This window comes from Anopheles coluzzii, chromosome 2 (genome assembly GCF_943734685.1).
Source record: "Anopheles coluzzii chromosome 2, AcolN3, whole genome shotgun sequence".
NCBI classification, from domain to species: Eukaryota; Metazoa; Arthropoda; class Insecta; order Diptera; family Culicidae; genus Anopheles; species Anopheles coluzzii.
This window is the reverse complement of record NC_064670.1, coordinates 100,179,499-100,301,756: the sequence shown is the minus strand read 5'-3', so window position 1 is coordinate 100,301,756 and position 122,258 is coordinate 100,179,499. Positions and strand designations below refer to the sequence as shown.

Genomic DNA, 122,258 nt, shown 5'->3' with positions numbered 1-122,258 from the left:
TCTACACGAAGGGCGCACGTGTGCGAATGTGGCGCGTTGTAGTGCGCGAGAAAGTACTGGCCCGCGCGCGTGCAACAAAAGAACAAGGCAGAATATAGAGTGCATCGCGGGGGTACAAGATGCACTAGAAAAGCGCATAAAAAATCTATTTAAAAAAACGGGACAAAATGTCCACAATTGGCGATCGGCGATCGCATTTGTTCGTGTTTTCAACACTTTGTTGAACGGCATTTATCAAACGCGCGGGACTAAATTAATATTAAATTTGTCATGACGGGCCGCCCAATACCCGGCCGATGATATATGGCCGATGAGCGTGTGGCCAGCGCGTGTTAGAAGCAGGTTGATTGAATTTCCTTTGACCAGAGGATGCCGCTGCACCAATTGAGAGGATCGTTTGCAGTTGTGCATCGTTTAGTTGGGAAGGAATGCATATAAGAAGATGCAGCGGTACTGGTGGTACTTTGTAGGGGATATGGAGGGTTAGAATTGCATTTTAGTAGACAAATTACGTTATGCAAAATAACTATTTTGAATTTTGAATTTTCTATTTGAAATGAAAACCAAGTCTCCTGGGAGATCGAAGCGGGCATATGATATCGTAAAAGGCGTCAATTCGATAAGTCAATTTTAGATTTTATCCTTTTTTTGTTGAAATTAGTACGAAATGCATGAAGTAACATATTTTTTTTGCAGAAATTGTCATCATTTGACTTCAATACTGCCGAAAAGGATGAGCTTGGACCGTTTTTTTTTTTATTAAACCGATCACGCAAACGAGTTCAACCACTTAATACATTTTTATGGAAGCCTCTTAAGCTGTCTTTAAAGTCTTCAGAGAGTAAACATTACAAAAAAACCCGATTTGTTTGCTTACAGGGTTTTTCAGAGATCTAATGGGGTTTCTGTGGGCTCATTAGAAATTCTTACTGGATTTGTTCTTTATTTTGCCTTATTGGAAAAAGGATACTAATGCCCAACTCATAAGGGTCATTTCCAATTAGAAAGAGTCAAGAAAGTGTCTCACAACTATGAGAACCCCTAAAAACTCCTGAAGCGTTTAAAATGGTTCTAAAACATTCTAACTAACCCCCTCCCCCCCCCCCCCACTTGCTGCCTTCAATTCGTGACAATAAAAACCTAATTTTTCACACTGGAAGCACAGTATGAGGCCATGCTATTATTTAAACGACCGTAAACCACATAAAAGCACGCACAACAAACGCACATAGAAAAGTGTCACATTGAACTGGAGCAATTTGTTTAAATTACACACCCCCTGGCAAAGGTTACCAGTCATACACATAGGGAGTGGGAGGAAAACATGTGTGTTTGGAAAGTATCGAAAGACTCGCCACATCCCCTTTGGATGTAGAAGAGGGGTTGGTTTATGATCCTCTACAACCTAACAGTAGTGACCATTCCAGAGGAAAGAAAAAAAACGGGGGAAGGAAAGGGATGAAAACTATGCATTCCTCATCCATCGCTAGCAGGGCCATAAATATGCATTAGACAGGCGGTTGTGCTAAATTAGTGCCGCCACATGGAAACCACCATGGGGGACACGAGAACTATGACGAATTGATAATTATTATGCTGAGTGTTCCCCGGTGCCGATGCTCTCACTACACACTACATTTCTGCGTGTATTTTTTTTTTTGTGTGTTATTTCTGCATCACGCACTGGAAGCCCCCTCCCCCTACGATGTAACGCATTTACATTTTAATTGCAGTGGCGATCGCGATCGCGAAACATCGATCGGGCTTGCAGAGTATTTTGTTGCTCGAAGTGTAATCAAGTGTAAGGGATCTTTCACACGATGGTGATTACGATATTACGCGAAGGTGACAGAAATGAAATTGATCGATTGTCAATCGCGCACCGATCGAACGGGGTTGCTCTGGTGGGGTTTTTTTAAGAGTGCACACGACATAATAGCATGGCCACCCTGCCGCTGATGACTTATTGGTTTGACAGATTGATTGCGAGCCCGCGTAGAAGGTCGGGGTAGGTTTGTGCGTTACCTTGGCGACGAAGGGACACAGGTCTTTTGTTGGTTTAAATTATAGCGATGAGAATTGGAGTTGTTAAATTAAAAGAATATTGTAGAAAGGATTTTTAAATTCATTTCTTCGTCTACCCAATATCACTATCACCAACACTTACTTAAGTGCATTGAAGCTCGTTTTTGCCAACCACATTGTCACCTAATTTGTGTGCCGAAAAAATGAGGCTACTGCACAGGCCCGCCCGTACCTGCCACCAGTGGCTGGAAACGAGGTCAAAGTTAAATTTAACTCCAATATTGCCTTTGCGGGGAATGCGCGGCCAATGCAACCAGCCAGCCAATTGGTAAAATTTCCTGTGCAGACCGGTTTTTCTTCTGTTGAGTGATTTTCTGTTTGTTTGTTTTCTTAAAGCATACAATTGTTGGCAACAGCCAGCAAAAAGGAAAACACGAACCCGATCATCATGCCTCGGCTTTACTATAATGTTTACGATATGGCGCGGCGGGGCTTTGCTTCCGGGGAACGTAGCGACAGGTTTTTTTTTTGGGACGTTTCACAAGCAAGCAGACCGAGCCTAATGGGTTTGGTTTTTAGGTCATTATCAAAATCATTCAATTATTTGTTTGTTTTCATTTTTTGCTTGCAAATTCATTTTCATTGACGGTTTTGTGCATTATTGTGGGTTTTTAATTTGGAGTGTTTGGAGGGAACGAAACGAACGGAAAAACACTCAACCGGCAAACCATTCGATCAAAGCACTCACGAACAGAAGAGGCACTCACGATTGTTATGTTTATATGCTGCTTTGGGGCCCACTTTCCTCATCTCCCATATGGTCTAGTGGCTAGGATATCTGGCTTTCACCCAGAAGGCCCGGGTTCGATTCCCGGTATGGGAACATGATTCCTTCTTTTTTTATCATTAAAACCGCCTTCTGATAGGTTTTTTACACGATTACTTCTTTTGGAGTTTAACTCTAACACCTCTTTTACGTAAAAGTTTAATAAAATAAAGCACTGTTTCTTGTCATCATGCGCATGGGACAGGGAAGCTGCTCACTCGCTAGGTTTACATTTTGTACAATCACTGTTCAATTTATGTATATATTTTCCATTGTGTGTATATATGTGTTCTGATACATACGAGTGTTGCATTTGCTGCGTTTCATGCCCACCACGGACTGCATGCATTTTGTGTATGCTTGTTTTTGTTATGTTTGTTTTTATGTTTATTGTGTGATTGTGTGCATCTTTTTGCATCATCATTTTTCCAATGTTTCGTGTTTTTGTTGTTGCTTGAAATTTCCCTTCTTTTTCCTTTAATTCATTTCTCTCTTACACACACACACACACACACACACACACACTTTCTCACTATCACTATTTCTCACTATACAAGTATATATACACACACACTGATCCTGGTGTTCCGAGATGCGAGAAGACAAATATGTGTGTTTGTATCTGTTGTGGTCTGGTCTGTCCGTGTGGGTGTGTTATGCATCCAATTCATCCTTTTCCTCCTTTCAATGGGTCCTTTTGCGCCCCAAATGGCGCAAATGCACAATGGGGATTATTTCCACATTTTCTTTTGCAGCTTTTGTTTGTGACTGCTTCTCGTTCCTCTTTTCCATTCAATTTTACAAATCTGAGCGTATAAAATTGCCTTTTCCTAACAGCCTTCTTCTTCTTCTTTTAGCCATTCGCTTTTGAATCGTTTTTTTCTCATTCGTTTTATTCATGTGCCGTTTCAAATTAGCTTTTTGTGTTGTGAACTTTTCCATTTTTTTACTTTTTCACTTTTTACAGAGGTCTCGGGTGCAGTGTGGACAAATATGCGTTGTTTCATTCTTTTCGGTTTGCTTCTTCTTCTAATCGCTTTGTTGCTACAGTTGTTTTTATATTCCAATACATAATGACCAACAATCACAATTTGTTATTTACACAGGTCAGAGCGAGAGTGTTGCCTTTTTTTACCACTTTTTTTTTATCAAATACTATATTCAAAGCCAATCTACCACACACCATGCTTCCATTACAGTTTCCCTAAAAAAACCAAAAGGACACACAAACAAATGGAGTGGAAGATTTCTGAAACTCATCCATTGGGGAGGTTTGGTTGCTTGTTTAGGTAAATGATGCTGCGGGGGGGCAACGAATCACCACCACCACCGCTTGGCCCTTCGCGATCACGCGATCAAGATCGGTTTACTGTCGGTTAATTGGGTTTTTTTTTTACATTTGCTTATAATTATTGCCTCACACTCACACACATACTAATACAATGGTTCGATTATAATGCACTACACCTTTAACACCTGTGTAAACCTTGTTTGTGGCTGGCTGCGCGCTGTTGGCTTTGGTTGTTTTCTGAAACCGAAAGTGTTCCTTGTTTTGCTTCCATTTTCTCCTTTCTTGCAGTTGTGTGTGTATTGTGTTTCCTGCGTTTGTATTTTTGTTTGAAACGGGTTTCACGGTTTTTTTTTAAATGAACGAGTTACTCATAAGTTGTACGTTTAAATCTTTAAGGAATGTATACTATATACTCCTGTTATGCTGTCCGTTCTATAGAGTTTATCGAGTCGAAGAGGTGGCAGTCGGGTTATACATAGTTCTGTTGGATAGATTGTTCATCTGCTGGCTTGCGGTAGAGAAAAAGAAACGTAACACTTTCGAGCCAGTTTTGTTTACGCTTTCAGTATGCCGTATGATGGCATTAACACGTTGCGAGCTGCGACAAGCTCAAGCGAAATCTCTAGCAGGAAGATTAAAGGGAGAGTGTGTGTGTGTGTACAAGAGTTCGTCTGAACTGAGATTAATGCCAATACAGCAACACACTAGTAGGAGTAGTAGTAGTAGTAGTAGGTGGCTCCGATTACAAAAAAGGGGGAGTCGTTTATGCGGCAGGGACTGTATTGTAATCGGATCGAAACATTCCCGGCATGCTATATAGTAAGCCTTTCTTCGTTTGTGTTTGATCCATGTTTTTCTCACTACAATAATATTATTAGTACACTAACCCACACACACAGACACACGCAAAGGATTCTGTTACATTGGCTGCGTGTGTGTGTGCGTGCAGTGTGCAAGAACAATTGTATATGATTTTACTGTTACTGCCGCGCTACCTCGCTGTTTTCGTGTACATCTATCGCGCAATCAAACAAACGCTAAATATCATATCACACAAGCAGACAATGTTTTCCTTATAATGTTTTCTTGTTCAATGTTTCTTGTTTCACAAACACACAAACACACACACTCTCGAAAATGGTTACTAACTGTGTTACGATATTCCCTTTAAATGTACGTCTCGTTGTGTGTTTCTCCCTGGCTAGCTAGCCCTAGTGTGTGTCTTTCCTTCTTCTTTTTTTCCTCACTTAAACTTTAATTATTGTATGTTTCTATAGCCTGGCTTGTGCTACAATTATAGGGACAATGCGTAACACACGGAGAGTTTTGTGGATCATTCTACAGCTTTTCCACCTGCCAAAATGCATTTTCTTCCAGTACAACGAAGATGTGTGTGTGGGTAGGGTAGGTATTCCATTATGCTTGCTTGACGGTCTGTGTAAATGTGATACCCTCTTCTGATACTATATCAAAACGTCTCACCGTCCTGTGGGAAGAAGTGTTCGATCCAATTGTTTTGTCAACATTATTCATTATCGTTCTTTTCCCCCAAAAAGGTGTTTCGCTCCTCATCCAAATGCTGCTCCTTTTACTGAGGTGTGGCGCGTCGACACGAAGACTTCTTAAAATGGCCTGCATTTAGAAGCTGTGCGCTTGTGTCTTTCCATATACAGTTGATTAATGACACGGAAAACTACACTTAAGCCCTACCACACACACACACACATTCACAACAACATGCACATGCATTGCTCTTGGGTGAGGGATTATACTGGCAGGGATTGTTTTGTGCTGTTTTTGCAATAATAATCGTATAGACACGCATTATTCCAGTACACAGTGCACAAACGAAACCATTGCTACAGTGCACACCTTGAGAGAAATGTTATTATGTTTCTTGTAGCTTTTTTCTTGCAGCAGGTGCACCCTATCGCCTAACTGCATAAGTGTGTGTGTTTTACGAGCGTTTTATTTTACACACAGACACAACATATTCTTAGCAGTACGAGCATTGATACCATTCGCCCTTCTTCAATACACAGTATCCTCAAACACTGCCAATTTGCTGCTCTCTACAATCTTTACAAATGTAATTGTTGCTACTACTTGCACTTTAAAGCGTAATGCACGAGGCGTGCTTGTTTCCGTATGTGAGTATAGTGTTGTGTTGCGACCGTTTTTCCTTCGCACGATGCATTAAACCAGCCTTTTCCTCCTTTCTGCCTGCAAATCTGCACTCATCATCACTTTGTCCGTGTTTGGCCTGGCGAAGAACGTCTGCAACGTTTGATTTGTTGGGAGGGAACACACAGTGTGTGTTCAACATAAAATTGAAAGGAAAGGAAAGAAAATAGTGAGCAAATATAAATTTAAAGTAAACATGAAAACTGAAGGAAGCATTGAAAAGGCGTACCAGGAATGTTAACTCCACCAGGAAGAGCAACACAAAACACCGAAAAGCATTAAAACGTAAAATATGAAAGAAACCGTTTCAGGAAAGAGCCACCGTCGTCATCATGAATCGTAAGAGTGGGAAACAATAATAAACTAAAAATAAAGTTGAAAAGAACAACTAAAAGAAAGGAACCAAATGAATTGTTTTTGCTTTCGTCTATTTGTTTTCCTATGTATGTGTCTCGCTTTCTCTCTCTCTCTCTCAGTGTTTCTCTTCCTCTCTTTCTTTGCTTTCTCTCTGTTTCTTCTTTGCTTACACGCATTTATCTATCTCTTTTTCTGTTATATTGGGGACTTGTATGTTTGCAATCAAAAAAATTGTCTCAACCACAACTCGATCCCTTATCAAATATACACATGCTTAAAACCTACTGGTGGCGCGCATCCGACCTCATTCTCATGTAAGTGTGTGTGACTTTCTATTTGAGTTTTTGTTGCTTGGCGCTAATTTATACTGCTAAACTAGATGCTTATACCACTCCTTCACACCTACGGCCATACGGGTCCTGTCGCTCAGTGGCGTGTTTCGTTGGAGGAAGAGAGCAAACAATCGATGTTGTTTCTCAGTGTGTGTGTGTGTGCTTCTCCGTCAGTTCGCTTCAGTCGCATAAAATGAATTAGGAATCTCCGCCACGCGTTCTTCCTGGTCAAAAACGGTACACGCGAAGGTGTTGCGTGAAATGTACTAAAATTTTAGTGAATTTTCATTGAATTAGGTACGCCGAACGCTTACGAGAAAACCACCGCGACAAGAGAACGCATTTAAATTGTCTTTAAAGTGAAGAGTTGCACGTGCACGTGAATGAAAAAAAACAAAAAAAACTAAAATTTGATCTAATTGTACACTACACCACGACGTGAGCACTTCTTCCTCACCATCCTTTCCTAAACCGAATTGGCAGGCAAAAACTACAGGAACCCACGGAACTGAAACCGGATATATACCGTGTTCTGAAACGTTTTGCATCATTCGCCCCCCCCCCCCAAAATCTGTGCTTTTCTAGTGCCCTTTTCCATACCTTTTCCGCGCCACGTGAAAATCTTATTGCTTCTACTTAACCTTAAACACGCATAATCGTTGAACACGTTTGCTAGAGTTGTTTTTGTTTGTTTTGTTTTGTTTTAGTTTTAGTTTTGCGGTTATTCTTCTTACACTTGCTACTACTACTACCACTTTCTTGAACGCATGCACGCGCGCAGTCTCTCTCTCGTGCAGGATATTATCCTTTCTCTGCTTAGTTTCCCCCGCCTTACTTAACCCTCTGCTGGTTAAAAAGCGCACTGCTACCTGCAATCATTCAACCTTATTGTTTATCATTTTATATTGTATGCTCCTTTGTTTCTCTCCCGCTCTACCTCGCTAAGGTAGAGGGCTCTTCCACGCTCTTACTGTACAGAGATGCGCGCGTGGAGCTGAGGGTGCAGTGGTACTATAGAAACGCAACCATCATCATTATCATTCCATCCTTTCTTAACCTGCTAACGCAAAAAAAAAAACCTGTACATGCCTGATGGTAGCTGTCCTATTGTAACGTTTTCCATTACTGTGAAAACATCGGCTTTTGAGCGCTTACATTGAGTGATTGCAATGCAAACGAACTCCTGTCCTGTAGAATGTGGTACATGCGTGTCTGTGGTACCCCTTCGAGAGGCTGCAGAGTGTATGCTGCAGCTGCCGTTTTTTTTCCATAATCTACTATTTAAAACCGTTTTTCTTATCACTTCTTACCCAATGTACCTGCCCACCGCTCCCCCACAACTGATTCACTCTCTTAAGCAGGGTTTGCCGACGCTTGCACTTGCGTATGCGGCTGCTTTTACTACTACACCTCTCTCTTGCGCGTGTGTATTGGTAGAGTTAGGGGTTTGTTTTGGGGGGAAAATAATCTAAAAATGTAATTGAATTAAAAAAAACACTAATAATGAGATCTTATTGAAAGATTTGTTTCACCACGTGGGCGAGAGATGACCTTCGCTCTCTTTTTCCTCTCTTTTTGGGGGGTGGGAAGCGGCAGCAATGAAAGCTACGTTCTTTTCCTCCCCCTGACTCACAATCTATAAAGTCTTTCCCGTTTTCGCACGCCACACATACCATGGCGTTCTGTTTGGCGCGTCTTGTTTTGCTCTTCTTTTGCTAACACACACAGACACATACATCCGAAGCTTAAAATGTTTGTCCTATATGCCTTAAAAGCTAACGAAGACGCGACAGTAAAGAAACAAAAGGAGAATGGAGAATTTTCCTAAATGAAATCAATCGTATAAATCGTACCGTCTTATGCTTCCTCTTCCTCTCTTCCGCTATTTACAGGTGTTTACGGTATGTTTCGTTCGCCCACTCGCCCACTCACACACACAGGATGATGTAAACAAAGTACACGCGTAAGCTAAATTAAACTAGGCAGTCAAAAGGTTCATCTCGATCCCGGAACAGTTCGCTTTGTGGTTCTGTGATTGTTGTGTTTGCAAGCATGGCCTGTAATCCCTCCCTGTCGGCGTTTGGAACTGGTTTTGTTTGTTTGTTTTCTTCACCTGCCCTTTAGAATGTTTGTACGGAATTGTCTTTTTTTTTGTTCAAGTCAAGTAACACGCGAAATGACTGATTGAAGTAATCGAAAGGATGCGTCGGCGCTATGAGCGATTAATTCTGCATACATCATCGATCGGACGTACACTGGTGTGCTTGTTACAGCGACACATTCTTCCTTCCAATTAGTCGTTCTTGTTCCCAGATGACGCTGCTTGCTACACACACACCTGTCTGTTCTTCTGCACTCCAACTGAGCAGTAGTCCTTTAGCATAGCAGCTCCCAGCGTTTCATGAGATATGATAACCTAATCCCATGCACTAAAACACATACTAAACCGAACAAAAAATACTGTCCCCCCTTTACTTGGTTGCGCTCTGATGCTGACAGCCGTACAATAGATAGTCTGTGTGTGTGTGTGTGTGTGTATGTGTGCTTGTGTGTCTGCATGGATATTCACACGTAACATATTACCAGAGAGAGCTCTTGTTCGTGGTGCGCTCTGGTAAGTGCTTGGACCCCCCCTGGACACCGATTGTCCCATAGGAATGGCAACCTTGAGGTTTTAGGGGTTATTTTCTTCTTCTAGAACCTAGAAACTGACGCCACCAAAACACAGATATGCCCCTAATGGTCGCTGCTCCTGATACAATCTTGCAAAGAGTCGATTTGTGTTGGTTTGTTCGGGGGGGTGGGGTGGTCGATTCTCGGTTGCATTTACATCGCTCCATTTTAGGCGGCCATTGCTTCATTATGTCATTCCCACTGGTGCGGCGATGGTGGCAGTTCTGATGGATGGGCTACGGTTGAGCTACGGTTTTTTGCACACACACACACACACAGGTTAGATGATGAGCGGATGCGCGGGAGGTACATGAAAGTAGGGAGAGAGAGAAAAGAAAAAAACAAACGCAAATCAGTTTCAGTGCAGATATGCAAAAGTGGTTGGGAAATGATAATAATGCTATATTTCAGTTTGATGCTTAAATGGCTTAACAGGAAGAGAAATAATACAATTAGTAAGGCGCACGCATGCCAATATAAAACAATCAAACAAGGAACATACTAACGATGGGTGAGACCAGTACGGAAGTTAGATGCAATGTTCGTTTAGTTTCCTTTAGTTTTAGGAGATAAGTATGTTTGGTAATTTTTTGGCTGAATTTGAGCTCGTTTAGTAACGATTTTAGGCTAAACGATCAAGATGCAGTTAACGTTCACGCTAGCGATACACGATTATGATACTGCAGTGTGCAAACGGGAAACTTAAATACCATCACAAACAAACGCATGCTTTTCCTTGTTTCCTCATTTGTTTTGTTTTATTCGGTGGCATTGCTGCAGAGTAGTAAACGCGGAAAGTAAGTACAGTCAATTGAAATGCAAATTCACAAGACGCAAGCACAGTAGGGAGGGGAACAGATGGCTCAAAAGGAAACTGTTACGAGAGGGAAGAAAAAGCCACGCTGAAGCTCGTAACGAGCTTTAGTTTTGATTTTTGTTTTTTTTTGGTAGTAGGTGTTGAGGCCATGTAACAATAGAAAAGAGGGAAGAAGGTGTTGTTACTTAAAATGAAATAAAAATAGAAAATAGTAAATACACAATTTTGACGTAGTAGCAGTAGGTATGTGACGAATGTGGAATATTAGCGGTACAAAGAAGAAAGAGTGTGTGTGTGGAAAGGGGAGTTTTTACGCGGTTTTGTCTTTCCTGTTGGCCCAGGTTAGCTTTTGGCCGGGCAGTAGCAGCAGCAGCAGCAACAGCAGCAGCAGCAGCAGCAGCAGCAGCAACGGCAGCACTAGCAGCAAGAAGGAATTTCGTTGTAAAGAGGGTTCATGGGCAGCAAGTGTTTAGGAGGAGAGCGTATGGTTTTTATGTTGTTGTATGCGTGTTGATTTTTTGCTTTTCAGCGCAAGCTTACAGCCACAAATAGGAAGAGAGGCGGCGAGGCGGAAGGAGCAAACAAGCAAATGTTATCGGCCAATTGGCGTGAAGCATAGAGAGCACTTGTGGATATGGGTGGTTTGTGGAGCAGTATGCAACAGTTGGGACTGTTTGGTTTTAGTTAAGCAGATATTAGAGAAGTTTGTGTCAAACTCTTCAGCTGTAAAGGATCAAACGATAGGGAAGATTTGGTGTTTTATTTTTAAGTTGTTCGTTTAACAATCTCTTTTTGGTTGTATTAATTGACTTTTTTAATTAGATTTTTTACTCATTGTAGTATTGATATTAAATAAACAATAAAATGTATATTTATTTAAAAAGAAGAAAAAAACTTTACAAAAAGTTTATCTAAAGTTGGTGCATTTTAAAATAAAATAACATAGGAACAAATGAAAAAGCAATGCAATCATGAAACCAAGAACTAGCAAGTGTGTTTAAAATGACGAAAAACTCGTCATGCAGCCAAAATGCAAGAATGTGTCTTTGGGACAGTATTGAAAAGATGAACAGAAACAAATATAAACGTAACACAAACCACAGAGCACATAATGCAAGAAGAACAAGTGAGAGATAACACTTAGGGAGGAAGTTTCGCTTGGCAAGTTAGCAGTTGTTAATTGCAGTAACGACACAGTAGTAGTAAAATGGATCTCGAGAGGAAGGAAAGAAGAAAGAAAACAACCAACAATGAAATGAAAGCGATAGAACGATGCAAAAACACAGTGAAACGAAATGCGAGTGTGGATTGATGAGAGCGAGTGCTTTGTCTCCCCACGGGGAGCAAAGACGTATGGAGATGTTGTTATTTGAGATGCGCCGATATGGTGAGTGAAAAGAAGTTAACAAAGAAATAAAGATAGTTTACAGTGAGGAGAGCAGCAACAAAAACAGTTTTTTTAAAGAAACAAACAAACACACACACACAAACACACCTATTTTGCGAAAAATCGAAGGCTTGTGGACAGATTTGTAGCAGCATGGTGATACGTCCGCTTTCTGTTTTCCCCCGATCCAACATTCCAGTTGCGTGTGTGTATCCTGCCGGATGATCCATGGCCCCGCGGCACGAAAGTGCGGGCACGCACACAAACACACACACATACGTGCACACAGTGACAAAGAGGATAAGTGATTGACACCGTGACGCTAATGGTAAACGTTTAGGTATCACCGCTATCGCTATCGTGACAATCTCTTGAATGTCGTCCCCCCACGGAAAGATGCACCGATGGGAGGCGCATGGGAGAAAGTCTGAGAGACGGGGAGCATCAAACAGTGCATCTGGTGCATTATTCTTGTGTGGTTTGATGTGACATGGAAGGCTGTTCTTCCACACATTTCCGGCAAATAAATCGCGTGTGCTGTTTTCGTTTTGCAATGTGATGATTATCCTCTAAAGCTGAGTAGCAGGTCGTACGAGTAGTGACACGGTCGTTGGTTGATGATTTCCATAAGCAAACACAACTCATAAGGGGCAAAAGGCATGTGCGCACAGAACCGACACAAGTCGTTCCAAAAGTCGCCACACTAATTTACAGTTTCTTCTCTTCAAGCGCATCGTTCAGTTTGTTTGCTTTCTTAAATCTCTTCCTTGGCCAGCTTTCTGTCGATTCTTATCGAACACTTTGGGGAATAGTGTTGGTCGCGGGGTCTTTTCTCGGTCACCAACTACTGGATCGACAAACTTCGCACGCACTGTGCTAGCAGTAGTAGTAGTAATAGACGTGCGCTTCTCTATCTTGATTTGACACACCTGCCCGAGTGCGATTGTGAGGCAGACCACCACCTCGCGTCTTGCCTTTTTTTTTCTTCCCCGAGTATTCAAACATCAGCAACGGATCACACGGCTTCTTCCTAGCTCTTTGCGCGCTACCCGCGACGGGCATCAGTTTTGCCACCTGCTTGCTACTGATGATGATTGGATGATGGTGATATGTGATGATTATTGCTGTTGTCAAACGAAACACAATGACAAAAGTGAGCTTCGATAAACGGACGGATAGTAGTAGTAGTAGTAGTAGGTAAACATAGTGAAAGTGATAAGAGAGAGAGAGAGAGATAGAAACAGATAGGGTGAGAAAAGGGGAACCACCAGGGGGGGGGGGGGGGGCGATACACATATAAAACAGGGAGATGGATCGTTACACCAGCAGGAAGGGGGTGGGGGAGGGGGAGAAGTAGGAGAGCGTGTGGAACAAAAATCTGGATCAAAAACATCCTTGTGTGTTTCTCCCGTGGTGGAGACGCGCTGGGCGGGAACAGGTTTGGCCGTGGGGGTTTTTTTGTAAGAAGGAAGTGGCATCAACATATAAATGCATTAAAAAAAACCACAAACCCATGTACGGACACAGTGGGGGATTTGTTTTTGGGGTCATTTCAATGACGCGTACTCAGGGTTTGCAGCTTTCCTTTGCTTTGCGCCTTCCTTCCTTTATTTCCTTCTGGGAGCCGATTACTAACATTCCACATTCGTCACTACTTAAATGGTAAATGGTTTTTAAAAATAGATTTTGACAAAAATATCTTCCCTAAAGGGTAGTAGTAGATAGTAGGAGCCTTATCAGTTGGAATTAGGGCGAGACAAAACAGGGAGAGCAAAAATAGCCGCGCCTTATATGCTTCATGTATCCGAAAGCAAACGTCATCCGTGTGGTGCAACGGCGGATGAGGTTTCCTTGTAAGGAGGGCACCGGCTGTGACGGAAAGGGGTAAACACAGAACGGGGGAAAGACAAAACCAAAAGTTCTTTAAGTACAAAATACGCAGCAAAGAGAGCACTCGGTTTGGTAGAACTAATTTTCAGTTTTGACGAAAAACAGGAAAAGAGAAAAGGATGGTTGCGGACAGAGTTACACATTTGTGAATGAAAAACCAGGAGCGCGGGACGATTTGTCGGCACCCTCGGTACGTCACACATCGGCTGTGCACAACCGCATGCAGGGTTGGGGGTGGGGAGGTGGCGGCGTAGGGCATGGGAGATGATTCAGCCCTTTTAGCCTGGTTTACCTACCTAGCGAAGGATTTGAATGCAGCGCTTTGGGGATTTATACACAGTGGCACGCGGCCCGTCTGTAGCTGCTCGGCAATGAATTTGTGCATTTCCTCTGTTGTTTTGGGGGGCGGACCGAGAGCAGAAAAATGGAGAAAAGAAAAGGGACATTTTAGTAAAGAGTGTGTGACACACAAAAACCAAAAGAAGTTGATGCTTTTTTTACCTTTCACCTGCTGCACGGAGGTCAGTTTGCGTTCCCACAGGTCGTCGAATGCTTGGGTGGCGGATGGCTCGAACTCGCCGGTGTACTGGCGCATGCCGGCGGACGTGGTGTAACAGCACTTACACATGCAGGAATGGTAACGAAGTCGACCCTCGTCGACGTACGGATGGGCCAACGCATCGATCACGGATATTCTTTTGTCCTGTGGAGTTAGTTATTGGGAGTATTAGAACAAAATAATGTTTGCAGCTGGATTTTAGTGATGGGAAAAATGAAGTTTTCATCGGAATCGATTCCTGCTAGCTCCGAAGCTCTCTGGAATCGATTCCGAATAGTAGGTCCGGAACCAGCTTCCGGGAATTGGTTCACGGATCGGCCCCAGAATTGGTTCCAGAATCGGTATCAGCTCCGGAATTGGCTCCAAAATCAGAATCGGTTCTCCATATCTCCATAAGAAGAGACGTTTGGATCTAATGATGCTACATATTGTTAGCTAAAAAGAAAATTTACTTTACTATAAATTTACTTTTATAAAATTTACTATAAATTTACAAACGAGCTATTCTGATGGAGATTCCCGGACTGATTTCGCTACTGAAATTTCTTATTTCAATTCAAGAACTGATTCTCACTCTGGAGCTAATTCCAATTGTGGAGTCAATTCTGATTATGTTACCGGAACAAATTGCGATTCCCAGGTCAATTCCGTTTCCGGAGCCGATTCTAATTTCGGAACCTATTACAATTCCGGAATCGATTCTGGATTCATCTCTGGAATCGGCTCCGGTGTCAAATCCGTAATCAGCTCTGGAATCGGCTCTGGAATCGGCTCCGGAGTCAACACTGGAATCGGCTCCAGAGTCAACACCGGAATGGGCTAAGGATTCATCTGCGGAATCGGCTCTGGAATCGGAATCGATTCCAACATCGGAATCGGCTCCGGCATTGCTTCCGAACACGGAATCGGGTAGGTCCAATTCCGAGCTTCCACCGTTACTGGATTGAGTTATTAATTTTTAGGAGACAACGCACACTCCAAAGCCAAAGCAAAAAACCATTTCATCCACAACACCACTGCGTCTCGCAACTGTCTTTCCGTGCGACACGTGCGTCTGATTGCGTAAATGAAAAGTACGCTGAACACCATATCTGTGACGTAGGCGGCGTTAATACGCAAGCAGTTCGATCGGTATTCGTCGTTATGAACCGAACAACCAAAACAAAGAACAGCCCGTTCACGCTGTTTGCTGTCCGTTGCACTATCCACGCACACCACCCTCTGTATTAAAAGCCGCCTCCAAAGCACGTGCCTTCACACCGTGCCACCGTCGTGACGATGCAACACACAGCAACCCATACAAACAAACAAAGAAACACCCGATTCCTGCCGCCAATTGGCACGTTACTTTTTCTGGTGAAACCCCCTGCGGAATACACCCAAAACCACCTACAAACAATCTGCAACGGATGTGTAATCTAACTTGCGACACAGAAAGCCACACATCCGTCTGAACAGATAGTTTGTTTCTTTGTTTGTTTTGCTGGGTGCGATTTAATTTTAGCATGGCGTTCCCATTCAAGCCCTATCCAGTACCGCCGTGTATTAACTCCTGTCTGTGGTCGTCTAGTGACACACTCCCTCTCTCTCTCTCTTTCTCTCTCTCTCCCACTCTCTCCCCGTACGTACCGGATCGAAGACGAGCATTTGGCAGAGCAGATGTACGGCTTCGTGTGTGGCATGGGTGCTCAGCGTGTAGAGTGCGGTCAGTGACCGGGGCTTCGGTGCCCTCCGCAGCATGTGGCTTCTGGCGCCCTCGCAGGCATGCCGCATATCCTCCAGCGATGGCGTACCGAGCAGTTCGGTGATCAGTTCAAGCTGCGGAAAAGAGAAAACCCATTATTGTAACGCCAAGGGACCGGAGTTAACGAGGTCAACCGGCTTTTTACCTGCTGTACGGGGCTTTGCGCCTGGAAGAGAATGCGCCGGCCGAGCAGCTCGCCGAAAATGCACCCGACCGACCAGACGTCGACGGCAGCCGAGTAGTGGCGGGCGCCCATCAGTATCTCCGGCGCGCGGTAGTACTGCGTGACGACTTCCTGCGTCATGTGCTTCGATTGGTCCGGTTCCTCGACGCGCGCCAGCCCAAAATCACAAATCTGCGGCGAGTGGAGATAAAGGTTAACAACGAAGCACATGCAAAGGCGCAATTTAAACAACGTACCTTCAGCACACAGTTACTGTTCACCAGCAGGTTGCCGGGCTTGATGTCCCGGTGCAGGATGCGCGCCGAGTGGAGATACTTCAGCCCGCGCAGGATTTGGTACAGGAACACTTTGATGTGGTCAGCGGACAGGTGCTGCGGCGAGACGATGATTTTGTGCAGATCCGACTGGAGCAGCTCCGTAATCACGTAGCTGTGGAAGCGGTAGTTAAGGAAGCATGGTTTTCGATCGACAAAAAGGATTTCTGTGGATGGGTTTTTGTTGGAGTTTTTTGGGAATGTTGATTGGCTCGAAAAAAACCACTGTGCCCACGCGCGTCTGTCCAAACTGATTGATTCTTTGTTAGCTGCTGCCTCATCCTAGCTGTGATTCCGAATAAAGGATACTGCCCCCCCCCCCCCCCTTTGTTTTAGGATTCAGAAACATTGTGGTGAGTGGGTAGAAAGTTCGACGAAGTAACGACATCCGTCGTAAACATCGTTCGAACCAACTTTTCGCACATTCTGCACAGCTTTTAATCGCTTCCGGTGGTTACAAAAAAAAGCATGTCCACTTCCAATGTCTAACGAGCAGACGACAACACACTGTTACAATGTGTTTGCGAACGCACCCCGCAAGCCACAAGGCGTGTGAGTGTGTGTGCGTAGTGTGTAGTCCTTTCCGGTAACCGGGCGATCGTTCGACGACGCCACGACACGGTGGACAGCAGCAAAAGGGCACTAAGCAAAGACGAAGGTTTATGTGGACGATTATTTTACTTTCTCTCCCGCTTCTCACTTCCCAACCCGAATGGGTTCACAGTTCCGGATTTTGCTAGTGTCACCGCCCCACCACAGACACATCGCCACAGTCCTGTCAAGGACGTTGCCCGGAACTGACACACGCGAGCGTGTTGGCAGAAAGTGTCTCGTCGATACGTCACGTTGTGTTACAAGCAAGCAAACCTGCAAATCCTCCCGCTTTATGTCCCGCTAACCCTATCTCTGTCTCTCCCTTGCCTTTGTCATTGTCTTTGTGGTGACGGCAGGAACAGAGGGGGGAGGATTGGCCATCTCGCACCGAAATGAATGCAGCCATACATCCGGCTAGTGAGGATGTGATGCTCGTTGGGGAAGGACTTACGGGTCGGTCTGAGTGGTTTTTAGGGTTGACGATGGGACACATTGGCTGCAGCAGAACAAAAAAATGATGCCACTGTCCGGACAGACTCACCAGACAGGCGGCGGCAGCAGCAACAGCAGCAGGAACAAAGAAATTTTCCAGACATTGTGATCCATCGCTTCTTCCTCCTTCTACGCGGGCAAGGACGGTCCGGCTTGCAGCGGAACGGGACGAACGGGAGGAGATAAAACGAATCACGGCGCGTACGAGGTGTGGGCGAGTGTATTACTACTACTTGCTTAATTCAACTTGCGCCCGGTCATGGCGACACAGCTCGATGAAGGCGGCGGTGGCAGAATAAACGCGGAATAAAAGCGCGCTCTCGGGTGATTCGAGCAGCTAAATTGCAACCATTAATCAAATGGAAATGCACACAAGGGGTATTGGGCAGAAGGAGATGAAATATTATACGAGATTAGTCTTCTCTTTTCCTAGTCTGATCCGGACATCTTCCAGCGAATGAAAGAGATTATAAGTTACTTCTTATTAATTATTGTCAAACAAACTGTCTCCAGCAGTCGTTACCATTTGGCAAGAAGCTGCGCTGTCGATGGGGTTTTCAAAATTGAATTATTCAAACATTGCAGTTTTTTTTAACGTGAATGTTGAATATAGTTATCATCAACATCTTCTTTTTCAGCACAAGCAGTCAAAGATGTCACAAGTTCCAACAAACTGCGAAACATTTGCAGTTTCTTCTGCCAAGCTGTCTCACGTGCCCAAACACATTCGACCTTGGTGTAAATAAGCATATTACTGGTGGAAAGGCAGAACCACACGACAGCTCTCACACGCATCCTTCCCCATTTTTTGGGTGTATTTTTCCCAGTTCACTCTCTCTCTCTCTTGCTTTCTCTTCGAGGCTACGCCCTCCGCTGCAAGCCGCAAGTCAAACAGATGTCCTTGAACGCCAAAGTCCCCGGGAGCTGCCCCACAACGACTCCATGGATAAAATAAAATCACTACGTGAAAAACGGGGCAAATTTCGACGCTCCACCGGATGTTTGGTGTGTGTGTGTGTGTGTGTGTGTGTGTGTGTGTGTGTGTGTGTGTGTGTGTGTGTGTGTTTGGTGAATGCGTGTAGAAAGAGGAAAGGACCGTTCCTATCTACTGTTTCCCTTCCCTCGCTTCCCGTGCGGCTGAAAAGTTTGTCAATAAAGTACAAGTGGGATATTATGCAAAAATCTTTCGCCTATCGACACAGGAAGCTGAATATTTGCCCTTTAGCGTGTTTTTTTTTGTCCTTCTTTTTGTGGGGCAGGGGGCTATGAACATTTGCCGTTCGTCCATTTTGGGTTTGAGGTGTTTTTTTTTTGCTCAGTATCCTATCCTAGGGAAGCTTCACCCGCATTGTCCCCTTTCGTTTTGCGGCAGTAACTGTGGTTCGAATGAATGCTGAAGTCAATGGCGGGGATCTGGTTTGTCTGTTTCGACTAGTGCCTCATCCGTGACCAGTGACGCTTGGTGGCCCACATTTTCGGTTCACTTCAATGGAGATGACCAATTTTGTTTTTTACTCTCCATACCTAAAACAAACGGAAACTACAATTTGGGTAAAACTAGCAACTGACATTACATTTTTTTCTCTCGTGTGTGTTTGGTTTGTTTGTTGAATTCTTTCCTGCTCTGCACATAGTTTTCTCGTTTTACTCTACACACGGTGGAGCTGTTTGGGCGTATGAAATTTACATGAGCAGAGAGGTGGTTTTGGAGGCATCGCCGAGCGGTTCTGGCGATGAGAGATGATGAATTATTCACCTATGGAGGGAAAATAATTCCTTCTCTTTTTCCTTCATGGTTTGAGGAAACGAAGCTAGAAAGATTGCACTAAAAATGTTATTTTGCACTTCATGTCTACACACTCTGCTGAGAGCAGCTGCAAAAACCATTCCTTTGTGCAGCGAAGGCAATATTTCAAGTAAAAAAATCAAGATCTACATCCTAGGATTGGTGCAGGATTATTAGAAATCAGAAGTCAAATTTCCACTGTAAAACATCATTTCGAGTTGGGTTCAGGAAAAGCTCTAATTTCCGCTACGACCAAGTACCAAATGCCAACAAACTGTCTAACCCAAACTCGGGCCAACAACTTCGCCAATTGCGGTGCGGCTCTGCTTTGCAAATCCCGTCCAAATCCACCTCGTGTGTCACGTGTGGTGCAAAAGCAGGCAATTCCTGGGACAGCTTGTACATTTCCGGACGGGGAACAGGAGTTTTCGCAACACCAAAAAGCCCCAGAAAGCTTTCATCCCCCTTGTGTTGCAGTAGATCCTCGAACCAGCCCGTTCCCTGGAAATAAAACTACAATTATTCGCTAAAATCATCCACAACTGATAGGCCCCGAGCAGGAGCTTTAAAGGCGATGATTAAATAATTCCATTGCAGTATAGCTATACTTTCTTATTAGTGGCATTGGTTGAGAGCCATTCCCACGATATGTCTAAGCGTGTATGACACGGTATAATTTCAGATTTTTGAAAAAGGATACATTTCCTGGAAGAAATCCAAATGTGGCGGCTGTAGGATGTCCAGTGCAGAGAGTACCTGTGAAAGAGAAGGATCAAAGATAAAGTAGGATTAGAAAAATATGCATTAAAGTGCCGCAATGGAATATAAAGCACACGTAGAGCAGTATAGGAGAGTATTGCACATGACGTATTCCACATTTTGTTCGCAAACTTCCAACCTAACCGGAACGTGTCAGTCAAAACTGATTCCGCTGAATGTCCTTTAGTATTCCCCCCCAGTGTATTTGCTGTCTGCATTACCAACCCAGTGTGTTGGAGAGAGTTTGTACGGAAGCTGGATTATCGATCAGGACGGGAACCGTCTGTCGCCGTGTCTTGTCGTGGCATTAAAAGTGTCAAATAGCTCCATCTGGCAGTACACACGTGACTTCCTGAGAGCCTTGCATCTTAAGAAAGAGAGCCTCACCAGTAGCCTTCTATCAGGCTCTGTGTCAGCGCCCCCTTTCGGCTGTCGAGTTATCTGATAGCTGCTGACGCAGCAAATACTGCAGAGAGCAGCAGAAGACACACACACACACACGGGACAAAAGATGCGCACCTCGAAGTGCATCGGAATTGTTGTTGCCACAGAGTGGTGGTGCAAAGAAGCCATCGTTCGTTTGCAGTTCGATGATGTCCCGCCGTCCAACGCCGTGGGAACTTGTGACATTAATATGAAAACCACGGCAGCAAAAGTCAAACTTCAGCTGACTGGTGAAGGTGGTGCAAAGGAATGCAAAAAACAGGATGGGGTGAAGGAAGTAATATGACACCGGCAGAAGGGCTTACGATCGCAAAGTGCAACGGACTGCAGAATGGCAACAAAAAAGCAAGCTGGAAGCTAAAGCTGCATCATCCCGACCGATCTTGTTTACCCTATCGGATGCATTGGTATGCAATGGATTGCTCGTACACGCGATTGACTGGCAGCAGTGGAATGTCAACTTTATGTGGGATGTTTCCAGTAACAACCATAACCCGACCGTCCATTTCCAATTGGATAAGCAGGGGAGGCGTGTAGAGTGTATTGCATAATTTTAGGCGTTTTAGCGCGTGTTCGAATTTCAGTTTTGAACGGGCTATCTCCAATAAGCCAACCAAGATAATTCCCCACCAAATTAACAGTGGACAGCTTCACGTCCAATTTATCGGTAATACCACATGCCTGTGGACTGTAAAATTTACTGCACACACACACACATACACCCCAAAACGATGACCGCCGCCGAGCACGTGTCGCTCGCGTAATGCTGTCACATGCGAACAGCTGCAGAACGGCTGCAGCTGCCTCTGGCGCATTAAACACAAAACTGTAACCATGGTGACTGTGTCACACACTCCCTCCCCTTCTCTCTCTCTCTCTCTCTCTCTCTCTCTCTCTCTCTCTCTCTCCGTGTGTTCAAAGTAAGCGGATAATTTATCAAATAACCGATGCATAATAAAAACCGTCTAATCTCATCTACCCCACACTTTGCGCTTGCGGAATAAATTCAGCGCCAAATCAAATACCGTACCGGAGTTGTGTACACTATTATGCTTTTCCGAGTTCCTCGCCAACTGGGACGTAGTGAGGTCGGTGGTGGTGGTGCTAGGGCAATTCAAAATGCAACCGCCGCGCGTTTGCGAGCGCGCGTACACTAATTGCATTAGCGCGTCCGCCTGCCAGCTGCAATCGGTGGTGGTGGTGATGGTGGAATGGGATTTATGATACCCGCGTATTTTTGCATACCACAACCAGAAGGCAGAACAAAAGCTACAAATAAAAAATAAAAAAAAAGAGCTACCGGAAAAACAAAATACCTCCAAATCTCGATTTTCGGTCGCGTGCTCATTCCCCTATGAATAATGGACTTTGGCAGCTTCTACCGGGCACCGAGCGGGTCCTCTCCTACCCCCCCTTTGGGCGTGATGCATTTGCATAGAATTATTCCCCGTCTTTCCCTTCCCACTACCCCCCCTTTTTTTAGCACAATGCTCAAATTTCCATATTTTTCCCATGGTTAACACCGACCATTTGTTGGTGGAAAAATAGTCGCACACACACACGAACAGGGGTACGCGAGCGCGACAATAATACAAAGCACAGAGGAGCAGTAGATTCACGTGCTCCACATTTTGCCCTGTCCGTTTAGTGTTGTGTTTTTTTTTACTGTATTTCTTTTGTTGATTCTACACGCCACGGTGAAACATAGAAAAAAAGATTGTGCATATGCAGAAAACAAAAAGTGTTGCACACACACACACAAACACCGACCCAAAACTGCACTTCGCCAAACTGCACTACAATCTGTGCGCACTCCCAAAGCATGGGGAAGAAAATGGGGAAAACCAATAGTAGCGAATAGTAGCGCGGCGGCAAACAATGGAAGTAGCGAGTTCGCTTCTATTCAACACATCTGTCCACATGGCGGCTTTCCGAAGGGGGAGGGCCACTGAAACAGCACCCGCTTGCGCGCATGCATACATGCATTTATGCAATCGTTTAACCCATGGAGCCAGGGGAGGTCTGGAAGGGGATGAGAAACTAGCTAAAACATTATTCGCCCTCTGCCCTCCGGAAATGGCGTTATGATTTATATCGCGAGCTCGGAAGGTTTATTAGGCAATAGTTTGTTTTTTTCCTCTCTCTCTCTCTCTCTCTCTCTCTCTCTCTCTCTCTCTCTCTCTCCCTCCCCCCTCACTCTCTAGAGAGCACACAAGGTGTGTGTGTGTGGTGGTGGAGATGAATGATAAAGCACAGGCGAAAAATCATAAAATTGCCAGCGCGTATTTGACTCTTGAGCCGCACGAACAACAAGCGCCGTGTGTGTTTGTCGTTTCATTTTGCACGGTTCACACACACACCGGCACCCTGGCCCACTCCTTATGATAGAGCAGCATAGAACGGGGTGCAAACACTATGCAAACCGTGCAAGACACCATGGAAGCGGTCACACAGCGTGTTTTGCAATTAATATAGTGGGTGGATGTGTTTGCAAAAAAGGCTTTTCCATTTCCTTAATTCCTTGTGTTGAGTTGCAGCGGCAAGAACATGATGACCGAAAAGCTTCCCTTTTGTGTCGCATATGCATAGTCGACAACCCTGGAAGAAGCACACGACAGCGCTTCGTGACGTGTTCGTTAAAGTGATTAACTCACAATCGTATCGGGGAGATACTTTTAATTCTAAAAACATGACTTCTGTGCTTTGCTCCAGTTAAAAGAAAAGGAATATAAGCCCTTATCAAGTTACGCTTCTCGCTTCCTACACGGCAAGATATCCAAAAAAGCATGTCCCCTTTCCGGCTAAGAGACATGATAGGTGGTCTTAAGTGGCCGTACGTGCGTCATTCTTCAGGGAGCCAACATCCCCCGCCCGCCGTTTAAATGCCTTGCTCACGCGCACCCAATGTCCCGGCTTCATTGGCTGGAGGAGATTGAAAAAAATGCATTCATTTGTCCTTTCTGTATCACACATACCACCCACAGGTGACGTTAATCTTCACTTCGAAACTTTGGATCGATCCCTCCCGAAACGACACATTCAAATGGCTTCCATTTACCAAAATTGCACTGCCCCGAGTGGTGAGATGGGTGACGAGGGCAGAGAAAAATGCATTATAAAAACCTAGGCACAGCTGATCTTGTCCCCCCCAATTCCCGGGACTGTCACACATTGGCGGCGCTGGAACAAAAATAGCACAGCCGAAAGGACCGCGCAGAGGACACACATAGTAAAGTTTTGCCTCATAAAAAATGGAGAAGCGAGCGCGGCTTTTGTGAGGAGAAGCGATGTCTCTTTGCATTTGACACACGTTACACATGGCCCCGGACGACGCCACGATGGGGGAAGGTTTTAAATGAGACACAGCGAGACGTATGAAAACTGTCGCCTAATGTCATCCAGAAAGAAGTGGAGAGCGGGTCGTTTCACTTCAATCAATAATCAAAAGCTGTGTATGTGTGGAGCAAGTGAGGATCGAAATCGATAGTTAATAACTTAACGACGCCCTACATTCTGCGTGGTTCGGGGACACTTTTCTTCATTGCTTCATTGGTGTAGGCGTTAATGTTGCGCGCGGCCGCGGTAATTACTCAAGCCATTAGGCGTCGCTGCTGCTCTGAATGCGGCAACGAAGTGTAGTGGGATGGTCCGCTGTCCCAAGAACTACGCAATGTGGTGGAAAATGCTTCCAGCAACACACGTACACGTGGATTGACTCATTTCCTGCCAGAGTATTACTCCACACTTTTATCATAATGTTTGTGTGCGCAAGTGGGTGCGAACGGTCTGGAGGGGGGTTAATTTACATCCGCCGAACATAGTTTTGTGTCCCAAGGAAAGGCTTAAGCTGAAAGCGACACAAAAGTGGGGGAGATACTTGTAGTGGGCTGATAGCAAATTCTTACACGCGGTAGGCAAAGGATATTACAAAATCCAATTGCTCTCGTAACCCTTTCCTTGCACACGGAACACGATTACATTTTCTCCACGGGATCAATCTAGGGAGCAGCTTGGAGCGCTCCCTCTCATGCTCTAATACAACCGAGGAAGGCATATAAGAACCTAATCGATTGCAGTCTATTTTCAGACGCCAAGCGCATCTTGCGAGCTGTGTTGAGGGGGTTGTGACGGGCCGGGAGGCTTCCGTATTCGCCCTCATGTTTTTCCGACACATCCATTAACCTAGTTCGTGATTCGTATTTGATTCGTTTTGTCCTCTTTGCCGCTCTCCTTGACCACCGAACATCCCCGTGCCGGTCGGTGCTACCAGCAAAACCGAGGGAAATGCTGCGAGTGCACAGAAGAGGTTTGGGGCGAGCAAAACGGGGACTCCCTCGAGGGGTCTGGTGCAGCGAACCATCCGGGGCACGATAAAGTGTTGCCATCGGCAGCCGCACAGCCAGATGCACTTTTCCAAACTTCATCAATCAATCGTTGCGGCGGCCGGATTGGATTGGATTTTCGATTTCAGACAGCACCAACAACGCTGAGGAAATTCCATTGCTGTTGAGGAAAGTGCACGCAATATTGTTGCGCTAATAGCGGGAGAAATGTTCTTCTGTCCAATTTGTCTGTGGCTCTTCTGATGCCCAACAGCCTTTACTTCGATCGTACCACCAACAGAACCAAACTCCCCCCAAAACAACGGCCAATAAATTTTCATCAACGTTTGCCCGGGCCGGCGCGCAACGCCAATCACTGCCATCGTGTGCAGAAGAAGCTTTGCTACTGCATCTTTTTCCCCGGGTGTTGCTTTGTTTTTCCTCCAAACCCCGGTCAGGGTTTATGTTTTCCCAAGCCTCGGCTTGTAATATTGGCGCACGCTGGCGCCTCCATTACTCTTTTTTCCTTGCTTTCCAGGCACGCTAAAACACATGTTATCCGAGCGAGGAAAAACAACACGTGCCGTGGCGAAAAGACTATCTTCTAACTACCCAAAGAAGCTCCTCGAAGCGCGCACACAGCCACAGCCACGACGGGCGAAGGTTAACAGGAGTAGTAGTATCACTTGCGAAACGTTAGCAGGCCGAAGCGACAACACTTTCTAATTAAAAACTTCTTCCACCGAGACAACGCTGTGCGGCCGCTCTATCGCTGTTTCTTCGGGGGTTTTCTCGACAAAGGAAAATACACAAGGAAGAAGAAGTCCTTCTCCTTGGCACATTGGAAGCAGTGGACCTTCCACCGTTCCCACCGTGCGGGTTTTGCCAGCAAGGCGTAGTACTTACATTTTCGTGCTTGAAGAAGCACAGCATCTTCAGCTCGCGGAACACACGCTTCGAGGACACGAGCGACTGGAAAACGTTGGGCAGCTTCTTGAGTGCGACCCGGCGTCCATCACGCGGATCGGTGACAGCCCTGCGAATGAGAAAAGGAAGAAGAAGAAAAATGGATAAATGTGTGGACTGTTGGGTTTGGGTGTTGGATGGAGCAGCGCGCCCACGCAATGAGGGCGGATGATTAATTAGAACAAAGCGAGTACACGCGCGCTGGAGCAAACGGTTTCTTTTTTCTCTTTACCCGTGTGCCGACTTGCACCACCGGAGGAGGAAGAAATGTTGCAAAACAAAACTGTTGACACTGGCCGCTGGATACAACAAGTTTTGTTTATTTTTTGCCTAAATTTAAGAGCAGAGCAGAGAGCTTATAAGATGCATAACGTAATGAAAGGAAGAATTATTCCCTCAGCTCCTAGCACCATCGTTTGCCCCAACTCTGCCGGCGTCAAAATGCATTTCTCAAAGCATTCCCAACTGCATTCGTGTTTCCTAATTGCTATTAACGTGCCTACCCTACAATGCCTCACTGGTTCGTGCGAGCACCAGTTCAACCACATTACCATTCCACGACGAACCTCTGGGTCAATCGACACCTTCAGTCATGAGCGCCTCTCAACATTCCTGCACGACACACTAAACCTGACCGGCAGAGGAATGGGGTGAGCAGCGGTATTGAATTCCGAGCGAAACCTTGCCCGACAAGTGCAATCGATACGAGAAATCATCAGCTTCACTCGCCGAAGGTGCATTCAAAAGTGATTGTGTCCACGTACAGGTCCGTCCGCGCGCAAACGCCGTACGGGCTGGAATTAATTCAAATGTCATCCCCGTTCGGACCTGCCGACGTCACTGCGCTTCTTAATTGGGAATCTTGTCAATTGTCCCGGGGAGCACACCCGAAGAGGGAGTCAAGCAAGATTTAGCCTTACGCCGTTTTAAAAAGCCATTCTTTGTAGACCAGCTGGAACTGCTGGAATTTCTGGAGTTGAAGTGAACTCCACAAAAAAAACAAATTCTTCCCTCACATTTCCTAATCCCTAAGCGAGTTACAAAGCGACCAATGGGATTGATACGATTTAAAGAGCGTTTTCCCAGGCTCCCCCGCTAAACTCGCTGTAAAGTAAGTCATTGCCACTGAGTGGCACTCCACGCTATTCCTCCCGGGAGGAGGCAAATTTTAATTCAATTCAAATCTTGATGCACACACATCAGTCGTGTTGTGTTGCGCTTGATGCCATCGGGCACGCTGACGTCGTCGGGCGGGTGAATTCCCTTTCGGCTCGGATTGACGTTCAGCAGAGAACGTTCCAACAGAGAAAGGGAAGGCCACTGTATTCACGCCACTTCTTCCTATGCAGCTTTGGGCGCCATCCGCACCAACAAAAGCCGCGTGACACATTCGCTCTCTGCCCGGGGTATGTGTGTGTGTGGGGAAAGAAGAACATGCACGCTACGCGGAACATGGCCCATTTGCTGAGAATATTAGAACATACACACTGACTCACACATGACACACAGAGACCCCTCCAGGAGTTGCCTGGCTGCCGTTGTTAAGGCAGCAAGCGGGCTCCGAAGACCTAACCATGAAGCAACAAGGATGTCCTGACAGCCTGAACCATCCGGCGGAAGGGTGTGTGTGGGCTCTGCCATCACCTTGAAGAGCCGACCATAGTCTCTAATTTCATTTACACCTTTAATTTTCCTATGAATAGTCATCCTGGGTAGGCGAGAAAGCGTTCATGTTGCCCAACTGCCCCGTGTGCTCCTCTATTCGTTTTGCTCGTTGTACGTACCAAACAACGCTTTCCCTTGTTGCGCTGTTAGAACCTAACGTGCAGGTCTTTTTCGTGATTGGTAATTTGAAATACTTAGAAATTAGTCTCCCATCAGAAACGGGCCGGCCATGACGAACGCGCGAGCAATTCTCTATGCGTCCGGAAAAGCTGGATCCTTCGCTGATAGACAGACGTCAACCGGTGTGTGTCTGTGTGTGCATGACCATGTCGGAAGCGTGTTCGTACCGACGGAACAGACACGACGATCCACAAGAGGGATGCTCTTTTCGTGGTGCGAAACCGTTGAAAGAATAAAGCCCCAGAGAAACCGAACCTCGCTTATCACACTGCAAACCATCGCCATCATCATGCACATCATCACCATATCACGCTATTGTTGCTGAACGATTAGCTTAGTGTAGCGTTTGCAGACTAATCGATGCCGAAAACATGGGTTTGACGCAACTTACGGTATGTTATAGCGGCGATAGATCAGGCCTATGTCAACGTCATTTGTTTGGCCACACTGGTACCGCACGTTCGCTCAACTTCTAAGCCTTCCCGATTATCGCCATCATCGATATATCCCGGAAAAGGTTAACTATTTTGATCTGCCGTGCGCCAAATATACCTTTTTTCCACATGTACGCACCAGCCAAACGAACTGGCAGCGTGTCATGCAAATGCCAAAGGGTGTACCCATACCTACATACACACATGTATGTGGCAGGGTGAGTTACAACAGTTTCGTGTAACAAAATAATTAATCCGACTGACAGAACCCATGGCTAAAGGACTCGGCTTTTTCGGGGTATTATAAGGGGAGGGATATAAAAATAGTACACAACAAATTACGTGTTTGCGAGAGGATCTGGGTGGCTCCACTGTACGTGACATCGGTAGACAAATTCCACGCAAAAAACCCATGGATGGTTCTGAGAAGCGGAAAGGTTGTTTCGTTGCAATTAAAACGCTTCTATTTGATTAGCGAACGGACGTCATATAAAGACAAACTGAAATGTATGATGTCGTGTTCATGCATTGTCAGTAAATTTGTCTTTACGTCTGTACATCATGCATACCTACGATAGGAACGGGTAACACTTCGAAGTAAGCCACACTTTATGGACGTAATTCTCAGCAATTAAAATCGATTAAGAAAGCATAATTTTTCCGCCCGTTTGCGGAGAGACACAGCGCACAAGCCCGGAGGGAGGACCATAACCATGTCGGTTAACCATGGGTGTTGTAATGGAAATTTCCTTGCGCTCGTACTCAAACTGCTCAGTTCACCCGCACTCACTCTATGGCCTCTTTCACGGGGAATTGGAATTTGTTATTTTCCTATGCAGTTAGCATCGCGGCGCGTAATCGTACTTGTCTGCCCGTTAACGAGGGGACGTTAAAAGTTATGAGCTGCCGACTTCGGTTCCCTCTGAGCAATCCCCCCCCCCCCCTCCAGCTCTCCCCCGACCACTCTCAATGGTCATTCTGTGCGCTGCCTTTGTCATTTGGCGGTCTACACCACTCGAAAGCTGATCCTGTTGAGAAACGGTCTGGACCGAACGCTCCGTTTCGATCGTGTCTCGGCCTTCGCTGCATCAGCAGCAGACTCTGCCGCATCCACAGACTCCGGAGACAAAGAGGAAAGAGAGAGAGAGAGAGAGAGAGAGAGAGAGAGAGAGAGAGAGAGAGAGAGAGAGAGAGAGAGAGAGAGTGAGAGAGAAGTTGGCTGCTGCATCGGAATAAAATAAACTAAGCGCAGCGCAACTGGTGCTGGGCGCGTCTGCGGTGCGCCACTCTTTTCGGTGAGAATAGTGTTCCTCCTCCTCTTCGCCGACTTCAGCAGCCACGCCGGGATGGCGTCTGGTGGAAAGATAAAACACATTCACGCCGTTCCTCCGATGGCGGAGTGGTGTTGTGTTTTTATACCAAAAGAGCACCGCAATTTCCACCTCGGAAAGGATGCCTGGCTCAACTCCCCAATGCACAGGCGTTGCACTTGCACTTTAAAACTGGGGGAGGAATTTACTCTGACTGTTTCGAGGTTTTCGCCTTTGTTCCTAGTCTACTGTGGAATGCTTTCAAGTGAGAATGAAACTGAAGAGCAACAATAACAGGGAAGAAGTGCAAAGTGTTGATTGGTTAAACTTGGTTAAACAAAGTGAGGTTTAAATCAAAGTGAAGAGGAAATTGTATTTAAGTTGATTTGAGTTGTTTTTGTAGCTAGACTGATCTGATGAGTCTTGAAACACACGAAATAAAATCCACTCCAAATGGGGAATCGATCCAAGTCCAGTCCTGTAATTGTCCGCCTCTCTATACATTAAACCATTGACCATCTCCTAGCGTAGCACGTTACTCCCTCAACACATTCAGACGCCAAATTTTACGACTTTTCGCATTCAAACCACTAAAGTATTTAAATTAAAATCATTCATTTATTTGCAAATTGATCGGCATATTAAGCATTCCAGAGAGATGACAGACGGGGCGAGCTATCAAAAACAAATCAAGTTCGCCATCGCAGCGTACGCCGTCTGCTCTCCCTCCGAAATTCCTGTCCCCAAAAACAACCTAAATCACACTCAGAACTGTAGCCTGCCACCACCACTACCACCACCAGAGTAAGTTACGATTAAAACACGATCGCACAGCAAAGCGTAAAACAAATCATTGTGTTGGGTGATTGAACTTTCCCCCACGGATGAGTCGCGTCTGGCCAACAGCGACATACGTCACACCAGAAAGCGCGGAGGGCGTTTGCCGTCCGCGTGAAATGCAATCGCGTTCAGCGCAATTCAACATCGCCGTCTACTAATGCCGAATGTAACCGTCGCTACAAAAAAAAGACATCTAGACGAAATCAAATAACCTCAAACCCACGACAACAATGTGTCACACCACGTTGAGTAAGAGACGCTCGCGTTCAAACAACCGCCACCACCACCCTTCGGATTTTCGGTGTCTGGTGCTTCGGAACGCTGAAACAGGAAAGAAGCCGCACAGAGGAGAAAAAGGAATGCAAAACAAAGTCGTGTCTTTTCAAGATTTTGGCTATCACACATCGCTAAACGGATCGCGGAGTGCTAGAGAGAACCTCGAGAATGATTTGTTTCCGGCGAAACGGGCGTTTCGAAACGGGTTCTTGTTGGTGGTACTTCCGACCAGTCTGCCGATTTTTTATGGTTTTTGGGGCTAGGGAATTTCTAAAGAACGGTCAGATGAGCTGTGCTCTGTTAGGAATATCTCTCGAAAAGGAGAAAAAAAGGAAACAACAACACCAGACCAGCCAAGACCAAGCTAGACGCTGGGCTAGTAAACAACCAGCTTTTTAGATTGTTTAGTGCGAAACCTGATTCTTCTTGTTTTGGCTGCACCAGGTTGATTTATGTTCGCCAGAATTAGGGCACGCGGCCCACGGTTTCTAGTCCAGATCGTTTACCGAAAAACACCTCCAATCGAATCTTCAGACACGGGAGAAAGAAAGAGACACGAGTTCATCGTTATTGGAGCATCACAGGAAAAACTGGGGCAGCATCAGACGACCCAAAAATGGAATCGAACCCTCATTGAACATTAATGCCATTTAATTGGTAATGTCATTAGATAAAACAAAGGTTCTAATTTAGTCAATCTCGAGGCAAAAAGGTGTCTGACCCTCCCAGCCACACAAACCATTTTCAAACAATTCCGAGGTCTCTCTGACGTCAATGACGTCCGACAACGAGCTTCTTCAACGAACACCTACACAGCGACCCGAAAAGAAAACCGGCGCTAACGAGGAGCGCCGGTGGTTTAATATTAAAACAAAATTCCTTACATTAACGAAAATCGCGTGCAATGGCATTTCCGACCGGAGGAGGCCGGACGACGTTATGGTCGTTTTCTGGTCCTTTTTCTCTAGCTAGTGGCGTGAGGCTATCCCACCTCCCACTCCCCCAAAATGGCTAAGGATGTTTTATGCCCCATCCGGTTCAGCCGGATTGACGTTGATAACGAAAATAGAATCACGGCTTGCTGAGAGAGCGAAACTAGTACGGAACGGAAGGTCCACCAATGCCGGAATGAAAAGAAAAAGAGCCCCCAGTCACCCCCAATCAAACTACACCGCAGGGGCGTAGGAGGGCACTAGATGAGGGTGGTCCTTCATCTATATCCTCCCCTGATCGCTACACAACATGGTCGAAAATAGAAATTAAGCATTCATGGCAAGCAAAAAGGAATCGGAAGTTTGCCATTCTTTAACCTTCATCGAAAAGCGCGCGCGTGCTCCTTTTCTCCATATATATATTAGACACTTTTTTCCACAAGATGAACGATAAAGTTGGGCTAAGCTTTTTCGGCGAAGCGGTAATCGATTTGCCACCAAGTACTCTCTGTGCGGCGGCACAAACGAACAGCTGTGTCGTTGATTTAAACGCGCGCGCGCGCGCCATAAGAAAAGGGTTTCAACTGTCGCTGTGTGCAAAGCATTTGGGTTTGTTCCGATAATTATGCTCGAAAGCGCACCCGCCCGCCAGGGGGAGCAACCAACTCAACACAGCGGCACACACACACACACTCAATCGAAACCATTAGCAAAACGGCACCATAAATAAGCTTTCGACAGCTTTCATAAACAGCGCAACACACGGCAAAGGGACGACTAGGAGAGGGTTTTGGTAACAAAAGGGGCATTAGACGATGTGTGAACACCGCGCGAAGGATTGAAACACCCTTCAGTAGCGGAAAAGTGGAAGAAAGCGGACGATCTGGGGTTATTTTTTTATCCCCTCGGTCCTGTCAATTCATTAAAAAAACGTTATACCGTAAGTCGTCGGTTTTATCGGGAAATTGGTCCGTTCGACCGTCACCCGGTGGTTGTTGATTGTGCAGACCCGACCCGGCCCGGGTTAAACCACTGCCGCCCGCTTATCAAAATGGTCTTTAAACGGACGGGCCCGCCGCGCTTGCACACTTCAAATTCTGCTTCGAGAGGCTAAAAGTTTTAAAACGAAAATTTATTGCATCTCGTTACGCGTGGATGTTCTCCCGGGGGTGTGTTGTGCCTTTTGAAGTCGGTGGAGTTGGAACTGGCGAAACATTCGGGGTGAAGGCTGCGGACGTATGGGCAAGATATTTATGGGTTTTCCGACATGAATTATGTCACTTATGTTTAGTGTGCTGCTCCCTCCCTCGACTGTTTAGCGAATAACGAATCTAGGCAGAAAATGGGAGTGGTGGACTTGCTTTTCCTTTCGCTTCGAATCCTTCCGCGTAGCGTTTTCAGTGGGCCGACTACTACCAACACGTTCTTTAAACTCCGTGCTGGGAAACTTTAATTAAAATTCCAAAATCAAACGAAAACATCAACCAAACGTTGCATATTTTCGGGATACAACGCTGTCCCAACCTTCCAAAACAGGGACAAACAGACCGCACACTGTTGCCTCCAGAACAGAGAGCAGCAACAGACATCCCGAATTTCCTGAAATCGCTCAGGTACGCTCTCGTTGCTCAGGATAAGTTCTCTATCCTCAGATTTGTGCCGGAAATTCCAAACATTCAACGTAGGGACTCCGCCCGTGTGCTCTTGCAACTGGCGGTTCAAGGCCACCCTTCGTGTGTATTTGTGTGAATACGACCATCCAATCTTTGTTGTGGATGTCCTTCAGGACATTTCTTGTCGGGGAAATTACTTCCATCAAAATTACAATGAAGCGCTAAGAGAAGCAGGGAATTCGGCGAAATCCATTCCAGAACTTGGAATTCGCTAGGATCAGACGACCAACGCTGCTAATACCGCTGCTGCTACTACTGCTGCTGCTGCTGGGGGTCATAGGAAGGGCCTTTGCCATTGTCACCCGCACGGAAATGGACTTGACTGCCCGGGAAGGCAACAGCTCTCACACTTTCCCACACATTGGAGCTAATGCCCAAGTTCACGTACCACAAAAGCATCGTATCGACGATGACGACATAATGACGAGACCTACGCTCCACCATGCCCTCAAACAAAGGTTCACCACAATGATTGGGCGCGCGCGTCCGGGGAGCACTCTCTTCTTCCTTCTTCGTTGCATATGATCGCAATCCCGAAACTCACCAAACAAAGCCAACCAAGACGACGCGAATTATACGCGCACGCTGATTCGCTCGATATCTTGTGACACTTTATTACACCAACAATCACCACTGTGGGGGTAATTGCGTGTGAGGGTCACGGACACGGAGCAGAGGGACCCGCCACGCGGCAGACAAAAGCGCCAACTCAATGCCATCCATGTTCGTATGCAGGGCGCCAACGGGTGAATACATTGTCTTTAAATATAGCTGCACTGCCTGGAGATTGGAGTTCTGTCTTCCAATTATGTTGTTGCTGCTGCTGCCAATTTTGAAGAAATGATCTTTATGAAACCGATAAGGGTGAGTCTTTAACGCGCGTACTTTTGCCAATCAACTGGAGACAAAATGACGGTTTCTAGCGGGAGTTTTTTTTCTACACACAAGACCAAACCTAAACCTCCAATGGTACGATTTCCACGCCACACCTATTTCCTATCTTAATCTTTAATCTCTTGGCCTCTCCTCCGTAGGGCCACTCTCACTCCTTCCTAGGAAACAACGGGCAGGCAAAGAATAGCATCCGAATGAGTGGAGCTGCGAAATTGCGTCACCAGAAACCATTTTATTCCCTGCCCCGGTGCGTTCCTAGCTTTCATCACGTCCTCTGGCCCCACTATGGAAGTCGCAAAGAAACCTAGACCGAATGATTTCCTTGAAGAAGTAATTTCCACGGATTTGCCTCACCCTTGCACAACAGCGGCTGCGGCTGCCGAATGGATTTCTTAAGGACATCGGTGGAGCACACAAAGACGCTGTCGTCGTCGTCGTTGTCGCTATTCCGTAAGTGTGTAGGAGAAGCAATTTTGCTTGCTTTCATCACAAAGCGTTCCGAGCGTTGGAAATGACTCTGCCAGCAAGCGCCAGCGGACGCGCAATAGTACCAAGGTCAAGCCATATCAAACCACAAGCGAGCAAACGGTCGTGAGGATTGTGTTTAAAGGCCGAGAGAGCATTCTGTGCGTGGCTGTGTTAATTTTATTATCCTTAGCGTTCCGTGAGTGTTTCCGAGGAGCAGAATGGATACACACTAAGGAGTAATAATGGGCTTCCAATCGAGATGGCACTTCGGCGCTTCGCCCTAATAAACTAATCGTGTACACATTGCAACACAAGCGGAAAGATATATGATAAAGACAACCTCACAAAACCGACACACACGTACTCCGAGGACAATTGGATTAGCTCTGACCGAAGGTCAGATTGTATTGCCAAAGCTGTGTGCTTTCTGTGATAATGTGGAACGGGGGGTGAATTATGTTTTGTCCCTTTCCCCGTTAAAGACTCTAGGCGCGCATAAAACGCCTGTCTTCTTGGTGGAAATTCACCTTTCTCTGTTCCTTTATTTCCATTTCAAGATGCGTGTGAAACTCTGCCATCTACCTCGAGTGTCGCCTGCCAGGCTGGTAATCAATTTCGCTCCGGAAAAAGCACACCGAAGCAACGGCGACGACGACGACAACACCACCAACCGGTTCTCGTCTACAATGAATTAGGGAAATTTTATCGCTTTCCACTTGGGGGGATGGGAAACTTTGTCATCAAAGTGGTCAAAAACTTTGCGGCTTGTGCCCCGGAACACACAGAGACACACAAAGAAACACAGAAAATGAAAGGAGGAACAAACTCGCACAACGTCTCGCACAGCGTCAGGATTGCAAGGATTAACCGTTCGTGGAAAACCGTCGCAGTCCACCGCTTTGGTAGGGGACAAAAAAAACTCCGAGACGAAGGAAACACTTCACCACCAACGCCGACAGACACAGACGGTGTGTCTGTGTGTGTGGTTGGAAAAGCAAGCTTTCCTCCAGAATTTGAATTGCAAATCGGTGTAAATTTCAAAGCGAGTCGACGAGTCGATTTTTGTGCAAAGTACCGCTTTCGTGTTCCCTCCACTTTTGAGGATCTGTTTTTTTGTTTTGCTTCCACCGGCCCCATTTCGTCCGAGAGCGGAAAAGCGCTTAATTGTAACACCGTGGTGTTGCTGCTGCTCGGTTCTTGGCCGCAGGTTTTATACCACCCTCGAGTCGGGTGATAAAATACTAGAAGGGCGGCTGTTACAGGGCGAAAGAAAATGGAAAATCTGACAAGACGAGTGATTCGAGTAATTAATTTTCACTCGATGTTAATTATCTTTCGACACGTCACCGTTGGTGTTCGCCTTCACGTCGCGTCTAGCAAGCGAGCGCGACAGAGCGAGCTAGTCAAGATCACTAAAGTTCTATCTTTAAATACACACACAAGCACCAACACTTTAAAGTAGACACATTTTAGGTAACAAATAATTTATTCACACCCCCTACACTCCCACACCCCGTCGTTTTGGTCATCATTATGCGGCACTCGACTCGATCATACACGAAAAGCTGTCTGTAGCAGGAAAGAAAAAAAGGTGTTTAACATTTGTTTACACACACTCACACACACTGTTGTGCAGAACAGCGGGACAAGTTGTGGAGCATTAATTTTCACCTCAGGAAAATGCATTCATCATATCGATTTGTTTTTGCCTTAACTGTTAACCAAAAAGTAAAACATCTTCGCTTGGCGTGAACCAAAATAGAGTGAATTCAAGCGATTTAAATCATCGCCTTCCCCCCAAAAAAAACCTCTAACGCCTGTACAACAAGATGCACTTTTCCCCAGACCCCGATGACAGACTTATGGGCCCCGCATTCCTGGGCGTGATGGCAGCACGAACCTTCTTTTCCGGCTTTCCCGACCGGCCGGTGGGAAAATGGAACACACTGTTTACATGGGAGAACCGCCAGCTGCACTCCGATTTGGGTGAGAGCGTTCTATTTTGCAGCGTTCAGTCAATTTCCTTTCCGCTTCCAAGCGGAAGCGCCATTGCAAGGAGCATCATCTAGGCACGGCGGCGGTGGTGCTTTTACAATATTGCACAGAGAGTACAGTAGAGGTTTGCAGAAACGATGATGCATTTTTAATTAAAATTTCATATTCAATTATTCTGCCGGAATGAGTGCCTAACGCCGTTCGATTTTGCAGCGATCGCGCGGGCGATGATATTGATTTTTGCAACTGCTAGAGTTGGGGAAGGAAAAGTTACTTGGATCACTTTTCTTACCTTTTGGCTTTAACTTGGAAAACTGCTGTCGATTCAATAGCAACTGTAAGCTTTCCTGCTGCTCAACATTGTAATGAAAAGTGAGCTGATAGCACAAGTTTATCGGACAGAAAGAATCAGGAGCGCGCGATGGCTCTTAAGATGAAGAGCTTGCACTTCTTCTTGTTCTCTGCTCTTTTTGCCTTCGTCTTCAATTCTCAAAGATCATCATCGGGAGAAGTGTGTTAAGAAAAAAGGCATTTCAACTTGGCTGCACTGAACGATGAAAACCCCCTTAAAGACGAGCAAACAATACACCACACACACCCAGTCAACATTCCAAACAGCATTACGCACAGTTTATTTCCCTTCCAAACCATCGATAGCAGACACACATATTGGCCATGTGAGGTGTGTGTGTATGTGTGTGAAAGGGAATGAGGTACAGGCGCCGCAGATCGCTGATTTGCATCGTGCGTATGGAACCCTTCTTACCAACTGCCTCCACTCACCAGTGAGTATATGCATAAACATTTTCACTATCGATGCTTACGCGCGCGGCGCCTCTTTCTTCGCACTTTGCGATCGCTCAAATCTTGCTTCGTTTTATTGGGTTGTTTTTTCTTCAATCCATTTTTTGCACATCTACCTCCTCGTCGATACAATGCCAATAAAGCGAAGAGGTGATCTCCGGGATCCGGACAACTATGTAGTCTGCGTGATGCTCCACGTGTTTTAAATCACCACGAGGAGGTTGTTTTTTTGTTACGCGAACGAAATGTTTGCAAAAAGCCACGATGAAGCAGAGCACAAAGAGCATATGGCGGAGTTGGAAAGAAGTGTGTGTTTAAATGGAGAGATCCCGAACACTTTGTTCAATGTATATGCTTCGTATTCCAGCTGACGCGGTTTTAGGTAATGGTTTTTTGTTGCGGAGTTTGCGGTTAGAGGTGTCAATGAACAGATGAACCTTGATGACACACACACAGCTCCTCTGGAAGAGATAAACGAAGGTATCCTAACTATACAGTATGTGAAAAATTGCACTTCTGACATATGTTTTCTAATGATAATTTTAAACGCTTTCAAACGCTGGTTCTTGGTACCTAAAAAAAGAGTATTCTTCAAAAGGGCTGTTGCTCGCCCTGTACATTGCACCTTCAACAAAAGATGTACAACAACTAACAATACACACAAGAACAGTTCTCTAATTCTATCGTTTAACAGCAGCAACAACCTACCTACCTTGCCTTTTCACTATCACCGCTGACACAGACGACAGCTGGAAGGTAAGAACACCTTCCCGTAAACATCTCTCCTCCCATGGAGTGAAAAGACCTGCAAAAACCACACAAGCAAAATGACAATTTCCCCCCCGTATGTCGGAGATTGCAGCGCGAACACGGAGAGAGGTTGATCCCGAATGTTTTCCGCATTTTCTTGCCAAAATTGAAATTCCACCCGAAGATGGAAGGATTTCGGCAAAACCGTTTTTCGCAGTTCGTCGCGCTTACACTTGCTGAGATGCGGCCATGCGACAAGCGAACGGGGGAAAGCTAAGAGCAGCTTTGCATCGCCGTGTATGCAGCAGCGTTGAGTATGCGGGAAAATTTAGAGGCAAAATTTGCTGCATTTCTCACAAGATATGGTGAGGCAGAAGGGTAGGGATTGCTTGCCATTTTGCGAGACCCAAAGGGAAGATTGGATTGTGTGTGTTTGTATATGGGGAGTTCTACATTTTCAGAAGAGCCACACAAGGAATCTCAATTTCCATCAACAACATCAATACCAAGCTGTTGTGCTTTTTGACGTGATTTTGTCGAGCAGTTTTGATGTTTTTAACAGCTTTTTTAATAAAATAAATTAAATCAAAAAAAGCCCCGCAGGTTGTAGAAAGAAATCAAAACCAAAAGCAAAACAATAATAACCTCCAAAGAACAACAGAGGCGCCAATGTTTCATTATATTTTAACAACAGCTGTGGGCCTGTGAGTGCTTGTGAAAATCCTGAATAAAAAAATAATGGAAAAAGGATCATCATTATACCATTTTTCCAAGGAAACAAGGCGCTCGTCCAAACACTCACACCCGTTGTTTGTACTCTGCAGCGAGTAGTGAGTAGGCTCCCGTCTCTCGTACACGTACAACTTTTACAGACTATTATTTTTCAAGCTTCGTTCATATCCAAAACCACAACCGTAACAGTTGCACCGCCACAGTTGCACAGCAAAAAAATGAAGAAGATGAAAAGCAAGAGAGCAACTAAAAAAACCGGCACAAAGGATAATAATAATAACCAAATGGTGCCTGCAACAATTTGCGACCCTCCAACACCGGATCACACAGGTCTCCCCGCCGCCAGTTGGACTGCTGGGCAAGGTTTTTACAACAAACGAGTGGTGCCTTCTTGGAGTTCTTCGAACTTCCAAACAGCAGCGCGGACATCGTAATGAGTACCGAGCAGTGCTCGATAGAAGAAGGGTAATGTGTGTGTCTGTTTGTGTTGGCCGATGGAAGGAAAGACAACAAGAAGCCCATGGAAGCGCTCTGTGTGCACAGTAATACTGTTCGGCTCCAATGCCCACCAGACCAAACACGCTGAGCCCTGGACAGAGGTTATGAGAAAAAAGAACCTCAGTCCTCAAGAACGGGAGAGAGGCTCATCGTGTGGTTCTAAAGTTTTGTGGCGCGTTCTACTACTACCACTGTCAATAACCTCGTCACTTTTATTTTAGCACCGAGGCTTTAGAGCCTCATTCAGTCACAAGGGGAAGAAAAAAACCTTCGCTCCAGCATGCCCCTGAAGGCTCACGTTCTACTGTGCGAGCGAACGAAATATGCTCCGTAAATCGCTGCGGATACATATTTATGAGCTTTTCGAGTTGGAGGACCGTGGGCAGTGGTTTGCGATTGGAAGATCGGCCTTTGGTCAAGCCCCCAAATGCTGCCATTAGAGAGGCAGTTGAATAAAAGAAAATTTGGGTCGGATTAATTCGGACTCATCTGGCAAGAACTGCTTACACGTACAAAGCACCTGCAAAGCTGACTAATAAAAACGCAATAACACATGTGTTTCAACGCTTTTGAAGTGCCTCTGGTACAGTACTCGGAAAACTGGAGCACAATTTTTAATGATTTCAAAATGCAAATTCTCTTCCAGAGGTGCTGATGTCCAGGGGAGAGTTCTGGCAACTTCAAACATTCAAACATGTCTCGTTTGCTCTGGAGTTCAGTTTGCAGCACCAAGAACAGCTGTCTTTTTGTTTGGTTTGGGGACTTTTTTCTGTTCTCTTCTCTGTGGTTAACCCCTGCGAAGACTCCGTGTGTATACTCCGCGCTCCATCGAGTTCACAGGTTCAATCGTTAGGCTCAAAGTATATCCAACGAACACCCATTTGGTCTGCTTCTGCCATCATGCAGCAGCAGGTTGCACCACAATTTCGAGCATTCGTTTTCTTTGTTTTTGTGCATCAGCTTGCAGCGCGGTTCGGACGTAAATCCAAATCTCAACTCGCCGACCACCTCAGACATCGTCCAGGGGGTCAATAACCGACGAACTGGTCGCATGCATACACGCAGAGAGAGATGAAAATAAGGATTGGAAGCAGAGAATAAGGATTCAAACGTCCAAGCACAGTTTTTGTAGCTTCCCTTATGTATATATCATCCTGGACGATATCCCACTGTCGCCATGAGGATGCACCACATTCAACTGAACAAACCGGATGCACTAAAGCTCCACGGCGAAGTCACAACCAGCAAATTTTCGGGGTGTACGATGGCCAAAGTTCAAAAGTAGCAGTTGAATTTTCAACTGCAAGGGCATCGCACTTGCCCCCTCATACGGAGCAGTACCGGAAGCACCCGGGGAAACCGGATAGAGCGAGTCACCAACTAATCAGAATTGCAACCCGGAGTGTGTGTGTGTGTGTGTTGACTGTTTGTGAATTAGTTAGCAAAGTTTATAATCACATTAAACATATTTGTCCTTTATATAAATGATGTCTCCACGATCCTTCCTGCGGATAATCACCTGCTCTATGCGGACGACACCAAAATCTTTCGGCAAATCCAGGGACCAGACGACCATCGCATACTCCAGGCTTCACTAGAAGAATTCGATAACTGGTGCACGCGAAACTCCTTAACCATTTGTGTTGATAAGTGTGTTACCATCACCATCAGCCGTTCGCGCTCTCCAGTGCATTTCGACTACACGCTAAACGGGCAAACTTTGCAGAGAGTCGATTGTGTCAAGGACTTGGGTGTTTTCGTCGACGCGAGACTCACGTTTGAGCAACACCTTGATCACGTTGTGACAAGATGCAGTCAATTGTTAGGCTTAGTCGTTAACATGACTCGCGAGCTCTCTGACCCAATCTGCACCAAAACTCTTTATTGTGCTCTTATTCGATCAGTGCTGGAGTATGGCAGCGTTGTGTGGTGGCCCTCCTCTGCTCGGGGGGTTGCGCGCTTGGAGTCCATCCAGCGTAGGGCTACCCGTTTCGCGCTCCGTTCGTGGGGCAGCAACAACGACTACACAACATGGTGTTTGTTGCTCGGGTTACCCCAACTCGACGACCGAATACGAAATGCTAGGCTGGCTTTTATCGTTGGGCTTCTCAATGGTAGCATCGACTGTCCGGTTTTGCTCTCGTCGATACAGCTGTACGTGCCTGCAAGAACTCTCCGCCCTCGGGCGATGCTGGCCATCCCAGAGACAAGGACCGCCTTCGCCTCCCGAGACCCGTTTTTGCGTATATGTCTTGCTCTGAATGCGGAATCTGATGCGTATGAGCCCGGCATGACGATGGCAAATGTGTTGAGTCGCATTAATTTACTTCGCGCCTCTCGCCAGAATCTTTAGCGTCCTTGTAATTGTTATTGTTGTTATTATTGTGTTATTGTAACGCGTGTGACTATTTTTGTTATATTCCTATTGTACCCTTACATATATCGAGAGGGCTTATGAGGTCCGTCGATCATTTAATAAATATACAAATATACAAATATACAAAAAAAAACTGCCCCATCCGGCGCACGATTTGGCGCGCTTCTCGATTGCAAATTGGCAAGGTAACGAAAATGGGAAGCGTAAAATAAACACCCAGCACTGGGGGGAAGCCGCCGCCTGGCGCAAAGAGCACCCAAACGTATTCAATCGAACGTCCGAGAGATGCCGCTTCTTTCTGCACTCATTTGCACGATATTTTCAAATTATGCTGTGTGTGTGCGCACGCGAAGCAACGCAAAGCACCATAATACGGTACGTGCCCGTGGCGCCAAACCGGCAGCTAAATTTATGTTATAACCTTCCGAAACCCTGCCCCACCGCGGGCGTTTCTGCAGCAACAGGAGAGAGATAGAGCTAGAGAGTGAGGGAGAAAAAAAGGACGAGAAAATCCCGGCAGCCAACGAGCGGCTAAATGTCCTGGCGTGCGATGAAGCCCCTTTTTCGCGAGAAGGATTACGGCGGCGGTAAAAGGAAGGTTTGTGCGGCGAATGGTACGGGGATCTGGTGGTTATAAATTTGTTCCCGGGAATGGTGGAACCCTGGCAAACCTTTTCGCACCGACTGGGTTGTTGCCCACCACACAAACACAAACACACACACACACACACACACACACACACACACACACACACACACACTACGGCTTATTCGAGCGCACGGTGCTTATCGCAAAAATCCAGCCACGGAGCTCCTGCTGCTGCTGCTACTGTGGATCGTTCCTTCCCGAGAAGGCGTACTCGTCCGTCGTTCGCCCGCGTCCTGATTGATGTAATTTCAACCGAAACGCGAAACGGCGAGGAAAATTGTGCGAATTTTCCACCAAACACACCGAACCTCGACCGTTTAGCGAGCACATTACATTATACCAGGTTGGAGAGGAGAGTTGCTGTTGCGAACGGGGGAGGAGGTTGATTTTGTTGGGAAGCAAATCGCTCGGTATTTGGTTTTATGACTTGGAACATCATATCCCCCTGGGAAGCGAAGTGAATCGATTTGTAATTATGAATCGTATCGAACAGCCGGAATGAATTCGGGTGGGTGAGCAATGTTTAGTATGCTGTATCTTCTGGAAGCGGGGCAGGAATATTGATCGAAAACTGCACTTGCTGGATTATGCTCACTTTAACGCACCAGTTGAAGCAGTCTACATGGGTTAAATTTAAATAAATAGTGACTACAACAACCAAAATACTAACGATTCGCGGAGCAAATGTTGCGTGAATTCAATGTACCACAAAGCGTACTCCAATTTCTGATGTTTTCAGAATCCAATCTCAAAATTCTAATCTGAAATCTCAAGCATGTTATGCCGTGTTTCGATTGATTCATACAAATAATGTCAGTTACTCTTTGTATTTTGGGATCAAATCTGTTGTTTTAGTTCCAGCATGGTGCAACATCCTTAGCTCTTTCTTGACAGAAATGAATCCCCTTTGTTGTTAATTCATTAAAATCGATTTAAATGCATTAAAACTGTAATATTTGTACTCTTTAGAAATAAAAACATTACTTTACGCTGTGAAGATAACATAAACAGTCTTTCTTGTCTGTATCTTCACTTGTTTCGCCACCTGATGACAAATGAAGTAGCAACAACTGGTCCAACACATTACAGCTTTCGAAACAAACAAACAGACATTTCCCGAACGGACCGTGGTACAGCTGGTAAAGCTGCGCTGTCCTCCAGACGTACATGTGAGGTCAATCAAGATTACAGTAAGAAAAAAAAAATATCCCCCAAACGAAAAACTGTAAAACCAACAGCAGCAGACAGACACATCGGGGCAGGTGCTCTTGCTTCTTGGCACATCTGCTGCACCTTTTACACTTTGTGTGGAGGATAGCGAAACGAAACCAAGACCGAAAAGAGCAAAAACAACAAAAAACTGCCATCACACTAAAACAAAAAAAAAAAGATACAGCAACATAAACGAACCCATTCACAATCGAATGGAACAGACCGATTTGGTCTCACAGCCGCCCCTTAATCTTTCCCTTAGTTGTCGTTGCCGCCACAGCCACTGCCGCACCATCTCCGGAAAAGCACGCGCCAAAATTGCTACCAAAATCGCTCGGCCGGGGAAGCAGATACTTCCAGGTGTTTCTTCGAACGTGTATGAAGATTGTCCGCAGCAGCAGCAGCAGCAGCACAAGTGGCCGAGACAATCTTTAACTGGTTTTGGCACAAACCGACCCCTCGAGGGGATGCCCGACCGACCGGCTGTAAAACCAAAAATCGTTCGACCCTCGGTGCGGGTTTGGTTATTATCTTCCGAGAAAAGGAGTTAAGGTAGAAAAAGGGCAGCCTCCTTCGATAGCTCTTTTGTCGCACCGACCACCACTACCAAATTACTGCAAAGGGGGAAAAAGGGATGTGCGTACAACAATCGTCACGCAGCACAACATTGCACCTGTCGGGTGAGGAGCCACTTCCTTCGAACCCTGCGCACCACATCTCCTTTGCTATATCTTGTTGCTCCAAAAAGAATGAAAACAAAAAAACACAGAAAACTCCATCAAGATGCTCCCCACTCGCTCGCTCGCTCGCTTGCTCTGTTGTCTTGCTCGGCTAAAAACACACGATAATCATAAAAGCAAATTTTCAACACCCATTTGGAGGGATTTTAAGTGCCATCAATGTGCACGCGCGCGCACCGTTTGCCAAACAGGCCCGCACGTTTATCGAAACGAAAGGCAATAGGCCAGTCAGCCATGGCAGCAGAAGCACGAGAAGGCGCGATTATGGATATGGGGCTGGTCTTTTAATTAACGAAACATTACACGCCGTGAACGTTCAGGGTTGTCTCCGCTTCATCAACAACACACAACATACGAAGCAAGCTTTATCATCTTTTCCATCCATGCCCTCCCCCACACTGTTATCAAACAATTTCATCTTAATTTTTGTTTGCGTTAGCGGTGGAAAAGCAAGAAAATGGTCGTGTGGTGTAATGTGCAAACTAAACTAGAATTAATGTCACTGATCTGGTTGCACGAGCATTTAAGTGTTCGTTAATGTAATCGTTAATTGTAATTCTCACTGTAGAAACATCAGTTTGAAGTTGTAAGTTCCCGTCGTAATTGGGGAGAGGAAATTTGGAGCTGATAACAGAAAATCAAATTCATACAAACGAGCCCATCAAACGTAATGATGCTCAATATTGACCGAAATACATTACCAGGCCTCCGATTACACCCAAGTAAACTTCTAAACCTAGACATCAGATACACACAGCCTAAGGACTCTGGTCCGTAGCACCTGCAAGGACCTCGCCGCACGTTCTCGATCAAAAGCGAAAGTTGAACTCACCTGCAACGAGAAGAAAACGAAAGAAATAAATTATAAATAATGGTCAGAACAGATAAAGCGGCCATTTCCGCCCCCGCCATTGGGTGTGCAGTTAACATCGCCTCCGGCGCTTCTTATCTATTACCCATCTTAACCTGCCTCACACTTCTTACAATCTTCAAACCAAACTCGCCCTCTCTCTCATTCCTTCAATAGATACCTCCCCATCAGCCGATCGCAACCTAACGGAGGCCCACCATTCGGAAAAGGCAAACCGTGATGAAATTGAGTAACGAGACACCCGTCCTCCCCCACCTGAGAGGTGGCGGCGGAGGCGGCAAATTCGAAACAGCGGCAGTGGCGGCAAAAATGTCAAGGCAGTAAAGCGGGGCCACAAGCAGACGGGTACACACAATAATGTTGCATCAAACTGTGCCAGACTGCGCGGGGAGGGTGTGCGGGATAGGAGGTGAACATTTTGCTTTATGCTGTGCTCTCTGCCTGCGAACAACTGGGCGAGTTTTTAGCCATTCATTGCCGGAACCTTCGATCGCGCGCGCACAAGAAGGAGGTTCGCGTTTTGTTGCCGGGGCATCGCTGAAGACACAACTATCGGTGGGTTTTGGGTGGTATGGTGCTGCTGCTCGCTCTTTGCCAGACGATGACGGCGAGGTCGGGCAGGCTACGCAATAGCAGGCAAAAAGTGCATATACTTTTGCACAGTGACCTCGTTTTTTTGCCGCTTCGATGTTAGCCTTCATTCTACTCCGCTGCCGTCTGCTGTCGTAACAACCGCACGTATTGCAGCACCAGCCACGGTAAAGAGAGTTTCACCCAGTAAATAAATATTCTTAAATATGAAGATATTGAGCGCGCGCTAGGCTAGATGGAGAAAATGTTTCTAAATCCAGTAATTTCATTTTAATTAAGGTTACAGAGCGTCATAAAGCATGGTTTCGTGGTTTGAGATTAGAACTCCAGACGGGCGGATTAGCAGTTCGTTTGCCTACCAACATGCTACGGAGTCAATCCGACGTTCACTGACAAAACTGCCTATTAAAGACGAACTTGCATATGCTGAGAATCAAATCCGAACATAATAGCACCATAATACATGCAAATTAACACACACACACACTGCTTTAGAATTCCATTCTCATCATATCTTGCAAATTCTAACATCCAACCCATTGTGCAACCCTGTATCGATATTTGAATTTCATGCAAACAGATAATTTGCATTTAAACTTCAACCGCAACCGACGGTAAAGAGAGTATCCTGCCCAAATCGCTTCCTGCTCGACGACCACCCTCAGCCAAAACCGGCAGCATAATTAGTTTCATATCTGCCAGCGTTTTCCGGCGTTCAATGCTTCCCATTTTGCACAGCACAAACGAGAAGAACACACGGAAGGATCCGTGCGTCACCGTTTTGTCGGGGGGAAGTCGTCATCTCCCTCCATAGTTTGACCACCACCCGGCGAGGGTCATTGACCTAGGACAATATTCATACCACACCAGCACCAGCCAGAGGCGTTGTCTGCGCGTCCCTCCCATATATGGAAAGCAATATGTTCTCCACCATTTGCAGCAATCTCGCACCCTGGGAACCACACCATGGGCTGGGCTCTGGAGGCTCATCTGGTTTGTGAATCGGTTTTGAAACTTTCGCATTGAATTTCCTGCCATCTGTGTACTGGGTGGTGTAGATCCAATCGTCCAGTGGGAGACGACGCCCTCTCAAACCCCTCTTCTCATTTTGCTGCTTCAGTCGGCAGTGTGTCTTCCTGCGTTGTGATGCCGCCACGGCACGTCGTTAGCTTCTTTGGCAGTGCTCCTGCCTTCCCTGCCGAACGGAAAACATTGACCAGGGCCAATGTGCCAAGAGGGCAATTACTTGATTACTCGCTCGTAGCGAGTTGAGCGTCTCCTTCCCCCACACTTTGCTGCTTTACAGCTGGTGTAGTGAAACATCAAACGGCAGCGGCGGTGTCTGCTACGCGAGACAGAGCGCCTGGTTGAAGGGTGGCCGATGTGTCGGTCTTTTTCTACCAGCCCCACCACCAATGCGCCCCACAACAACGACAACGATCAACACACACACACCCGGCACACACAAATCGGACGACCGAAACAACACCCAGCCCCAGAACCTAACCACGAGAAAGAGATGATGATGATGATGATTTTCATGTGGTGTTGGCGTTGACGTCGGTCAGTGGAAGAAAGATGGATTCTTCCGGTCGGCCCAACACTGTTGTCCCGGGTGCGATGAACGGTCTCCCCGGAGGTGCCTGTGTGCCGTTTGTTCTTGCGGGAGCATTGTCAAGACTTTCCAGTAAAGTCTTCATTTCAAGTCAAGTCTCCCAACCCCACCACAGTGACGAGAGAGAGATCATCCAGCAAGGGATTGTGTTTCTCCGTGTGTTCTCCTCTTCGTCAGTCCTGCAAGAACTTGGAGCATCTTGCCAGAAATGTTCACCAGAAATGAAATTGGAAAGAACGGTGTGATGGAAGAGCGGCCTCGATGGGTAATGCTGCTTCGCTCCATGAGACGTGACGTGGTTCTTCTGGTTGTGTCGTCGACGGTGGTGCGCGGTGTGCGTAACAAGTTAATGATTTTCTCTACTCGAGACGTTGGAGAGGCGCTGCCGCTGGAACGTGTGCACTCAGAACCAGAACTTCAGTGCGCCTTAACGACTTTAAGGAGGGTCGTTGATGGGATTGCATTGGGGCATGGAAATGAAGTGAAAAATTCAGAACCACAGTGTTGTATTGGATTAATGGATGAGCTTCATTCGATTCTGTAGGAGCCTGAGGAATGGAGCGGAAGACATTGCAATAACAACATGAGTACATTCACCCACACCGTTGCAAGCGGTGCAACGACCCACAGCAATTCGAAACTGGCCACCAGTCATAATTCATTCACACATTTGCATTCCGTTCGTTTGGTTGTTCGAGCGCTTGCTCAAAAACAGATTGAAGAATTCTTCAAAATACTTCAGAAATGAGAGACGAGCTTTAAGTCCAATCCAATTCACCATCTTCCAGGAATGTAAAGAGCAACCAAAGGTATTGCAGAAAATCGTACGAATAATTTGAATGCATTACACAACACTAAACACCCGCCTCACAACATTCCAGCGCCCAATTGAAAATGTGTCTAGAACTATTTCCGTTTGATGCTTCTGGTTGGTTTCGAGGCTTCAAACACGTACACAACACACGTTGCGGGAAGGAGGGACCTGCAATAGCTGTTCCGAGAAGGTGATGCATCTTTTAATCCCTTCTTTTGAGCACAACGCCTCTCCCGACGAGTTGCTACAAACCTGAACAACTATCAAAGTGCATTACATCACACACACACACACACATGCACCATCCAGGAGGCAAGATTTGCGAGACTCCTGGATAGGCAACGAGCAGTTCCGAACACTGAGACACCGGTTCAAGAAGCTACTCAAAAGGACGGTAGACACACATTATCCGGGTCTGGTTCTTTTCTTCATGCCAGCGCCCACCAAAGAGTCGGTTGCATCAAAAGCATTCTCGCTGCGCCGTAGGGATTCCTTACACTCCGTTAATCATTCTCCTCGAACTTGTATGTGTGGTTCTCTCTTACAGAAAAACATACACATACACACATACACGGATGACCAACTATAACGCCCTAATTTTCTGCATCCCGAGTTCTCTTTGCTTCCCATTGACCCTTATTCAGAACAATCGCGCATGTATGCGGGGTTAGGCGACTTGGTTCCTTCATCATCTCTCTCCCGTTTTGCTGCTGTTACCTGCACGTTCCATCGGATACGTCTCCCGTGTCCGAGAGAACCCTGGGACGCGCCCTAGTTCTAAGAAACCTGACCCACCCTGATGAACCTCCAGAGGGACAAAAAACAACCAGGCAAAAGACGGCATAATCTATCTTTCCCAGGCGATTAGGATGCGAGCTGGCAAAGTTACATCGTTCAAATCCAACACGTCGTCCCACGTATCGGCATGCTTGGCGCACAGATGCTGTCCATGTTTTCTAAGCCGAGCGCCATTTCTTCAGGTTTCCGGGGGCATCTTTATCACGATGCAAGTGCAAGCACACTACTCCCCCCCAGATGTGAGACGTTGCGGAAATTGCGCTCTGTGTTCGGGGGGTGAAAGTGCACAGATATGAATCATTTTCCACCACCACGAGGTACAAACACTGCACTGGCTTGAAACGGTGTCTTTTCCCTTAAGCCACTTGTATGTCTGTGTGTGTGTGTGGGTGTGTGAAAGCTTCCATTTGTGTCGTGTTCTTTACATCAAGAGACAGACGGCAACCGTGGTTCATCTTTCCGGCTTACAGCACCTCAACGATACGGTACTACACAAAACATTCTACTACTCCTGGTGGCTGCACTCAAGTGACCCTCTCTCTCTGTGTACTCTCTTCGAAGCCTTTCAAATCTCCCTCCTTCATCCCAGGTCCCCCCTTTTTCCCAAACCAATTTCTTTTTTATCGACTTGGAATGTTCCGCTAAGGTGAGTCGACACCAGCACGGGCGGCTTTGGCCCTCGCGAACCAAACAAACGGAGCGACCTTTTCTTCTTCGGCGTTCTTTATGGCAGCGAGCGACCCCGGACCTTCTCATTCTAGGCATTTTCATTGCCACAGACACACATGCACACGTGTGTGTGTGTGTGCGTGCAACTGAAACCAGTCAGACAGACAATCGACACAACCGAACCGGACAAAGCGCACGAGAAAAACATAACAAAGCCCTCCCATCGGTGTGTCGTCTGTTCCCTTAGCGGTGGCCGTCGACAAGAGGAGCCACAGGTTGCCCAACCGGTTTGAGGTTTTCAGCAGCAGCAGCAGCAGCAGCAGCCGGCGGACAAAAACCCGTCGACTGGATGCGTCTTCGTCGTCTCTGGGCGCGTTCTGCAGCCTGAAGCTGCTGCTGTTGTTCGCTTCAAAAAGAAGGATGAATGTGAGAGGTGTGTGTGGTTTTTTTGTGTTTTTTTTTTGTATTCTTTTTCATTCCCCAACAGTGTTGTTGGTATGTTGAGGTAAAAGAAGAAGCTTTTTTCCTTTTTGAGGTGTGTGCTTGGGAAGCCTTTTTATTGTACACCTTTGGTTTAGTTGGTGTGGAGGAGAAGCTGGTGATGGCGATTGTTGTTGTCTTTCCCAGCGGTTTTAACATTTTAATTTTATTTTGAACGTCCTAAACTCAATGAGTTCTAAACAACATTACTGGTGATTAGTAAATCATCATATCCGATTCGAACAGATAGATGATAAACTGAAAACGTATTTGATTTCTTATCTCGGATTGATCCCAGGGTTTGATCCCACGACCTGCAGTGCTGAGAACTGTGCTCTTCGCACGACACTACGCGGACGACCTATCCATACCACAGTTAAACCATTACCAGGTGGTTAGCCCCAAGCAGCAAACTCGTAAACGTTCAATCTATAGTCGCTAGACACATCACACCTCAACCTCATTCCCCTCCACAGTATAATCAAAGCCTCACCATAATCCTCTAATGTTTAGGATAAGCCTGAGAACCCGCACCATCGTCCATCAGGCCCTCAACCATTACAGTGTGTGTGTGTGTGTATGAGAGAGCTCGTTCGCACACAAATAGCTTTGTAGCAAAAGTGATTTTACATGCTAGCCAAAAGGGAGAAAGACCTTGCCGTTGGTCAGTTCTTGCTCCGTTACGGTGGTTTACGACGCTTCCATGAACTACCACCATGCGGGTCGGGTCTGCTCTGTCCTGGGGTGCCCGCGCATGTTAACAACAGGGGAAAGCGTCCATTTACCGTGCGCACGGAACGGACGGAACACACAGCACACGGTGGCCAACCGTTTGTACACACATTCCAACCGTGCAAAAGCCCTGTGAACCGCCCCAGCGAAACGTTTAACGCCTTTTCGTCCTTCCAGTTCACGCGGCGGCCAGTGTTACCAACGCTTTCCCTTGCTTTTTCGCACACAAGAAAAAAAAACGCACTAATGTGTTAACCATTACGAGTGATGAGTATTTTAGCTCAGTTGCTTTCTTCCACGTACAGAAAATGCCGTGCGAAACGGTATGGTGGTTGGATTTTCAGAGGACCTTTTCCAGTTACAATCCCCATTTCCCAACACAACAACAACACACAACAAACACTGTTGTTCCCTTAAGAAGAGTTGATTGGAATTAGGGGGACAGAAAGAAGAGCCAAAAGATGCGTAGAAGACTGGGTAGAGCAAAGTATGCCCACCCGCTCAACCGGTCTTTCTCTCTCGTTCTCTTGGTCTCTCTCTCATAAGACTGCTCTGTGGAATGGTATGCTATTGGAACATGAATTGCAAGAAAACGCCCCATAACCGCGTGGTTCCTGTTCTTCTGGGGGCCTCCAAAAAGTTCATCGTATTTCACCACCACGTGGAGGTAAAGGGGGCTAAAAGGATGGTCGATGGGATGGCAGACAGGCAGGCAGTACTGAACTTGATTGAACTCATTCAAGGCTAGCAGCCAGCGGACTCCACGACTCGCTCTCCGACCACTTTTGCCAATGCAGTCGTCACGTTCTCCCGTAGCGCGGCGAAGTAACAGGGCAGTGGCAACGGAATTCGTCTTCGTCCTCCGGGACGTCACACGGGAGTGTGCGCCGCGGCGGTGTGCTCTGCTCGTTTGGCGAGACGTTAATGTTCCGACAGCATTTTTCGCATCGCACCCGCCCGCTATTTTTAGCGTGCAGGAGGAGAACGGTGCACCAGCAATACGGTTTGCACAGTCGGTAAATGGTAGAGGATTTTTTTTTGTTGACTTTTTGTTGCTTCTGCATGTTCCCGGACAGATGCAAACCCCTTTCGCGCCACCGTATCTTTGGCAATTTACACTTGTGGCATTGAGAAGCGCCCGCCCGCGTAAGTGAACGATGATGATGAATGAACGAACCGCAATTTAGCACCAACGCTGCGAGCACCGACGAGTGTCAGACGAGGTAACAGGCAATTCGATCGATCTTGTAGAGTGTCTAGTATTACAGGGGTTGTTTGTGGATTTGGAAATTGTCAACAAACCAATTTCAGTACCTCAAGATTCAATCGTTGGGATTTCAATGCTCCAAAACTTATGTTTTTCCAGATGCTCAAGATTGTTTTTCAGAAGCTTGTGTACATCGTTTCTTGCATATCAAAAACACCGATTTATAGTTAGATTTACATTGCTAGACTAACATTTCATGAGCTAGGCTAACATACTCTTGTACAATCAGCTAAGCAACCCTACAATACGCCAAATTGATGAATACAGAGCAGCAGCAAACGAGATCTGCTCTAATTCAAATCCGCCATAACGCTCCGTAACATTCCCGGGAATCAATCAAATCGTCTCCACCACCTTGAATTTGATTTCTTCCAATGTCTGGAATGTCTGGAATGTTACCTCGCGTTGCCTGCAAATGAGTTTTGTTTTACAAAATAGTTCGAAATGCCACGAAGCGACCAAGCCAAGACGACGACGCTCCCCTATTGGTGGGAGGTGGGTTTCGTTCACTCGAATCGTACTGAAGCAAACAAGGATTCTTCAACTTCTCCAGCACCAAAAGCCAAAGACCTCATGGCAGTCGCACCACAACACAACAACAACACAAATCAAAGCAAAAAAAACATACACATTCCACACAAAGGAAGAAAAGTGCGAAGACGCAAAAAAACACACACACACAAATGGCAACGACGTTAAAAGCTCCTCTCCTCCGCTTCTTCGGCTTCTCGCGTGTCCAAAACGCAACCGAAACACATTCCCGAACGTTGACCGAAATGTGTCTGATCGTTGAACTGAATTGCCGTTTCGCACAAGCGGGCAAATCTGTGATCACTCCCTCCCAAGTCCCAAGACTTACAGACAGAAAAGCGTGCGTTCTCGACCGGTTTCACTGCCTCCTGAGCGGATGGTGTGAGCGTCAAGCAGCGTTATATGCTGCTGCCGTTCTCGTCCACACATCTCTTCCCAACTACTAAAAGCTTATGTTTGCGCGAGACTGATGTTTGAATATGTTGCATGGTCATTGAAGCCTGCTCAAGGTGGTGGTGGCGGACGTAATAATATTCGGTAGCAGTCGATGATTAACCATCCGATTCGATCCGATCGTTTTGAATTCCTCAACCTCCGTCAATCCAATCACTTTTGGGTTTGAAAGAGGGTACGAAAACGTTGTTATTATCTAGCGTGCGCGGCGTCGTTGAACTAAAAAAAACCCAAAAGCATAGCTAAAACCCCCACCCAGTATATGCAAATGAATAGGAGAAATAGTTCTCGGGCAGCTAAATATTCAAACATATTGATTTGAATGTGTACCGGCGACAGAGCCGCTTCCATGGTGTGGATGATGATGATGATGATTTAAATTCGATCGACATCTTCACACGCTCTTCATCCATAAGTAATAACGAGAGCTGCCCATCGTCGTCTTCATCGTGCAGTAAGGAAATCGTGTTACACCGTGGTGCCATTGATAGTGAAACTCTCTATCTCGTTTCCATTTCGATTGCCTTTACATCGTTATGGTGGTATGGTGGCAGCGGCTTCACTTTGTATTTCTTCTTGCCCTGGGTATCAATCCATCATTGGAACAGGAGACCCGTTCAAGTGACGATTTGCATCACACACACAGACAGACACAACACACACACTGCACACCGGAGCTGAACGGCCATTTGTCACGGTAAACAACGTGCGTACCCCCCTCCACCGGCTAAACAACCTCCTTCCTTTTCTCCCTTGACGTTTTGCTTATGCAGCGCGCTGCAGTGCAGCAGGGAAAACTAGGCCACAGGAAGGCCCCCTCTCGCCCGGCCCACAGCCACCAGAGTGTGCGCCCTTTTCCCAGCCAGACGGACGTGTAAACATAAGGCACACAACGGCCCCTTCCACACAACGCGGCCGCCAGCCAGTAAACCATCCCAAAGCCCAGATAGCCTATATATTAATGGATTGGCGCACGAAACGATACTGCATCTTGCAAAACGCCCAAGCGTGACAATCGGATAAGTTGTGCGCGTTTGGAAGCCTTCCCTTCACGTGGCGATGATTGAGAGGTTTATTTAACACATCGTTCACCGCGCTGTATGATTTATGGAGCTCATTTTTAATGTTGCATTTAACACTTCGTACCACGGCGGCTTCCGGAGAAGTGGCCAAAAACACACCTTTTCTGGCTGGCGAAAATCACTCCTACAACAACGGGGAAGACTACGGGCGAAAGTGCTGGCACACTGATAACTCGCAGATAGCTAGCCTTGTTGCTTGTATTTTCTGGCCTTAGAAAACAAGCGAAATCAAAACGTAGACCACTCAGATTGGTGCAGTACGCTTATTAGGTTTGCGCACTGGATGCAACTACAAATGAGAGTGGGTGTAGGGGGCTGTACGCGTCTTCTAGTTGCAAGCGAAGAGAGAAAAAAAGCACACAACCTCGCAGGGTGCATCGGAAAGGAAAATTCCAAAACGCATCCATGCAAACAAATTTATTTATTTAATGATATACTCTGTTCCCTGCGGCGAGAGAGCTGGGGAGCTACTATTTGGCATGGTAAGGTTCGACATCTCGGGCGTGTGTGTGTGTGTGTGTGTGTGTGTGTTGGCACATCCTATATTGCACCCGGATCTACCACCCTCCCCCCTGCGAGACTGTGCTTTTTTCCAGTACAGTGCGTATGCCCGATGCGTTTCATTTTCTTTTCATTCCAAGCCGCACGCTTTCCAACGGCATGGGGCGAACGAGAGACACGAACGCATGCACACGCCGCCGCTGTTTGTTGCACATTTTTCACGGTCGTATTAGCCCATAATCATGCATGTTTTTGTGTTGCACTCCTTTCTTCCACCGCCTCTTTGTGTTACGGGCACTTTTGTGCATCAGCATACGATTGGTGTGCCTCGTTGTTGGCGGAGACTGTGGCAAAAAGGCACAAAGTCAGCGGGGCGCAATGCTGTTTATTACCAATGACGAATTTGACTGGCATTCGATAATACTGAATATGGGTTGAAAGGGTGAGTAGCAAATCAACTATCGCTCCTTGTCGTAGCCCAGTCAACTCACCAGAGTAAAACGATCTCTTTCTGAGTCACGTTCACGAGCTTTTAAGTAAGCGAAACTAAACGAAATAGAAATTATCAATGCTGGTTTGTCTCATGAAAGAGACCGCCGATGAGCGAATGATGGCACCGTCATTTTATTTATTTTACCCAGATTTTTTAAGCTTCAAGAACAAAGAGAAAAGTTTCTCGGATGTAAGAGGATCCATATTGGATTCGATCCTACTATCTTCTGTATGCAAAATCCATCAACTTACCACGACACTATTTGGTAGTGTGTGCTCTGCATCGTCTAATACGAAACTTAAATAGATCAAGATCAACAGAAGAAGCTCGAAAAAGGCTTCTAGCCTGCACGTGTTTCCTGTTTTCCAATAATTCTGCCAAGCTTTACCGAAGCAAGGACGCTGGACCTTCAACATTAATAAAAAAAAATCAGAAAACAGCTATTCTTTCGCCACCTAAAACGCGCTCTCGTTATCACACCATTGCACCATTCCAGCCGTGCTGATGCAGCACAAACTGCACCGATGCAACAACCTCGCGCCAAAGCTCTGGCTCAAACAATAAAAAAAAATATCCCGCAAATTCTGCAAAACTGACCAGCCCGATGTGAAGGTGAAGAAGAGTAGAAAGTAAAATGAAAACAAAATTAGCCGACGATGTTAAAACAAAAAACAGTTACCAACGAATATGCTCACTACACTTCAACCCCCCCCCCCCTCCCCCTTTTCACAGCCCACAGATGAAACGAGATATATGAAAATTGTTACCCATTAGAGGAGTAAAAAAACGCGTTGGCCAATTGGCTGCCGATAGAGTGTACCCTTCCCTTCCCTTAGAGTGCGCTAGCACCGAGTCCCAAATGCAGTCGTCGTCGCCTTTCGGTAGAAAAAAGACGAAGAAAACTCCATCGCACATCGGCGGCGGCAGCAAAAAAAAAGCGGGGAAACAGTGCGCTGAAAATGTGCACTGAACAGGAAAGACGACACTGCCGGGAGGAGGAAGGCGAGGGAAGAAAAACAGTTTAAACTGCATCAAAGTTAGTGCAACGGACGGGCGGGCGCCACCGACAGCAAAAGAAAACTCTCTCGCTTTGGTCGAAACTGAAAAATGTGAAAATAAGGAGCCCCAAACACACATACACACACGAGCCCAATCGTTTTGGAATCTAGCTCTAAAGCCCTCTCCTCTCCGTTGCCTACCATACCAGCTCGTTAGTTTTTCGCAGACGATTTTCCCGCTTTTCCACCGGACCAGTGAGCGGCTATAACGGTCGGAAAAGGAGGCAAGAAGGAGACGCACAGAGATCGCGTGGGTGGGTGTAGCGTACTTTCTTTGCTGGAACAGTGGGTGGGTGAGTTCGGAGCAGGAAGCTAGGGGGGCCAAGATGCACACAGCCCTTCCTAACTTTGCAGATTAAACAGAGCATTCAGTTTTGTTTAAAAGCGGCCGCATATCAATTGTTCAAGTCAGTATCAGCAGTTGCACCGATCGATAAGCATTACAGCAGCTCCAGTGTAAGCAGCAGCATCCAACAGCGGTGGAAGTGCATTCTCAGCCTATCAGTGCGTGTGTCACCAGTTCGAGTGTGTGTGGAATTAGAGAACCTAGCAACCAAAAAAAACCAAAGCAGCCAGAATGTACAGCAGTAGCACCATGTTGAAGTATGTGACGCTTGCCTCGGTCATCGCGACGGCCCTCTGCGCCAGTGCCGGTGTTCGCGGTGCGTCCCGGCAGGAACCGAGCGGCGGCGAGCTGGGCGTACTGCAGAAGGTGTACGATGACTGCCAGGACAAGCAGGACTTCACCGGCTGCCTGAAGGGCAAGGCCCTGACCGCCATCTCCCGTGCTATTGATATGGTGAGGAACACGTCCAGGAGATGTTCTCTGTGTTTGTGTGTGTGATAAGTGATTAGACTCAGATGTTCCAGGCTTTCCAGAAGGTTGACTCTGGAGCTCTGTGGAGTAGCTAGTTAATTGTGTGAACAGTTTATGGTCAAACATTCGACTTTACGAAGTCATCAAAGTTCTCCAACTCCAAAAAAAAAGTCCCTGGAAGACACCGGAAACTAATTCCTCATCGTCTTCTACCATCTCCCCTCCAGGAATCCATCCCACTGCTCGATGGAATCGCGCTGGTGAAGCAGGACAAGGCCGAAAACGTGACCGTCCCGCTGCTGAACGATGCCCGTTCGATGAGCGGCCTGACCACCGTCGACCGTACCCTGCTGGACAAGGTGGAGCAGTTCCTGCGCACCCACGTCGTCCGCTTCGACATGCGCCAGCAGTCGGAGGCGGCCCGCGGCAACAAGCAGAACAAGCACCACCGCTACCTGATCGCCGCCTTCCTGACCGCGATGGGCATCGCTGGCCCGATCGGTCTGAAGGCGCTCGCTGCCATCGCCGGTAAGGCGCTCGTCATCTCGAAGGTTGCGCTCACCATTGCCGGTATTCTGGCGCTGAAGAAAATCTTCGCCCACGATCACCACGAGGAGACGAGCTTCCAGGTGCACGCATCCGGACACGATAACCGGTAAGTGTTCATTACCTCGCGGGAGGTCAATTTCCCCCAAAAAAAACGGGAGCTAACTCTTTTTCTTGTGACTCTCCTTCTCTCTAATTCTCTTTTCCCATCCAGACGAACTGCCTACGTGATGCGCCCCTCGAAGGTCGCCGCCCCGGCCAGCGTTGATCCTTACCGGTACTACTACGAGCAGCAGCAGCAGCAGCCCCAGCAGCAGTACGCTGCCCAGATGTAAGCTTTCGGTGCCACAACAACTGCTCCACTCACCAAGACAACGAAACGGCTGAGTTTCGAGACAACGAAAACATATGACCGACGAAAACGAACGATCGTCCCGATCGGCGGTAGGAACACATCGAGCAGACCTGCAGAACTTCTAGAAGAACTCGTCACAAATTTCATCCTAATTTGTGACAGCTCCAGAAAGCCTAGGGTCCTCTTGTAACTCCTCCTCAGCCTGTCGCAGCGACGATTGTACCATGTAATATTTATTTTAATTTATTCGCTAATCTTAAAATCAATATTTGTTTCGTCCCCTCATCTCCCTCACGAACAGTAGAACAAAAAACGAAAATTAAAACTGTTAAACAGTCATATTTAAAAACAAAAGGCATCATGTTTTTGATTAGTTATTTGAGTTTGTTTCCATTTGGAGAGCGATTACACATCGCACTCCAATATACAGCAACCTAGCCAAAGCCAATGTGTAGGAAGCGCGGTAGGGGGGGTACACGCGAATCATCGGAGCATCGTCTCCAGCCTTCGCTTATACCCTGCCCTCCAGCAAGAGAGTCGTCGTATGTTACGATACAGGGAAGGAAGAAGAAAACAAAACGTAATTCGAACGCGGGAACCGAAATTCGGTGGCACTCAGTAGCAAACTCTATTTCGTACAAGGTCCCGAAAGATGTGCGATGGATGCCTTTGCAAAAGGGTAGCGCATACAAATTGAACAATAAACGTATGAAATGTCTTAAGCAAATGTAAAAAAAAAAACAAGCGCTTCTGAGTGTTACTGATTCAATGTTGCAAATCCGAATCAAACATGAATCATGCGAATGGTAAGCAAAACCAAACGATTTTTATCGACAATTTAACTAACCAAACATGTGTTTGTTTCTTTGCAGATAACATCCATGACGATATGGGCAAGAGAGACGACTCTGCTGATAATAGGTATTGGAGAGAAGAATACTCGCCCTTCCTCGGTGTATTGTATCGGAATAGAAGAGCGTGCTATTTGAATCTTTAACTCACTCTATGCACTGCTTCTCTTTGTGATTCAATTCACTCCCTGCTCTGATCCAACTCACTCTTTTGAGATTCAAATCACTCTGCACCGACTCCAACAATCAGTGTGAATTGGAATCAGATAATATAGATTCATAAAAAAGAAGATTATTCACTTAAATGATTCATAGGAACACTTAAGTTGAAGTTGTTGAATTTAACTCACTCACTGACTCACTCTAACTCAGTGCGCACATCTCTAGCTGACAAGTAGTAAGATATCTTTATTTCACAACACACGGTCAATCAGCATATTGTCTAACGAAAATTAAATATTTGCTTCAATATTGACATCTTCAGCACGATTAAATTAACTTGACAACACACATTCCACAAAATCTCTTCAAAAACAGCAATTGAAACCAAAAACATAACAATGCAACTGACCGCAACGCCACGCCAGCGGGACTTTGCTGACTGTGCTGGTGCATCCAGCAGAACCATAGGCCAAAGCTGCAACACGCCAAACCAGGTGAGAGGATTAACGTCAGCAAAAATAAAAAAGAAGCCCAACCGCCCTAGCCACACGAGGCACGAACGTGACACTTGAAGAGTCGATGTACCATCAACTGGGTGTATGTGCACCACCATCACCACCATCCCTCAGAGACAGTTCAGCGCCGGGGAGTTTCACAATGTTTACTGGACACAATTGTCCGGACTGGATTTACATTCAAGCCTGCCGAGCGGGCACATACACTTACATGCAGCCATCTAAGCACGATAAACGTGTCTGTGTGTCTGTGTGGATCGTTGCATTTAAACGGTCGTTTCGCATGGAGGCACACACAAAAAACATCGTAGATTTTCAGTGCAACGCGTCGATGCACTCGTGCCACAAGCGCGAACGTGTCTATCCTTCATCCCAAATTGACGGCTACCAGCAGGACATTTTTAAAAAGCGGCATACCTAAAAACGGTAAGAGCATGTTGTGTGCAATCTATTAATAGCAAAACACTCCCAAAAGCTGTGTCTAGCGGCTGGACAGAGCTGGATTAATAAGAACAGAAACACTGTTTTCCGAAATACATTCAGACACACTCATTCGTGTTGTTGTGTTAAGTGTAACAAAGCGGATAGATTTCCATGGGTTGTTTTTTGCCCCGTAGTTTCCCTCTCCCAGCATGTTTACTGCACGATCCAAGGATAAAGCGAAGTCGACGATACATCCGCCCGCAGTGCCACCGTGTAGCGTAGCAGCCTCTTCTAGCCACCCGCTCCCGGGCTGAGGGTTTGCGTGAGGATCGAATATCTGATACTTCCTGTCAAACGCTGTCAAAACCCCTGTACAACCATTACGGGGTACCATTAGGGGTTACGGGTACACACTTTGTACCAACTTTGAACATTCTCAGCCATCGGCTCGATGTACCGACGTATGGTTGTTTTCAAGAAAAACATTCGGATCTCTTGGTTTACTTTCAGTTTCATGTACACTTCATCTCCTGTGGCATAACAGTCGATACTCCTGGTAGAGTAGTTTGAATAGTCCAATGTTTTCCTTCCCGGTGGTCTATTATTTAGCACACTCTCACATACACAAATTAGCTCTTAACGTCCTTAAACTGTATCGCCTTTCCAAGCCGTTTGTTGTCCACCGTATCCACCTCCAGCTCTGCTTAATTTAGAACATAAAAAAAACCTTCCAACCCGACTTCCGGCAGCGCCCACAACAACTTCAATTAAGATGATAATTTGAATCATGTTCTTAGCGAACAAACTTTTTTCATATTTTCCACTGACCCCATCATCCCGCCAGCTCATCCCATGCCCACCTCCCCCACCGGTAAGCAGAAAATTTCAATTTCCCAACCACCAACCAACCGCCTTTGCTGTAATCCCGGGAACATCCCCTCCTTAAAACGAAACGCTTTGGGGCTGGGAAAATTCGACACTCGGCTAACCTAAGCAAACACAAGCTACGCGGCATGCCCACGGCGGGTTTAATCGACGGGTGTGCGGGTGCGTCGGGTGCAATAAACAATGTGAAACCCTTGTGCCCGGGCTCGTTTCAAAGCCGACGAGCGGGCGAAGACCCGCAAGAACGGGCGCGCGAGAGAGAGCGTCGCGTGTGTATTTTTGGGGACAAAGACCCTGGGAGTGCGGGGCAAGCAAACACCAGCGCACACAGCGCACAGGACAGTGGAACGACTTCCATTTTCTTACGTCACGTTAGCCCGGGGGCTTGAGACAGAGTAAACCTTGCTGCTGCCTGTGGCTTCCGGTCCGAAAGTGGATTTTGTAGCGCCAGGCAAGAAGAAGGAGCATTGGAATCGGACCCAACTTTCCAGAAGCGCTTGCTAGGAGTGTACTCCTCGAGCAGCTCGGCAGCTGCTTCTCCATCATCTTCACCGGGAAGAGCTGGTGGAAAGTTGTAAAGACTTCACCCAATCATGTACACAACTACCGCCAGTTCGTGTCGAGTCAGAACAAGTTTCGTTGCGGCTCTCTCGCACTCTTCCGGATTCCTGCTCAACGTTAAGTGTAGTTGGGTGTATCTGAGCTGATGTAATACCACCACCACCACCACAACACACGGACCGGTAAGTAACGCGACCAAACAGCGCAAAGGATGCTGCCCCGTCGCCCCGCGTGGAAAGCATGCAGCACACAAACTTTTTCTTCCAAATCCTCGATTATCTCTCTCCTCTTCCAACAGTATCGTTGATCAAACGAAATGCTTCTTTAAGTTCATTTTACGCTAAGCACGGGAAGGAGGATTTGTGGATAGCTTTCTATTCCACGCACAAACACGTACACATTTGCCGGATAAAGATCTTCCCGGGACAGAAGAAATCCAAGAGAGAGAAGGAATAAATCCAGCAAACCAAGAAGGAGCATGAACGCGAACCTGCACCGCACATGTGTCACGCAGGAAAAGAGCGGACCTTACGGCGGTCCTTTTTTATGCTTCTTGCTTGCCCCCTTAAATGCCCTTTCAATCAATAGCAAACCGAAAATCAATCCCGAAACTCGATGAATAATAAATATCATGTTTTGTTGTTGAGAAAAATCGACATCATCCAACAGTCTTCCGCATAAGCCGACTGAGAAGGCCTCAACAAGATAGGCGCACAGAAATAAAAACGTTTTACAATCATTCAAACTGAAACGTGGAAAAAGGGAAAAAAGGGCAGAATGATACCAATTTGAGCGCATAATCGAAAGAGCTCCTTTGCTCTCTTTATTTATCTCTTCTTCCCGCGGGTCTCGGAGGTTCATCAAACCGCCTTCTTGTTTTTTTTTCTCTCTCTCTCTCACAAGGCCCAAAAACCACAGCGCACACAATTCCACCTTCTTGAAACGGTTCGGTGAAGCTGAAACAGCACCTTGAAGGTGAATCCCGTGGGCAACTTGTGTGTGTGTGTGTGTTTGTATGTCAGTTGTTTCTTGAACTCTTGAACGGTCGCGGTACGCGGGAAATTGATACCGAGATGCTTTTGTGGCAAAAGCAAAGAACATGTATAGAGAGAGCGCACAAGTAAACGATCAAACTCCATGAAACTCTCACACTTTTGAGGTTCTATTCCCTTGCCCATTGCCGACGAGATCAGGGACGAGGGAAGTTGTTGGACCTCGATAATTAGCTCGTAAGGTTTCGGTAACGCAGCCAACAGCGCCTCACCGTTTCAAAACTCTCGGCTCTCGGCGCAATCCGGGGGAACGAAGGCAATCCACCCTTATGGTTGGGGGGAAGAAAGCGAGCTCCATGAGAAGGAAATGGAACTTGTTTGGCCTCCCCCGGGGTAGGGGATGTATAGAGTCTTCCCACGGGACAATAAAATTGAAACTGGTAAGATTCAATCGTTTCGATTGATTTCAGCCTGCAACAAACCGTTCCAGCAGGAGTTTCCCCTTTAATGAACAAATACAACACGAATGATGGGGGAGAGAAGGAAACCAAAACAACCAGCATGATGGCAACGCGGCCAGAGCACTACTACGGGAATGGTTCATTGATGAGAACTTCCCAAAGGCCGGAGGAGGAAAGGCTTTTCCCAATTTCTATTGCATTTTGAAGCCTTGTCGTAAGTCTTGTAACACACTGCATCTGTTGCCCTTATTTCTGCTCGCGAGCGTTTAATAATAGGTCCCCTTTGCTGCAACAATGACTTTCCGAGCTACAGTTTCCCACTTACACGGGGGGACACAGCAGTGCTACTAGACGTCGGAAATTGAAACTGGAAAATTTGTTTCCCTCTTTTTTGATACGGTTGCAACGCACGAACAGCCCATGGAAGGGATTAATCCTGGCAACACGCGACTCATCAACTCGATCAGCGGCATTGAGTGGCGAGAAAGTATAGAAAAAAGTCCCCTTCGGATTTCCCACTGGCCCCTGCCACGTTCCATGAAGCAGTCCTAACCGACGCTGCGGCCCTGCTGCAGGGTCTTGCGGGTTCATCATCAACAGCTGGTCCCCGACAAACGTTAGTGCCTTCGTTTTCTCTCTCTCTCTCAGTCTCTCTCTTCTACTTTAGCTTCGTTCTCCACCACCCCGGGGAAAACCAACTCTAATCGGAACCGAAGCCTACGGAACGGTTGCTATCCAACAAAACCCCGGCGGCTGGCAAGAACTCATCCGAAACGATGCTGCTGCTACCGCTGCTGCTGTTCCAACGTGTTCCACAACAGCCCAGCAACCGTTCGCACCAGTTCTCGTTCTTGTGAATGCACACACACATAGGCCATACGACCAGAGGAACAACCTCGCTGGAAACCCGTGCGCCCCGTACGTTGTCAGGCATCGCAACCTCGTAGGGCGCACACAAACACACACAAACGGGGGCCGGGGAAATATGCTGTAATGAAGAACCCCGCGACTCGTGGCAAAGGGAAAGGAAATACATTTTTAGGTTTTGTTGTGAGGGTGCCTTGTCGCTGCCTGTCGTCGCATCCTCACAGCGAGTAGTTGCCACCATAAAGCGCACTGTGTAAGGCTTCTGCACTGTCCCTCGGTGTCAGTCAGCCAGGGGAGAGAATCTTCATTCCGCCGTACGCGTCCACACACAAACACACACACGCGCACACATAGCAAACAGAACGTTCGTTGTCCCTTCTTCAACGTCGTTGTCGTCCCTTTTTTTCGGGGGGTTTTGTTGTGCTGGTGGTGCATGGAGAGTCACGTTCGATTTTATCCTGGCTCTGGAGATATTTCGTTCGTCTGTTCGCTCTCTCTCTCTCTCTCTCTCTCTGGCTTGATTCTCCCTTTCAGTTTTGGCAGCAGTTGGGCCCGTTTTCCGCCTCCCTTCCAGGGTTTGCCAGGGGGCTCCCTCACACGATCTCTCTCGCTCTCTCTCTCTCTCTTTCCTTGCTTTCGAGAGCAATCGGTAAGTTCGGGCCCGATGTCGACCGTGGCGTCCCCCATAACCATAGCCAGCGCCATAAGTGCGCAGTGAACCACTGCACACTTGAACAGGGCATTCCTCCCCACTCCCTTTCTCCCTTCGTCTACAGAAACCTCCCTCCCGACACGATTGGAAGGCAACATGATGATAATAGGGGGAATTGAGGGAAACAAAAAGTCTACAAAAACGCAACACCGCACCTCGCGGCTCGAGTTCAATACACTCTGTGTAACGCGCTCTGTGTGTATGTGTGCGTTTATGCTGCTTCCTTCTTCCCTTACCGAAAACAGCATTAAAAAACGGACACGCCGATAATCGGCGGCCGAGTTCTAGCGCGGCCTCTGGTTCTAATGGTTGCTGTTCTACTACCGGTAAGGCTCGCACGAGACGCGCGAGGCCTACCAAACGCGTCATCGTTCGTCGTCGCTGGGAGTCCGTGTTGAGGGGGGTTTTCGATTCGAGTTTTCGCTTCTCGTTGGTAAGGGCCTGTATGCGGCCAGCCTTTCGCGCACTGCCTTTGGCGTGTACGGAATTCCCTAAAACAATCCCATCGCGCTCATTGCGTGTAGCGTAGGAGCCGTGCTGATGGGGAGTGGGAAGTGTTGCTAGTGTCGTTGCTGGTAGTGTACTGGATTTTGATGTCTTTCGGGCCGTTCTGGAATTGGCATGCTGTTGCGATTCTTCGCTTAAACACGAGTAGGTACGAGAGAATCATCCGCATCCTAATCAACGCCAGACTCATTATTGTTGGCCGTTTTGGGCGTGTGGCATACGCTAGAAGCCGTCCCTTTGTACTCTGGGCCCAGTAATCTACCCCAACAGACTCATCGTTTCCTTCTCCAAAACGTTCCGAATTAGCTTATGTTTGTATCAGGACGCACAACTTACCTAAAAGTAGAAAAGAAGAAGAAAAAACAACAAATACTTTAATAAACAGAAAAGAAAACAGAACACACAATATTATAAAGACTACAGGAGCAAATAGTAAAGGATTTTTATCTCGTCTTCTGCCCATTTCCTTCCCCCACAAAACGTGCATTAAAAACATGCTCATCTCACAGCCCCACAGACTAACATCACCTCCATCGCCACAGTAAGCCAGTCAGCAAAACCTGTGCCAGCTGCTGGAGAAAGATTGCGTCACAAAAACACACAATCGTCATCTGCAGAGTAACTCTATCCCGCAGTGCCTGTGTAAAGGCACGCGGAGGTGGGCATCCCATTGCGGAAGAAACTCATTTCTTTCCAGCAACGTCAGAACATTATGCATTTCCCCTTCAGAAACACAGGGCAACAAGCGACAGAAGGGGGAGAGAAGACAGCGCTACACTGTCAGTCAAGAGCTGGTTGGGCGGCCCCGCGCGCTCTGTTGACAAATTAAAGGTTTAATTGTTGCTGACACTTTACCGCGACAAGCATACCGAGGCTACTGTTTTTTACACGGCACTGCTGCTCAGAGTGCCATTACTGGTTTAAAAGAAGCAGAAGACGTTTAAGCCCACTCTTTCAAGCTAAAAAGGGGTTTAAATTAACAGCCGTTGGAAAAAAATAGAAACAAAGTAGTTAAAGTTGTTTCCTTCTCCATAAAACGGTTTTGTCTTTCTATACGAGCACAATAACACCCCTCCATGGCATATTGATTTGTACTTCATCGTGCCTGCTGCTGGCACCCAATGGCACCCTACACACACAGCACACACGCACGTACCTTTCCACTTCCGTTTATGCAAAGTGCTTCTGCTACTTCTTCCCATTGCTGCTGCAAGCCAAAAAGAAGCCCGAAAATACCCGAAGTAAACTTCCAGTGCTCATCCGTTCAAATTCTTCACTCTTCCCTTGCTCCCCGGTTTTTGGAAAGATGCCGCATCGATTCTTCCGAACTTCATCTCGCATCATCAAAACACAATGCCAACACCGAACCGACCGTCTGCTTACAAAGAGGAAATGGTGGCCGATGCTACGTGCAGCATAATAATAAGGCCAAACATAGACATCTCCGCGCAGCTCAGAATAGGAAGTTCCGCGACAGAAACGACCGCGGGCGGCGGGCTTCACTTATCGATTCTTCACAGTTCGCATGCTCTCTGGCTGTCTCTTTCACTGCTGCCACAAGCCTAACACGAGCAACTGCAGCAATAACAAAAAAACAAAACTGCGGACCTTTACCGGGCAAGGATAGGCGAAATATTATTGCCCATTAGTCGCCCATAAGTGCCGGGGCATTAGTGTGGAAGCACAACGCGTCGTTGCCCCGGGGACAAAGAGCTCCAATGTGCTGCGCACGTCCATTATCAGGCTGGTATGCAGACAGCTTCCGAAAACGTGCGGCTGATTCAGCAAATTGGAAGGCGACAAAAAAAGCCTTTTCCCCACTAGGGCCTGACCGGGGACTGACCGGCTTTATAAAGACAAATATGAATATGAACACTTTCTGCTCATCCCTCCCGAGAACAGCCTGAAGACCGAAAGAACGGGACTGGACGTTCCCAGCTTCTCGCATTGTCCCGGGAGATCCTTTTTTGGCACCTCCCAAAATCCCGAATCTAGCGACGTAAACAGGTAGAAGCACACCCAGGAGCACCCAGGGCGAAACGATTGGCAAAACGGTTCAACCAGCCCTGCACCACGACCACCAGACCAAGCCGGGCGATAAATTTGTGTTATGGGTTGTGTCCCTTTTCTCCCCGGCTGCATTTGGACGCACCTTCGGGCCTGGAAGTTGTTTGGTAGAATTCAAAATAGAAACACTCTATTCAAAGCGGCTTCAAGGGAAGGAAGCTTATTTTTGAATGACACTGGTCAGAGAGATAGAGAGAGAACCCAAAGATTCTGAGGAGAAAGGAAGTGATGATGTCCCCAAATTTGAAAACATTTTCCCTATAACCCAAACTGCAAGTACGTTTCACAACGGGAACTTAAACAAAAAGGGCCGTACACTTCGGACCACGGGAACGAACAAATTCTCAGGTGCTTGTACCGGGCACTCTTCTGCTCTGCACCTCTGTTGGGGTGTCTGGTGATGATTTATCTTCGTTGGATATCAACATTCAACCCGAACACACTCCCGCCTGGACTAAAACACATCCAATGTTAACGACCGGAAAGGTCAACCAACCATAAAGCACGCTGGCTGACTGGCTTGCTGTGCATATTTTATTAAATGCTGCCTAGCCTTTGGACCCAAATATCAAGCCGCGGGAAAGGAAAAGGACGATTTTTTTAAAACAGTTTTTAAGGAGCGCGCTATAAACCATTGCCAAAGTGGAGTTTTGTAATAAACATTCGGGGAAGGTAACGTGCATTCCAACAACTTTTCGGTTGAGTGTCAGCAGTTGAAGATGAAGCAAACCCTCGCTCAACGGTAAGCATAATCGATCCGGCATTCATCCTCTTTGTATAATAGTGTATGTGTGGGAGAGTCTTTAAGTTCCTTGTCGACAACAATGAAGGACGGAAGAATGATGTTAAAAATAGCTTCCATTCTGCATTCAATGCTGTCGCCGTTTGCTCTTTACCGAGGAGTAGCAGCTGCTTAAGCACAGTCAGAGAGCCATCATTCAAACGCGATCCATGCCGTATCCAAACTCACTGGAATCGATTCTTCCGGAGCACCGCAACAAAAGTGGGGAATAACATTAAAACCACCGTCTTTGGGCGTGATTTACCGGAACACGACATAAAGCTCATTCCGTCCTAGGGACACTAGGGATTAGTGTCCTAGGGACGAACGATGCAGTTTTCATTGTGCTTTTGTAGTGCAGTTGCTAAACAAACAACAGCAACAAAATCCTTCACTAAGCTTCGAACCGGTGTGTGCTTCACGAACAATTTCATCTTGCACGGGAAGTGCACTACTATTCATCCCTATTATGCTCGGAAGTAATAGTTAGCTATAAAGAGCAGAAAAGAGAATTTAAAAAATCCACACCACCACCTCTCCAGGAAGGACATGCTCGCGCGTCTATTAGCCAGAGTGAGCGCAACTGTGTGCAACGGTGCAGAAAATGGAACAATAAGCTATGGCGCTTTTCCCCTCACCAAAACACGCTCAGCCATTCCGGGCAGGTTGTGTTGTGTTTTATGCTTCAACTTCACCGAACTTGCAAGTACTGGAGATGCACAGTGAAGGCCAAACGAATGTAATGGAATCATACGGTACGGAGGTACGGAGTGCATTTAGCTATTCGAATCATTTTCTCACTCTTTGAAGATTCATGTAAAATGCACTACAGAAATCTTTGAACTACTCCTTTGGTAATGAATTCATTCACTCTGTGAACCAACTAGCGACTCACTCTTGATTCGTTTCAGTCTGAGTGAGTCACTGGTCAGCACAAAATCTGTGAATGAGAATCGACAGTTTGTTCAGTTCTTTCAAGTGAGTTAACGAACTGCGTTCTCCAAATTGTTTGAGTCCAGTTCGTTCGTTCGCCTAGAAGTGGTTGAAGCCCGTGGAATCACTGATGATCGGAAGAACGAATGAATGATGACTTACTTACACACATTTTTGCCAGCTTATCAGACTGTCCAAACACTGGGCAGAAGAGAAAAAACTACCATTCACATTCAGTTCGTTTATAAAAATGATCCGATTCATATAAGTTCTTCAAGAACGAATGATTTTCCTAAGTATGGTTGAGCGAACCCTAGAGGTGTGCCCCAATAAACAGAACCGTACAATTCAATCAGTTCATTCTAAAGAACGAACGACCTAGGTTAATCGAATCAGCGTTCATCGGTTCTTAATAGATTATAATGTACTGAGTTGTTCATAAAAAGAACATCCTACTCGTCTAAATAAAGAACGCCCTAGTACGCTAGTACGTCGTTCATTTCATTCCATACAAATATGAACGTGAACCGTATTACCAGAACGTTCACAAAAACAACGTCCTACTGATCGAAATAAAGAACTTCCTGGTCTGCCAAATAGTTTTGATGGTGCATCAGCTGAAATGAACGCAAGAATCACGACTCAGAATCAGTTAATCTAAACGAAAGAACTAATCCGATCACGTTCATGAAAATGAACCGAGCTGCCCACGCTTAGTGAATCCGTAGCATCAGATCCCAACTTGTATGATTCAAAGAACTCACTCTACTACTTTCTACGTACATCTCTATGACAAATATTCAGATTTTCCGATTTGCTTGAATTTCAATGCTGAAAATAATTCATTGATAAACAAAATACATGCTACAAGTGCAGACTTAATGAAGCAATTCTCAACTTCATGTTTTGAAATCGAAAAAAAATTATATTGACTGCAGGCACTTTGCACTTCCAATTTCAAACGAATGTTGAATGAATACTCTTTCATTCATCCTTCAATTTTCAAGAAGGCTTAACGATTCGTACGTCCACTAGGAAATTAATACCAGAAGCACACACACATACACACCCCACGCAGCGCACTTAAAACGTTCCGTCCAATTTGCTTGCAGTTGTCAATTAGTGTTCCGGTTACATGGCCTCCAAAGAAGAGTGCGCTTCCCTACCTCATAGCCCTTCACACTTCGATCCAGAGAGCTCGGGTAAAATTAATAAAAATCATCACCATATGTCAAGCGTTCTTGAAAGAATTATTGCACGCTGCTGAAGGCTGAGCCTCGTACGGAGAGAATTGCAAAATGAATTGCAAAAGGTGGTGGAAGTAGCCGTTCTTCGCTGGCTTCTCCCGAACAGACCAGACTCCAGAGTTGTCACCATCGATTCGAAATCGTACTGTGCACAAAAGCTTCTGTCCTGTCCGCGCCACACACAACTCCAAAGAGCCTACCGCCCTCCAGAGCATCCGGTTCGAAATTGAACGATGATTTATGACGTAGTATGGTAATCGAGCCAAGACCCCATCCGAAAAAAGCTTCTTCTGTGTTCGTTGTTCTCCAATGCAGAGTTTATTTTTCACATCGATTTTCACACATTCGGTTTCCGAATTCTCCGTGATTCACATTTCTCCAATCCAATAATACGTTTCGAAGCAGTGACAAATGAATCCACTATCACCCGGGAATGATGAATGTGACAGTGTTTTCAGCGAGAACAATTTCACAACGCAAAAACCATGTCGATATTGAACAATTCTACAAGCAAACAGTTCTGCGATACAAATCTTCAAACTGGAAGCTTTCAACGCGTTCCGAGCGGCAGGCAAGGAAACAGAGAAAATGCTACACTAATTACGGCACAAATCAATTAAATGCGCGATCCAAACCGAAAATGATGGCTTGCCGTTTTCTCCTCCAATGAGTTCAACACACAACGCACAAGAACTTTTTGCCATTCCCATTTCCTGTTCTCGCTCCAATGTATCACTTAAGGGCAAGGGTGGTAAATTGCACTTCGCGCTCGAGTGTACGCCCCAACGCACCGCGTGTCTTTGCGCAAATGATTAACGATTGCATTAATTAGACGCTTTACGCCCGAGCTGCAATTTTGTAAATCGCACTTTGTAATTATGCTTTCTCGTGTGTCTCTGGCGCACCCCGCACTTGCGCGGGCTCGTCGTTCGGTCAGTCTGGACTCTCGTTTGTGTTTGTCTTTCGCTTGATAGCACGTTTTATCTTCTCCAAACAGAAACTCCCATTTATCATAACACGTTTTGGGAGGAGGGAAGGACGGAGAAGAAAGGAGGAATTACGCGCTTCCTTTTCAGAATGTTTCGCGATCGATGATCTTGTTGTTCCCGCTCGGTGCAATCGAAAGCGCATTTAAAGCGAAAAACTCTTTTTGGTGGAAAATGACAGAATTTTAGTTCGTTGAGCAACATTCTCTTTAAATACACAATTTCCGCGCAAAACAAACACATAAACTCTTGCGCATTACATTGTAATATGCCTCGCCGATTCCCGTTACACGTGTGTCGGTGATGTTCAAGTCTTTTGCAAGTCGTGCATATCAATGCACTCGCTGTGTTTATGCGAGCACGCTCACAGTTGCTCACAATGGGAGAAACAAGGAAACACATTAAAACATTAATCATTTCTTGCATGCTTAAAGCGTCTCTCCGTGCGCTTAGCTCCTCCTTTGCATCTAATGTTGTGTATTACGATAGGAAAATAGAAGAAACTTTCAATTAAACTTCCACTCACCTCAGCTCAATTGATGAGCATTTTTTGCTCATCGTAGAACCACCGGGAATGACGACAAGCACTCACGTCCACAGACGCTGAATAAATTTATGCGCGGGAATTGCATAAAAAAATCGTTGCAATTGAATTAAACAAAAAACAAAAGAAAAAAAAACAAACCCAACGCGGACGCGCTGCTGTTGCCTTTGTTCTTCAGCTGGCGCAGCACGAGAATGGAATAGTTGTAAACAATAACCACGCCAACCCACCAAACATCCACCCACCCCGTTGCATTCCCTTGGTGCACTACTACACGCACTGGTGTATGTACGCGTGTACGTAACGTATAGAAATAGAGAGAGAGATAGAGAGAGAGGGCGACAAGCGGATGATGAGGCAAACATTTAGCAGCACCTTTCGTGTGTGATAAAAATAACGCTCACCCCCCTGCCGCAACGCCCCCCCCCCCCCTCCTCCTCACCACCTTCTACAAATGTGTGCGTTATCGATACATTCACGCAAGCCTGGCCCGTTGTGTTGAGGTACACGCGCCTTCGGAAACGTCACGTAACGACGATCCGCTGCCGCCGCGCGAAACGCAACGCGCAAACGTTGACGAGGATTAAAGAGACGCAGCAACACGACGGTGGCTGACACAAACGCCAACCCGAGACGACGGGGACGAACACCCTCAACCACCGTATGGCCCCCCACCATATGGGGAGGCGACCTTTACCACACGAGAGTGCGGTGCTGTATTTATGTGCGCGAGTGTTTGTCTACCACATCATAATAATGGTTCTTTACTACCACCATCGTAGGAGGAAATAGAAGCTAGAATTGTGCTGCCTTTCCTGCCTGGCTGTAGAATGTAGCAATAGACAGATCACATTTCCTCTTCCCTCTTAAAGCGTGTGTTGCATCGTGGTGAGATTGTTAGCTGATACCGATCGCCCTCACACGATGACACACACGCGGTTGAGGAAGGAATCGCTGAAATTGCTTCATTATGATGGGTGTGAGCGATTTAGAATGGGAAAAGAAGTTAAAGAAAAACCATCGATAACGTATTTAATGGATACATTAAAGAGAATTGTAGCGCAACAATTGAGCAGTAAAGTAAAATTGATTCATGCATTTAGTTAAATTGGCAATTAACTTGGGCCCATCAGACCAGACTAATAGTGTAGCTAGCAACGTACAATTCCAGAACAAGACCGGTCATCGACCAAATCCAAACTACACCAACAGAGAGGATTTTCTTCTTGATGCTTTTTAAACTTGTTAAAGCATCTCTTTGTGATTGTTACCTACGAATGGATCTTATTCATAACCACGGGTAAAAACTACACGCCCAAAACTTCCATACTTAAGGAAAAAAGGAAAATATATTAAACTCTTCCCACTGAACATGAGATAACAAAAAGCACGTTAGTATGACAGAGGATATATATTCAAGCGCAGATAGTACTACACACCCTCATCATCTCTTCCCCTATCAAAACTCACACACACCTCGCTTCTCTTCCAGTTGACATGACCACAGCAACTTCCTTAATCACAACACCATCATCTTCGTGCCTTTACAAATCTTTCCTATCCCTTCTTCAGCATGTGGGACTACATCATTCCTTCCCAAATCACCATGTATCGTATCGTACTGCTAAAAATATCCTTCCCAGCGTGTGTTACAAAGGGCCGAGGGAGGAAAACGCCGACCCCTAAGCGCTTCACCGCACGTAGCACACACATCCATCAAACTATGCTCCCGATGACGCCATACGGGCCATGCAAGACACAGCTACAACTGAAACTATTTTGTCGCTCCTCCATTCTGGAAAAGTCCTCGTGGTGTACACAGCAATTGCCATTCTCCTCAAGCTCTTTTGCGGGTGTAGGTGATTATATGTGTTTGCTCGTCTCGTCACATAATTTTTGCCACCCTGCCGACCCTCCCCCCTTTTACTCGAACCACGGTTAATAGTTGATCAAACTATCACCTTCATCGCAAGTGACTCTGCGCAATGATTAGTGTCCCATCTTTGGCTCAACAATTCGACCACTCTCCACACACTCTCTGTTGCAGGAAAAGAGACGAGTGAATGGGAAGCAAACAGACAACCGCCGCCAGATCCTGATAAGGAGAATGTCTCTCCCTCACCTCCCCCGGTCATGTGTTATACATATTGATGATTTACGCAATTGAAGAGCATTCGTTAGGGGTTTGTGTTTGTGCAGAAAAAAAACCTCCGAGACACAGCGAGCAAAAGAAACTAGGTTATCGATAACTGCACAACAAAGCAGCTCAATTCATATTACACGACGTTTGTTGTCTCACTCATTTGTGAGTGGCGTTCGTTTTTTTACTGCTATCATCGCGCAATCAAGGTGGGAGTTATGGGTGGCATGAGGAACAGAGAAAGACAGAGACAAAGACAGAGACAGAGAGAGTAAGATATTACAAAGATCACGTTGAACACTCATTAATTCGCTGGAACTTCCTAACCCCATTCAAACAACGTGAAACGTGATCTCCTCCGTAGAATTGGCGTCGAGTGCGCGTGTGTGTGTGTGGGAGAGGCCTCTTCCTTAGGCTCAGAAATAGAAATCTCAATTACCTGTTCCGAACTACGCGGAATGAATAATTAGACAAACCACAAATTGTCGTCCCCACACACATTCAAACACACGAATTGATTCGTTTTGCGGTTATCAAACACGCTTCGCGCGTCGAGCGTACCTTAGAATATCTCAATAAAAGGCAACATTGTGTCGGGAATGCATCCACCACCAACAACACGGCAAAAGGGGAGTGGCGGAACTCACACTGTGCTTCCCCCTTATCCCCTCTATTGATAAACATCGCTTGTAGGGAAAAGGGACGGACGACGGAGGTTTCAGTAACGGCAGGCGTGACCGCGCTGGGGGCAGCCAAAAAAAGGGTTGCCAAAAATTATCGCACGTTCAATAAAATGTCGGGAGGCGATAGCTTTCACTGGAACGCGCCGATGTGTCACCGACGCATACAAAGGGGGCAAGTTCCCCTTCCCAACAGGGTCGTAAGGTGCTCTGGGACCGATACCAACGGGGCAGGTCTATTTTGAGTTTAGTTGTTACCTGCTTCTTTCTCCACTTGAGAACGTTCATTTTCACTCTCGCTGACACTTCCGCAGGTGATATCTTGCCTCGGTGACATATCATTTATCAAACAAACCTTCCCTTCCCCCCAAGCTTCACCCTCCAGATGCAGGAACTCCGTTGCATATACGTTTAATTAACACCAGGCCCTCGGTAGTCGCCACACCCTGAAGTCGCGTTATCAAACCAGAGAACAGCCAGAGGCAGGACGGTAAATATGATGGAGGATTTACGATTCGGAGAGACGCATGTCTATTAAATGGGGCCAACATTCTCACTTCGATCTAGGTTATACTTAGCACCTCAAACATTCATTTCAATGTTTAATCACAGTTCTATTCTTGAGGGACAAAGTTACTTGGAAGTAAAGTACATTTCTTTTCGGCTATTTTGGAAATGTCTCGTTAGGAATAGATGGTCAAGGTGTGTCTCCGCCTCTCTCTACCTAAATAATAGGTGTGAAACTAACCCATCGATAGAAGGAACATTTCCGATAACCATTTGCTGGTTAAACAGGTGTGGTAAAGGAAGGTATTTTGTTGCTGGGACCAAAGCTGGACCTTAAATGACATCAAGAATTCAAACCAAAATTCCAACCATCTGACACTCGCCAACACTGCCACCGTGACGCACCGTGAGCGTGTGTGAATTGAAGCAGTTGATGCTGAGCGCAGAAAGTATTTCAAGGCCCACTTAGCACTTAGTTTTTTAAAGCGACACACACACGGGAATTTGTACGTCCATAAAGCGCGCGCGTGAACTGACAGCTGGAAGGTAACCTCATTCTCGGCAGGCTGTGACGTCCGATCGGGCGCTGTACTGTGTACACCTTTGTACCCCACACCCTGTGCCACAAAGAAGCCGTCGTTGGGGCCGTGTCCCAATTTCTCAATCAGTCGCGCGATTCGTCTTGTCTTGCTCTTTGTCCGAAAGAAAAAAAAACATTCACATCAGCGGTTTGTCGGCGCGAAGGAAATAAGATGAGTACCTCTCTCTGTTATCAGCGCCACCGTGTGTGTCGATTGCTGATTCCCCGTTTCTCTCTGGAAGCGTGCAACCTTCACCTTACAATTTCCGCAAAGGCCCGGCCCGGGGTGCGGGCAGGAGCATGAGAAGGCCAATAAGGAATCGATCGATCCGGCGCTATTTTTAAGGTTGCCCTCGGGGGTTTTGTGTGTGTGTGTGTGTGTCTGTTTGCTGTTTCTGCCATCTCTGGCTCGATTTGTTAAACAACGCGCGGGACACCACCGTCTTGCCGTGGGGAATCTTCCCAAAGGGTCGACTATTTGGCACAGTTTATCGGACGCTGTTGGCTATTTCGGTGACGTCATGCTGCTGCCGTGTTGCATTGGGAAGATTCATTACGCAGGAGAAGATTAGATTCAGAAGGAAATTGGAATAAAACAAACAAAGCCTCCCATTTGCGTCGTTTGCCGATTCTGAGACGACAGAGAGAAAAAGCGTAATTTGATAGCGTCATAAGTAAAGAGCGCACAGTACCCCGTATAATGACTGGACGCGGCACTGTAGGAGATAAAGTCAAGCGGGAACAGATTGATCACTTTTATCTTGAACTTTCTGTACCCGAGCCGTAACTGAGTGTAATTAAAACAATAAATCAATAATGCGCCTCCAAACAATTGGATGAATTTGTTCTTCTGGGCTGTGAAGGATGCGTTGCTGGGCGACCGTAATGGAAGTTACTGGAGCAGTAGGGTGTCATATTTACCCAAGAAGTCTTTCCCAACTAATGGGAACTAGGCAATGCGTCATCGGGAAGTAAAGACAACTTTGATGTAACTTCCAATAAGACATAGATCTTGAAATTAGATCATGGTTTGGACAACTGGTATGCAGCATGACAACTACTTGCTTGAATAATGTTGAATATCTGCGTAACTTCTTTGATGTCTAAAGAGACGACATTTTGGTTCAATATGACACAGAGGTTCACATGTTTTGTCTGATTGCTTGAGCTTGATTGGACACTCGCACACTCTATTTCTATGACTTTTCGTCTTTTTGTCTGTTATAAGTGGACTTCAGCAATTAAATCAAACTCTACTTCAGTTTCGAGCTACATCTAGTCAAGATATTGGTATTGATAGTCTCCAAATTTCTTGAAGTATCTCAACCCCTAATAGACTGAACAGTAATAGCAAATGCAAACTAGATGCTCCAAGTCCACGATGATCTTCCATTTGCTGGTTAAATTAAACGAGTGAAGTGCAATTATTACCGGTAACGAACTTATCAATTCCAAGACTTTGCCCAGGAATTGGAGCATCCAAAATTTAACTCAGCAAACCACACAACGTAGATTGATTGCTCCGACCGACAGAGGCAGAGAGATTGATTTCTTGATTGGAGGTTTAGGGCTCTGCCAATCTCGCCACCCCTGGGGCGCACACATGACATTGAAACAGCAGCAAACTAGCGCCAAACGCGCCCCACCAATGCTAATCCCTTATCAGTTTCCAGCAAACAGAAGTAAGCGTGCAAGGTGGACGAACAAGCTTAGTCACACTCGCAGCGGAATTAGGTTTGCCAAGGACGAAGGTTATCAACGGGACGCATTCGCAGAAAAAAGGAGAGGAACGATGAAGATGGGAAGAAGAAAACGTCATAATAAATGGATCATTTCAATCAATCGTCTCCATACATCACACACACACACACGCGCTCACACTTACCATACGACACCGAACGCGCCGTAACCGATTGGCCGGTCCGGCTGGACATCCTGCGGGACGGCCGGCGGCTGGAAGTAGGGTGCGGCCGCGGCCAGGATGGCGCCCTGCGGCGCACCGGCAGCTCCTCCTTGTACCAGCGACATCGAGACACTCATGGAGACCCCCCGTGATTGCCTGGCAGGGCCACCGACAGCCGCCATTCAGCCGTTGCGCATAACCCGCGGCCGCCTTCCACCGATCCCACGCCTTACACGCACCGGTGGAGATGAATTAAGGGGAGTTAGGGGCGGACACACACACTCGCGCGCGCGCACACACACACACACACACACTTCCGCGATCACGAGCACGCGACAAGGCGGGTAGTAGGGACACACTCGGTGCTGTTACGGCGCTTCTACGCGATGACTCCGTGGAAAACCCTCCCGGAAAATGTACGCGCGGAATACAATGCGGAACGCGCGAAAAACTCACCCGCTCTCACTCTCTCGCTCTCTTTCACTCTAAGCACAGCACAACAATAACAATGAGGGAGGGGCGCGCCAAAGGGTTTGTTGCCTTTGTGTGTTTTCCCCTTTCGCGACTAGGCGGCCACACACACGCTGGCACGCACAATTGGAAACTTTCTTTCACACACAAACACACAATTGCACAATCACACGCGCACACACGCACGCAAGCACGCACTTCCGGAAATGTTGTAGCAGCAGGCTACTGCTTCTTGAACGGCTTTGCTTGCTTGGCGTTTTCGTTTTTTATCTATCTTTTTCTCACTTCTTCTACACACACACTGCTTAGATTCGGAGAAAAAGGAAAAGGGATTAACTTTTTTATTTTATTTGGGAAACGCTTTTTCGCGTGTTATCTATTACGCAGAAGGATTTGTATGCGTTTTTTCACAGAAATGATAAAAACACACACACACACACACACACACGCACAGTGAGTTTGAAGATAAACATCTTTTAATACACTTCCCCCCCCCCCCAACAACGATGAGGAAGCGCAGAATGCTTGCAATGGAGCGCAACAAAATGGACACTTTTGCTTCTACGCGTTTTTTGTGTTGCTTGGATGTTTGGAAGGAATTCTCTGTTTTTTCTTCTTCTTCTTCTTTGCACTTTCGCTTCGCACCTTTAATTTGAGCACAAATTTCGCGATGCAGGTTTACCCCCACGCGTGTGTTTGTGTGTGTGTGTGTGTGTATGCGATTCAAGGTTAAGAAAGAATGGAAGCGTGAAGAAGCACGACCAGAACGGAACAATAGAGAACCATGGCAGCTCACGCATGGTTTACCACGCGGGCGCATGCACACACACACACACGGGCACACATTTACACAGAACAGAAAGGGAATAATCGCAATGGCATTGACTGATGAAATTTTGCACTCAAGAATCGTGTGCTGTTCTGAGTCACCGCGGTCCATCGGCACGCAGCAGCAGCAGCACCAACTCAATAATACACTGTTGATGATGACGATGATGACGACAATGAAGAGGATAGCAGATACATACAAAACGCGCAGGTAAGTTTTAATTTACACAATCGCAATCGCCTCCTGGGTCGTGTTATTTGTTGTTGTAATTGAGCACTGAGCGGTGCTTTGGTGCCCCCCTTTCTTCGCGCAGGAAACTAATTTCCGCTGCCGGGAGCGCACACACCTACAACACCACACGCGTGTTCCTTCCAACACATGTACGTATCACTTTCCCTGCTTCCTCTTCCAGCCGTGTGTTCTTGGATGGAACGGGCCCTTCAAGGAACAGTGGAGCAGTAGAATTAAAGGCACACGCACACACACACACACACAGTTACCATGGACACGCGCTGTTCCTTTCGAATCGATGATTGCTTTTGACAGAAGATGATTCTCTCTATTTCCAACACACACACACACACACACACACACACACACACACACACACGACTCAGCCTGTCTGGTTTAGCGCAACCGGAAGCTTTCCTTCCACCGTACAAAACACACACACACACATTACGAAAGCATTACACGCGCAACAAACAACACAAAAAAAAGATAGTTTTGTCAGCTGTTTGACGGCGACGGCAGCGTCACAGACAGCCCTCTTTGTGCGCTCGCGAAGGTCGCGAATTAGTCTCCGCCGCGTGATCCACTTTTCAACCGCGATTGAGACGGTGCGCCCGAGATAGTAAGTGTGTGAGGAAGTATTTACGACAGCAGCACACCACACCACCAGCAGCAGCAACAGCGAGCGAGCGCGTCTTGTGCCCTGAAAACACTAGAGAACGCACACACATACACGCACGCACGCACACAGTGTGACCGGCAGAGAGGGGGGAGGGATGGCGTTGCGTAAAAAAAAAACCACTAGACGGGTGGTGGTGGTGGTGGCTGTTTCTTTGCTCTTTCCTTTACCATTTGCACGGTAATTAGCAAAATCGCACGAAACACAAAGCTCAATCGTGACGGTAGATATTGTTTACACTGTACGCACTACATACAATCAGCCGTAGCTAGACAAACACACACAAGCGCAAGTCGAACACAGCCGCTGGCAAAAGCAATGGGCGATTTCCTTTTTGACGAGGGTTCTAGACAACCACCGCACACTAACACAGCACCAACACCATCACCACTACCACCACCACCATCTTTTCTGTATTTCCCCTGGATTGGGAATCCACCGACACGCACCAAGGGCTCTCACGGGGCACACGAAAGGGACGGGATGAATAAAAAAAAAACGGACAAACACCAACACAAGGAAGATGCGCCTACTTGCGTTCCCAGGGTATTGCAGCGCAGCACACACGGATGATGTGCGAACGGAGCGACCAACAAAAAAAAGCCTCCTCCCTTTTCCCTTTGCCGGCCCTAAAGCTTGCTTGTGCTGGCTGACTGCCTGACTGCCTGGATGATTGGGTTGCCTGGGTTACGACGCGTGCATTTTCCTACCCGTGGCCGATGGTGTGCGTGTCTGTCTTTCACTGGACGGTGATAATTTTCACTTACGCACCTTTTGCACTTGTGGTTTCACTGATTCTTCACCACGCACACACACACACAAGCGAGGTTGCGTTCTCACAGCTAGGGGACCGGGGAGGATGTGGTGCTGTTGTTGCCCTTTCCGGAGCCGTAGTTGGACAAAGGGGATGTGTGCAGGCACCGAGGAGGGTGGTGTTATGTTGCACGAGCACGGCCGTCTCTGTGTCGTTCGTCGTTCTAGAGATCCGTTTGTTACAATTTCCCAAACGAAGCGACACAGGTCCGCTCTCCTTGCGTGCTGGAACAATAATACAAAAAACTAGAAGCGCTTCTGGTGCGGATGACACTTTTGGGGCCAGTTCTGACAGCTGCGCCCGTGAGCGGGTAAGCGAGGCGGAATGCTACGAACATGCTGCCTGTCTCGTTCGTTCGTACGTGCTTGAACCGTAGAGGGAAAGAGAGCTGTCAGTGCATGTTCGAATTGGATGCTATCTCTTTCGATCGTTTCGGGTGACGTTGCCTGTCAAATTGTGGTCTGCAGGGAAATGCTCGCATTTTATAGAATTTTAACGATAAAATTATCATTCCAGCCTTTAACAAGATGAAAATTTATTTCATCGTTTGTTTTTTATTGAAATTAATCGAGCTGCTGTCAGATTTTTATTTAATTGGATTTTAAATTGACCTAAAGCGCTGTCTACACGTTTGTGAAAGCGAAGTTACAGCAGCGCCATCTGCAGGATTATTTAAGCGTTATCTTAACGGACAACTTTAAATAAATCCGTTTCAAAATTTACAAATCAAACCGAAAAAAAAAAACACACACACATAGACTTTTTTTTAAATGTACACATGCGTTTTACATCATTTATTTAAACTCGAACCCATATACGTTCCAATATGTATGATTGATTTCAGTTACATCTGATCCATCCGCACTCGCTCTCTCTCTCTCTATGCCTGTCTGCCTGTCTGGCTTGCGGTGCTTTACACATTTTCCCTATTTTCCAATTCCCTACCCACCTAGCGAACTACTATGAGTTCGTTCGGCAAACTTATTGCACCAAAGAACCGGGAGCCCAAGAAAGTGTGTGCATGTGTTTTCAGAATACAGCAACCGTTTACAACGGTTCTCCTTCCTGTTTGCGCATTCAACTCCCTTCCCTTCGCTTTTAGATACACACGATACCACACAGGTTCAAAAAATAGTTTCCTATCTTGGTTACACAAATAGAGTATAAATATTAGATTATCAATTGTTTTTTTTACGCTGCCTACGGGGTTTTATAAACTGATTTTATAAAATAAACACATTTGACGTGCCTGATCGACCGGTTTTCCCTTTTGTCTACCTTTGCTGACTCGGTCTCATTGACTCCTTTTGTTATGCTTTCCTCGCTACACATAGAGACACTAAACGCAATACGTTACTGTTGCTACTATTGATTTACATACACATACATATACACACACATCAACGGGACACATTTGGGTACACCGAAAACACACTGGCTGTCTGGGGTTTTGCGAAATTTCTATACTGTTGCACCTAAAATGTGTGGATCTCTGTTCTGTTCTGTTGATTAGTGGATTGCACAATGCTTGCTTGCCTCTAAATACCTTCCAAACACGTGCGCCGGGCTAAGATTCTCATCACTGGGGACTCATTCTTTGCTGAGTTTACTTTCTCTCTCTCTTCCTCGATCGGATTAGCCCGTATCAGTAGTATCCTACGCTTACTATCACAGTTTAATGGATTTAATATACGTTTCTCCCCCCTCCATTCATAAGATATATAATTCTGGATATCCGGCTTCCGCCCCATTTTCGGCAGCAGAAGGAGGGAAACACGACAGCTTACGACAGCTCGAACCCGGTGTTGCTGGATATGGCGTACCGCAGCTTGTCCCGCAGCATGCTCTTCTTCTGGTAGTTCGGCAGCTTCAGCAGATTGAAGCAGGTGGACGAGGTGGGCAGCCGGTTCAGCGGATCCTTCTTGCGGATCGTAAAGAAGCCCCGTATGACCGACCCGACCGTGTCGCCTATGTCCTCGTCGTCGCCCACCTCGACGCACCGTATGGAAAAGGGTGGCTCTAGGTGTGCAAAGCCCAGCAGCGGTGGTTTCGAACAGCTCGTCACAAACTAAAAATGAGGGGGAGGAAATACAGGTAAATAATGTCACATTCATGGGAGCACCGATTCCCCAACAAACCTTCAGGAATAGCTTTTTCTCCTCCTCGGTGAAATCTTTGGCAAGAATGTCCCACAGCCAACCGACCACCCGATGGCCGTCGTGAAATCCGCCGTAATACTGGGTGTGCTTTCGCAGATCCTTCAAATCCAGCGGCGATGTGTCGCCCGAGATAAGCCGTTGGAGCTACAAATTCCAAAAAAAAAAAAAAACAAAATTAATTCCAATTGAAAGCCATAATTGCACTAAGAAATGGCCAACCTCCGGGGTGGAAAACAGCGCCAACCAGTCCGGATTCACGATGCACCGAAAGCCGCGGATGAATGCGGCCGTTTGATCGCGGATTTGCGTGTGCATGCGGAAGTATGCCATGTAGTGGATGTAATTAATTCTGCAAAAAAAGAAAGGGAAACCCCCGTGTTAATCATCATTCACCCGCAAAATGTCTTGCACCCTACTTGTTATCATTGTTAACCGCTCGCGCCCTCCCACCCGGATGCAGCTCGTGCGTCACTATCTTCCCCATCACGTCCTCGTCCACGCTGAACGTCAGGTCGAGATCGGCCACATCGCCCTGATAGTGCTTGATGAACGTAAGGCTCCGGTACAGCTCCTTGTCGAGCGACGGCAGCTCGTCCATACAGCTGTACAGGGCCTGCTGCGTCTGCCCGAGCACCTGCGACAGGAAGAAGGACGCAAACGGTACATCCACCACGATGCCCTCGTACACCGCCTTCCCGAGCATGCGCCCCACAAACTCGAACAGTGCCAGATGATTCTCCTGCATGTGGGACGTCGGCGAAGGGTAGAGCCGCTGTTCCGTGGTCGTTTTGAACAGATTCAGCGACGGATCAAACACACGCTTGATCGTTTCCTCGAGAAACTCCTTAAACACACCGTCCTGATCGATGCCCGCCTCATCCAGCCCCTGCTGGTTGATGAACCGCACCCGGATGACCCCCTTCAGGCCGTGCGGTGGCAGGGCGGCCAGCTGCCGGTAGCCATCCTCCACGATGCGGTCCCGATGGACGGTGACCAGGGCGGAGCTGGGCGATGCGCAGGCCGACTCGGTCAGCCCCAGCACCGCCTTCTCGTTCTGCACAAACTTCCGGAACAGCTGCACCCGGTCCTCGTGCGGTATGATGTGGGGCATCTTTTGCAGCAAGATCTGGGTGTGCTTTTTGCCCTTCTCCAGGTCGGCCAGAAAGTGGGACGGTCGAATGTCCCGGATCAGCCAGTGGTTGGGCGGTGCGAACTGCCGCCGGCAGTCACGCCGGTATAGGCAGAGCAGCAGCGTGTGGATGGAGACGAACAGTGGGGCACTGGTGGCCGTCTTGGCGTCCAGTATCTGGTCCTGTATCGTGCGGTACAGGAAGGTGTTGAGGAAGTGGGACAGCACGATGTAGTCGTTCAGCGTGAACGGTGTTTGCTGTTCGTACATTTCCAGATCGTCCAAAATGCTGCGTTTGAGAGAGGGAGAGAGGGAATGTATTAGAAAGAGAACTTCAGTGTAGTGGTGGGAGCTCGGAATCGGACCTACCCGATTCCGAATCCGTGTTCGGAATCAAATCCGGAGGCGATACAAGAGCATATTCCGGAGCCGATTCCGATTCCGGAGCTTATTCCGGAGCCGATTCCGGAGCCGATTCCGGAGTAGATTCCGGAGCCGATTTCGGAGTTGACTCCGGAGCTGATTCCGGAGCCGATTCCGGAGTTGGTTCTGGAGCTGATTCCGGAGTTGAATGCGGCAATGGAATCGAATTTGGAATCGGCTCCGGAATTGGTTCCGGAATCGGTTCCAGGATTTGACTCCAGAAACGGAATCGGCTCCGGAATCGGAATCAGCTCGGAATTGGCGACGGAATCATAATCGGTTCTGGAATCTAAATCGGCTCCGGAATCGGAATAGGTTCCAGAATCAGAATCGGCTCCAAAAACGGAATCGACCTTGGAATCGCAATTTCTTCCGGTAACATAATCAGAATTGACTCCAGAATTGGAATTAGCTCCAGAATAAGAATCAGTTCTTGAATTAAAAGAAGAAGTTTCAGAAGCGAGATCAGTCCGGTAATCTCCATGAGAATGGATCGTTTACAAGTAAATTTTGATTCTGTTTGGCTATCAATAGGTAGCATCATTGGATCCAAACGTCTTTTCTTATGGAGATGTCGAAACAGACTCCGATTTCGGAGCCAAATCCGATTCCGGAGCCGATTTAGGTTCCGGAACCGATTCCGATTCCGGAGCCAATTCCGGAGCAGATATCGCAACTAACTCTGAAAACGATCCCAATTCTGAAGCCAATTCCGGAATCACCTCCGGAGCCGACTCCGGAAACTGATTCCCGCGCCGATTCCAACAAACTTTGGAGCTAGCCAGAATCGATTCCGATGAAAACTTGCCATCACTACTCCAGAGGAGGAAAACTGTTCAACTTACGTCACGTAGTGCGTCATACAGTCGCAGAACAGGGAGAGAAGCAGCAGCGGTGGTGCATAGTTCGTTTGACTGACTTGCAGCAGCTCGATGAACCCCTTCAGCCCACAATTCGGTCCAATCGATCCCAACAGCAGCCACAGATCGTGCAGCACGGTGTCATTGTAGCAAAGGCCTGCGACAAATGGAAACAAAAACAGTTAGCAAACGTCCACTTCCCTCCCCCTCTCGCCTTTACCGACGCATCCTCACCCGAAAGAATGTCCAGCCGCAGCTGCGACAGCGCGCTCAGCGCCGCATGGTACATCGAGCAGGTCAGCGCCACACGCGAAACCTCCGCGCAACCGAGCTTCCGGTACATTTTGCCCGCCTTGTTCGGCTGGCCCTTCATCGAACTGCGCTCAAACGTTAGCGCTCGCTTCAACAGATTCCCCGTACTGTTACCGCTCGGGATCGGATAGTCGATCGTCTCGTACCCAACCGCCAGCTCCTTCAAATTGTCCCCCAGCAGCAGCTTCACGATCCGATGGTTCCACAGCAGATGGATCTGTTTCTTGATCAGCGGCAAGTTTTCGTGCTGCAGCCGATCCTTCCCGGGCGAGAACCACCCCAGCAGCTCGTGCCACTGCGTGAAGGCACCGCCCGCCTGGCTAAGGCTGTTCAGTATCCCGTTCAGCAGCTGCGTCACCACAAACGTGAAGGCCGGATACGCCAGCTTGGCCGCATTTTCCGGCGCCTCCAGATAGTACAGATGCACAATGTTCGCGAGCAGTGCGAGCAGATTACTGTTCTGCAGGCTGGCCACCACAAACTTGGTCGACTGTTCGCCGCTCAGCAGGTCGAGCGTCTTTTCGAGCGTCCCGTGCGACTGCACGCTCACCAGACACTCTGGCGTGTACTGCTCCAGCTGCATCATCATCCCCGGGACGGACAGAATCTGCACGAGGAACTGGCTGAGCAGATTCTCACTGAAGCCGGACGATACGAGCGGCCGCAGGGCAAGCGTCACCAGTGCGGTCAGGGAGATGGGCTTCAAGTTCACCACCGGCCGGCAGGTGCCCTTCACCAGCACGTTGCGCAGCGTTAGGTAGAACCCTTTCTGCACCAGATCGCCCATCACGTTCGCGCACAGCTGCGTCATGCCGGGCTTCAGCCCAGCCAGCGCCTTGTTCCGCAGCAGGGCCCAGCTGTTGATGGACGTGAACGCAACGAGCGTGTGCAGGTATAAGGCCAACGTGATGCTGTCGCTGTGCACCTCCGGCTTGAGCAGCTCGATCGCGGTGCAGCACCGGTACAGCAGCTTCTTGATGTGGCGTATCCAGGCCAGACTGAGCTCCTTGTTGAACGCCACCCCGATGTAGCTGGTTTTGGGCGAGTCCGAATCGAGGCTGGCGACCAGATAGCGGCACAGGCGCTCCAGCCGCTCCCGGTGCGGGGCCGATTCCGGCGCGCTCGTTTCCGCCTTCCACTGGAGCAGAAAGTGGCTGGCGGCACCGTACACTGTCAGGCTCGGTTTCAGCTCGATCGGTTTGCCGGCGTTGGTGACCGGTGGAAGCAGTTCGTCAAATTTATTGCTGGAAAATGGAGAGGAGGGAGCAATGTTAATGAAACACGATCTTCAACAAAACCACCATGTGGAATACTCACAGAATTCTTTGCCGAAACTTGGTGCGTGCCAGCCAGCCGCGGATGGTGCGCTGCAGCAGCAGTATCGAACGGTCCCGCCGCTCTTCCTGGGCCCGCTCATGGGCCCGCTCTTCCCGCGCTGCCTTCGTTTGGACGAGGAAACTATCCTTGTTCGTTTCGGTACGCCCAAACATGTCTGTTGCTGATGTTGTTGTTGCAGTTGCTATGCGAAGTTTCCGTTTCACCGCGCACTAAGACCCGAGAAAAAAGGGGTGTGGAGAGAAAGGAGAAAAACGCTAATAAAAACACAGTGCGCTGCTAATTTACCCACCCCGCGATGACGTCTGACGGGTGAGGTCGGGCGTGTCGGGAGGCTGTCGGGGAGGTTGGAGGCCTCTATCTACACGTCTCGACACGATGCAACACAACAAAAACTTGCTGCAGCGTATAAAGTACACCCATTGCAATGGGTTGAAAGTTCTCCTCTTCCGTGCTGTACTGTCCCGTCCCTCGGGTGACTCAGGCACTGTCTGCTTCTTGCGCCCTTCGCCCTTTCACCCGACTGTTTTCTTATCAACATCCCGAAATTCGATGCGCCCCGCGTATATACATTACCAACAACACAGCACCCTTTGCCTGCTATGACGCTGGCACAAACTGGAGGCAAGAGCGAGGGAAACGTACCTTTATCGCTGCTGCATGATGTAATTCGCTCGCGGAAAACTTATGCCCACTGGCCCACTGGGGAAGCGAGGAAAGCAATAGGGAAACAGCGGACACTTTTGCTTTGCTTTCGTTTTTGCGTCACAATTCAAGAAAAACACACAAGGAGGTAGCAAATTTTCCGTCCCTCAGCTGTTGTGATTGTTGTTTTTTTTACTCTGTCTGCTCTCCGTTGTTTTTCGCTGTCAAATTGCTCGTCACGCACAGTGGGAAGCGCCGCGGTCAACAGTGCTTGAAATCGATAAATTATGGGAATGAAAATATAATAACAATGCATAAAAATGAGATAAAAGTACATTTTTCTGTTTTTTAATTTATTTTAAACCTGATAATGTAACGAGCTTTGCAAAAGGATAAATGATTTATAAAAGCGCTCACATAATTTGTCCTATTATTCATAAACGTCACATTCCTACCCCTAGCAACAGTTAGCAAAAAGGATTTGAAATGGCAGTTGATCATGACAAACGGTCTCACAAAAGATCGTGGCATTTCATGTGGCTTATAATTGTGTGGAAAATGGATTATCATAAAGCGTTGAACGCCGAAGACATTTAAAACAAGTTGTGTATGCAAATTCTAATTTAAATTGTAGTACATTATTGCTCAGTTCTTTCAAATGACACTTAATACCTAAATCTGGTATGTAGTTGACCAGTTCAAATCTTAAACAAAAGAAATAAAGAACTGCAATTCTCGTTATTTTTTTTCCTAGAACACAGTGATAAGGCCACATATCTCTCTCTCTCTCTCTCTCTCTCTCTCTCTCTCACACACACACACACACTCGTTCTCTCTCAGAGCGTTTGCATCTTCCGCTCAAAGATTGCTCCAAGATTCGTGCCCATAGAGGACCACCGAACAAATTAATCGGTATCGAAGTCTTCTGCAGCTCAGCAGTCGGTAAAGCACATAGTATGCACCGTCCCAAGATAGCAGAACTGTTTTACTACCTCGAGATTGTCGCCGTTAAGTAATACACTGCGTCCCAGTTTGGCCCTCAACACAGTAGCGGGTTTACCCTCTGTACATGATTACGGGGGGGGGGGGGGGGGGGGGTCGGAGGGGGTACTCGGCATCCGTCTTTGATTATGTAACATTTCAACTTAAATTTTGTTTTTTTTAACGTCTATCACCTACGGGGCCCTCCTTGCTTGCAGTGCCATATTCTATCAACTGTTATAGATAATGGACTAAAGATTCGCGAGGCCCTTCCTCGACGGGGCCCCTCGCAATTGCTTACTTTGTGGTACAGTTCAAATAGTGTACACGTACTTATCGTGTAGAGGGGTGCTTAATTTGCGTAGAAGCAATCTCACACGGGCGGCGTCGTCTAGAGAATGACCATCCTGAATGAAGACGTCTTCGTATCTAGCGTACCATGCATCATAGAAAACTCCTGCGTCCGGATCGTACAGGAAATCTTGGATTCCATTTGCCAACGACTCGATTGTCTTCTTGTTTCCGCTAGCAGCCGTCGAAAAAGTTCGATTTGCTAAATTTTCGATCTGCTGCTGCTGCTTCGCGACGAGATTCGTGAGCTGGACGATGGCGTTTCGCAGATCCTCTTGGGACATTTACGTTATTTGATGATTTCGCTAAAAAGACCTTCGGGATGCTTCTGAACTTTTCCTCGTTGCTAAATGTTACAGTTCAAACGGAAAGCAAATAAAAGCCAACCTGCTCGTTTGGTGGTTAACTATGAACTAATTTATTACAAAAGAAAGCATAGGCTACTATGCCTAGGAAGCGAAATTCTGCTGAGGCAAAATCCACTGTTTGGTAGTCATAGCCTACTACACTTTGCTTACCGTTAAAATCGCCACTGCCTCAACATCTCATCTATTGTACTAATTTTGATTCCAAAAACTAGGATTCATCTCAATCTCATTCAACAAACATAAGTCACACTAAAAAGCATACGTTAAATTCAAAATGGCAAGAGTCCTGAAGGCTCAACCCTCTTCCAACACCCATAACAAGTGCACAATAGTCCTGCTTTGCAGTAAAACGCAACACAAAACCCAAATCATCGAACAAAACAACCCTCTCAATGGTACATTTGTTTGGGGGCACATCAGTTTGTTTTGTCCCACTGGATCAATCCATCCCTCCAGCTCCACCCATTGTTACCTCACAGGTAAGATGCGCTTTGCCAGAAGAAGAAGTAGAACCAAAAAAAAACCCTCTCGCACCACTCGAAACTGAACCAGTTCGCATTGTTCCGACTCAAGTGTAATCCTTTTTTGGGACGGCTTTACCGAAAATCGCGACCAAACGCACACACACACACACACACACACACACACACCATTTCGCTGCCGCTGTGTTCGAAGGTTCCCATTGAAAACCTGTCAGCAAACAGTGGGTAGGTGGATTACTAGGTGGCATCCGCATGATCCTTTTCGTACTCGCCGCCGCTGTCGCTCATTGGATCGCTTGTGCTTGTGTCCTTCGGGCGATCTACGGGGACAATCTTCACTGTGGAAGCGAGACATGTTTTCATTGCTAATTACTAAATTCTCCGCTCATTATCTGCTGCTGTCTGTTGCAAGTCTCGAACAGTGGGAGCTCCCGTTCTCCCGTACGCGATTAGACCAAAGCGGACTGACTGACTGTCCCTGTGACTGTGTTTTGTGCGTTAATGATATGCCCAAGCTCCCAAGGCCGAAGATCGTTCACTCATGCGTGATTGCAGTCCTCCGTTGTGTGTGTGTCCCCTGTGTCCCCGTAAACAGCATAAGCCCTAATCTTGTCTTTCCTCACCGATGCGACACCGATGCCGGAATAGGACTACGGTGTGAGTGTGTGTGTGTTTTTGGTGAAACAATTTCACCGTCCGGTTTTGGGCGCATCGAACCGCATCCGGGTCTGTTGTCTCTGCCGGCCCGCGGACACACTCAACACCGAAAGGAGATAATCCACTAACCCCAGCCACTGAGTGTCCTTTATGGGACATTTTTTTTTTGTTTGCAAATCGCTTGGAATGTTGTACCTCGACAAGGGCAGTTCGCTCCGGCGACAAAGAGAGCCACCGAAGCGGAAGAATGCGATGAACATATGGGCCTGGCACGGAAAGCTCATTAGCTACATAGAAGGCCGTGGAAGGCGGTGTGTTTGCGTAGTTGATGCGCCAATGCGCATTCGGGCGCAAAATTGCCAAACCTTCTGCTCTGGTGACAATTCTAACCAGCGCACAAAGAGCAGCAGGCCACGGGAGTCCCTTTTTCGGAGCAGCAGCTCATGCCTTCCGGGTAGAATCGCAGAACGTATCAAATGGTTACATTTCTCCTGAAGAAACATTTGGATGGAAGAGAAAAGATGTCCGCCTGAGGGAGAGAACAATTTCAGTGTCACACAAACGCAAACGCGATGTTGCCCGCTGCGGCCCACTGTATCTCTTCGCGAGGTTTGCTTCACAAACGATCGAGGGCCCCTTGATCGTGGCGCGCACGCCGTCGATCGCTATCGGCGGTAATCTTTCTAATTGGCTAGCTTTCTTGATATCTTAATTGAGGTTGTTTGCTGGGGTTGTGTGTTTGGATTGGTGTGTGGAGTGCTACGTACGGATTGAAGTCCGCTTTGATGAACGGGGTAGAACCGCTATTCGTTGACTAATTGTGTTAAATTGATGGCTAAAACTGCTGCCATTTTGCAGTAGTATGGCCGAAGGGATGTCGTAGTGTGATCGGGACAAAGCTAACAAAGCGCTCAGCAAAAGGCGACGCCTTTAAGGGGGAGCTGAAAGGGATATTTGATGTTGAAATTCTTTTCAAAAAATGTCGTCCTACGTACATTTCTTTCGTTATCCAATTCCACACTAGTCGACCTAGTTTTATTTTATTTTTATTTCTTTTTTTTTTGCAATCCTAAACACACTCTTCAAGCAGTGTGGTGGTGTAACACGCCCGGCTCGCAATTTTCGCAGAACGACACTTTATTACCGGTCAGCGCTAATTGGTTTTGGCGATTTGTGCGACATTTCGGGGCTACTCTGCTACTCGGTCGCCGCACAGTCGGCATACCGGTCTTTGAACGCGAGGGTACGCGAGATAAGGAGTGACATACTCCCTCCCCCCTCGTGTGCGGCATCTGAGATCTTTTCCCACCTTTTTGAAAAGCTAAACCGACGACGCCAGAGACCGGTAGCCCTGTGGCCTCCGCCTTCCCTCCATCACCCGTAATTAGACGACGATTGCCTGCCGCCACGAAACGATCTGTGCGGACGTGGGGTTGCAATAATTGCTAGACGTTTGCTGTTTTTTTCGTGTTTGCATTTTACCACTTTTTTGTCTATTCCTTTGAAATGGCGTGTGTAGAGCGTGGAATGAAATGGTTACTCAGCGGTTGGAATTTCACCAGCTAGAGCTAGAAGAACACTGTATATGGAATGGATATGTAAATGAAGCATGCACACACACACATAGAGACGCTTTGAGAGCACTTCTTGAATCGCACATTCCATGGAATGCTTTGATAATTATATCTCGTGGAGGTGATCTTTCGGTGGAGGTAGGCCTTAGTAACCAGCTGAACTTATGCGCCCAAGCTTTGGGGCGATACTTGCAAAAGGTGCATTAAATTTATTTAATATCGAAAATGTTTAGTAATACTACAGATGAGTGCTTTGGAATATCGTTTTTATCATTTGTTGGTAACAATTGTAGAAAAAGTTTGTGCATCAACAATTGGGACCTCTTGATTGATAAAAGCTTAATTTTTTAAAATAATTGTGTATCTTTTCAAGACGAAATATCTCCCAGAGGTGAATATTCTGTTTGCTGCATATGCGATTTGGCAGTCCAAATTCCTTAACATGAATTTTTGGACAAAAGTTAACAAAAATATTGGTATGTCAGGATCTTCTCGTGGTTTCTTGTATAGTTCATAGCAAAACTTTCATCACTTTTCCTCAACATGAATATCTCTTCCAGTTAACGGTCCCTTAAAGATTCACCAGAATAGAACTATCACTGTAGAACTAACATTGCATTTCTAGTTTAATCTAATAAGCTTTATAGTCCTGGAGCCTTGTCCCTGTGACTAATCTTTTTTTCTATTCTGATGCTGGTGAATGTTTCTCCTTGTTGATTAACATCTACATCTGGTCTCGGACATGTGTGGCTTAGGCATTCTTAAACCTACCCAGGTTATTGTGTTAAATAAGAGGAAACAGTTTTCAAACTTTGATTGCAACAAAAATGGGCCTTCATATCATATAATTCATTATAAAGAATGAAAATTTTGATTGTGTACAGCAGTGGCGGATTTAACGGTACGCGGACTGAGCGGCCGCGGGGGCCCCCGTCAATTTAGGGGCCCCGTGGATGGTAATTCCAGCATATACAACAATGTGTACAGTAGTCTTTTCGAGAACTTCGGTGCCCAATAGGGACCCCATGGACGAAGAGACTCATACTTGGTGTTTGGTACTTGGTGTCTAAAAATGATATCGAGCAAGCCCTTGGTTTTTCTTATTATATCGTTTCATAGACTTGAAGCAACGATCAAGTATAATGCGTAATTCGTTGTTAGGCAGTGTGTTAGATCGTCATCAAGAAGTTTGTGATCTAGGCGTTACACTGAACTCTAGTTTAAATTTACGTTTACCCGTTGACAACACTGTTAACAAGGCATACAAGATGCTAGGTTTTTTCTTTTCACAATTCATGTCATAATGTAGTCATGTCTTAAGTTTTATGTCGTTGTTTACTTGTCTTGTGCGCTCTTGGGTAATGTACTGCTCAATACTTTGGTTTCCGAATTGCACTACGATGATTAACACAATACAGGCAATACAACGGAAGTTTACAAGACTTGCTTTAAAATGCGACCAATTTAGAGGACTCACAACCATGCCAAGTTATCGCTCACGTTATCTGCTTGGCCTACAGACGCTCGAGCACCGTTTTAAGGTAAACAAATGTGTATTTGTTGCTAAGATATTAAAAAAAAACAACGAATTAGACGTTGTCTATTATAGAAGAGCAACATCTACGTGCCTTCGAGACCTCTTCGCTCTCGTAACTTGCTTTTTGGTGAGAGCAGGCGTATTTTATATGGGTACAATGAGCCATTACTAGCTATGACAAGGCAATTCAATACATGGTCTTATCACTTTGATTTTAATTTATTAACGAATTAACGACCAACGCATGTAAAGAGAATAAATGATCAATTTCCAATTTTTGCGACACCGGATTAAGCCAGATGTCGATCTCCCCTCCCCCTCCAGCAAACCATTATGGCTCAACTCCTTTTAGCGCTTCGGGCCCCTGACACCCTAAATCCGCCACTGCTGTACAGTCCATAGCGTACTAGTTCATTGTAGATTGCCTGCCAACTATTTAATTTGTGTAATTGGCACGTTGTTACATACAAAAAAGGCTTAATTTTTGTTTACATTCCAATTTTTTTCCAAAACCGGGGTTTCTATACAAACGTCTGCTTGATCATGCATCGGTAAAGGATATAACTATTATTTTACTTTAAAAAAGCTAAAAAAAAACTTCAATAAAATATAAGTTTGAAAGATAATTTTCCCCTAAATGGCTCGCCATTTGCGAATGAAAAAGAATATTGTGCAACAAAACAATTACACTTCTATCGCAGTTGAGATGCAATGTTCCCCCATCCCACGCGAGGTTCTACTCGTACCAAAAAACCTTCAAGGGAACCATTATGATAAGCAACGGAGAGCATTACGAGAGAGGCAAAGCAGCGCACGAAGACGAGCCACACCTAAACCCCTACCGTCCCCGTGCCCAATGCTGCAAAAGCGATCGAACGAATCATTGAGCCCCCCCCCCCCCGCTGTCCCGCGTCCCCATCCCACCGGGAAAGGGCTACACGGCACCGGGGCCGCACGCCAAAGGCGTCTCAGTTTGCAATTTATAAACTTCAAAATGTCTTGTTAACACATTCGTATAATTCAGCCTTCGGTGTGGTCTTCCATTTTATGATGCACACGCGAAACAGGGCGCAAAAGCCGCCCGCAAAACCTTCCCGCAAGATCACTGTGTGAGTGTGTGAGTGTGTGTGTGTGTGTGTGTGTGTGTGTGTGTGTGTGTGTGTGTGTGTACGCGCGTCCGCGACTTGCAGCAGGGCTGCGGGGGGAGGGAATTGCATCGAAGTCGCCTCATTCGCTTCGTCCGGGATGGGTTTTCTCTCGTCTGTCTTGTGCGGCCGTTTCATGAGCTGGTGGCGTCATGGCACCAGCCAGCTAGAGGAGGGGGAGGGGGAAAAGGGATGAAGGCGATCGTGCGCCTCTTCGGGAAACGATAAAAAATCACAGATCATAAACTGCATCCGCCCTTTGGATGATGCGAAGCTTGTAGCTTGTGCCTCTCTTTACTCGAGCGCTGTTCGCGTGCAAGTGAAACCGTTTTTTAACATACAATCATATTTTACAGCGGCATAAAATATAATGTGAGGCATAATATTGTTCTCCCCAAAATTTATACTAAACATCTTACGCTAGCAATATACGCTACCAACTCCTGTATAGTGCAAAACAAAACAAACCACCAGCAAGCACCATTTGCATAATGTTGCTGGCGGAATCGGGCGGAAGTTAGCGTTACGCCGGGCGTCTTCGACGGAGGTCCTGCCAAAGTGATCGCTCGCTTTGACCGTGGCCCACTATTCACTCGCTATCGGTCACCTCCCCCCTCCCCCTCTTCAGGTTGCCGATCAACTCGCGGCGGGCGGAACGACTACAAAGCGATGCCCAAGGGAAGATAAATTAATCCACCGTTGAGAAAGAATGTATTTTAACGCTTTCGAGATTAGGCGCTATCGGAAGTGAGGGAAATAAATATGAAAATTAAGGCCGCCTTCATACCCACCTTCCCCTACCCCGCATACACTTCATCTCTTTGGCGGGCTGGTACGGGAAGCTGAAAGAAAGCCGCAACGCGAGGTGCTACCGTGAGTCGCTTTTGGAAGTGGCCGTTGCCGCTTGATTGCTTGATACTAGTTGATGAAACAGGCGCTCGGTTTAAGGGAGTTATACGCTAGGAGGCATGGGGTTGGGTACAGTTTAACGTTTTAGTAATGTTCTGGTTACTTCCGAAATGATCGCGATCGTGGCTTTCTTTTCTATTAAATGATGGTGTAGTTGCAAGTGACTCTTCCCTCTTGGATGGATCAGGTAATTTCATCACGTTTAGGTTTATGTAGTTTAGATTTGGTAACTTTTGTGACAGTTATAAATGCTACACCAAGAATTTTGCTACCCATAATGAGACAAATTCAGCATAAAATGAAATTTATCTTCGATTTGATTGTAAATTTGAGTGAAATTCTAAAATTGATTTGTAATGGTATTTTTAATACCTGAACCCTCTCTTATTTGAGAGGCGATGGGACTGTCGAATAAGAGAGGTTTTCAAATTACAGAGGTGGAAAGTGAATGAAAGGTCCATCCAAACAAGAAAGAGACAGAACATTTAGTATGCAGCCTTAACTGTTGCTATAGGAAACTGTGCATACGATTGCCAATTTGAGCATACATCATTCAATAACCATGGCAACACCATACACAAACATAAAGGGATACAGATTTCAGAGGTTTTCCAAATTAGAGGAACAAAAATGTACTGGAAATCAAGGGACTGTGCAAAATGTTTAAATAAGAGAGGTTTTTAAAATTGGAGAGGTGTCAAATAAGAGAGGGTTCACTGTAATAAGAAGCAAAATGTCTATTCAATAAAACACGCTATACAATAAACAATAAACGCTATCAGGATATTTTTCACGAGCTATCTTACAAGTGGGAATAATAAATGAAGTAGTTGGAAGTAGTAGGTAAGAAAAGAGAATTTCGTAGATATCATTGAAATGTATAGAATAAAGAAACAACAATAAAAAAGTGGAAGAAATAATAGATAATAATAAAACATTAACAATTTCATTCAATCACTTAACAAAACATAAAAAATAAATAGAGAAAAAAAACATATTAAATGAAAAAAAAAATGAAGAAAAAAAAACTACATATGAATGATAAGTAAAAACATACAAATGAGTCGGTAAATGTATCAAAAATCAATTATAAAATAAATTAGAAACTAGTTTAGAGATTAAATTATAGAAATTAAATAGAAAAACACATACATAACAGGAATAGAGGAACAATAAGTTATATTTGAGGATAAGAAACTCAAGTATAATACGAGCAAAATGCTATTTTTCACAATTTTACAAAGATACTAAAAATAATAATTAAATTTAACATAAACTAAACAAAAAGACACTAAAAAGACACTAAAAATAACTTAAACTAAACATAAATAGCAAAGTTAGACAACGTATGTATCAAAACCTCCACATACACACTTTTTCCAACACAGTACCCCAACACCCTTAGAAGCGAATCACTACCGTTCAACGCTACGAAGACCTCCCAGTCGCTTGTCCCAGCCGCGCTCCGCTTGTACCGAAACGAAACACCTTCCGTCGATCTTGCCGTCTATTGCCGTTGCTCGAATGGCCACCATTTGCCACCTCTTAACCAGCTCGCTTGCCGGCGAGCAGCCGAAAGAGCAGACCGCCAAACAGAAGTTTATCAGCAAAGTAATACATTATTTTAACTCCTTTCGCTCTAAAGCCTTGCTCCCATCACGGCTTCGTCCACCTCGTCCATGGGAAGATCAAACGAAGCATGGAGGAGATGGGACATGGGTATAACAAATATATTATTTTTGAAAAGTTTTTTAGATAAAGCTGCCCCTCCAAGTCTAAACACACCGTGGTACAGCACAGTGGTGGACACTGGGGTGTTTTGTTTTGGTGGGCAGCAAAAATAGGAAAGGGTGGACCATCCTTTGCCTCTTTATCTATCTATTTCTACTCCACTAGACACAGGCCGCCACTGGGTTGGTGCTTACCGGATGGTTTGGGTTCCGATCCAGACCGATTCCGCTTTTGGCATCGGCATCGGTGTGTCGGCATCGCATCAAAGGCATCGCAACGAAAGTTCGCCTGGACTGGGCAGGGCTCAAGGTAGTGTGGGGTGGGATAGCGGGTTTTAAGTGTTATTTTATGACGACAAACGACGACTTCTGTTGGATTCGGGTGCTCCTACACGCTACTCCAAACTTCGTCCATCTTCACGGAGGAGTGGTCCGGGCGATCGCCTGCTGGCGAGGATCGCTGGCTGATAAAGGAATTGAATTAATTTTCCATTTATCCCAATAATAAGACGAAAACGGCATTTCGGTAGTGTGCTTCCAAGGGTGGTGCGTGTCATGTGTCTTATCCTCTGGTAGATTCATTCCCTTCTTGTTTGTATGTTTTTTTGCACTATCGGCACAAACGACCACCGTGAAGATCGTTCTCGAGCCTTTGGACTTGGTTTGTGTTTGTTTAGGGAGCATTTGTGCGGGAGCAGGGCCCGAAATCCCGGCCATGCTGCAGGTCCCACAGGTTTAATGTGAAATGTTACGAGATTAGCTAATTGCCCCGCCGGAGGGCACTCGGGAAGAAAGGTGAGTGTGTGGAAATCCACCAAGAATTCACTCTGTGAGGCCGTGGGAAGAGAATGAACCGGTGCACCGGTGGGTCTTATCGGTTCCTCAGGAGGGGTTTTTTTTCGGGTTTGTGTTGGGAGAGAGAGAGTTTGGCCACCCCATGGAAGCCTCAGGATGAGTTAGATGTTTACTGGTGATTGGAAATAAATCAGCAACAGCTGGCAGAGGGCTGGTGTTGGTGTGAGAATTCGCCGTAAGGTCTTTTACCGAAAATGGGGATTGTATTGCCGCCATACGACGATCGGTTGAAAAATGTCTCAATAAGGTGAGTATCGAAAGCTGTGAAGCAAGCCTGCTCTATTGGGCAATTAATTATCGAGTTGGAATTTATGTGAATGGATGAAGTAGAATAATATTAATGGGAGTGGTATGAGGATGAGGCTTAATACGAATGTCAGCGTGCGTCTCTGAAAGGCATCAGTTGAATGAGTAGAAATATTTGACATACACAAATGATAACAATGATCTTCTTTCTGCTGAGTCTTAGGTTTATATTGCGCTTCAAATTAAAAACTTTTTTAAGTATTTTGCTTAGCAACATCCATCTAATGCTTTCTATCTTCTGAGTAGTAGATATTAAATTACGCTTAAAGCGCTTCATGCATTGTATTTATCTCGGATTTACAGGGTTTCACACTTTATCTCAAGACCGCGGGACCCCTTCTCGAATCTGTCTTAGTCAAAGCCAAGACTGCGGTATGATGCTTGAAAACGTTGATGATACCTGAATTCATCGGATGCAATGCTAAATCTGCGGCACATTTCTCGAAACACACTGGTCCGCGTCGAGGACATGCGGTCGAATATTTTTTTACACGGATAACCTTTGTGTATATCAGTGTACTGAAAACAGTGAATTATTTTTTCGTGTTTTTACAGGAAAAGATGATTTAAATAGTTCAAACTACTTTCTTAACACTTGTAAATATTTTAATTAAACAAATATGCATTCACTCATGTTATTAAATTGTCTTTTTTGGTAAAAAAAAACGAAAAGGATAATTGAGTGTTTCTAATAGACTGATGTACACAAAGGTTATCCGTGTAAAAAATATTCGACCGCATGTCCTCGGCGCGGACCAGTGTGTTTCGAGAAATGTGCCGCAGATTCAGCATTGCATCCGATGAATTCAGGTATCATCAACGTTTTCAGGTATCATCAACGATTTCAAGCATCATACCGCAATCTTGGCTTTGGCTAAGACAGATTCGGGAAGGGGTCCCGCGGTCTTGAGATAAAGTGTGAAACCCTGTAAAAACGGATCTTATTGCTGAATGTATAAATTTGATATCAGATAGTTTAGTAACTATCAATACTGCTCCAGCTGGCTCATATTGTTCTTGCTTGTAAGTCCTCTTTCTCTAATACCATTTACGTTGGAGATCCTACACATACTGCCTATTTACAGTGCTGCAACGAGCTCAGGCAAAACCCAGATACATGGTGACTTACAATAATGTATTTCTTCCTCTAAATAAAGCCATTCCTTGTCTCCTAGAAGTAGGATTTAAATCCAAGCTTGAACAAGAGCATATCTTTGGCGATGTTGAAGAACATGGGGAATGCAACGGAGGGAATGGTATGGACTGTGACATGAACGTCGGCAGGATATGTTGATTGGAGAAAATGTGGCGAATGGATAACATATGCCCCATGAAGATGGTGCTTTCGAGCGATCTTAAATTCGGCGTTAGACGCAAAGACAATCAGTGATCTTCGAAGCTGGATAAGGCGGAGAAGGATCTGAGAAAAGGATACACTCCTTGGCAGCGCAAACTGAAGATCTGTTGGCAACTTGCTCGAGTCAGCAAGTTGTGCTTATCTATGAAGGGGCAATGAAAGCAGTTAGAAGCATTTCAGATGATCCTCAGGACTCTGCAATGGCCTATACTTGACAGTCAAAGACGTTGCGAACATCACCATTTCCCAAACATCCTCTAAAGATTTCAAAATGAGAAAGCTTAGTGCTTGGAGGTGTTTGTATTTTTCTTTTTTGCTTTTCGTCTGTTGCCCTCTCTCTCTCTCTTGTTGGCCTGCTCACGATAGAGTACTGTAAGCAATTTATCCCTGACATATCAAAGCCTCTATTTCAAGGCCTCGATCAACTAAGATTACTTGTGAAATAAGAAGATCGTGATCGAGATGCGATTTACCAAATGATCGCACAATTTGTAGAAGTTCTAAAGCTTTAGCTTACTGCTAGAAGCACTTCACGATCGTTTCGTTCCTTGCAGGTCATTCTCAAACACACAAATCTTTCAAGACTATTTCAATGAACCATTTCAACTGACCAAACCCGTGTGTCCTGTCTCCTCGAGCCGACAAGTGGTTGACGCGCCCCAGTTGGCTAGACACACTTGTCGCCGTCGCTGGCGGTACAACACCCCTCCACTGTGCCCAGTGTCCCGTTGTCCCTTCCCGTAACGTAACGCAACGACTGACCAACCCAGGCCGTAACCCATCTAGGTGTCCCATTACGACGGCACATGCTGGTCCCCGGGGGTAGGATCCTTTTTTTTGTCTATTGGTAACTTCCTTGGAGAGAAAGCAAGCCATAAAATCATTTGCATTTACATCCTTTAACGCCAAGGGGCGTGTCTGAGGCAGCGTGTTCCGTTGTCTTGTAGGTTTGGTTTAGGTTAGTGTCGTTCCCTGTTCTCACCCATAGATGTGATAGATTTGTGTCCTCTTTTTTGCGTCCCGTGTTGTTGTTTTTTTTTTGTTTTACATCTATAAGGAAGCTCCTTTTTTATGGGTTGTTTCCACTGGCGTCAGTGGGGATCGCACTGGCGTCAACTAAAGAGGCGTGTAATGGAAAAAAGGAACCATAGCACACGTGTGGCTTCTGCGTCTTTAGCTTACACATGGGAGCACACTGATCTGGAAGTTTGTCAAGCGTGTCAAACGGCAGCAGTTGCTGATTAATTGAAGGTCCTTACCAGCGAACGAGACTAATGGGCGATCCCGGTGCACAGGAAATTCGAGCCAGCCGGAATGAATTGGAACACATTAAACGTTACATTAGGCGGTCTTAATTATCGCTATCGTGCATGTTGTTTGTGTGGATGTTTTTGGTTGAAAATTTGGGGAAGTATTTCGCGGAATGAAGGCTACCGGGCTATTGCTGGGAAAGGATTGCATGATGGATTGCTTGTACTTGTAGGAGTTGCTTTTTTGATTTATATATGAAAACACTGAGGAATCTACATGTGTAAACTTGTAAACCCAAGAAGGCTTGTTTCGGAAATGTCTTGTCTACTGAATCGGGGGAAGAGTTATTACCGTTCGAGTGATTTTCAATATTTTAAGAAAGTGTCTACCCAAATTAAAAACTAGTTCTTCGCTACAAGAACCTTACCTAATGAACCTCAAACACAACATAATTCTTAACTCAATGCTGGCAACTCGCTTACAACCAGCAGCCACTTAATTCTGGGTCAATCCGATAAGGTTCCTAAAGGGTTCCGAAATGAAATTGTTCCCAAACCAGTACCAGAGCACCAAAACACCAATCTAGAGCAAAACCTGAGGTAACATTTCGGGTCAATTATCACCTTTTTCTCGTCCGGCCGATGGTGTCCCAAGGGTGCCGTAGAATGGTGCGGCATCAAACTCGAAACTCGATTGACACCATTAGTCACGGAAGCCGTCGCGTAGTTGACCCTTTTTCCCAAACCGGGGTGTCCGAAGAATCGAGCGATAAGCACACCTTCCACGGCATCTCATAACCTCTCATGGCACTTCAGCAGTCCTACAATTAAGAACGTTGCCGCCACCACGACCACAACGACATACCAAGTGATCGTGATCGTGCGCGTGTGTGGTGCGGTGGTCGCGATCGTCAGGACCAGCCAAAACCCCCACCCCCCACCAGATGAGAGATCAAACCAAGTGTGCCGCCTGCACAACTTACAACTACACAATCGGCGGGCATTAGATTGCCGCGTCAAGAGCGTTTCGGGTGGAGCGTTTGTAGGTCAAAGGGTGAAGGGAGCCGGGGGTGGGAAGGTGGGTTGAAATATGGCACAGAACGAGTCACACTAAGCACTCGAAACGCGGCCCGCAGCGTTATGCAGCGCCCCCGGAAGCAAAAGGATGCCGCGCCGCGAGGATCCGTCGCGGCAAAAACGGTTATCTCCAAAGTGAAATGGAAGCCGAGAAAACCTTAAACAGTAGCCAAGAAGCTTTAGATAAGGATTCCATTATTGTCGCTGGGGCCATTCGTTTTCCCTCCGAAACCCGGCGGGGGAAATTACCGCTCTCGGGCTATCTCTTTCTCCCAATGGAAGCGGAAGGTAAATCAAACGATTTGGGAATTGACGCTGGAAGGGACGTAACAGGAGTTTTGTTGGATAAAAAATCGGAAACCCACGGTTTCGCCGGACCCAGGCCAGAAGGATTCTCGTGATCTTCCTCTCTTTCGCTCTATCATCTCTCTTTGGAACCGCTCCGAGTCCCGATGAGTGGACTTTACGACCATACCGATTTTACCTCTTTATCAGCTTCGTTCTCAGGTTCGCTTTGAATGTCCTCTATCTTTGCCTTGCTGCGTCCCAGGCAGAGCCGTTTGATGGGCCGGGACACCAAGGTAGCGCATCATTTCTTGCGCTTGGGTGATACTTATAATGCCATCCGAACACCGGCGGTCGGTGTAGCTCCGGTTGCTCGTTAAGTTTTACGACCAATATACCATCCCGCCTGAAGGGCCTGAAGAGCCTGAAGGGCCCGAAGGGGTCCAGTAGACTGGGGTCACAATTGCTGCGACGAGCGTGTCGTCTGGAAAGGGGGTTTTTGTTGAAGTACCTCTCACCGTACGTTTGGAGCACACCTCGCATGCAACCGAATTGGGTTTATAGCCCGGCCTCTATCGGGCCGGGACGAGCTTAAGACGAGCGTATTAACAGGTTTTTAACGATACATAACAACCACACAGACGATGACGTCGATCGGGTGAACGTGTACCGCTCATCAAAGGATGCTCTGAAGGAAGGATTTTTTTCTTCTGAAGATTCGTTGGTTTGTAAGTCCGTCTCAAGAGAAGAGCAATTCGAACAAAAAAAGCTCTCCCGTCTTATAGTAGGCTGTGGGCCTAAAGCCTTCTTTCATCAATCGCGCCTCGCTATTAGGCAAGCTTGTTTACTGGCGAAACCGAATCTACATGATTATATTTTATATGTTTTAACGCGTCGCGACACTTTGCCATAAACTAGGGATGACGGTGGAGCTGCTTTATCCCAACAGCAAGAAAAAAATCGGTTGGCCATTTTATGATGATTGTTTAAATCTCAATTTTTATTTCGAAAGAGAAAAACGAAATACCTTGATAACAGGCCGCCCTGCTCCTAGGGAGGTCTTGCTGTGTGATAAGAAAGGGGGTTAGCTTAAGATGGGTAGGGAACAGCAGCCCGGGGAAGATGTGCTCTCCCCCCTGGACTCAGCAACTGTAGCAATTTCTACACATTATGCTGAAACTTTAAATAAATCAGAATTAACGCAACTGTTTTCCATTCGCGGTCGAAATAAAAACTGTCCCACACTCTGAGTAGAAAGATGAACCCCCCTCCCCCCAGTGGACACACTCCAATCGTCCCTGGTCGTTTGGCTCCTTCGCGCTTCGCTCGATCACACAGGGAACCGTTTGCTGTGGCTGTGGTGACCGCGGCGTCGGCTTCCATTTATTTCGCGCTTATCTTAACTAGCACCCCGATAGCATTATTCTTCAACCGACTGAAGAACACCGTTCCGGAAGCCTTTTGCCGGGACGGGGCCAGCGCAATCGGTGCAGCTCCCTTGTCGGTGGGAGCAAAGTGTAGGGAAGATAGTGCGACCGCCGACGCGACAGAAGCTTGGAGCTGTATATTGATGTCACCCCTAGACTAGTTGGGTTCTTTGTTGTTGTTGTTGTTGGTGGTGGCGGCCGAAGAACGGAAGCACAGATCGGTTGAACTCGGTTTCGGAAATTAATGTTTTGTTATAAATGGGATATAAGCGGCTGCTTAGGCGTGCTGCTGCTGCTGAGGAGCATCACGACCGCACACTCAACGGTAGACTGTGAAAATAAGCTCCAAACGCGCCATCGAACAAGCGATAAGTGTAATTAGTCAGAGGGGAGCTGGGGTAATCGGGTATTACCATGACTCTGTGACACTCCCGTGCTGTGTGAGCGGTTGGAAGTGTTGTGAAGGAGAACGGTAATATAATGGTGGAAGTTTCACACGCATTTTAACTGCTGTTTTCAACACAATGAGAACCTTTAGGTGGCTCTGATTGAATAGAAACTTAATTTAATTTATAATTTTTTTTACAAACTAAAACAGAGACAAATTTTAGTAAAATAAAGCTGTTTGAACAATTTAACAGATTTTTTTTAAATTAATTTAATGGAATTTAATTTATTTATTTGTCATTTCTTTAAGTTAGATTTCTTAAATGTTTTATTTCTTCGCTCAAATTGCTGCTTGTTTTTCCATTAATATTTATTGATATATTACATATTGACTTTTTATACCATTTCTTTCGTACTTTTATTTTGTTCTTTCCATATCACATTAGATTGTTCTATCGTTTAGTGTTAAAATGTATTGTATTTCTTATTTTTTATAATTTTTTATTCTTTTTATGTCTCAAATTATTTATTTACTCAATTTATAATGTAGTGCGCACAAGCTCAATTATGTTTTTTCTCATTGGTTGTCCTTGTGATATTATTATTATTATTATTACTATTATTATTATTATTATTATTATTATTATTATTATTATTATTATTATTATTATTATTACTATTATTATTATTATTATTATTATTATTATTATTATTATTATTATTATTATTATTATTATTATTATTATTATTATTATTATTATTATTATTATTATTATTATTATTATTATTATTATTATTATTATTATTATTATTATTATTATTATTATTATTATTATTATTATTATTATTATTATTATTATTATTATTATTATTATTATTATTATTATTATTATTATTATTATTATTATTATTATTATTATTATTATTATTATTATTATTATTATTATTATTATTATTATTATTATTATTATTATTATTATTATTATTATTATTATTATTATTATTATTATTATTATGTTTTTTCCTCCATTTTTTCAGTGTCATTTTTCCATTGTTTTTAAATAAATTTGTTTGTCTTGTTCACTCTGTATTACATTTATACGAACGTGTTTATATTTAGTTGACGTGTTGGGTTGTTTCTCGTGGTCTCCATTGTTTGTAAATAGTTTTTTTATGACTTATGTTTTATCTTTTTTGTTTTATGATCTTTTATTGATTTTTTACTATATTCTTGCACTTTTATATTATTTTATTTTTCTACTGTTCATCCATTTCAATTCCTTTTCGTTATCATTGGCCATTTATTTAAATACTTTTACCCAATTCACTTACTATTTCTCATCTACCCAACTTCCCGCACGTAAATCGTACCTAAAATGCACTTACGCCTATTTCGTGAGCAACCGGCCAGCCAGCCGTTTCCTTGTCCTTTCATCAATACACCGTTACCGCCTCCAGCACCCCTCCCAACCGATCGGCGGTACCGGCAGCGTAAACCTCAACATCAAAGCAAATCCACCGCCCCATCCGGAGGCGCCATCGAACCCGGCCCCTTTCAAATTTCCCCCTTTGCGCGATCACCAATCGCGCTGTGTCATTATTGTCGCAAAAACCACCCAGGGACGGACCCAGGCCTCGCCTCGCGGCTGTCGCGAAAATTGTGGCCACATTACAATAACAGCAAAAATAGTAGCGACGCTTTTCCATCCTCCGCCCGTGTGGACCTCACGCATGATCGGCGAGCGTTATTATCTGTGCGGGCCGAGGCGGGAGTGGCAGTTCCCAGTGGCGCTCCCGTTTGCGACCCACCCAGTGCCGCTCCGCTGGGTTGGAGAATTTTCACGACTTTTTAACCAAACGGGACCGACCAACGGATGCAGATTGTTTTCGCTGTGAACTCGGGGCCGATCTTCGGGGAGCTAAATTTATGTGATCATGAGCGCCCCGGCCCGTCCATTCGCGAGCCATCGACTGGTCGGGTGGCTGTTTCGCTTCCGATTTGTTTGTGTGGTTCCCCTTCACACCACCGCCTCTCACCAGCAGCACAGAAGTCGTGAAGCCGTTCGCGAGCCTTCCGGTGTGTGAGATGGCACTGGCACTGTCTTACAAACTCGCCGGGTTGGCAGCGGGCCGGGGTCGCAGTGCACAGGTACTTACCCTGTGCGGTAAACATGGCTCCCATTGACATGTCTGTCAAGTGGGAGCTTGGTGGGAGAGGGGAGGACCGACAGAAGAGAGGGCCGATAAACTGTCTTGTGCCGGCTGTGTCCGTTGTCCGTTGGATGCCCACACGCGCTCGGAATGACCCCGCCGAATGGGGTCGTAAGAGGAAAAAGGCGAATGAGCAAAGGAAGCCTTTCGGAGCGAGACAGAACCACTCTTCAGGCGTGGCTTTTGGGGGGAAGGGATGCTTGCGGGAAAGCAATCTAGCAACGATGATCACGTGAAACGATTGCTTCTTTACAGTGCAGGACAAACAAATGCGGGTAAATGGGTGGGTTTCCTCGTACGGGAAGCTACTGATCCATTAGATTTTGTGTAAAACATATAGAACATTAAAGTTACTAAGATTCTTCTACTAAAAAAGAAGCAATTCAACAGTTTCAATGACTCCATGTCTTTTATATCCTTCACTGTACCAACTTCCTCCCTTTTCCGAGAGAGAGAGTTCTTCCTTGTCACATTTCACCCCAAACCCACTTGCAAGCATCCAAAAAAAGCTCGAAATGTGTTAAGAAATTACTGTCGTTTGATGAAGTCTCCCCACTTCTCCCCTTGCGTCTAATGAGTTCAAAAGAAGAGGTCCAAACTCATTCTCCAAAAAAACGAAAGACCCCAGACGGGTGTACCTACCGTTAAGAGCCTATCAAAATTAATTACGTTTCCGGATCGTCTCCGGGTGCTCCAAAGGCTACGACGGTGGCCTTCACCGGTGGTGGTCTTTTTTTTTTTTTTTGTTTGTGGTGGTCGTTCGGGAAGCAAGAATGAACTGAACCAGTTGACCACTTGCTGATGCTGCTGCTGCTGCTGCTGGAGGTCTCTGCTGCCGAATCGATGTGCAAGAAGCAACGAGAAGCAGATTGACCTACGCGCGCGCGACTCGAGAGCTTTTGAATCCATCGGTCCGAAGGAGATAAGCTTTGACCCGCACATAGGAAACCCGTGTTGGACACGCGCCCCAGCACCCACTTGAATCGCCCGGTAGTTGTGAATGGCCAGCTCCCTCATGGGTGAGTGGCTGTCACGCGTTGGACGCGGTTGGACAGTTTGCTCTTTTCAGATTGGTTGGTGAAGGTGAAACACTCGTTTTAAGAATGATTGTTGATTCCAAACGATATTGACAACCTCCTGAAGTGTGTCTTGAAGTTGTTTTGAGTTTACAATAATAGGACTTTGAATTAAGAAGAGCCTTCCAGATAGCTTGGTATTTTCCATCAATTCTTTTCCAATTTTTTGGGTAACTCTTTCAAAATTCCAACTAATTACTCAATCAAACAATCGAACCCCCAAATAAATGTCTCATTTTCGCCCGCGGACAATGTTGACATTAAAAGCCCACTTCCAGCAGGAAATGAGCCTCGGAGCTGGGCCCCACCCTGACAATGCCACCACGAAAAGGCCAGAAGTTAAATTAAGAGCGACAGTTGCTCTTCTTCTCTTCCTCTCTCTCTCTTTCTCTCACGCTGGGACCAAAAAAAAAAAACACCGACAAGAAGATATTTCCGCAAGCGCCAGCCAGCCCCAACTGAAGCGCCCCGACATCCAATCGATTTTCGGGGTTCCATTCCATTCAACCCGCATTTTTTGTTCCTCTCGTCCCCGTGTGGTATCACTTACTAAAAGGCGCCGGTTTTGCAACAGGAACGACCCGCAACATTGCTGCAGCAGCAAAAAAAAAAAAAACAAAAAACAACGTTTCCTCGAGAGCCTCGGCCGGCTTTGTAGTGCCGCCGAATGCACTTTTTCGGTTAGCTCCTTTTACTCCTCTTTACTCCACGGTGGTGGTGGTGGTGGTGACCCCAAGAGGGTGGTCTAATTCTTTGCAGCAGTTTTGCCGGCACTCCACTCATGCTTTTCCGTGTGTGTGTGTGTGTGTGTGTGTGTGTGTGTGTGTGTGTTTCCCGTGCCAGGGCTCCTATCGGGTGTAACAAGATACTGTTGTTGTGCATGCAAATTGGGTTCCGTTCGCTGACCGAAATCCGTCCACGATGCATTCTTCGCTGCACTTGCACGCTTTGTCTCCGTTTTCTCGGTCGATGCTTTGCGTACGGAATGCCACCCTGAATGCGATTGTCAGCAGTCAGGGGAGTCAGGAGTATTGTGATCCTTACGGCACTGCATGCAAGCCAGCACCGATGCACATTTTGGGTGCAGTTTAAACTGCAACTTCGTGTTAAAGGGAAGAACTTTGTGAATAAAATGGCATTTATTGAACAGGTTTTTCAAGTGTTTAGAAGATAAGAATAGCTCTATTTTTCTGTTTTTTTCTAAATAAAATTGACAATTTCTTGGGAATATCTCTTGGGAACTTCTTAAGCGAAATACACACTTCCAGAAGCTGTCGACAGCGAACCAACACGATAAAGTAGATGCAAGATGACATATTAAAAAGAGACCCCTGTACGCCTCACACACACACACACTCCACAGACCCTCCGAAAGAGTTAATTAATGTGAGCATTTAGTCAAGCATTCGCGGAATGTTACCGAATACTTCTTTCTTTTTTTGCTTTGCGCTGCGCTGCGCACCAGATCCTACGCTCCTTGACAAGCGACGGCGCCACTGACATGCGAACCGTGCAACGACCGTGTGCGCTGCGCAAAAAGGGATGAAGGGAAGTGTGGGCGGTGGTTCGGCACTAACTACCCCTTCGCGCGATTCCAGTACGGCCGTGTGTGTGTGTGTGTTGAGATATGATTAATCTTGAAATATGAGATCGAACCGGGACATACCCACACACACACCCGGGAACTTTCGTGGCGGTTCGCTTTAGAAATCGATCCCGCGTGCCGATGCCGAGAAGGAGGATTACCATCATTCCGATCTGGACCCGGGTGAAGGGGTGTATCTGGAGTGCGTCGAGTGGGAACTATGGCACTCTCTTCGTTTATATGACGCTGCACGCATGCCGCAACATGCCGGAAGACGCGCTTCGTCAACAAGAGGAACATAAACCGCGCATATGGTTGCAATCAGCAGCAGCAGCAGCAGCAGCAGCAAACGTACTAGCAATTGTGGTACCCTGGTGGCCACAAGTAGGCACATAAATCCTGTGCTCAAAAACCCTTTTCGCCACACGCTGCTGCGTTGACGGTATAAATTTGTTTTTCTTTCCCCCTTTCCGCAAAAATAAAAAAAAAATTAATGATCCACAAGCTGTTTATTGACTTTAAAAAATCGTCCGTTTATGGGGGGCGATGAGGCGAGCCTAAGGCCACGGCCACGGTATTAGAGCGCTCGCGCGCGCACGAGCACACATCTGTGAGTGTGTGTGGTCTGTCAGGGTTGGCCGGGGTTTTTAGTGTTTATTGAATTATCAGCTTGTTATGCTAGGCTAGCGGGCTAGGTCAGTGTCAATGCGTGCACCGACACTGGAGTCGACATCGGGCACCGGGGAGTCGTTCTGATTTATCGTGCTGTAAACATGCAGGATGAGCAGAAGCAGGGCAAGCGGTCGTCGCTGCTGTTGTAACATAAACGATCGTTATTTGTATGACCTACATATAGGCTTGTAATGGGCTTTGCAAAAGGGGTCTTAAGTAAGCAGCAGTTGATTGTGTTGTCGTTCCTGTCGTTTTGTTGACAACGGCAAAAGCATCCACTGGCAAATCAGGTGTCAAGTGTCTATGGTAGAGCCGTGTGTGCACAGACGTTGCAATGCAACGGTTAATGTTGTTTGTTGTTCCTAAGAATACCATCCCAAAGCCATAAAAATATAGAATTTGATGTACGGATGCGTTCAAATTTCAACCTAAAACATACTTTGGATGTGCTACAGTTGTCTGGCGATGTTCTTCACTCCGGTTAGTATGACAATCGCATCGTAGTTTTGCGATCGTATAGGTGTTCAGACAATCTCAACTCACTGTAGAAATAAAAGATGTCCAAATATGATCGAATGTGACTGTATTGATATCGTATTCGTCAAACATATGCGATCTTAAGACTATATACTTGGGATATACAGTCGTGCCTCTAAGTCCTTAATTTCCGTTTCAAATGCAATAATATCTTAACTTCAAACTCGTTTCTCAAATTACTGTTGGCGCGATAGGCGTGTTAATTTTGAAAAATTCACATTTAACAGTCAAGAAGAACAAGTGTCCATAGTAGTAATCATCCACTACCCACTTCTTTGAAAAATCTCAAGAAGTTTTTGCGACAATCGCAATAATAAAGACAATAATGGCTGTATGGTAGATTAGGCGATTTTTTTTAGGATCCTCTGATACCCCCAATTCCCATCGATTATGGTGATCAAAATGCTAACCATAAGCCAACCTGAAATCCACCTAGCTACCTTGACAACAACTGAATCTTCTAAGAGTTCCAAAATGCATCAATTCATGTCACATAATCAGGAATTTAAGAAAACATATTATCATATGTCACATAATCAGGAATATAAGAAGAGTGATAGCAAAATTTAGTTATGTTTTGCCTTCAGTCACACTGTGAACTTGAAGAAACTTTTATAAAATTTCCCCAAAAATCTGAAAATGATGATCTGAAATGAAAATTATCTTTCAGATGTCTATCGTTAGTTACGATACTGTAAGCTAGCATTCATTTTATTTCTTTAGCGGCCTTTCTTGTGCACACCAAACAAATAATTCTGCTCTGTAGGTTGACCTTTAACCTTTGTACTGTAAAAGTAATTCAACAAACGCTACAAAGTGATGGAAACGAAGAATGTAAATAACAAATAAATAAAACTAACTTAAAACTTTGAGTTCGACAATAGCATCAACATTAAAGGTTTAGGAGTGATGTGAAAGGACCCAATTAGTACGCTCAGATTGTACCGGTGAGATCAGATCTTAGACCCAAAGTTGCTGCATCCTATCAGATAATCTTTCCAGCTTCCAGATCCTATCCTTGAATCCCTGAATATCACGCCCATCTCGTCTCCCTTCCAATTGCTACCACTTTCCCGCTATCAATCATCAAAACTGGGGGCGTTTAATGTCTCATTTAAGCCCAGCTGCCCAGCTGCCCAGAAAGTGCATTGTCACAAGGGCATTGTCGAAAATATTTGTACAATTCCGTACCGACAAACCCTACACCGTCACCGCGTGCAGCTAATCCTTCCCCGAACGCCCCGAGCGAGTTGCTAGGTAGCTTCCGCGCAATCACTTTATTACACCTTATTGATGTTCGGCCAACACGCCCGGGGCCGCGCTAGCACAGTTGTGTGCAAGGACGTGAAGATTTACCCCCAAAAACAGACACAGCTTCTAGGACGCCATAAATCAGGCGCGCCTCATGCTGCGCTGCTGCCTTCAAACCGAGCCGCCCGCTTACCTGTGCGGCGTGCGTTTTTGGCGATCCCGCAAAAGGATGTCACCACCATAAGAGCACGAACCGAACAAACGCATTACGATCAATCATGCGGTCGATCATGTTCCGGGCGTACGGCGTACGTTTTGTTGGGCGGTTTGTCCACGTTGCATCATCCGAGCATGAGGGCCGCAGCATGGGACCGGTGTCGGTATCGATATCCCACGCTGTGCGCCCAAAACAGACAGCGGCCCCTTGGTTGGCGCATGTCGCTGTCGGCATCCTGGTTGTACGGCGGCGGCGGCGGCGGCCCGGTGTGTCCGTTCTAATCTGGTAACAAACTGTCAACAAGTTCCGAAAAAAGGGACACGCCGACATCTTCCAACAAAAATGCAGTTCGCACGGTGTACAGAATGCAACAAAAACCAAGGAAGTGAAGCACACAAAAAAACACACACATAAGATGCAACGCTCCAGCATCCAGAAGCAACAGCAGCAGCAGGAAGGATGAAAGGAATAGCAATGATAACCGTCCACTGGCGAAAACATTCCATGCCAGTGATCATGTCGTCCGATTCGTGGCTGAGAATAAATCAATTTGGCTGGCGCGGAATGCGTTTGCAGAGTTCGGGCGTACCTTCTCTTCTTCCTCCCCTTTGCTCGATGTCGTATTTCACCTGCAATCGATCAGCGTCAGGAACGATCATCGATCGATCGATCGATTTGGCAAGGATTCAAGGCTCGGGTTTGACCGGGTGGACAAGGGTGAGGGCGGTGGTAGAACAGGGAAAATGTAAATCGCTCTAATCCACCACCGTTGCTCGGATTGGCGCGCCAGACACGCTCACTCGGCCGAAAGATCGGCCTTTTGTCCTTGCCGGTTTCCTTTTGACCGGCGGCCGACGACCAGTAACCAGTAAGCCCGTTTGCGTGTGCGCTCACCCCGCGTGCGTGCGTCTTGCGACAAAACAGGTTGATGCGTGTTGATACCAGATCAGATAAGGCTCATAAAGTTGTTGAAAGGTTCCCCCACCCGGGACACCACACCCCTGATCGTTGTGCTCGGGTTTCGGGTTTCTCGCCGGGCGTAAGACGGGAAAAAGAGGCTGTGAGATTGCTGCAAGAGACGGGATCGTCCCTTTCGGTCGTTGCGTCGGTCTGTGTCGCCGTTACGTCGTCATGGTAACGCAGGGATTCGTCGTGGACGGTGCAGGCAGGATCGCAAAGGAGTGATCACACATATCAATGGTAAAAATCAAGCTTCTCCTCCCTTAATCGATGGTTTTAACATTATTTGTAGGAAAAAATGTTACATTTCAGATTTTCACTAATTAATTTAAAACAAATAATAAATCCCATAAAATTCTCTCGCTCTCACAGGGACTCTTTCCTAAGCAACATTCCCACACTAAATTCTGAGACTGGACCAAACCTCTGTGGACTAAGAAGAGACCGCCTCCACCAGACAGTGCTCCCGATGTGCTCTCATCCCTCCGTCTGCAGTTTGCCAATATGGTGAGCCTTTTTTTCCCTTTTTCCCTTTTTCTCAGTTTTTCCCCTACGGCTCATGTCCTGCGCTGCCCTCAGTACGACTGTTGGCTGTTGTGTTTCATTTTTACGGACCGGAAAGTAAATTTATTACGGCGCTCGGTGGCGCCTAAAATGATTGCATTTTAAACGCGTCGTCGCTTGTGGCCACATTCGTTTCGTTCCGGTGCATTTGACCGGGCAGGGACGGGGGCGGCCCCGTACCCGTGGTCGTTAAAAAAAAGACAGAGAGAAACCCCAGCCAGCCAGCTAGCCTGCGGGATCTGCGAGTTCTTAAAATTGGGTCTGCCCGATGAGCCCTTGTCAGCAGCAGCGTTATGGAACATTTGTGCAATTTTTTTTGGTTGGTTTGCACTACTTATCCAAATGGCCAAACTCGTAAAGCACTTCTGCACAACACAACATGTGTGCATGCATTGGGTTGTGTGTGGGCAAACATTAAAAAAGAGCACCCATAACAGAAAAACGCAAATAAACGGATGAAGCATATGTGGCTGTAGAGCATCGCAATGTTTACGCGGTACGGCTCATTGCAGGTTTTAAATTAAGAAAAAAGAGCTGTATGCCGGGCCTTTGTGGGGAGGTAGTATGGCAGGACTTAAGTAGCTAAGCGACACCAGCTAATGATGAGAAGATGCAGAATAAATTTGTTTATTAACACTCAAGCTTCGGTGGAATTTTAAAACTACTTCAAACGTGTTCGTAGGAAAGAAACTTTTGATTAATCAATTAGGCTGCATTTTAGACCAATAATTGGATGGAATGGGCTCTCGAAAGCTGCTCAAAATACAAGAGATAATTTGAATAAATGTGTTTTAAAATTCTGAATTAATTTCCACCCGTCCCACGATCGCGCACGATCAAAGCCCGTGATCGTGAACACATTTGCCCCCCTGCACATCCAGGCGCAAAGCTGTCGAACAATGTGTCATGCTACCGCACCGATAGATGACAACATGATCATGATCATATAAATGATCCTACTGAACAACACAAACACACACCGAACAACCTGGCTCGAAATGATTAGCCCCGTGGTGCTTCGCTGCTCGTCCTGCCGTCGTTCTCGCTCCTTCACTAAAAAAAAGAGCAATAGAGCCACCACCTGCACGCCTTCCCCGGTGGGGACTTATCGCGATCGTTGTAAATCGTCTTTGAAGCGCCTTTTTTCACGACGAATGCGACGCAGAGCAGAGCAGGCAGGCAGACAGCGCACGGAATGAAATAATAGTAATAATCCACGAAAAAAAAAAACAGGGCCCATTCGTGGCTCAATAAAAGTGTTTGACGAACTACGCCACAACAGAGAGAAACACAGCAGCGTCTAGGCGAACGAAAAGGAGCACAGAAAAGATGGCGTCCTACACAGGTTTTATCACCAATGCGAGCTGAAGTGTAGCTTTCATGCTCCCGGGCAAGCTAACGAAATAATCAATTATCTGCCCAGCAGAACCGGAACCTCTAATATCGTGTTCGTGCAGCCGTGAGGGCTGGGTCGGGCCGGCTTTGGAAGGCCTTCCAAAAATGGAAGTGCGTCCCCGTAACGCTTTCCATAACGGAGCGAGCAGTAGAGATAATCGGAATTGCGTAATAAACTGGAGCAAGGGAGAGATAGAAAGAGTGGGGGAGAGAAATAAAACACAAAGCCCCTGGAGGGATTTTCTAAAACCATCAGCGAGGGTGTCCCAACTAACCAACCAACCTACCAACCAGGCCCTATATCTAGTCCTTGACGATTAACTCCGAACTTGATACTCTTGACGTCGCTAGCGTCTCTGCAGGCACACATTAGAATCGGCAGTTTATCTCAAGCCTTCTGCTGCCTTCACGCACGATTAAGAAGTAGTTCTGGGGCGGAAAGGCTCGCACAGATGTATCGCCACACATGGCTTCTGTGCGGCATCTGCCGCGCTGGCACCAGCAAACGATCACCACCTGCCCGCCATTATCTGTGGCGCATGCGACAAAGCGGGAAACTTAACGATCCTAATTATTGCTATCGATAATAAAAAGCGATCCACTTCTATTTGCTACTGTCCCCTATAATCTTGGTGCGTGTAATTGCAGTAAGGTGCAGGGAGGTACGGGCGAAAGTACTTGAGACATTTGTCAATTACTTTCTCAAGCAAACGATTTTTACGATCAACCACCACTAATCGCTCCTTTTTACAAGTGGGTTCAGGCAGTGGTCGTAGTAGGCGCAGAGATTTCTACTACACACACACACGTCCGCACACCCTTTTTTGAAGTGTTTCGAAAGAAGAAGAAAGTGATCATCCCGCGTGGTATATTGGGTTACGATCTTCGATGTGCGAGAGGGTGAAAGACTTTCTCTAGGAACAAAAAAGAGAACCGCTCTGTGGCGCCCTCCGAGATCAAAGTGCGCGCGAGTGTCCCGCGAATGGTGAAGTGTGTGTGTGTGTGTGTGCGTGGGGTGGGTGCAGTAGACAAAAAACTTCAAACGATCACGCACAATTTGTTCACGATCAAGTGACCGTCGGCGAACTGTTTTTTACTTTTTTTTTCTTGGTTACTTAGACTCGTTTGGACATTCTAGACTGGGAGTGTAAGTGGCTTACACTCTATGCGGGATTGCGCAAAATCCACCACCGGGAACATAACTTATGGGCGCTTCAGTCGAGTTAAGCAAGCAGGAGCAACACACAGTGTGGTGTAGATGGTTGGTAGAAGATAAATTAATCATCGAACTTTTTAAGGGGACGCCATAAGCGAACGCGGCTGCAAGGAACGGACCTTAAAGTAGAAGAAAACCACCTAAAATGGGTAAAAGATGGCAGTGTGTAGATTTGAGGTTTTGTTTTCCTCCCCTGAAGAGCGAACCAGCTGGATGCATCTTTCGTGTGTGTGCGGTTTTGTTTGTTTATTGGCTTACTATCTGGTGGAGGGAAACGACACACGCGCACATTGCATCAATTAAAGCGAAACAACAGTCGAAATAAAAAAAATTAAGCATAGGACCTCTAAGAAAGCTAATCCCTTTTGTGCCGTTGTAAAACAAACATCGGGTGCAAGGAAAATAAAGAAAAACACACACACACACACACACACAGGCACACGAGAACACTCTGATTCTGGAACGGAGAAACACAGCGGAACATGCTACTGATGAGGCTAATTAAAAACTTAAAAAGAAAGAACAAGGAGCACGCTGTGTGTCCGGAAGCGATGCCAGCGGGATGTCAGAATTCCACTCCCCACTTTTGGCGGTGGGGTGGCCCAGTCTGTCAGCCACAAACGGAGCAGGTGAGTTTTCCAGCAAGCCTCTCCAAACGGGGCTTTAATTGTTAGCCAGCCTGATTAAAGCCATGTTCAGGACCTGCTGTGGACGCGTTTTATGGCAATGTCCTTGGTGTTTTGTGCTTGATTTACGACCAATCCCTGTCGCAATCGTGGCAGTAGGGAGAGAGCATAAAATCGAAATCGCAGCAGCTGATGCTGCGTTGCCATGGGAAGCTGGTGATGATGGATGGCAGTGATATTCCACAGTTTTATTTGAAACTAGTATATTTGGCTCAGTTACAGAGCAATTCAATATAATTTCACTGGTGTTTTATTATAACATCAGGGCGTGCGCTTTCCAAGTGCTACTTACTTCCAAGGCAAACATCAACTGATACTGATACTGATATCCATACTGATCTTAGGACAGATCCTGAACCTGTAATTGCCTTGGAAGTGATCATGAATCCATATCGGCTCTAGATCTAATCCTGAACCGATACCGATAATGGAACTGATTCTGATCTCATAGCGGCCTTAGAAGTGATCCTGAATCCGTACAGGGCGTGGAACAGGGTATATCCTTTCACTATATTGATCTTCCAACTGATCCCTTTTGGAGTTCGAAGTGGTTCAGAACTCAAACCGGATCTGGAACTAAAAACTAACACATGAAACTGCTTCGGAACCTAAACTGAACCTTAAACTGATACTAAACCCCTACCAGTGCTGGAAAGTTAGACGATATCTTGAGCCCATAATCTTTCTGGAACTGATCCCGAACCTATATCAGACCTAAAGGTGATTCTGATTCCATACGATTTCGGGGTCTGATCTCCGGTGATCTCCGGTTCTGGAAATGATGCCGAACTTATGTTGATCCTAAGGCATATCCCAAAATCATACAGGTCCTAGAATCAGTATCAGTTCTACAGGACTGGTATGGAGTCCTGGGACTATTTACAAACGCAAACTGGTTCTATGACAGATCTTATCATCCCTGGAGCTGTGTTGTAACGCATAGCGATCCTAGAACAGTTACAGAACCCATACCGATCCTATAATTGATTCCAAACCCATACTTATTCTGGAAGTTATTCGGAACCCATACCGTTCCTAGAACTGATACCACACTCAAACCATTCCTGAAATTTCTCTTGAACCGTTGCCACTTCCTTTTTATTCCGGCTCACAAAATGTATTTGAATCCATTTACAACATGGGACGGATTGGGAACACATCTCGGTTCAGAAACTGACACTCACGCGTCACCCTGTCAATGAACCACTTCCTTGCATTAATTGTTTTAAAAACTCAGCATAGAGATCTACCCATCCAAGTAGCCAGGAAGTAACAACACTAACATGCGTTACATGCGTTACTATAATTGGTTTATAGAAGAGAATGTATTGAGCGGAAGTGTATGTTTATAATTTAAAAAATATTAAAAATTGTAAATATTATTCGCTCGCAACAAATGTTCTCTCAAAATCACGCCAAACACTCCAATCGGTTGAAGTGATTTATATGCTAATGAAGGATCTTTTACTATCGACGTTACAACATTATTGCTGTTGCTTCCCATAGCACTACCACCACGCTTTCTGTTTGTCTGTAGATAATAAACGCGATAAGCGAAAAACCCTAATGCACCCTTTTACCTAATTCCCTAAACCGAGGGGCGGAGGGAGCCTTGCATGTCGCTCGCGTTTGGAGAGTGTTATTTTTGGTAACAAAAACACAGCTTTTCGGTCACTCGTTTCTCGCGTCTCCCGGGCGAGCCAGAGAAGCAAGGTGCGTGGAGCAGGAGGAAAAAGACAACCTGCCACCTAGTTTCGGTCCGCTGAGCTGCAAGCGCCCGCGCGCTCGCCGTCTGTCGTCTGTCGTTATGGTGGGATGGATGGATGAAAGGAAATGATCGCACCATCAGATCATCAGCGTGTGCGTGTGTGTGTGGTGTGTGCGGGCGCGTGTGTTCCGCGACTGGTGGTCGCGTGTTGCGCACCACCGTTCATGCGGAGGGGGCGCGTTTGTTTTTTGGCGTGGCGTGCACCGGGGCGGAACTGTGAAAGCGAAACGCTCGTAACTAACGACGCCCGAATGTGTTGATAAGTAAAATTAGCATTTAAATCTTCAAACCCCCCTCGGGCACGACGGTGGTGGTGGCAGTTGGTTCGGGGTTTGGGACAAGACTAAATCAGAACCGGCGAAGCGGAAAAACGGAAAAGTGTTCGGCGCAGCATAGAAAACGCTAACGCCATTTGAACGTTAGATGAGAGATGGCAATGGGGAAGGGTGTTTGGTGAGGGAAATTTGCGTCTTAATGGGTGTCTAATTTTGAAATCCAAAACCATGACACTCGAGTGCAAACCCCGGAGCGCACTCGAATGGACGATCGTCGCACGGGAGGGCGCATCGATTGCGCGGCGGCTAGCGTTTTAGCTTTCGCAAGAGCAGCAGCCACACTGCGGGCGAACTAATTTTCCGCCCGTTGAAAAAACCACTCCTTTTCCCCCGTATTGCCTCATCTTCTTCCTTCCACCCTCCCCCCTCCTCTCGGTTCGGTGACTAATTGTGTGCAGTTGGAAACAAATTTGCTGGAACTGCTGTGATGATGTGCGGAATAGAAACTGCATCCCCTGATGATGCTAATGCAAATGGCAGCGTGGTAGAGAGTGCCATCTTGCTTGCGAGCTGCCATGCGGGGCAAGGCTGAGTACGACTGGGTGGCCGGCAAAGGGAGTTTAATTAAAAAGCAATAACGAACGCCATAAATCACCGATCGTGTCGTTGATAAATCGAGTGAGCACGTTTCTTTCCCCCGCCGCGATGCAGGTTAATGTGTCGTGCAGATTTGGTGTGTTTTTGAGGACGATTGGGGAGGAAAAAACACCCGAACAAGGTGACACGATCGTTCACTCGTGATCGTCGGTGCGCAAATCTGTTTTAATGTACTTTTACACCGATATGGCCGACTGCGTGTAGGGTTCCGCCAAGGATGCTAAGGCCAAATAGATTGAGTTTGGGGAAATGATGATCGGAGGGGGTGGGATCGTCATGTTTAATGTAAATTTAAAAAGGAAAGATTAGAAAAATCGGTCGGACAGGTACCATTTAATTGAGTTTCCGTACGAGTAGGTTGGCATTAAAAATGGTCATAAATCAATCAGGAAGCTTTCTTGGTTTAAAGAACAACAGTTTAGTGACGATTGGATTACTTGAGGTTCAGAGTAGAATAAATGTCGATTTCATCGTTATCGGAAGAGTTCAATTGATTGGAGTAATGTTCAATTGATGCTCAATTTAGGCACACAAATTGAAATGAAACATTACATCTACTTTGGAAGATTTTTTCCCATTTTTTGTATTGATAGCGTAGTATATTTGAACGTCACTTTAAAATACTTGAAATTTATTATTTAATTATTTTTATTTATGATTTATTTAATATTATTGAAATTTAAAATCATAAAATGTCAAATGCAAAGAGCATCTAACAGTCTATTTAAAACTTTAACAGTTATATGATGCTATATTACTCTAAAATTTCACATTTTACACAACATCATAAAAAAAAAAAAAATTATTTACACAACTCAGAAAAAAGGACAATTTTCCAATCCACGCTTCCACGCCACGAGGGGGGGGGGCGCCGCGTCCTTAACTCCATTTTTGTTCCACACGCAAAGAAGGCGTTTCAGTGCTGCAGTGTACTCACCGGACGCAAGAGGCGTGGCCTACTGCGCTCCCCGCTGTCGATGTGTGCGTAAATTTCTTCCATTTTCTTTCCGTTCCGTTCCGTGCGCGGTCGGCCCGCCGTTAGCCCTACTGCTCTGCTCACACCCTTCCCCTTCCCTTCCCTAGCCCGATTTCCCACGCAAAATCAACGCGAATCACGAACAATTTTAGTTTTAATCCATCTTTTACGGACGTCGGTCGGTCGGTTGGACGGTCGGTCGGTGCCAACCTTGCCGTATTTTTGTGTTCGGGGTGTTTGTAGCTACGAAATGCGGCACGTGTGTGTGCCCATTGTTTCACTGCGTAAACTGTCAACCGCTTAGCGATTAGTTTGGTGCTTTAGAGTGTCATTTTTGTGTGAACCGTTCCAACAAATAACCCATATTGATCGAATAATTGTGTTTATCAGGACTAACCATGAGCGCCCACTTGCAGTGCAATTCGTAAACAACGGTTTAGTAGATGGAAATGGAAACTTCTAGCGAGAAAAACTGGTGAATGTTTGTGTGAAAAAAGGGCTGTAATAATCTTCTCATAAAACTACTGTCATGAAGTGCAGCAAAAAGTGTCCTGAGAGAATAAGAAACCTCCAAAAGTATTAAAATAAAGTGTTAAAGTGCTAATTACACTGGGTGAGATGAAAAAATACCCCACAATGCTAGTGTAACAACCCCAAAACCGCAAACAAAAAGGAAATAGGGAGTTACACTAAAAAAAAGGAGAAAATAAATTTACCCCAACAAACTACACCAAACGGCGACCACCATGACGGATTTGATCGATTTGCGCATGCATCAGCACATTGCGCACGAAATCTACCGTCAGCAAATGTTGCAACGGATACCAGGTAAGAAAAAGAACAAAAAAAAACAGGAAGAAATAAGAAACAAAAAACAGTCCCGAGATGCTGCCAATTAGGACGCATTCGAGGTGCGGTTTCCCCCCCCCCCCCCCATGCCTGCCCAACATCCCGAGAAGCCCAGGGGGAAAATTAAGTCCAAAACAATCCTGACCCATCCAAAACCAACACCAAACCCAAACAGTCGTCAGCTTCTGAGCTCTCGGGGGAAAAATTGAACCGATGGGAATGCACCTCAACACACGCACGCACACACGATATGGCTGATGGGCTGATCGAGTGCGTCGAGCTGCTTGACAGATGCGTTCGGCTGACAAATGATGGCCGCCTCCCCGCTGCGGTCGAAAGGATGCCCGAAAACTGCATCCACTCTCTGGTCCGCTGCAAAACGCATCATTATGAGATTCCGATCCATTCAACAGAACCATCAACGAACGATCAACCACAGGGTGGGAACGAGGAAAGAGGGAAGAGGGGAAAAACAGTTGGAAAATTTGTTCGATTCCCCCTTCGTAACAAGCGGGCCCACAACGGCATCGTACGCCTAACGGCTGTGTTTGTTTTAGAAAATTAGTCCCACCGAAACCACCGAGCCTCGACCAATCTGTTGCCTCGGGCCCGAGTGAGCATGTTCTGATGATGTTTGATGATGGTGATGAAACCGGACCGGAGTCCTTTTTTTTGTTAGAGGTATTTCTATAAGGATCGTAAGCAGTCCCTTCTTTGTTTCTAAAATTGACAAAATGATTAATGATATCGATCGAGGATGCACATGTAGTGTGTTGCGAGAGAAAGACCGTGTCCAGTCCATGTGGTGCGTGTGGGTGATACGGGGTAAGCTAGCAGGAATCGGAGGTATATGCATCTCCCACTGGAGAAAGGTATAATTAATTCCACCATGAAGACAATCCGTCAATTTTTCCTGTCCCGAACGGCACGGCAGGATCAGGTTGATCGATCTAGACGTCACCGTTGACGTCACACCGTTTGTACGATCAAGGACTGGGAAAGGACGATCGGCGATGGGCAGTTGATGCGGGTACGATCGAGTGGCGCTAACCAGGAATGTCCCAAGAGGAAGGCTTTTTTGATGGTGAAAATAATAAATCATACGCCAAGATCATAATCGGAGGAAAAATGCTAACATACCTGGGCAAAGGTGTCAGACGAGAAATGAGGGTTAAGGATGCACTTTACAGCCGTTTCACTGCAGGAATGGTTCAGCGAAAAAGGGACACAGCAAGTGTTAGGTTATATTTTGTGGAATAGAAAGTATACAAATGTTGAAAACGGATTTCATTTGAGTGTAATTCATAATTTTCAGTATGATTTAAATAAAAAAAGCAATCTGTTGAATTATAAGATCATCCGTTATAAATTAGTTAAAATAGATCAAATTAGAAAAACGATTAATAACATTTAATATAGCGCTAGATGATCTACAAGCCCAATAAT

General features: G+C 46.2%; 4 protein-coding genes and 1 non-coding gene across 7 annotated transcripts in view; 3 read left to right on the top strand and 2 right to left on the bottom strand.

The window, feature by feature from the left end:
- The first annotated feature begins 2,836 nt into the window (after positions 1-2,836).
- Positions 2,837-2,908, top strand: Trnae-uuc (transfer RNA glutamic acid (anticodon UUC)). The gene has a single exon. It is a non-coding gene; the product is annotated as a tRNA-Glu (tRNA).
- Positions 2,909-6,737: 3,829 nt separating this feature from the next.
- Positions 6,738-80,634, bottom strand: LOC120961685 (serine/threonine-protein kinase NLK). 3 transcript variants are annotated; one of them, XM_049607889.1, is made up of 11 exons: positions 80,334-80,634; positions 77,335-78,124; positions 25,887-26,016; positions 20,156-20,211; positions 16,506-16,698; positions 16,231-16,440; positions 15,971-16,159; positions 14,284-14,485; positions 14,079-14,172; positions 12,001-13,016; positions 6,738-9,935 (listed from the first exon to the last, which is right to left on the bottom strand). In XM_049607889.1, the coding sequence occupies exons 2-10, from the start codon at positions 77,532-77,534 to the stop codon at positions 12,974-12,976; spliced, it is 1,317 nt and encodes a 438-aa protein (XP_049463846.1). In that variant the 5' UTR covers positions 77,535-78,124; positions 80,334-80,634; the 3' UTR covers positions 6,738-9,935; positions 12,001-12,973. The 3 variants fall into 3 exon arrangements, with proteins under 3 accessions (XP_049463846.1, XP_040241558.1, XP_049463845.1); XM_040385624.2 differs by lacking the exon at positions 12,001-13,016 and having other exon boundaries at positions 77,335-78,127; XM_049607888.1 differs by lacking the exon at positions 12,001-13,016.
- LOC120961687 (uncharacterized) lies at positions 56,043-58,802 on the top strand. The gene is made up of 3 exons (XM_040385633.2): positions 56,043-57,129; positions 57,375-57,802; positions 57,908-58,802. The coding sequence occupies exons 1-3, from the start codon at positions 56,908-56,910 to the stop codon at positions 58,026-58,028; spliced, it is 771 nt and encodes a 256-aa protein (XP_040241567.2). The 5' UTR covers positions 56,043-56,907; the 3' UTR covers positions 58,029-58,802.
- Positions 80,635-81,160: 526 nt separating the features above from the next.
- On the bottom strand, positions 81,161-87,459 carry LOC120950204 (ubiquitin-protein ligase E3B). The gene is made up of 8 exons (XM_040368050.2): positions 87,240-87,459; positions 86,577-86,806; positions 85,182-86,503; positions 84,933-85,104; positions 82,952-83,953; positions 82,755-82,884; positions 82,515-82,679; positions 81,161-82,444 (listed from the first exon to the last, which is right to left on the bottom strand). Exons 2-8 carry the CDS (start codon positions 86,747-86,749, stop codon positions 82,160-82,162), a joined length of 3,249 nt encoding a protein of 1,082 aa, XP_040223984.2. The 5' UTR covers positions 86,750-86,806; positions 87,240-87,459; the 3' UTR covers positions 81,161-82,159.
- A 33,202-nt stretch (positions 87,460-120,661) lies between these two features.
- The window catches only part of LOC120952391 (T-box transcription factor TBX6-like), a 20,170-nt gene continuing 18,573 nt past the window's right edge, over positions 120,662-122,258 (top strand). Inside the window, exon 1 of the mRNA XM_040371691.2 lies at positions 120,662-120,791. Coding sequence (XP_040227625.2) covers positions 120,710-120,791 — 82 coding nt within the window. The 5' untranslated portion in view covers positions 120,662-120,709. The remainder of the gene's footprint in view (positions 120,792-122,258) is intronic.

What these genes read in the sequence shown, in the direction of transcription:
- LOC120961685 (XM_040385624.2), bottom strand. Translation starts at nt 77,534, where the DNA reads ATGGCGGCTGTCGGTGGCCCTGCCAGGCAATCACGGGGGGTCTCCATG. An exon ending in GGCGCGTTCGGTGTCGTATG is followed by an intron (nt 26,017 to 77,334) that starts GTAAGTGTGAGC and finishes TCTCATTCGCAG; the next exon opens with GGCTGTCACCGATCCGCGTG. An exon ending in ACAGTAACTGTGTGCTGAAG is followed by an intron (nt 16,441 to 16,505) that starts GTACGTTGTTTA and finishes CACTCGCCGCAG; the next exon opens with ATTTGTGATTTTGGGCTGGC.
- LOC120950204 (XM_040368050.2), bottom strand. Translation starts at nt 86,749, where the DNA reads ATGTTTGGGCGTACCGAAACGAACAAGGATAGTTTCCTCGTCCAAACG. An exon ending in AAGTTTCGGCAAAGAATTCT is followed by an intron (nt 86,504 to 86,576) that starts GTGAGTATTCCA and finishes TCCATTTTCCAG; the next exon opens with CAATAAATTTGACGAACTGC. An exon ending in GCGGTTAACAATGATAACAA is followed by an intron (nt 82,885 to 82,951) that starts GTAGGGTGCAAG and finishes CTTTTTTTGCAG; the next exon opens with AATTAATTACATCCACTACA.
- LOC120961687 (XM_040385633.2), top strand. Translation starts at nt 56,908, where the DNA reads ATGTACAGCAGTAGCACCATGTTGAAGTATGTGACGCTTGCCTCGGTC. An exon ending in TCTCCCGTGCTATTGATATG is followed by an intron (nt 57,130 to 57,374) that starts GTGAGGAACACG and finishes TCTCCCCTCCAG; the next exon opens with GAATCCATCCCACTGCTCGA. An exon ending in GCATCCGGACACGATAACCG is followed by an intron (nt 57,803 to 57,907) that starts GTAAGTGTTCAT and finishes TTTCCCATCCAG; the next exon opens with ACGAACTGCCTACGTGATGC.